The sequence below is a fragment of the Pseudophryne corroboree genome, chromosome 9 (genome assembly GCF_028390025.1).
Source record: "Pseudophryne corroboree isolate aPseCor3 chromosome 9, aPseCor3.hap2, whole genome shotgun sequence".
Taxonomy (NCBI): Eukaryota; Metazoa; Chordata; class Amphibia; order Anura; family Myobatrachidae; genus Pseudophryne; species Pseudophryne corroboree.
In genome coordinates, this window is record NC_086452.1 from 128,724,712 (window position 1) to 128,868,890 (window position 144,179).

At 42.4% G+C, this 144,179-nt stretch overlaps 1 protein-coding gene and 1 long non-coding RNA gene across 2 annotated transcripts; both read left to right on the forward strand.

Annotated features, from left to right (window-relative positions):
- Window positions 1–54,749: 54,749 nt before the first annotated feature.
- On the forward strand, window positions 54,750–121,450 carry LOC134957715 (uncharacterized). The gene is made up of 15 exons (XM_063939817.1): window positions 54,750–54,832; window positions 54,959–55,035; window positions 55,299–55,358; window positions 56,249–56,308; window positions 66,335–66,385; window positions 74,639–74,704; window positions 78,107–78,151; window positions 80,616–80,657; window positions 82,761–82,808; window positions 88,548–88,592; window positions 104,443–104,478; window positions 110,523–110,591; window positions 113,973–114,038; window positions 114,916–114,968; window positions 121,258–121,450. The coding sequence occupies exons 1-14, from the start codon at window positions 54,778–54,780 to the stop codon at window positions 114,949–114,951; spliced, it is 756 nt and encodes a 251-aa protein (XP_063795887.1). The 5' UTR covers window positions 54,750–54,777; the 3' UTR covers window positions 114,952–114,968; window positions 121,258–121,450.
- On the forward strand, window positions 107,548–109,081 carry LOC134956788 (uncharacterized). The gene is made up of 2 exons (XR_010186174.1): window positions 107,548–108,307; window positions 108,397–109,081. It is a non-coding gene; the product is annotated as an uncharacterized LOC134956788 (long non-coding RNA).
- Window positions 121,451–144,179: the final 22,729 nt, after the last annotated feature.

Below are 144,179 nucleotides of genomic sequence, written 5' to 3' on the forward strand. Positions count from 1 at the left end.
AAAAAAAGACACCACAGGTATACAATGTAGATGGATGGATAGTATACTTTATGTATGACGACGAGTGACTAAAGACACAGAGGTAGGTACAGCAGTGGCCTACCGTACTGCTATATACAGTATAATGAACCTGGTGGACACTGTCAGCAGACTGCGTTTATAGTATAAAGAAAAAAAGACACCACAGGTATACAATGTAGATGGATGGATAGTATACCTATTATTATTAATGGATGACGAGTGACTGATGACACAGAGGTAGGTACAGCAGTGGCCTACCGTTCTGTGCTATATACAGTATAATGGACCTGGTGGACACTGTCAGCAGACTGCGTTTATAGTATAAAGAAAAAAAGACACCACAGGTATACAATGTAGATGGATGGATAGTATACTTATGGACGAGTGACTGAAGAGACAGAGGTAGGTACAGCAGTGGCCTACCGTACTGCTATATACAGTATAATGGACCTGGTGGACACTGTCAGCAGACTGCGTTTATAGTATAAAGAAAAAAAGACACCACAGGTATACAATGTAGATGGATGGATAGTATACTTATTATTATTAATGGATGACGAGTGACTGATGACACAGAGGTAGGTACAGCAGTGGCCTACCGTACTGTGCTATATACAGTATAATGGACCTGGTGGACACTGTCAGCAGATTGCTAAACTAGTACTACTCTTATAAAGAAAAAAAGCCACCACAGGTATACAATGTGGATGGATGGATAGTATACTTATGGACGAGTGACTGACTACACAGAGGTAGGTACAGCAGTGGCCTACCGTAATGCTATATACAGTATAATGGACCTGGTGGACACTGTCAGCAGACTGCGTTTATAGTATAAAGAAAAAAAGACACCACAGGTATACAATGTAGATGGATGGATAGTATACTTATGGACGAGTGACTGACGACACAGAGGTAGGTACAGCAGTGGCCTACCGTAATGCTATATACAGTATAATGGACCTGGTGGACACTGTCAGCAGACTGCGTTTATAGTATAAAGAAAAAAAGACACCACAGGTATACAATGTAGATGGATGGATAGTATACTTATTATTATTAATGGATGACGAGTGACTGATGACACAGAGGTAGGTACAGCAGTGGCCTACCGTTCTGTGCTATATACAGTATAATGGACCTGGTGGACACTGTCAGCAGACTGTGTTTATAGTATAAAGAAAAAAAGACACCACAGGTATACAATGTAGATGGATGGATAGTATACTTTATGTATGACGACGAGAGACTGATGACACAGAGGTAGGTACAGCAGTGGCCTACCGTAATGCTATATACAGTATATTGGACCTGGTGGACACTGTCAGCAGACTGCGTTTATAGTATAAAGAAAAAAAGACACCACAGGTATACAATGTAGATGGATGGATAGTATACTTATTATTATTAATGGATGACGAGTGACCGATGACACAGAGGTAGGTACAGCAGTGGCCTACCGTACTGTGCTATATACAGTATAATGGACCTGGTGGACACTGTCAGCAGACTGCTAAATTAGTACTACTCTTATAAAGAAAAAAAGCCACCACAGGTATACAATGTGGCTGGATGGATAGTATACTTATGGACGAGTGACTGACAACACAGAGGTAGGTACAGCAGTGGCCTACCGTACTGCTACATACAGTATAATGGACCTGGTGGATACTGTCAGCAGACTGCGTTTATAGTATAAAGAAAAAAAGACACCACAGGTATACAATGTAGATGGATGGATAGTATACTTTATGTATGATGACGAGTGACTGAAGACACAGAGCTAGGTACAGCAGTGGCCTACCGTACTGCTATATACAGTATAATGGACCTGGTGGACATTGTCAGCAGACTGCGTTTATAGTATAAAGAAAAAAAGACACCACAGGTATACAATGTAGATGGATGGATAGTATACTTATGGACGAGTGACTGACGACACAGAGGTAGGTACAGCAGTGGCCTACCGTACTGCTATATACAGTATAATGAACCTGGTGGACACTGTCAGCAGACTGCGTTTATAGTATAAAGAAAAAAAGACACCACAGGTATACAATGTAGACGGATGGATAGTATACTTATGGACGAGTGACTGAAGAGACAGAGGTAGGTACAGCAGTGGCCTACCGTACTGCTATATACAGTATAATGGACCTGGTGGACACTGTCAGCAGACTGCGTTTATAGTATAAAGAAAAAAAGACACCACAGGTATACAATGTAGATGGAAGGATAGTATACTTATTATTATTAATGGATGACGAGTGACCGATGACACAGAGGTAGGTACAGCAGTGGCCTACCGTACTGTGCTATATACAGTATAATGGACCTGGTGGACACTGTCAGCAGACTGCTAAATTAGTACTACTCTTATAAAGAAAAAAAGCCACCACAGGTATACAATGTGGCTGGATGGATAGTATACTTATGGACGAGTGACTGACTACACAGAGGTAGGTACAGCAGTGGCCTACCGTACTGCTACATACAGTATAATGGACCTGGTGGATACTGTCAGCAGACTGCGTTTATAGTATAAAGAAAAAAAGACACCACAGGTATACAATGTAGATGGATGGATAGTATACTTTATGTATGACGACGAGTGACTGATGACACAGAGGTAGGTACAGCAGTAGCCTACCGTAATGCTATATACAGTATATTGGACCTGGTGGACACTGTCAGCAGACTGCGTTTATAGTATAAAGAAAAAAAGACACCACAGGTATACAATGTAGATGGATGGATAGTATACTTATTATTATTAATGGATGACGAGTGACTGATGACACAGAGGTAGGTACAGCAGTGGCCTACCGTTCTGTGCTATATACAGTATAATGGACCTGGTGGACACTGTCAGCAGACTGTGTTTATAGTATAAAGAAAAAAAGACACCACAGGTATACAATGTAGATGGATGGATAGTATACTTTATGTATGTCGACGAGTGACTAAAGACACAGAGGTAGGTACAGCAGTGGCCTACCGTACTGCTATATACAGTATAATGAACCTGGTGGACACTGTCAGCAGACTGCGTTTATAGTATAAAGAAAAAAAGACACCACAGGTATACAATGTAGATGGATGGATAGTATACTTATTATTATTAATGGATGACGAGTGACCGATGACACAGAGGTAGGTACAGCAGTGGCCTACCGTACTGTGCTATATACAGTATAATGGACCTGGTGGACACTGTCAGCAGACTGCTAAATTAGTACTACTCTTATAAAGAAAAAAAGACACCACAGGTATACAAAGTGGCTGGATGGATAGTATACATATGGACGAGTGACTGACTACACAGAGGTAGGTACAGCAGTGGCCTACCGTACTGCTACATACAGTATAATGGACCTGGTGGATACTGTCAGCAGACTGCGTTTATAGTATAAAGAAAAAAAGACACCACAGGTATACAATGTAGATGGATGGATAGTATACTTTATGTATGACGACGAGTGACTGAAGACACAGAGGTAGGTACAGCAGTGGCCTACCGTACTGCTATATACAGTATAATGGACCTGGTGGACATTGTCAGCAGACTGCGTTTATAGTATAAAGAAAAAAAGACACCACAGGTATACAATGTAGATGGATGGATAGTATACTTATGGACGAGTGACTGACGACACAGAGGTAGGTACAGCAGTGGCCTACCGTACTGCTATATACAGTATAATGAACCTGGTGGACACTGTCAGCAGACTGCGTTTATAGTATAAAGAAAAAAAGACACCACAGGTATACAATGTAGACGGATGGATAGTATACTTATGGACGAGTGACTGAAGAGACAGAGGTAGGTACAGCAGTGGCCTACCGTACTGCTATATACAGTATAATGGACCTGGTGGACACTGTCAGCAGACTGCGTTTATAGTATAAAGAAAAAAAGACACCACAGGTATACAATGTAGATGGATGGATAGTATACTTATTATTATTAATGGATGACGAGTGACCGATGACACAGAGGTAGGTACAGCAGTGGCCTACCGTACTGTGCTATATACAGTATAATGGACCTGGTGGACACTGTCAGCAGACTGCTAAATTAGTACTACTCTTATAAAGAAAAAAAGCCACCACAGGTATACAATGTGGCTGGATGGATAGTATACTTATGGACGAGTGACTGACTACACAGAGGTAGGTACAGCAGTGGCCTACCGTACTGCTACATACAGTATAATGGACCTGGTGGATACTGTCAGCAGACTGCGTTTATAGTATAAAGAAAAAAAGACACCACAGGTATACAATGTAGATGGATGGATAGTATACTTTATGTATGACGACGAGTGACTGATGACACAGAGGTAGGTACAGCAGTAGCCTACCGTAATGCTATATACAGTATATTGGACCTGGTGGACACTGTCAGCAGACTGCGTTTATAGTATAAAGAAAAAAAGACACCACAGGTATACAATGTAGATGGATGGATAGTATACTTATTATTATTAATGGATGACGAGTGACTGATGACACAGAGGTAGGTACAGCAGTGGCCTACCGTTCTGTGCTATATACAGTATAATGGACCTGGTGGACACTGTCAGCAGACTGTGTTTATAGTATAAAGAAAAAAAGACACCACAGGTATACAATGTAGATGGATGGATAGTATACTTTATGTATGTCGACGAGTGACTAAAGACACAGAGGTAGGTACAGCAGTGGCCTACCGTACTGCTATATACAGTATAATGAACCTGGTGGACACTGTCAGCAGACTGCGTTTATAGTATAAAGAAAAAAAGACACCACAGGTATACAATGTAGATGGATGGATAGTATACTTATGGACGAGTGACTGAAGAGACAGAGGTAGGTACAGCAGTGGCCTACCGTACTGCTATATACAGTATAATGGACCTGGTGGACACTGTCAGCAGACTGCGTTTATAGTATAAAGAAAAAAAGACACCACAGGTATACAATGTAGATGGATGGATAGTATACTTATTATTATTAATGGATGACGAGTGACCGATGACACAGAGGTAGGTACAGCAGTGGCCTACCGTACTGTGCTATATACAGTATAATGGACCTGGTGGACACTGTCAGCAGACTGCTAAATTAGTACTACTCTTATAAAGAAAAAAAGCCACCACAGGTATACAATGTGGCTGGATGGATAGTATACTTATGGACGAGTGACTGACTACACAGAGGTAGGTACAGCAGTGGCCTACCGTACTGCTACATACAGTATAATGGACCTGGTGGACACTGTCAGCAGACTGCGTTTATAGTATAAAGAAAAAAAGACACCACAGGTATACAATGTAGAAGGATGGATAGTATACTTTATTTATGACGACGAGTGACTGAAGACACAGAGGTAGGTACAGCAGTGGCCTACCGTACTGCTATATACAGTATAATGGACCTGGTGGACATTGTCAGCAGACTGCGTTTATAGTATAAAGAAAAAAAGACACCACAGGTATACAATGTAGATGGATGGATAGTATACTTATGGACGAGTGACTGACGACACAGAGGTAGGTACAGCAGTGGCCTACCGTAATGCTATATACAGTATATTGGACCTGGTGGACACTGTCAGCAGACTGCGTTTATAGTATAAAGAAAAAAAGACACCACAGGTATACAATGTAGATGGATGGATAGTATACTTATTATTATTAATGGATGACGAGTGACTGATGACACAGAGGTAGGTACAGCAGTGGCCTACCGTTCTGTGCTATATACAGTATAATGGACCTGGTGGACACTGTCAGCAGACTGTGTTTATAGTATAAAGAAAAAAAGACACCACAGGTATACAATGTAGATGGATGGATAGTATACTTTATGTATGACGACGAGTGACTGATGACACAGAGGTAGGTACAGCAGTGGCCTACCGTAATGCTATATACAGTATATTGGACCTGGTGGACACTGTCAGCAGACTGCGTTTATAGTATAAAGAAAAAAAGACACCACAGGTATACAATGTAGATGGATGGATAGTATACTTATTATTATTATTGGATGACGAGTGACTGATGACACAGAGGTAGGTACAGCAGTGGCCTACCGTACTGTGCTATATACAGTATAATAAACCTGGTGGACACTGTCAGCAGACTGCTAAATTAGTACTACTCTTATAAAGAAAAAAAGCCACCACAGGTATACAATGTGGCTGGATGGATAGTATACTTATGGACGAGTGACTGACTACACAGAAGTAGGTACAGCAGTGGCCTACCGTACTGCTACATACAGTATAATGGACCTGGTGGATACTGTCAGCAGACTGCGTTTATGGTATAAAGAAAAAAAGACACCACAGGTATACAATGTAGATGGATGGATAGTATACTTTATGTATGACAACGAGTGACTGATGACACAGAGGTAGGTACAGCAGTAGCCTACCGTAATGCTATATACAGTATATTGGACCTGGTGGACACTGTCAGCAGACTGCGTTTATAGTATAAAGAAAAAAAGACACCACAGGTATACAATGTAGATGGATGGATAGTATACTTATTATTATTAATGGATGACGAGTGACTGATGACACAGAGGTAGGTACAGCAGTGGCCTACCGTTCTGTGCTATATACAGTATAATGGACCTGGTGGACACTGTCTGCAGATTGCTAAACTAGTACTACTCTTATAAAGAAAAAAAGCCACCACAGGTATACAATGTGGATGGATGGATAGTATACTTATGGACGAGTGACTGACTACACAGAGGTAGGTACAGCAGTGGCCTACCGTAATGCTATATACAGTATAATGGACCTGGTGGACACTGTCAGCAGACTGCGTTTATAGTATAAAGAAAAAAAGACACCACAGGTATACAATGTAGATGGATGGATAGTATACTTATGGACGAGTGACTGACGACACAGAGGTAGGTACAGCAGTGGCCTACCGTAATGCTATATACAGTATATTGGACCTGGTGGACACTGTCAGCAGACTGCGTTTATAGTATAAAGAAAAAAAGACACCACAGGTATACAATGTAGATGGATGGATAGTATACTTATTATTATTATTGGATGACGAGTGACTGATGACACAGAGGTAGGTACAGCAGTGGCCTACCGTTCTGTGCTATATACAGTATAATGGACCTGGTGGACACTGTCAGCAGACTGTGTTTATAGTATAAAGAAAAAAAGACACCACAGGTATACAATGTAGATGGATGGATAGTATACTTTATGTATGACGACGAGTGACTAAAGACACAGAGGTAGGTACAGCAGTGGCCTACCGTACTGCTATATACAGTATAATGAACCTGGTGGACACTGTCAGCAGACTGCGTTTATAGTATAAAGAAAAAAAGACACCACAGGTATACAATGTAGATGGATGGATAGTATACCTATTATTATTAATGGATGACGAGTGACTGATGACACAGAGGTAGGTACAGCAGTGGCCTACCGTTCTGTGCTATATACAGTATAATGGACCTGGTGGACACTGTCAGCAGACTGCGTTTATAGTATAAAGAAAAAAAGACACCACAGGTATACAATGTAGATGGATGGATAGTATACTTATGGACGAGTGACTGAAGAGACAGAGGTAGGTACAGCAGTGGCCTACCGTACTGCTATATACAGTATAATGGACCTGGTGGACACTGTCAGCAGACTGCGTTTATAGTATAAAGAAAAAAAGACACCACAGGTATACAATGTAGATGGATGGATAGTATACTTATTATTATTAATGGATGACGAGTGACTGATGACACAGAGGTAGGTACAGCAGTGGCCTACCGTACTGTGCTATATACAGTATAATGGACCTGGTGGACACTGTCAGCAGATTGCTAAACTAGTACTACTCTTATAAAGAAAAAAAGCCACCACAGGTATACAATGTGGATGGATGGATAGTATACTTATGGACGAGTGACTGACTACACAGAGGTAGGTACAGCAGTGGCCTACCGTAATGCTATATACAGTATAATGGACCTGGTGGACACTGTCAGCAGACTGCGTTTATAGTATAAAGAAAAAAAGACACCACAGGTATACAATGTAGATGGATGGATAGTATACTTATGGACGAGTGACTGACGACACAGAGGTAGGTACAGCAGTGGCCTACCGTAATGCTATATACAGTATATTGGACCTGGTGGACACTGTCAGCAGACTGCGTTTATAGTATAAAGAAAAAAAGACACCACAGGTATACAATGTAGATGGATGGATAGTATACTTATTATTATTAATGGATGACGAGTGACTGATGACACAGAGGTAGGTACAGCAGTGGCCTACCGTTCTGTGCTATATACAGTATAATGGACCTGGTGGACACTGTCAGCAGACTGTGTTTATAGTATAAAGAAAAAAAGACACCACAGGTATACAATGTAGATGGATGGATAGTATACTTTATGTATGACGACGAGAGACTGATGACACAGAGGTAGGTACAGCAGTGGCCTACCGTAATGCTATATACAGTATATTGGACCTGGTGGACACTGTCAGCAGACTGCGTTTTTAGTATAAAGAAAAAAAGACACCACAGGTATACAATGTAGATGGATGGATAGTATACTTATTATTATTAATGGATGACGAGTGACCGATGACACAGAGGTAGGTACAGCAGTGGCCTACCGTACTGTGCTATATACAGTATAATGGACCTGGTGGACACTGTCAGCAGACTGCTAAATTAGTACTACTCTTATAAAGAAAAAAAGCCACCACAGGTATACAATGTGGCTGGATGGATAGTATACTTATGGACGAGTGACTGACTACACAGAGGTAGGTACAGCAGTGGCCTACCGTACTGCTACATACAGTATAATGGACCTGGTGGATACTGTCAGCAGACTGCGTTTATAGTATAAAGAAAAAAAGACACCACAGGTATACAATGTAGATGGATGGATAGTATACTTATGGACGAGTGACTGACGACACAGAGGTAGGTACAGCAGTGGCCTACCGTAATGCTATATACAGTATATTGGACCTGGTGGACACTGTCAGCAGACTGCGTTTATAGTATAAAGAAAAAAAGACACCACAGGTATACAATGTAGATGGATGGATAGTATACTTATTATTATTAATGGATGACGAGTGACTGATGACACAGAGGTAGGTACAGCAGTGGCCTACCGTTCTGTGCTATATACAGTATAATGGACCTGGTGGACACTGTCAGCAGACTGTGTTTATAGTATAAAGAAAAAAAGACACCACAGGTATACAATGTAGATGGATGGATAGTATACTTTATGTATGACGACGAGAGACTGATGACACAGAGGTAGGTACAGCAGTGGCCTACCGTAATGCTATATACAGTATATTGGACCTGGTGGACACTGTCAGCAGACTGCGTTTATAGTATAAAGAAAAAAAGACACCACAGGTATACAATGTAGATGGATGGATAGTATACTTATTATTATTAATGGATGACGAGTGACCGATGACACAGAGGTAGGTACAGCAGTGGCCTACCGTACTGTGCTATATACAGTATAATGGACCTGGTGGACACTGTCAGCAGACTGCTAAATTAGTACTACTCTTATAAAGAAAAAAAGCCACCACAGGTATACAATGTGGCTGGATGGATAGTATACTTATGGACGAGTGACTGACAACACAGAGGTAGGTACAGCAGTGGCCTACCGTACTGCTACATACAGTATAATGGACCTGGTGGATACTGTCAGCAGACTGAGTTTATAGTATAAAGAAAAAAAGACACCACAGGTATACAATGTAGATGGATGGATAGTATACTTTATGTATGATGACGAGTGACTGAAGACACAGAGCTAGGTACAGCAGTGGCCTACCGTACTGCTATATACAGTATAATGGACCTGGTGGACATTGTCAGCAGACTGCGTTTATAGTATAAAGAAAAAAAGACACCACAGGTATACAATGTAGATGGATGGATAGTATACTTATGGACGAGTGACTGACGACACAGAGGTAGGTACAGCAGTGGCCTACCGTACTGCTATATACAGTATAATGAACCTGGTGGACACTGTCAGCAGACTGCGTTTATAGTATAAAGAAAAAAAGACACCACAGGTATACAATGTAGACGGATGGATAGTATACTTATGGACGAGTGACTGAAGAGACAGAGGTAGGTACAGCAGTGGCCTACCGTACTGCTATATACAGTATAATGGACCTGGTGGACACTGTCAGCAGACTGCGTTTATAGTATAAAGAAAAAAAGACACCACAGGTATACAATGTAGATGGATGGATAGTATACTTATTATTATTAATGGATGACGAGTGACCGATGACACAGAGGTAGGTACAGCAGTGGCCTACCGTACTGTGCTATATACAGTATAATGGACCTGGTGGACACTGTCAGCAGACTGCTAAATTAGTACTACTCTTATAAAGAAAAAAAGCCACCACAGGTATACAATGTGGCTGGATGGATAGTATACTTATGGACGAGTGACTGACTACACAGAGGTAGGTACAGCAGTGGCCTACCGTACTGCTACATACAGTATAATGGACCTGGTGGATACTGTCAGCAGACTGCGTTTATAGTATAAAGAAAAAAAGACACCACAGGTATACAATGTAGATGGATGGATAGTATACTTTATGTATGACGACGAGTGACTGATGACACAGAGGTAGGTACAGCAGTAGCCTACCGTAATGCTATATACAGTATATTGGACCTGGTGGACACTGTCAGCAGACTGCGTTTATAGTATAAAGAAAAAAAGACACCACAGGTATACAATGTAGATGGATGGATAGTATACTTATTATTATTAATGGATGACGAGTGACTGATGACACAGAGGTAGGTACAGCAGTGGCCTACCGTTCTGTGCTATATACAGTATAATGGACCTGGTGGACACTGTCAGCAGACTGTGTTTATAGTATAAAGAAAAAAAGACACCACAGGTATACAATGTAGATGGATGGATAGTATACTTTATGTATGTCGACGAGTGACTAAAGACACAGAGGTAGGTACAGCAGTGGCCTACCGTACTGCTATATACAGTATAATGAACCTGGTGGACACTGTCAGCAGACTGCGTTTATAGTATAAAGAAAAAAAGACACCACAGGTATACAATGTAGATGGATGGATAGTATACTTATTATTATTAATGGATGACGAGTGACCGATGACACAGAGGTAGGTACAGCAGTGGCCTACCGTACTGTGCTATATACAGTATAATGGACCTGGTGGACACTGTCAGCAGACTGCTAAATTAGTACTACTCTTATAAAGAAAAAAAGACACCACAGGTATACAAAGTGGCTGGATGGATAGTATACTTATGGACGAGTGACTGACTACACAGAGGTAGGTACAGCAGTGGCCTACCGTACTGCTACATACAGTATAATGGACCTGGTGGATACTGTCAGCAGACTGCGTTTATAGTATAAAGAAAAAAAGACACCACAGGTATACAATGTAGATGGATGGATAGTATACTTTATGTATGACGACGAGTGACTGAAGACACAGAGGTAGGTACAGCAGTGGCCTACCGTACTGCTATATACAGTATAATGGACCTGGTGGACATTGTCAGCAGACTGCGTTTATAGTATAAAGAAAAAAAGACACCACAGGTATACAATGTAGATGGATGGATAGTATACTTATGGACGAGTGACTGACGACACAGAGGTAGGTACAGCAGTGGCCTACCGTACTGCTATATACAGTATAATGAACCTGGTGGACACTGTCAGCAGACTGCGTTTATAGTATAAAGAAAAAAAGACACCACAGGTATACAATGTAGACGGATGGATAGTATACTTATGGACGAGTGACTGAAGAGACAGAGGTAGGTACAGCAGTAGCCTACCGTACTGCTATATACAGTATAATGGACCTGGTGGACACTGTCAGCAGACTGCGTTTATAGTATAAAGAAAAAAAGACACCACAGGTATACAATGTAGATGGATGGATAGTATACTTATTATTATTAATGGATGACGAGTGACCGATGACACAGAGGTAGGTACAGCAGTGGCCTACCGTACTGTGCTATATACAGTATAATGGACCTGGTGGACACTGTCAGCAGACTGCTAAATTAGTACTACTCTTATAAAGAAAAAAAGCCACCACAGGTATACAATGTGGCTGGATGGATAGTATACTTATGGACGAGTGACTGACTACACAGAGGTAGGTACAGCAGTGGCCTACCGTACTGCTACATACAGTATAATGGACCTGGTGGATACTGTCAGCAGACTGCGTTTATAGTATAAAGAAAAAAAGACACCACAGGTATACAATGTAGATGGATGGATAGTATACTTTATGTATGACGATGAGTGACTGATGACACAGAGGTAGGTACAGCAGTAGCCTACCGTAATGCTATATACAGTATATTGGACCTGGTGGACACTGTCAGCAGACTGCGTTTATAGTATAAAGAAAAAAAGACACCACAGGTATACAATGTAGATGGATGGATAGTATACTTATTATTATTAATGGATGACGAGTGACTGATGACACAGAGGTAGGTACAGCAGTGGCCTACCGTTCTGTGCTATATACAGTATAATGGACCTGGTGGACACTGTCAGCAGACTGTGTTTATAGTATAAAGAAAAAAAGACACCACAGGTATACAATGTAGATGGATGGATAGTATACTTTATGTATGTCGACGAGTGACTAAAGACACAGAGGTAGGTACAGCAGTGGCCTACCGTACTGCTATATACAGTATAATGAACCTGGTGGACACTGTCAGCAGACTGCGTTTATAGTATAAAGAAAAAAAGACACCACAGGTATACAATGTAGATGGATGGATAGTATACTTATGGACGAGTGACTGAAGAGACAGAGGTAGGTACAGCAGTGGCCTACCGTACTGCTATATACAGTATAATGGACCTGGTGGACACTGTCAGCAGACTGCGTTTATAGTATAAAGAAAAAAAGACACCACAGGTATACAATGTAGATGGATGGATAGTATACTTATTATTATTAATGGATGACGAGTGACTGATGACACAGAGGTAGGTACAGCAGTGGCCTACCGTACTGTGCTATATACAGTATAATGGACCTGGTGGACACTGTCAGCAGATTGCTAAACTAGTACTACTCTTATAAAGAAAAAAAGCCACCACAGGTATACAATGTGGATGGATGGATAGTATACTTATGGACGAGTGACTGACTACACAGAGGTAGGTACAGCAGTGGCCTATCGTAATGCTATATACAGTATAATGGACCTGGTGGACACTGTCAGCAGACTGCGTTTATAGTATAAAGAAAAAAAGACACCACAGGTATACAATGTCTATGGATGGATAGTATACTTTATGTATGACGACGAGTGACTGAAGACACAGAGGTAGGTACAGCAGTGGCCTACCGTACTGCTATATACAGTATAATGGACCTGGTGGACATTGTCAGCAGACTGCGTTTATAGTATAAAGAAAAAAAGACACCACAGGTATACAATGTAGATGGATGGATAGTATACTTATGGACGAGTGACTGACGACACAGAGGTAGGTACAGCAGTGGCCTACCGTAATGCTATATACAGTATAATGGACCTGGTGGACACTGTCAGCAGACTGCGTTTATAGTATAAAGAAAAAAAGACACCACAGGTATACAATGTAGATGGATGGATAGTATACTTATTATTATTAATGGATGACGAGTGACTGATGACACAGAGGTAGGTACAGCAGTGGCCTACCGTTCTGTGCTATATACAGTATAATGGACCTGGTGGACACTGTCAGCAGACTGTGTTTATAGTATAAAGAAAAAAAGACACCACAGGTATACAATGTAGATGGATGGATAGTATACTTTATGTATGACGACGAGTGACTGATGACACAGAGGTAGGTACAGCAGTGGCCTACCGTAATGCTATATACAGTATATTGGACCTGGTGGACACTGTCAGCAGACTGCGTTTATAGTATAAAGAAAAAAAGACACCACAGGTATACAATGTAGATGGATGGATAGTATACTTATTATTATTAATGGATGACGAGTGACCGATGACACAGAGGTAGGTACAGCAGTGGCCTACCGTACTGTGCTATATACAGTATAATGGACCTGGTGGACACTGTCAGCAGACTGCTAAATTAGTACTACTCTTATAAAGAAAAAAAGCCACCACAGGTATACAATGTGGCTGGATGGATAGTATACTTATGGACGAGTGACTGACTACACAGAGGTAGGTACAGCAGTGGCCTACCGTACTGCTACATACAGTATAATGGACCTGGTGGACACTGTCAGCAGACTGCGTTTATAGTATAAAGAAAAAAAGACACCACAGGTATACAATGTAGAAGGATGGATAGTATACTTTATTTATGACGACGAGTGACTGAAGACACAGAGGTAGGTACAGCAGTGGCCTACCGTACTGCTATATACAGTATAATGGACCTGGTGGACATTGTCAGCAGACTGCGTTTATAGTATAAAGAAAAAAAGACACCACAGGTATACAATGTAGATGGATGGATAGTATACTTATGGACGAGTGACTGACGACACAGAGGTAGGTACAGCAGTGGCCTACCGTAATGCTATATACAGTATATTGGACCTGGTGGACACTGTCAGCAGACTGCGTTTATAGTATAAAGAAAAAAAGACACCACAGGTATACAATGTAGATGGATGGATAGTATACTTATTATTATTAATGGATGACGAGTGACTGATGACACAGAGGTAGGTACAGCAGTGGCCTACCGTTCTGTGCTATATACAGTATAATGGACCTGGTGGACACTGTCAGCAGACTGTGTTTATAGTATAAAGAAAAAAAGACACCACAGGTATACAATGTAGATGGATGGATAGTATACTTTATGTATGACGACGAGTGACTGATGACACAGAGGTAGGTACAGCAGTGGCCTACCGTAATGCTATATACAGTATATTGGACCTGGTGGACACTGTCAGCAGACTGCGTTTATAGTATAAAGAAAAAAAGACACCACAGGTATACAATGTAGATGGATGGATAGTATACTTATTATTATTATTGGATGACGAGTGACTGATGACACAGAGGTAGGTACAGCAGTGGCCTACCGTACTGTGCTATATACAGTATAATAAACCTGGTGGACACTGTCAGCAGACTGCTAAATTAGTACTACTCTTATAAAGAAAAAAAGCCACCACAGGTATACAATGTGGCTGGATGGATAGTATACTTATGGACGAGTGACTGACTACACAGAAGTAGGTACAGCAGTGGCCTACCGTACTGCTACATACAGTATAATGGACCTGGTGGATACTGTCAGCAGACTGCGTTTATAGTATAAAGAAAAAAAGACACCACAGGTATACAATGTAGATGGATGGATAGTATACTTTATGTATGACAACGAGTGACTGATGACACAGAGGTAGGTACAGCAGTAGCCTACCGTAATGCTATATACAGTATATTGGACCTGGTGGACACTGTCAGCAGACTGCGTTTATAGTATAAAGAAAAAAAGACACCACAGGTATACAATGTAGATGGATGGATAGTATACTTATTATTATTAATGGATGACGAGTGACTGATGACACAGAGGTAGGTACAGCAGTGGCCTACCGTTCTGTGCTATATACAGTATAATGGACCTGGTGGACACTGTCTGCAGATTGCTAAACTAGTACTACTCTTATAAAGAAAAAAAGCCACCACAGGTATACAATGTGGATGGATGGATAGTATACTTATGGACGAGTGACTGACTACACAGAGGTAGGTACAGCAGTGGCCTACCGTAATGCTATATACAGTATAATGGACCTGGTGGACACTGTCAGCAGACTGCGTTTATAGTATAAAGAAAAAAAGACACCACAGGTATACAATGTAGATGGATGGATAGTATACTTATGGACGAGTGACTGACGACACAGAGGTAGGTACAGCAGTGGCCTACCGTAATGCTATATACAGTATATTGGACCTGGTGGACACTGTCAGCAGACTGCGTTTATAGTATAAAGAAAAAAAGACACCACAGGTATACAATGTAGATGGATGGATAGTATACTTATTATTATTATTGGATGACGAGTGACTGATGACACAGAGGTAGGTACAGCAGTGGCCTACCGTTCTGTGCTATATACAGTATAATGGACCTGGTGGACACTGTCAGCAGACTGTGTTTATAGTATAAAGAAAAAAAGACACCACAGGTATACAATGTAGATGGATGGATAGTATACTTTATGTATGACGACGAGTGACTAAAGACACAGAGGTAGGTACAGCAGTGGCCTACCGTACTGCTATATACAGTATAATGAACCTGGTGGACACTGTCAGCAGACTGCGTTTATAGTATAAAGAAAAAAAGACACCACAGGTATACAATGTAGATGGATGGATAGTATACCTATTATTATTAATGGATGACGAGTGACTGATGACACAGAGGTAGGTACAGCAGTGGCCTACCGTTCTGTGCTATATACAGTATAATGGACCTGGTGGACACTGTCAGCAGACTGCGTTTATAGTATAAAGAAAAAAAGACACCACAGGTATACAATGTAGATGGATGGATAGTATACTTATGGACGAGTGACTGAAGAGACAGAGGTAGGTACAGCAGTGGCCTACCGTACTGCTATATACAGTATAATGGACCTGGTGGACACTGTCAGCAGACTGCGTTTATAGTATAAAGAAAAAAAGACACCACAGGTATACAATGTAGATGGATGGATAGTATACTTATTATTATTAATGGATGACGAGTGACTGATGACACAGAGGTAGGTACAGCAGTGGCCTACCGTACTGTGCTATATACAGTATAATGGACCTGGTGGACACTGTCAGCAGATTGCTAAACTAGTACTACTCTTATAAAGAAAAAAAGCCACCACAGGTATACAATGTGGATGGATGGATAGTATACTTATGGACGAGTGACTGACTACACAGAGGTAGGTACAGCAGTGGCCTACCGTAATGCTATATACAGTATAATGGACCTGGTGGACACTGTCAGCAGACTGCGTTTATAGTATAAAGAAAAAAAGACACCACAGGTATACAATGTAGATGGATGGATAGTATACTTATGGACGAGTGACTGACGACACAGAGGTAGGTACAGCAGTGGCCTACCGTAATGCTATATACAGTATATTGGACCTGGTGGACACTGTCAGCAGACTGCGTTTATAGTATAAAGAAAAAAAGACACCACAGGTATACAATGTAGATGGATGGATAGTATACTTATTATTATTAATGGATGACGAGTGACTGATGACACAGAGGTAGGTACAGCAGTGGCCTACCGTTCTGTGCTATATACAGTATAATGGACCTGGTGGACACTGTCAGCAGACTGTGTTTATAGTATAAAGAAAAAAAGACACCACAGGTATACAATGTAGATGGATGGATAGTATACTTTATGTATGACGACGAGAGACTGATGACACAGAGGTAGGTACAGCAGTGGCCTACCGTAATGCTATATACAGTATATTGGACCTGGTGGACACTGTCAGCAGACTGCGTTTTTAGTATAAAGAAAAAAAGACACCACAGGTATACAATGTAGATGGATGGATAGTATACTTATTATTATTAATGGATGACGAGTGACCGATGACACAGAGGTAGGTACAGCAGTGGCCTACCGTACTGTGCTATATACAGTATAATGGACCTGGTGGACACTGTCAGCAGACTGCTAAATTAGTACTACTCTTATAAAGAAAAAAAGCCACCACAGGTATACAATGTGGCTGGATGGATAGTATACTTATGGACGAGTGACTGACTACACAGAGGTAGGTACAGCAGTGGCCTACCGTACTGCTACATACAGTATAATGGACCTGGTGGATACTGTCAGCAGACTGCGTTTATAGTATAAAGAAAAAAAGACACCACAGGTATACAATGTAGATGGATGGATAGTATACTTTATGTATGACGACGAGTGACTGAAGACACAGAGGTAGGTACAGCAGTGGCCTACCGTACTGCTATATACAGTATAATGGACCTGGTGGACATTGTCAGCAGACTGCGTTTATAGTATAAAGAAAAAAAGACACCACAGGTATACAATGTAGATGGATGGATAGTATACTTATGGACGAGTGACTGACGACACAGAGGTAGGTACAGCAGTGGCCTACCGTAATGCTATATACAGTATATTGGACCTGGTGGACACTGTCAGCAGACTGCGTTTATAGTATAAAGAAAAAAAGACACCACAGGTATACAATGTAGATGGATGGATAGTATACTTATTATTATTAATGGATGACGAGTGACTGATGACACAGAGGTAGGTACAGCAGTGGCCTACCGTTCTGTGCTATATACAGTATAATGGACCTGGTGGACACTGTCAGCAGACTGTGTTTATAGTATAAAGAAAAAAAGACACCACAGGTATACAATGTAGATGGATGGATAGTATACTTTATGTATGACGACGAGTGACTAAAGACACAGAGGTAGGTACAGCAGTGGCCTACCGTACTGCTATATACAGTATAATGAACCTGGTGGACACTGTCAGCAGACTGCGTTTATAGTATAAAGAAAAAAAGACACCACAGGTATACAATGTAGATGGATGGATAGTATACTTATGGACGAGTGACTGAAGAGACAGAGGTAGGTACAGCAGTGGCCTACCGTACTGCTACATACAGTATAATGGACCTGGTGGACACTGTCAGCAGACTGCGTTTATAGTATAAAGAAAAAAAGACACCACAGGTATACAATGTAGATGGATGGATAGTATACTTATTATTATTAATGGATGACGAGTGACTGATGACACAGAGGTAGGTACAGCAGTGGCCTACCGTACTGTGCTATATACAGTATAATGGACCTGGTGGACACTGTCAGCAGATTGCTAAACTAGTACTACTCTTATAAAGAAAAAAAGCCACCACAGGTATACAATGTGGCTAGATGGATAGTATACTTATGGACGAGTGACTGACTACACAGAGGTAGGTACAGCAGTGGCCTACCGTAATGCTATATACAGTATAATGGACCTGGTGGACACTGTCAGCAGACTGTGTTTATAGTATAAAGAAAAAAAGACACCACAGGTATACAATGTCTATGGATGGATAGTATACTTTATGTATGACGACGAGTGACTGAAGACACAGAGGTAGGTACAGCAGTGGCCTACCGTACTGCTATATACAGTATAATGAACCTGGTGGACACTGTCAGCAGACTGCGTTTATAGTATAAAGAAAAAAAGACACCACAGGTATACAATGTAGATGGATGGATAGTATACTTATGGATGAGTGACTGACGACACAGAGGTAGGTACAGCAGTGGCCTACCGTAATGCTATATACAGTATAATGGACCTGGTGGACACTGTCAGCAGACTGCGTTTATAGTGTAAAGAAAAAAAGACACCACAGGTATACAATGTAGATGGATGGATAGTATACTTATTATTATTAATGGATGACGAGTGACTGATGACACAGAGGTAGGTACAGCAGTGGCCTACCGTTCTGTGCTATATACAGTTTAATGGACCTGGTGGACACTGTCAGCAGACTGCGTTTATAGTATAAAGAAAAAAAGACACCACAGGTATACAATGTAGATGGATGGATAGTATACTTATGGATGAGGGACTGACGACACAGAGGTAGGTACAGCAGTGGCCTACCGTACTGCTATATACAGTATAATGGACCTGGTGGACACTGTCAGCAGACTGCGTTTATAGTATAAAGAAAAAAAGACACCACAGGTATACAATGTAGATGGATGGATAGTATACTTATGGATGAGTGACTGACGATACAGAGGTAGGTACAGCAGTGGCCTACCGTAATGCTATATACAGTATAATGGACCTGGTGGACACTGTCAGCAGACTGCGTTTATAGTATAAAGAAAAAAAGACACCACAGGTATACAATGTCTATGGATGGATAGTATACTTTATGTATGACGACGAGTGACTGAAGACACAGAGGTAGGTACAGCAGTGGCCTACCGTACTGCTATATACAGTATAATGAACCTGGTGGACACTGTCAGCAGACTGCGTTTATAGTATAAAGAAAAAAAGACACCACAGGTATACAATGTAGATGGATGGATAGTATACTTATGGATGAGTGACTGACGACACAGAGGTAGGTACAGCAGTGGCCTACCGTAATGCTATATACAGTATAATGGACCTGGTGGACACTGTCAGCAGACTGCGTTTATAGTGTAAAGAAAAAAAGACACCACAGGTATACAATGTAGATGGATGGATAGTATACTTATTATTATTAATGGATGACGAGTGACTGATGACACAGAGGTAGGTACAGCAGTGGCCTACCGTTCTGTGCTATATACAGTTTAATGGACCTGGTGGACACTGTCAGCAGACTGCGTTTATAGTATAAAGAAAAAAAGACACCACAGGTATACAATGTAGATGGATGGATAGTATACTTATGGATGAGGGACTGACGACACAGAGGTAGGTACAGCAGTGGCCTACCGTACTGCTATATACAGTATAATGGACCTGGTGGACACTGTCAGCAGACTGCGTTTATAGTATAAAGAAAAAAAGACACCACAGGTATACAATGTAGATGGATGGATAGTATACTTATGGATGAGTGACTGACGATACAGAGGTAGGTACAGCAGTGGCCTACCGTAATGCTATATACAGTATAATGGACCTGGTGGACACTGTCAGCAGACTGCGTTTATAGTATAAAGAAAAAAAGACACCACAGGTATACAATGTAGATGGATGGATAGTATACTTTATGTATGAGGACGAGTGACTGAAGACACAGAGGTAGGTACAGCAGTGGCCTACCGTACTGCTATATACAGTATAATGAACCTGGTGGATACTGTCAGCAGACTGCGTTTATAGTATAAAGAAAAAAAGACACCACAGGTATACAATGTAGATGGATGGATAGTATACTTATGGGTGAGTGACTGACGACACAGAGGTAGGTACAGCAGTGGCCTACCGTAATGCTATATACAGTATAATGGACCTGGTGGACACTGTCAGCAGACTGCGTTTATAGTATAAAGAAAAAAAGACACCACAGGTATACAATGTAGATGGATGGATAGTATACTTATTATTATTATTAATGGATGAAGAGTGACTGATGACACAGAGGTAGGTACAGCAGTGGCCTACCGTTCTGTGCTATATACAGTATAATGGTCCTGGTGGACACTGTCAGCAGACTGCGTTTATAGTATAAAGAAAAAAAGACACCACAGGTATACAATGTAGATGGATGGATAGTATACTTTATGTATGACGACGAGTGACTGAAGACACATAGGTAGGTACAGCAGTGGCCTACCGTACTGCTATATACAGTATAATGAACCTGGTGGACACTGTCAGCAGACTGCGTTTATAGTATAAAAGAAAAAAAGACACCACAGGTATACAATGTAGATGGATGGATAGTATACTTATGGATGAGGGACTGACGACACAGAGGTAGGTACAGCAGTGGCCTACCGTAATGCTATATACAGTATAATGGACCTGGTGGACACTGTCAGCAGACTGCGTTTATAGTATAAAGAAAAAAAGACACCACAGGTATACAATGTAGATGGATGGATAGTATACCTATTATTATTAATGGATGACGAGTGACTGATGACACAGAGGTAGGTACAGCAGTGGCCTACCGTTCTGTGCTATATACAGTATAATGGACCTGGTGGACACTGTGAGCAGACTGCGTTTATAGTATAAAGAAAAAAAGACACCACAGGTATACAATGTAGATGGATGGATAGTATACTTTATGTATGACGACGAGTGAATGAAGACACAGAGGTAGGTACAGCAGTGGCCTACCGTACTGCTATATACAGTATAATGAACCTGGTGGACACTGTCAGCAGACTGCGTTTATAGTATAAAGAAAAAAAGACACCACAGGTATACAATGTAGATGGATGGATAGTATACTTATGGATGAGTGACTGACGACACAGAGGTAGGTACAGCAGTGTCCTACCGTAATGCTATATACAGTATAATGGACCTGGTGGACACTGTCAGCAGACTGCGTTTATAGTATAAAGAAAAAAAGACACCACAGGTATACAATGTAGATGGATGGATAGTATACTTATTATTATTAATGGATGATGAGTGACTGATGACACAGAGGTAGGTACAGCAGTGGCCTACCGTTCTGTGCTATATACAGTTTAATGGACCTGGTGGACACTGTCAGCAGACTGCGCTTATAGTATAAAGAAAAAAAGACACCACAGGTATACAATGTAGATGGATGGATAGTATACTTTATGTATGACGATGAGTGACTGAAGACACAGAGGTAGGTACAGCAGTGGCCTACCGTACTGCTATATACAGTATAATGAACCTTGTGGACACTGTCAGCAGACTGCGTTTATAGTATAAAGAAAAAAAGACACCACAGGTATACAATGTAGATGGATGGATAGTATACTTATGGATGAGTGACTGACGACACAGAGGTAGGTACAGCAGTGGCCTACCGTAATGCTATATACAGTATAATGGACCTGGTGGACACTGTCAGCAGACTGCGTTTATAGTATTAAGAGTAAAAGACACCACAGGTATACAATGTAGATGGATGGATAGTATACTTTATGTATGACGACGAGTGACTGAAGACACAGAGGTAGGTACAGCAGTGGCCTACCGTACTGCTATATACAGTATAATGGACCTGGTGGACACTGTCAGCAGACTGCGTTTATAGTATAAAGAAAAAAAGACACCACAGGTATACAATGTAGATGGATGGATAGTATACCTATTATTATTAATGGATGACGAGTGACTGATGACACAGAGGTAGGTACAGCAGTGGCCTACCGTTCTGTGCTATATACAGTATAATGGACCTGGTGGACAGTGTCAGCAGACTGCGTTTATAGTATAAAGAAAAAAAGACACCACAGGTATACAATGTAGATGGATGGATAGTATACTTTATGTATGACGACGGGTGACTGAAGACACAGAGGTAGGTACAGCAGTGGCCTACCGTACTGCTATATACAGTATAATGAACCTGGTGGACACTGTCAACAGACTGCGTTTATAGTATAAAGAAAAAAAGACACCACAGGTATACAATGTAGATGGATGGATAGTATACTTATGGATGAGTGACTGATGACACAGAGGTAGGTACAGCAGTGGCCTACCGTAATGCTATATACAGTATAATGGACCTGGTGGACACTGTCAGCAGACTGCGTTTATAGTATAAAGAAAAAAAGACACCACAGGTAACAATGTAGATGAATGGATAGTATTCTTATTATTATTAATGGATGACGAGTGACTGATGACACAGAGGTAGGTACAGCAGTGGCCTACCATTCTGTGCTATATACAGTATAATGGTCCTGGTGGACACTGTCAGCAGACTGCGTTTATAGTATAAAGAAAAAAAGACACCACAGGTATACAATGTAGATGGATGGATAGTATACTTTATGTATGACGACGAGTGACTGAAGACACAGAGGTAGGTACAGCATTGGCATACCGTACTGCTATATACAGTATAATGAACCTGGTGGACACTGTCAGCAGACTGCGTTTATAGTATAAAGAAAAAAAGACACCACAGGTATACAATGTAGATGGATGGATAGTATACTTATGGATGAGTGACTGATGACACAGAGGTAGGTACAGCAGTGGCCTACCGTAATGCTATAAACAGTATAATGGACCTGGTGGACACTGTCAGCAGACTGCGTTTATAGTATAAAGAAAAAAAGACACCACAGGTATACAATGTAGATGAATGGATAGTATACTTATTATTATTAATGGATGACGAGTGACTGATGACACAGAGGTAGGTACAGCAGTGGCCTACCGTTCTGTGCTATATACAGTATAATGGTCCTGGTGGACACTGTCAGCAGACTGCGTTTATAGTATAAAGAAAAAAAGACACCACAGGTATACAATGTAGATGGATGGATAGTATACTTATGGATGAGTGACTGACGACACAGAGGTAGGTACAGCAGTGGCCTACCGTACTGCTATATACAGTATAATGGACCTGGTGGACACTGTCAGCAGACTGCGTTTATAGTATAAAGAAAAAAAGACACCACAGGTATACAATGTAGATGGATGGATAGTATACTTATGGATGAGTGACTGATGACACAGAGGTAGGTACAGCAGTGGCCTACCGTAATGCTATATACAGTATAATGGACCTGGTGGACACTGTCAGCAGACTGCGTTTATGGTATAAAGAAAAAAAGACACCACAGGTATACAATGTAGATGGATGGATAGTATACTTATGGATGAGTGACTGACGACACAGAGGTAGGTACAGCAGTGGCCTACCGTAATGCTATATACAGTATAATGGACCTGGTGGACACTGTCAGCAGACTGCGTTTATGGTATAAAGAAAAAAAGACACCACAGGTATACAATGTAGATGGATGGATAGTATACTTTATGTATGTCGACGAGTGACTGAAGACACAGAGGTAGGTACAGCAGTGGCCTACCGTAATGCTATATACAGTATAATGGACCTGGTGGACACTGTCAGCAGACTGCGTTTATAGTATAAAGAAAAAAAGACACCACAGGTATACAATGTAGATGGATGGATAGTATACTTATGGAAGAGTGACTGACGACACAGAGGTAGGTACAGCAGTGGCCTACCGTAATGCTATATACAGTATAATGGACCTGGTGGACACTGTCAGCAGACTGCGTTTATATTATAAAGAAAAAAAGACACCACAGGTATACAATGTAGATGGATGGATAGTATACTTATTATTATTAATGGATGACGAGTGACTGATGACACAGAGGTAGGTACAGCAGTGGCCTACCGTACTGTGCTATATACAGTATAATGGACCTGGTGCACACTGTCAGCAGACTGCATTTATAGTATAAAGAAAAAAAGACACCACAGGTATACAATGTAGATGGATGGATAGTATCCTTTATGTATGACGACGAGTGACTGAAGACACAGAGGTAGGTACCGCAGTGGCCTACCGTTCTGTGCTATATACAGTATAATGGTCCTGGTGGACACTGTCAGCAGACTGCATTTATAGTATAAAGAAAAAAAGACACCACAGGTATACAATGTAGATGGATGGATAGTATACTTTATGTATGACGACGAGTGACTGAAGACACAGAGGTAGGTACAGCAGTGGCCTACCGTACTGCTACATACAGTATAATGGACCTGGTGGACACTGTCAGCAGACTGCGTTTATAGTATAAAGAAAAAAAGACACCACAGGTATACAATGTAGATGGATGGATAGTATACTTATTATTATTAATGGATGACGAGTGACCGATGACACAGAGGTAGGTACAGCAGTGGCCTACCGTACTGTGCTATATACAGTATAATGGACCAGGTGGACACTGTCAGCAGACTGCTAAATTAGTACTACTCTTATAAAGAAAAAAAGCCACCACAGGTATACAATGTGGCTGGATGGATAGTATACTTATGGACGAGTGACTGACTACACAGAGGTAGGTACAGCAGTGGCCTACCGTACTGCTACATACAGTATAATGGACCTGGTGGATACTGTCAGCAGACTGTGTTTATAGTATAAAGAAAAAAAGACACCACAGGTATACAATGTAGATGGATGGATAGTATACTTTATGTATGACGACGAGTGACTGAAGACACAGAGGTAGGTACAGCAGTGGCCTACCGTACTGCTATATACAGTATAATGGACCTGGTGGACATTGTCAGCAGACTGCGTTTATAGTATAAAGAAAAAAAGACACCACAGGTAAGCAATGTAGATGGATGGATAGTATACTTATGGACGAGTGACTGACGACACAGAGGTAGGTACAGCAGTGGCCTACCGTAATGCTATATACAGTATATTGGACCTGGTGGACACTGTCAGCAGACTGCGTTTATAGTATAAAGAAAAAAAGACACCACAGGTATACAATGTAGATGGATGGATAGTATACTTATTATTATTAATGGATGACGAGTGACTGATGACACAGAGGTAGGTACAGCAGTGGCCTACCGTTCTGTGCTATATACAGTATAATGGACCTGGTGGACACTGTCAGCAGACTGTGTTTATAGTATAAAGAAAAAAAGACACCACAGGTATACAATGTAGATGGATGGATAGTATACTTTATGTATGACGACGAGTGACTGAAGACACAGAGGTAGGTACAGCAGTGGCCTACCGTACTGCTACATACAGTATAATGAACCTGGTGGACACTGTCAGCAGACTGCGTTTATAGTATAAAGAAAAAAAGACACCACAGGTATACAATGTAGATGGATGGATAGTATACTTATTATTATTAATGGATGACGAGTGACCGATGACACAGAGGTAGGTACAGCAGTGGCCTACCGTACTGTGCTATATACAGTATAATGGACCTGGTGGACACTGTCAGCAGACTGCTAAATTAGTACTACTCTTATAAAGAAAAAAAGCCACCACAGGTATACAATGTGGCTGGATGGATAGTATACTTATGGACGAGTGACTGACTACACAGAGGTAGGTACAGCAGTGGCCTACCGTACTGCTACATACAGTATAATGGACCTGGTGGATACTGTCAGCAGACTGTGTTTATAGTATAAAGAAAAAAAGACACCACAGGTATACAATGTAGATGGATGGATAGTATACTTTATGTATGACGACGAGTGACTGAAGACACAGAGGTAGGTACAGCAGTGGCCTACCGTACTGCTATATACAGTATAATGGACCTGGTGGACATTGTCAGCAGACTGCGTTTATAGTATAAAGAAAAAAAGACACCACAGGTATGCAATGTAGATGGATGGATAGTATACTTATGGATGAGTGACTGACGACACAGAGGTAGGTACAGCAGTGGCCTACCGTAATGCTATATACAGTATAATGGACCTGGTGGACACTGTCAGCAGACTGCATTTATAGTATAAAGAAAAAAAGACACCACAGGTATACAATGTAGATGGATGGATAGTATACTTATGGATGAGTGACTGACGACACAGAGGTAGGTACAGCAGTGGCCTACCGTAATGCTATATACAGTATAATGGACCTGGTGGACACTGTCAGCAGACTGCGTTTATAGTATAAAGAAAAAAAGACACCACAGGTATACAATGTAGATGGATGGATAGTATACTTTATGTATGACGACGAGTGACTGAAGACACAGAGGTAGGTACAGCAGTGGCCTACCGTACTGCTATATACAGTATAATGAACCTGGTGGACACTGTCAGCAGACTGCGTTTATAGTATAAAGAAAAAAAGACACCACAGGTATACAATGTAGATGGATGGATAGTGTACTTATGGATGAGTGACTGACGACACAGAGGTAGGTACAGCAGTGGCCTACCGTAATGCTATATACAGTATATTGGACCTGGTGGACACTGTCAGCAGACTGCGTTTATAGTATAAAGAAAAAAAGACACCACAGGTATACAATGTAGATGGATGGATAGTATACTTATTATTATTAATGGATGACGAGTGACTGATGACACAGAGGTAGGTACAGCAGTGGCCTACCGTTCTGTGCTATATACAGTATAATGGACCTGGTGGACACTGTCAGCAGACTGTGTTTATAGTATAAAGAAAAAAAGACACCACAGGTATACAATGTAGATGGATGGATAGTATACTTTATGTATGACGACGAGTGACTGAAGACACAGAGGTAGGTACAGCAGTGGCCTACCGTACTGCTACATACAGTATAATGAACCTGGTGGACACTGTCAGCAGACTGCGTTTATAGTATAAAGAAAAAAAGACACCACAGGTATACAATGTAGATGGATGGATAGTATACTTATTATTATTAATGGATGACGAGTGACCGATGACACAGAGGTAGGTACAGCAGTGGCCTACCGTACTGTGCTATATACAGTATAATGGACCTGGTGGACACTGTCAGCAGACTGCTAAATTAGTACTACTCTTATAAAGAAAAAAAGCCACCACAGGTATACAATGTGGCTGGATGGATAGTATACTTATGGACGAGTGACTGACTACACAGAGGTAGGTACAGCAGTGGCCTACCGTACTGCTACATACAGTATAATGGACCTGGTGGATACTGTCAGCAGACTGTGTTTATAGTATAAAGAAAAAAAGACACCACAGGTATACAATGTAGATGGATGGATAGTATACTTTATGTATGACGACGAGTGACTGAAGACACAGAGGTAGGTACAGCAGTGGCCTACCGTACTGCTATATACAGTATAATGGACCTGGTGGACATTGTCAGCAGACTGCGTTTATAGTATAAAGAAAAAAAGACACCACAGGTATGCAATGTAGATGGATGGATAGTATACTTATGGATGAGTGACTGACGACACAGAGGTAGGTACAGCAGTGGCCTACCGTAATGCTATATACAGTATAATGGACCTGGTGGACACTGTCAGCAGACTGCGTTTATAGTATAAAGAAAAAAAGACACCACAGGTATACAATGTAGATGGATGGATAGTATACTTATGGATGAGTGACTGACGACACAGAGGTAGGTACAGCAGTGGCCTACCGTAATGCTATATACAGTATAATGGACCTGGTGGACACTGTCAGCAGACTGCGTTTATAGTATAAAGAAAAAAAGACACCACAGGTATACAATGTAGATGGATGGATAGTATACTTTATGTATGACGACGAGTGACTGAAGACACAGAGGTAGGTACAGCAGTGGCCTACCGTACTGCTATATACAGTATAATGAACCTGGTGGACACTGTCAGCAGACTGCGTTTATAGTATAAAGAAAAAAAGACACCACAGGTATACAATGTAGATGGATGGATAGTGTACTTATGGATGAGTGACTGACGACACAGAGGTAGGTACAGCAGTGGCCTACCGTAATGCTATATACAGTATAATGGACCTGGTGGACACTGTCAGCAGACTGCGTTTATATTATAAAGAAAAAAAGACACCACAGGTATACAATGTAGATGGATGGATAGTATACTTTATGTATGACGACGAGTGACTGAAGACACAGAGGTAGGTACAGCAGTGGCCTACCGTACTGATATATACAGTATAATGAACCTGGTGGACACTGTCAGCAGACTGCGTTTATAGTATAAAGAAAAAAAGACACCACAGGTATACAATGTAGATGGATGGATAGTATACTTATGGATGAGTGACTGAAGACACAGAGGTAGGTACAGCAGTGGCCTACCGTAATGCTATATACAGTATAATGGACCTGGTGGACACTGTCAGCAGACTGCGTTTATAGTATAAAGAAAAAAAGACACCACAGGTATACAATGTAGATGGATGGATAGTATACTTATTATTATTAATGGATGACGAGTGACTGATGACACAGAGGTAGGTACAGCAGTGGCCTACCGTACTGTGCTATATACAGTATAATGGACCTGGTGGACACTGTCAGCAGACTGCATTTATAGTATAAAGAAAAAAAGACACCACAGGTATACAATGTAGATGGATGGATAGTATACTTTATGTATGACGACGAGTGACTGAAGACACAGAGGTAGGTACCGCAGTGGCCTACCGTTCTGTGCTATATACAGTATAATGGTCCTGGTGGACACTGTCAGCAGACTGCATTTATAGTATAAAGAAAAAAAGACACCACAGGTATACAATGTAGATGGATGGATAGTATACTTTATGTATGACGACGAGTGACTGAAGACACAGAGGTAGGTACAGCAGTGGCCTACCATACTGCTACATACAGTATAATGGACCTGGTGGACACTGTCAGCAGACTGCGTTTATAGTATAAAGAAAAAAAGACACCACAGGTATACAATGTAGATGGATGGATAGTATACTTATTATTATTAATGGATGACGAGTGACCGATGACACAGAGGTAGGTACAGCAGTGGCCTACCGTACTGTGCTATATACAGTATAATGGACCTGGTGGACACTGTCAGCAGACTGCTAAATTAGTACTACTCTTATAAAGAAAAAAAGCCACCACAGGTATACAATGTGGCTGGATGGATAGTATACTTATGGACGAGTGACTGACTACACAGAGGTAGGTACAGCAGTGGCCTACCGTACTGCTACATACAGTATAATGGACCTGGTGGATACTGTCAGCAGACTGTGTTTATAGTATAAAGAAAAAAAGACACCACAGGTATACAATGTAGATGGATGTATAGTATACTTTATGTATGACGACGAGTGACTGAAGACACAGAGGTAGGTACAGTAGTGGCCTACCGTACTGCTATATACAGTATAATGGACCTGGTGGACATTGTCAGCAGACTGCGTTTATAGTATAAAGAAAAAAAGACACCACAGGTATGCAATGTAGATGGATAAATAGTATACTTATGGACGAGTGACTGACGACACAGAGGTAGGTACAGCAGTGGCCTACCGTAATGCTATATACAGTATATTGGACCTGGTGGACACTGTCAGCAGACTGCGTTTATAGTATAAAGAAAAAAAGACACCACAGGTATACAATGTAGATGGATGGATAGTATACTTATTATTATTAATGGATGACGAGTGACTGATGACACAGAGGTAGGTACAGCAGTGGCCTACCGTTCTGTGCTATATACAGTATAATGGACCTGGTGGACACTGTCAGCAGACTGTGTTTATAGTATAAAGAAAAAAAGACACCACAGGTATACAATGTAGATGGATGGATAGTATACTTTATGTATGACGACGAGTGACTGAAGACACAGAGGTAGGTACAGCAGTGGCCTACCGTACTGCTACATACAGTATAATGGACCTGGTGGACACTGTCAGCAGACTGCATTTATAGTATAAAGAAAAAAAGACACCACAGGTATACAATGTAGATGGATGGATAGTATACTTATTATTATTAATGGATGACGAGTGACCGATGACACAGAGGTAGGTACAGCAGTGGCCTACCGTACTGTGCTATATACAGTATAATGGACCTGGTGGACACTGTCAGCAGACTGCTAAATTAGTACTACTCTTATAAAGAAAAAAAGCCACCACAGGTATACAATGTGGCTGGATGGATAGTATACTTATGGACGAGTGACTGACGACACAGAGGTAGGTACAGCAGTGGCCTACCGTAATGCTATATACAGTATATTGGACCTGGTGGACACTGTCAGCAGACTGCGTTTATAGTATAAAGAAAAAAAGACACCACAGGTATACAATGTAGATGGATGGATAGTATACTTATTATTATTAATGGATGACGAGTGACTGATGACACAGAGGTAGGTACAGCAGTGGCCTACCGTTCTGTGCTATATACAGTATAATGGACCTGGTGGACACTGTCAGCAGACTGTGTTTATAGTATAAAGAAAAAAAGACACCACAGGTATACAATGTAGATGGATGGATAGTATACTTTATGTATGACGACGAGTGACTAAAGACACAGAGGTAGGTACAGCAGTGGCCTACCGTACTGCTATATACAGTATAATGAACCTGGTGGACACTGTCAGCAGACTGCGTTTATAGTATAAAGAAAAAAAGACACCACAGGTATACAATGTAGATGGATGGATAGTATACTTATGGACGAGTGACTGAAGAGACAGAGGTAGGTACAGCAGTGGCCTACCGTACTGCTATATACAGTATAATGGACCTGGTGGACACTGTCAGCAGACTGCGTTTATAGTATAAAGAAAAAAAGACACCACAGGTATACAATGTAGATGGATGGATAGTATACTTCTTATTATTAATGGATGACGAGTGACTGATGACACAGAGGTAGGTACAGCAGTGGCCTACCGTACTGTGCTATATACAGTATAATGGACCTGGTGGACACTGTCAGCAGATTGCTAAACTAGTACTACTCTTATAAAGAAAAAAAGCCACCACAGGTATACAATGTGGATGGATGGATAGTATACTTATGGACGAGTGACTGACTACACAGAGGTAGGTACAGCAGTGGCCTACCGTAATGCTATATACAGTATAATGGACCTGGTTGACACTGTCAGCAGACTGCGTTTATAGTATAAAGAAAAAAAGACACCACAGGTATACAATGTCTATGGATGGATAGTATACTTTATGTATGACAACGAGTGACTGAACACACGGAGGTAGGTACAGCAGTGGCCTACCGTACTGCTATATACAGTATAATGGACCTGGTGGACACTGTCAGCAGACTGCGTTTACAGTATAAAGAAAAAGACACCACAGGTATACAATGTAGATGGATGGATAGTATACTTATTATTATTAATGGATGACGAGTGACTGATGACACAGAGGTAGGTACAGCAGAGGCCTACCATAATGCTATATACAGTATAATGGACCTGGTGGACACTGTCAGCAGACTGCTAAACTATTATAAATAAAAGCCACCACAGGAGTGTTTTTCAGGCAGACAAACTTATACTGGTTGTCACTGTCAGCAAAACTGTGCACTGTACTCCTGCTATAGCTGCTCGCCAGTCTCCCCCACAATTAAGCAGTGTGAGCACTCAGCACAGACATATCATGCAGCACACTGAGGCTGAGCACAGATAAGGTATGGAGAGTTTTTTTCAGGCAGAGAACGGTTAAAAAAAAACTAGTAAAACTCTGCACTGTACTCCTCCTAACAGCTGCTCCCCAGTCCTCCCCACAATAAGCTAAGCAGTAGCAATCAGATCAACTAACTATAACTAATTATAAACGAAGAGGACGCCAGCCACGTCCTCTCCCTATCAATCTCAATGCATGTGTGAAAATGGCGGCGACGCGCGGCTACTTATATAGAAGCCGAATCTCGCGAGAATCCGACAGCGGGATGATGACGTTCGGGCGCACTCGGTTTACCCGAGCCACACTGGAGAATCCGAGTACGGCTCGGACCCGTGTAAAAAGTCTGAAGTTCGGGGGGGTTCGGTTTCCTAGAAACCGAACCCGCTCACCACTACAGTTTACTAACCAGCAGGTCTTTGCACCCCTGCACACTTGTGTCTGCTGGAAAGAGAGATACTGTACAACGTAGGCTTTAAACATAGGATTGAGCACCGTGGCCAAAATGTAGTGCTCTGATTTCAACAGATAGACCACCCTTGAATCCTAGCAAAGCGAATGAAGGGCTCCATCCACAAGTTCCACATACTTTGCACAATCGCTCCGTATTAGCTCCTCCTTCAATTTCTTCAGCTGCTTCTGCAAAAGCCTGATGAGGGGAATAACCTGACTTAGGCTGGCAGTGTTTGAACTGTCTTCACATGTGGCAAGTTCAGAGGGTTGGAGAACCTTGCACAAGACGGAAATCATTCTACACTGCGCTTGAGTCAGGTGCATTACCCCTCCTTTGCCTATATCGTAGGTGGATGTATAGGCTTGAATGGCCTTTTGCTACTCCTCCATCCTCTGAAGCATATAGAGTGTTGAATTCCACCTCGTTACCACCTCTTGCTTCAGTTGATGGCAGGGCAGGATCAGGAGTGTTTGCTGGCGCTCCAGTCATCGGCTCGCAGTGGCAGAATGACAAAAGTGGCCCTCAATTTTTCGTCCCAACAACAGCATCACCTGCACATCCCTGTAATTTTTAAAAAAATTCTGCACCACCAAATTAATTTATGTGCAAAACAAGGGACATGCTGTAATTTGCCCATATTTAATGCAAGCACAATATTGGTGGCATTGTCCGATATCACAATTCCCCAGAGGAGTCCAATTGGGGTAAGCCATTCTACAATGATGTTCTTCAGTGTCCGTAAGAGGTTGTCAGTTGTGTGCCTCTTACGGAAAGCGGTGATACATAATGTAGCCTGCCTAGTAACGAGTTTATGTTTGTGAGATGCTGCTACTGGTGCCGCTGCTGTTGTTGCTGCGGAAGGCAATACATCTACCCAGTGGGCTCTCACAGTCATATAGTCCTTAGTCTGCCCTGTTCCATTTGTCCACATGTCCGTGGTTAAGTGGACACTGGACACAACCGCATTTTGTAGGACACTAGTGACTCTTTTTCTGACAACTGTGCACAGTCTCGGTATCGCCTGCCTAGAGAAGTCGAACCTAGATGGGATTTGATACCAGGGACACAGTACCTCAAACAATTCCCACTGAACTAATGGTTGATACCGGATGCATGTCTAACACCAGCATAGCTGTCAAGGCCTCAATGATCAGTTTTGCAAAAGGATGACTGCTGTCATATTTCATCTTCCTCACAAAAGACTGTTGGACAGTCAATTGCTTACTGGAAGTAGTAAAAGTGGTCTTCCCACTTTCCCTCTTGGATGACGATCCACTCCCAGCAGCAACAACAGCAGAGGCGGCAGCAACAGCAACAGGCGTACCACTCAAGGATCTTCCGGAGGAATCACGGTTAGGAGAGGACTCCTCAGTCTTAACAGTGACATGGCCTGCAGAACTACTGACGTTCTTGACTGAGGAGGAAGTTGACATTGAGGAAGTTGGTGGTGTTGCTTTCAGGAGCTTGGGTACAGGAGGAAGAAGGGATTTAGGTGTCAGTGGACTGTTTACACTCTTACCCAAATTTTTACAACTTGACACTGACTTATGATGAATGCACAGCAGGTGACGTATAAGGGAGGATGTTCCTAGGTGGTTGACATCCTTACCCCGACTTTTTACAGATTGACAGAGGCTACACATGGCTTGACACCTGTTTTCGGGATTTGTGGAGAATTAATTCCACACCGAAGAGGTGACTTTTTTGGTAGTTTGCTCAGGCATCACAATGGGCTTCTTCATCCCATGGACAACAGGTGTCTTCCCCGGTGCCTGACTTAAACAAACCACATCACCATAACAATCCTCATCATTAACTTCCTCCTCAGCGCCAGCAGCACCCATATCCTCATCTTGGTGTACTTCAACAGTAACATCTTCAATCTCAATATCAGGAACTGGATTGTGGGTGCTTCTTCCAGCACTTGCAGGGGGCATGCAAATGGTGGAAGGAGCTACATCTTCCCGTCCAGTGTTGGGAAGAGCAGGCATCGCAACCGCCGACACACTTGGACTGTCTTTGGGGATTTGTGATACCATCTCAGAATGCACAGTTCTTTTCTGTGCACTTTTCAGCTTAACTCTTCATTTTTCTAGTGGGAGGATGGGGGCTGCCATCATCATGTAAACCTGAACCACTAGCCATGAACTTAGGTCAGGGCCTCAGCCGTTCCTTGCCACTCCGTGTCGTAAATGGCATATTGGCAAGTTTACGTTTCTTCTCAGACGATTTAAATTTATTTTTTTGGTTCTTTTTACTGAACTTTGGCTTTTTGGATTTTACATGCCCTCTTCTATACACATAGGATTGGAAAGTGATAAGCGCGAAACACCATAGAAAACGTCCTTACATCTGATAAATAAATCAAAACAAAGGAGTCCCCTTGCGATCCTTCACTGGAGTGTTTGTAGGTATCCTCTTATGACGCCCTCGAAAGTGTAGTCTCTTATCTCAAAAAAGAAAACAAATCATAGGGCAGACCAATTTGGAAAAAGGGGACAGCGAATTTATTACACAGAACACTCACAATGTATTAAAAAATATAGGCATATATCCACAACAAAACAGAGTGGGTGTCAAGGGGTGCTGGCCGCTGGAATCGAATTACCCTCCCAAAAGGAACACTGGAGATTCCGGACTTCTGCAGCGTATCGGAAGGAAAAAAGGTCATCCAAAGAAGACAGCTCCACTTCTCCACACCGGGCACCACTAGCTTGACGCGTTTCGGACACTATGGTGTGGATCCACACTTTGAAAACTCTTACCCCAGGAGGACTTAATGGCGATTTTGAAATGAAGTGGATTTTATGATCTTATATATCTGAAAATATTTAGCTTCAGCACTAGGAGGAAGTGGTTCTTGATCTTTCCCTATTTTATCCTCCAAATTTTTGTTCTCCATTATGTTTCTGGAGGGGATCAGGTCTGAAGATCGACAGTGTCTAGGTCGACAATGTTTAGGTCGACCACTATAGGTCGACAGTCATTAGGTCGACATGGATGGAAGGTCGACAGGGTTTCTAGGTCGACAGGTCTAAAGGTCGACATGAGTTTTTTAAAAAAAATTTGGGGGGATTTTTGCATACTTAACGATCCACGTGGACTACAATTGGAACAGTAAAGTGTGCCGAGCAAAGCGGTACCGGAGCGAAGGCACCATGCCCGAAGCATGGCGAGCGAACGCGGTGCACTAATTTGGGATCCCGGTCACTCTACGAAGAAAACGACACAAAAAAAGAAATAAAATCCTCATGTCGACCTTTAGACCTGTCGACCTAGCACATGTCGACCTAGAAACCCTGTCGACCTTCCATCCATGTTGACCTAGTGACTGTCGACCAATAGTGGTCGACCTAAACATTGTCGACCTAGACACTGTCGAGCACAGGTTTGATTGATGGCTAATGGCCAGGACACTACCACTGGTCTGATACAGCACAACACAACAACACTTTAAGAGTCTTGTGGTTGTTGTTATTATTATTATTTATTATTATACTGTAGCAGTGGACGTATAGCAGCAGCGTATACCACTGTGACTGCCTCGTCACTGGAATGACTGATGGACAGGACACTACCACTGGTCTGATGCAGGACAACACAACAACAACACTGTAAGGGACTTATACAGCTACACTGGATATATGGCAGCAGAGGACACCACCACTGTGACTGGTCACTAAACTGATGCACAAGAGACTTCCCATGGTCTAATGCATGACAACACAGCAAAAATACAAGCCAGCAGCACTGGGGACATATAGCAGCAGAGGACACCAACACTGGCTGGACTGATGCAGCACAATACACTGACTACACTGGACTGGACAGCACAACACAGCACAAGACTCACCACCCCACTTTCCCGCCCCCACACAGACACTGAACACTCAGGATACGTCCTCTCAATACACTCTCTAAGACTGGAGTGAAAATGGCTGCAACGTGTGGCTCCTTATATGGAATCCAAATCCCGCGAGAATCCGACAGCGGGATGATGACGTTTTGCCTCGTTCGGGTTTCTGAGTCAGGCGGGGAAACCCGAGCCTGACTCGGATCCGGGCTCGGAAGGCAATGTCTGGTAGGGTTCGGTTCTCTGAGAAACTAACCCGCTCATCTCTACATATTAGCGTAAAACATTGGTGGTCGCTCGGTAAATTTCTTCGCATCGCAGCGATTTTCCGCTTAGTGCGCATGCGCAATGTTCGCACTGTGACTGCGCCAAGTAAATTTGCTATGCAGTTAGGTATTTTACTCACGGCTTTTTCTTCGTTCAGGCGATCGTAGTGTGATTGACAGGAAGTGGGAGTTTCTGGGCGGAAACAGGCCGTTTTATGGGTGTGTGTGAAAAAACGCTACCGTTTCTGGGAAAAACGCGGGAGTGGCTGGAGAAACGGAGGAGTGTCTGGGCGAACGCTGGGTGTGTTTGTGACGTCAAACCAGGAACTACAAGCACTGAACTGATCGCAGATGCCGAGTAAGTCTGGAGCTACTCAGAAACTGCTAAGAGGTGTGTAGTCGCAATATTGCAAATCTTTCGTTCGCAATTTTAAGAAGCTAAGATTCACTCCCAGTAGGCGGCGGCTTAGCGTGTGCAAAGCTGCTAAAAGCAGCTTGCGAGCGAACAACTCGGAATGAGGGCCCTTGACATAATATTAACTGAATGTTATCATATTACCATATTATCACATGTGTCGCTCTTAGAGGGATAAGGATGGTTCTTCATATAAATTACATAAATAGCAATCTTGGAAAAGATGGTTTTGCAAGCTGTAGCATAGTGACCATGCACCTGACCTGCCAGCTAACATCTTTTAAAATGCCTTCATTCTTATTCCAAGATCAATGCACCCAACCTCACCCACTGGAAGCTGTGGACAGTTAATATCATTATGCATCATTTCCTACATAATGATGAAATAACTTTTTATCCCTGGTGCTACTTTACTGAATATGTGTTATCTATATTTTATTAAGGTTATGATCCACAGGTACAGTAATATGTAACTTTGTGCAGTGTGCTATGTGCAGTGGCCATATTGTCTAAAATAGTTAAAAGGCGGGGGCAAATGTATTAAGCCTTGGACAGTGATAAAGTGGAGAGAGTCCTGTTATTTTTCAAGCACAACCTGTAGCATGACAGAGAAGAGCTGGTTGGCTGGTACTTTATCTCTCTCCAGTTTATTAAACACAACAACACATGAACAAGTACCTTGGAGAATTCCTTTTTTAAACAGATATTTTGGATCTAAAACAACATATGGGGCCAGATGTAATGACACATGAGTTCAACGACCATGTGGAATGCTGACCGAACTCAGGTGTTTTTTTAAAGGGGCAATCACTTACAAGGCAAAACCATGAATTGTAAGTGATTGCCCCTTTAAGAAAAAAAACAACCACATCCGAGTTCTGCGGCATCTAGCTTGGCCAGCATCTAGCTCTGGCGTCATTACTAGTGATGTGCACCGGAAATTTTTCGGGTTTTGGTTTTGGGTTCGGTTCCGCGACCGTGTTTTGGATTCGGACGTGTTTTGGCAAAACCTCACCGAAAATTTTTTGTCGGATTCGGGTGTGTTTTGGATTCGGGTGTTTTTTTCAAAAAACCCTCAAAAACAGCTTAAATCATAGAATTTGGGGGTCATTTTGATCCCAAAGTATTATTAACCTCAATAACCATAATTTCCACTCATTTTCAGTCTATTCTGAACACCTCACACCTCACAATATTATTTTTAGTCCTAAAATTTGCACCGAGGACGCTGGATGGCTAAGCTAAGCGACCCAAGTGGCCGACACAAACACCTGGCCCATCTAGGAGTGGCACTGCAGTGTCAGACAGGATGGCACTTCAAAAAAATTGTCCCCAAACAGCACATGATGCAAAGAAAAATGAAAGAAAAAAGAGGTGCAAGATGGAATTGTCCTTGGGCCCTCCCACCCACCCTTATGTTGTATAAACAGGACATGCCCACTTTAACGAACCCATCATTTCAGCGACAGGGTGGCAGTCTTGTGTCCCGCCCCATATTGTTTCATTGACATAGAAGGTTTTTCATATTTTCACTGTGTTATTTGACTCTCGGGGTGGCAATGACAGGTTCCACCCGCCTCGTCTTCTTATCTTATCTCTTAACTGTTTATGTTTATTGGTTTACTGTCAAGTCTGATTGCCTCAACATTATCTGCAGGTCTACTGTTTGTTATGGCTCTTAGACCTCTCATTCGAGTGTCACTTACCTTTTATACCTTTTGTACCTGTTATTCTGTTTATACTGAAATATCTCAATAGAACAGATTTATAAAAAAAAACATTAAGTTGTAAGTATATGGAGCTACACCAGTCAATGCAAGTATTTAGGATTTAGGCCTCCAATAACACTAGAACACAACAAAAGAAACAGATTGCTGTGGGCCCCCATAGATAATTAAGTTGAATCAGCAGTCCTACTATTTTCTTTTTCTGCACAGAGGTAGTACTTTGGCTCGTATTACCACCAACACCCAGTTTAACCGCCAGGCAGCTATTGCACACGTGTATTATTTATTGTTCCACAACTTCTCATTTATGGTGGTATTGTCAAAACCAATCCAGATCCAAAACAAAAATGGAGATCCAGATCCAAAACCAAAACACAAAACCTGAAAAGTGTCCGTCGCACATCCCTACTTTAAACATTTCTCCTTTGGGACCTCACTGAGCTGCTGCACAATTCAATTCCCTGTAAATGATGTTATGTATAAACTATAGGCTACCATGGCCAATGCAAATTGAAGATATTGCTAGCTCCAGGGCCAAGCTCAATAATACAAAGCATTCTGGAGTTTGGTAATTTTGGCATTGAAACTATAGAACACTATGAGGACTTCTTTTCCATCTGAAAATGTAGGACAGCAGCAGCTCCAAAATCTGCAGTGGCCTCTGTAGATACATTCAGGTGGTATTTAATACTTGCAAGTACACCCAGAAAATGTGTGTTATTGGGGTATATGACATATCCATGCAGAAGCAGAATATTAGTGAAGCCACTGGATGATGAGACAAAGAGCCTAATTCAGACCTGATCATTGTTGTGCAAAATTGTACAGTGGCCGATGATCGAATGACTATGCATGCATATGCACCGCAATACACACACGTGAGCCCAACCAGCAACAGAATGGTGCAAAAATTTAGATTGCTAGATGTACGCAAGGTGATTTACAGGAAGCGCACATTTGGGGGTGGTAACTGCCCATTTTCTGGGAGTGTCTAGAAAAATGCAGGCGTTCCCAAGCGTTTTCAGGGAGGGTGTGTGACGTCAGCTCTGTCTCCGATCAGCCTGGATCTAACGCACTGTAGGAGTAAGTCCTGGGCTACACACAGACTGGAAAAAACATTCTATGGTGAGTGAGATGTGAATGGATTTGCAGCTGTCCGCTGACTGGAAAAGTTTTTGCATGGTGTATGCATGCATTCACACACTTGCACGAGCGGGTTTTCACTCTCTGTGGGTGGCAACTAACTGATCGCAGCCCTCGACAAATTTGCAGAGGAGTGTTCAGGTCTGAATTAAGCCCAAAGAAGCAGAAGGAAGTAGAAAACGTATTAATTTACACTGAATGTTTTTATATAGTACCTAATGGCTCAGAATTGGATAACCTGGGTCATTGTGAGTTATGTGGCTCTGATATGAAGATGACACATGCAATTTCCATCTAGAATTACTGTAATGTACATATTTAGTAGAAAAAGGATGACACCACCAGGTTTAAGGTCAATTGAAATCCCTGCGGTGGGTATCAGCAGGTAGTAGGCCTGACAGTAAAGGTAGAGGGTATTAGCAATGCTCCAAGGGGTGGAAATAATCTCTGTGCTCCCTATGCCAAGTAAAAAAGAAAACCATAACTGACCAACAGCCTATGAGGACAAAACAGTTCACCACTTATGGCAAACCATCAATGGTTGGTAACTATTGATGGTTAATGGCCATACCAATAATAGAAAAATAGAAGTACTCAATTTAATGCAGCCTGGTTCTCTGAGGGCTTCAGACTATTTCTGTGCAGAATAAAGTCCACCAATTTACAACTGTTCTTATTTTACCTACAGCTTAAGCAAATGAGATGAGTAAATAACTTACATAAGTTTCTCCACTAACAGGATGAGAAGTTAATAATAAATGTAGCAAAATGACAGCTTAAATAAAAAAAATTACAGTTCATAAGAACAATAAATGACAGTACGTAAACTTCATACAGGTGGATAAAGTACATAAACATTGTATAAATGAGAAGTTGTGGAACAATAAATAAGAAGTGGGTACAATAACTGCCTGAGGCTAAACTCCTACTGCTCAGTGTTGGCAGTAATGTGAGCCAAAGCACTACCTCTGCACAGTCTGACAAATTCCAGCCATTTGTGAGCAGTAGGACATTATAATAAAGGCAGAACAGGCAATCTTTAGGGTCAAAGAATAATAGTGGGAGCTAAGCTACCCTGTCCACTCGAGATTGCATTGCCGGCTGAAAATGCAGAAAGGACCTCTAGACTAAAGTAGCGATGAGCGGGTCTGGTTCTCAGACAACCAGACCCTCCCGAACTTTAGGATTTGACTCCTGATCTGAGTCTGGCTCGGGGTTTCCCACCAGACTCAGATCCCAAAAACGAGGCAAAATGTCATCATCCCATAGTCGGATTCTCACAGGGTTTTTGATTATATAAAGGCCCCCGGTGACCGGTGCCATTTTCACTCCAGCTATGTCGAGTGCACTGAACAGACATGGTCATCTCAGTGCTGAGGCATGTGGTGTGGGCGTGGGGTTGCTGGCTGCATTCAGTAACAACAAGGGGTGATCTTCTATCATTAACAGTCCTGATTAATCTGAGGGGTGATCTTACCTGTGCATACATCCAGGAGCTCTGCCTATCCTAGTGTTAAAAAACCAAGTATACTGTGTGTATATACGAGTGCTGTTGTGTCTCCAGGGCTGTTGTCGTCTGGTGTATCTGACAACAAGGGGTGATCTGTCCATAAATATCCAGAGACTATGCCTGCACCAATATTAAAAAAGCCCAGTATACTGTGTGTGTACACCCGGCGACTGGTGTGTCATATAATCAGTATCAGTCCCGGGGTAATGTCAACTGGTGTATCTGACAACAAGGGATGATCTGTCTATACACATTCTGGGGTGCTGCCTGCCCCAGTGTTAAAAAAATCCAGTATACTGTGTGTGTCCATCCAGGGGCTGGTGTGTCGTATAACTCCAGTATACTGTGTGTGTACATCCAGAGGCTGGTGTGTCATATGTATCACTATCAGTCAAGACAGTGGTGCAGTCGTTTGGTGTATCTGACAACAAGGCATAGTTCGTGCTCACAGTTAAAATATAGATAAATATATTTGTGCATATAATATTACCAATAAATTAGTGTATGTTAGTCAATAATTTTAACTTGCTAATACATACAAATTCATGGGATTCCTGAATGACAATCAATTGAATATTAAACTAACCTCAGAATGGAGTGCGAATTAAAACACTTTCTTGGACCTACATTTTTACAGGCACCTTGATGGAGCACATATGATGGAACTGTACAGGAAACAGACAGCAAGTAATAGTCTCATACACCAGGAAAGTGCCCATCTTCCAGGTACTGTAAGAAATATACTGAAAGGGGAATTCCTTCGAATGCCTAGGAATTGCTCCGATGACCAAGTCTACACAGAGAAATGTGGTGAATTAACCAACAGACTCATCAAGAGAGGATACAGTAAGAAAACTATCAAAACTGCCATACACCAAGTATCAAAACTCAGAAGGGAATCTTTGATCTTCGGAAATAAGAAAGAAAAAAAAAAGCAGAAATAAGATCCGATTCATAGGGAACTTTTGAAAAAATGTAGAATACTGCAAAACATAATACAAAGACACTGGCATATTTTATCAACGGATACAGATCTGTCATCACTTGGGCGGCAGAGCGGCTTTCAGCTGGCAAAGAGCACAAAACATCAGGGACAAACTAGTCCAAAGCCATTTTTCCAGAAAAACCCATAACCAACCAAAATTTAAGGATACATCACCATGGGGCAAATGCAAAGCCTGCACCCATATCCTCATAAAGTATTGTGTCACAGATAGATACAGTATAAGAAAAACATCCACATTAAACAAGTTATCAACTGTGACACCACAGGCATGGTTTACTGCCTTGAGTGCAGTTGTGGTATTAAGTATATGGGAATACCCACACGAACGCGCTTAAACAGAGAATTCTCGAACACAGGGAACATACGCAATGATGCATCAGACACCCTGAAGATGAAAAGTTGACCTCAGTTGCGAGACATTTTCTGAAACAACATGAAGGCAGCACTACAGATCTGAAGGCCTATGGCCTAGAACATTTGAAGTTTGGCATCCGAGGAGGTGATTTCGCCAAAGAGCTATTGCGCATAGAAAGCTAATGGACATTCAAATGAAACACTGTAACACCATACGGTTTGAATGAAATAATCAAATTCAGTGCCTTTTTGTAAATAGTACCATACACTAAAAATCAACTGACTTTTGCTATTTTCCTCCACATACTGTTATTCCCTTTTACCTCCTCCCCTACCTACCGCGCCCCCCTGTTGGACAATTCCATCTTGCACCTATTTTCATTGCATTATGCGCTGTTTGGAGCTTTGCTGTGACAAGAAACATTTGTATAGTTTATGAAACTGCCACCCTGTCTGCCACTGCATTGTACAAGCTTTGGGCCGGCACATATCTCTAGACTAAAGTAGCCCAGTATCAAAGATTGCACATTCATTTCACTGCTTATTGTAATTTTCTTAATGGGGAAAAAGATGCATGTGATCATAACGGACCCAGAACAACACTGCAGAATTTACAGTGCGTTAAAAATGATGTTTCTATTGATGTGTACAATAGTTGTTTAATGCCATTTTCAGTGGGGTAATATTACAAGCAATAAGCTAGATAGTAACATTTCCAGTGTGTAATAAAACAACTGTTATAATGGTAAGGCTTGCAAAACATACATATATTTCATTGATATCCAGAGATGGCTCCAGAGGAGGGGCTGCAGCTCAGTTCAAGATTCAAATAGTGCTGGCACACCAACTGCCCGTGAGTCAGTTTGAAATGGCAGTTAGTGACAGTTGGTGTGGCTCCCTATTTGAAATTTTAACTGACCTGCTGCCTTTGCTCTGGAACCACCACTGGTACTGTCTATCTAACATAATATAAATAAAATGCATCTAAATAATTTTAATTCTTTAACTGAAAGCACCGTTTGACTTTACAATGAAGATGTCACACATGCGCAATGGTGGTTTTCAAAAGCAACGCCTAGTGGACGAACACATTTATTGCACTGACCAGAAAAACAAATCATTACACTGCAGGTGAATATGTCTCCCTGCGACCAGATGCAGGCATGCATAATACAATTAGTCTTTTGCATTACATGCCACACGGAGGATAGATTAGATTGGCTACATCTGTATAATGCCAGAAACTTGGTGATTTTCTGTGCATACATCAATGCATGTTGCTTCAGGAGAGGTGGCCCATGGACATCTGTAGCTGTTACAATAAAATCATCAGTAGAGTAACTCTTATTTTTAAAAGCTGATATGAAATGTTCCATCTGATTTCATCATTCTCAGATGTAGGGATAATTTGTTCTTTTTATTAGACTGCTGCACTTGTAAGAACATTCTGAGTGACAGGACTATGGGGTATATTTATTACCATGCTTTAAACCTGATTATTGCAATTTATTGTCGCTGCTTGTAGCAAACAGAAATTAAGAATGTATTAAAAACACACACGCACAGGAGCCCATTCCTGCGACATGAAGGATTAGTGATCACTTCACTTTTAACATTTCTCCTTTGTGCTTGTGCCTGCGCTTACCCCACTGCGATTGTGCGCAAATCACTTCCCTGCATGATGTTATGTGTAACCTATAAGCTATAATGGCTAATTCCATTTGAAGATTATGTTAGCTCCTGGACCAAGGTCAATAATTGAAACTATGGAAACCTATGAGGGCTGCCTTGGCAGCCGAAAATGGGGGACAGCAGCAGCTCCAAAATCTGCAGTGGTCCCCTGTAGATACATTCAGGTGGTAATTAGTTCTTGTGAGTACACCCAGAATATGTGTGTTATTGGGGGATATGACATATCCATGCAGAAGCAGAATATTGGTGAAACCACTGGAGGATGAGACAAAGAACCAGAAGGAAATAGCAAACATGTTTTAACACCTTCAGTGGCAAATTTTTATTTTAAAAACACACACTGGGGGGGTGTTTTTAAATTACAGTGGGAGAGGGGGGGAAGGTTCAGGGGGCCCATCTGATGGGGCAGGGCGAGTTATGTGGCTCTGATCTGAAGATGACACATGTAATTTCCATCTATAATTATTGTAATGTACATCTTTGGTATATAAAAGATGGCACCAGGTTCAACTTCAATGGACATCCCTCCTGTGTGGAAGGGCAAGCAGCAAGCCAAACAGTAAAAGGAGTGAGGATTAGTAGTGCTCCAAGGGGTGGAAATAATTTCTGCGCTCCCTATACCAAGTAAATAAGTAAACCAACAGCCTACAGGGGTAAAACCATTTAGCATTTGTGGTAAACCATCAATAGTTTTTAATTATAGATGGTCGATGTCTATGCCAATAATAGAGAAGTAGAGGTAAACAAGTCAATGCAGCCTGGTGCTCTGAGGGCCTCTCACTATTTCTGTGCAGAATACATTCCAGCACCTTACAACTGTTCTTATTTTACTTACAGCTAAGACGAGCAATGTAGTGATGAGTAAACAACTAACATAAGTTCTTCCACTTCCAGGATGAGAAGTTAATATTAAATGTGATTTGTCAAAATGACAGCTTGAATTAAAAAACAAACACAGTTCATAAGAACAGTAAACTAAGATGCATCCGGCAGTAACTAAACTTCATACAGGTGGATAAAGTACATAAACGTTGTATAAATGAGAAGTTGTGGAACAATAAATAAGAAGTGTGTACAATAACTGCCTGGGGGTTAAACTGCTACTGCTCAGTGTTGGCAGTAATACGAGCCAAAGTACTACATCTGCGCAGTCTGAGAAGTCCCAGTCACTTATGAGCAGTAGGACATTATAATAGAGGCATACTAGACAATCTATGGGATCAAAAGAAAATAGTAGGACCACTGATTCAACTTAATTATCTATGAGGGCCCACAGCAATCTGTTTCTTTGGTTGTGTACTAGTATTATTGGTGGCCTAAACCCTAAATACTTACATTGACTGGTATAGCTCCATATACTTACAGCTTACTGTAATACTGTATTTCTATCTATCAAAGCATTGATCCACTGTCACTCACCACTCCTAGATCTGTGGTTCATGTAGCATGTAACAACCGTGTTTAAATAAAAAAAATACAGAAGCTCTGCACTCACCATTATAAAGTAACCATTGGGATTTTATTCATGTTTTTATAAAAGCATTTAACCTTGACAATAATTATCACATTAGAATTACACTTAAGAGATGCTCACTGGTTTTGTGATCACATCTTGTCATACACCCCAGTGTTAGCGTAACATCCCCGTGGTTTTCAGGTTATGTCTAAGTGGTTGAGAGAGGTATCACAGGTACTGCATGCCTATTTGAGATGTGCGGCGGACACTTTACGGGTTTGGTGTTTTGGTTTTGGATCTGGATTTCCGTTCGTGTTTTGGATGAGATTGGTTTTGCCAAAACCACTCTTTCGGGTTTTGATTTTCGTTTTGGATCTGGATTTTTTTTGGGGAAAAAAAATAACAGCTAAAATCACAGAATTTGGGGGTAATTTCGATCCTACGGTATTATTAACCTCAATAACATTCATTTCCAGTCTATTCTGAACACCTTACACATCACAATATTGTTTTTAGCCCAAAAGGTTCCACCGAGGTAGCTGGATGACTAAGATAAGCAACTAAAGTGGGCAGCATAAACACCTGGCACATCTAGGAGTGGTACTGCAGTGGCACACAGTATGGCAGTTATAAAAACTAGGGCCCCAAAGTGCACATAATGCAAAGAAAAAAAAGAAGTGTAAGACGGAATTGTCCTTGGACCCTCCCACCCACCCTTATGTTGTTTAACAATGACATGCACAGTATAATTAACTCATAATTTCAGCAACAGGTAGTCCCCCTGGAAAAATCTTGCAAAGTTCTCCATAGTTAGCTACAAACATACCACCTCCTTCTTTGATGACTTTTCACATTATGAGTAGAGGCAAGAGCAAGAGGACAGTGTCAAGGAGGTGATTAAAAATTAGAGAGGCAAACACAATCAAGAACCACACACAGGCTTTCACCTCCACTCCTATCTTGGTGTGGAATGGAAAGATCTTCAACCAAGCAAATATATAATTACCATATTACTGGACAAACTGAAAAACTAGGGGCCAAAGATTGTATCTCCATTTTCAGGGATTACGATAATCTTGCATTTAACACTGGGATGCAAATAAACTGGTGTATACCCCAGGATCAAGATTGGATATTTTCCACTCAACGGAGTCTACAGATTTATTTTGTGAAAATATTGTGGGTTTCTTTTTTTCCATTTTTTTATTGCATTTTTATTTACATATTTTGTGGCAGATGCCTTATTTTCATCTCTCACAACTCCCAGTAACACGCATGTGAGCATACCTGTGTGTCCCAGTTACACGCATTTTATCATACCTGTGAGTCTTGTTTATTTTATTAATATATATATATTTTTTTAAAAGCAGCCCCTTAGATGTTTTAGCAGCCCCGTATGGGGTAAGTTCAGTTCGGATGGGTTCGGTATAGTATTAAGCAGGACTGCGCAGTAATTTTTTTATTATTTAGTCCCTGTCATAGTGGAGCTTACTACTCCAGTCAAAACACATTTCATATTACAAGTAGAACTGTAGGAGAAAGTAATGCTAAACTCTGTGCCAACACCATGCCTCGGCCTGGCAAGCCAGACATCTTCCTGGCTGTAAGACACCATGAGACCCCATATTGGGCCCTTATTCAGTAACTGTTTTTCCTCACAGGAGCTCCTGGCCCATCTAGTGCTGTAGTGTAATGGATAGCTGATGCAATGCAAGATCACTGAAACTCGGTTGTTCTAACACTTACATTGTACAATTATTAATGAGAAAACATTTACAAAATAACGGAAAAGAACCATGTGCAACAAATGTGCACCTTGTCAATAATCCCAAAATGTGGAACATTAATAATAAATCAAAAGTAAGGTTGACTAATTGGAGCCATTCATTTGAGTCCATAACATATAATAATTGAGGAGAACCTCTCTCAAATGTTTGGTACACAGTGCACACTAGAAGATATAGCTACTAGAATTGTGTAAAGTTATAAATACGGAAGGGGATGCTGAGTCTCTTCAGAATGATTTAATTAAACTGGAAGCATGGGCAGCAGACTGGAGAATGAGATTCAACACAGACAAGTGTAAGGTAATGCACTGTGGTGGTAAGACCAAAAATAACGCCTAAATACTAAATGGGGTAATATTAGGGGATTCTGTACTGGAAAAAGACTTAGGGGTTCACATAGATAACAAATTAAGCAGCAGTACTTAAAGTAAGAGTACAGCAAAGAAAGCTAATAAGATATTAGCATGCATAAAATGGGGAATTGATGCAAGGGACGAGAGTATTATACTCCCATTATATAAATCACTAGTGAGGCCGCATCTTGAATACTGTGTGCAATTTTGGGCACCATACTACAAAAAAGATATCCTGGAGCTAGAAAAGGTTCAGAGGCAGGCAACCAAACTAATTAAGGGCATGGAGATGCTGGAATATGAGGAAAGGCTTGCAAGGCTAGGCATGGTTATATTAGAAAAGAGGAGACTAAGAGGGGACATGATCAACATCTACAAATATATAAGGGGTCAATACACAGAGCTTGCGCGGGACCTGTTTCCAATAAGATCAGCACAGAGGACACATGGTCACTCGCTTAGGCTAGAGGAGAGGAGTTTCCGCACATTGAGGTGAAAAGGTTTTTCACAGTAAGGACAATACGTGTTTGGAATTTCCTGCCTGATAGAGTAGTAACGGCAGACTCAGTCAACACCTTTAAGAATGGGTTAGATAAATTCCTACTGGATAAAGATATTCAGGGTTATGGTTCCTAGTCACGCATTAAAGTTAATATAACTAGTCCAACATAAAAATAACTAGTCCTAAAATAAAACTGCATAGGAGACCACAAACAGGTTGAACTCGATGGACAATTGTCTTTTTTCAACCTTAGATACTATGTTACTATGTTAAATGAGCGGGTTCAGACAGAGCATTCCTGGAATTATATGACAGACATATAGACATATGTGTGTTTGGAAAATCTAGTTTTCACCAGCAGTAGTAGGAGTAGGAGATGTTGCCATGTCAAGTTCCCCTGGATTATGATTCTGTCTCTTCTAAATCTGACTGACTGTGGCCACAAATGTGGTCTCTCCCTACTTTATTAAAAAACACTTTGCCGAACTTGCAATTTCCATTTTTACCTTTGCGGCTACTGTATATGTTTTCATAAATCTGGTTGAGATGTTGAAACTTGTTTCATATTCTGCTCTAGGCTTTAATTTAAACCCAGGATAAATTACAGCAGCAACTCTGGAATTATAAGGCAGCATCTCTGGATTTATACAGCATAGGCCGCAACCCTGGAGAATTACACAGCACAGCAGACAGGCAACAGCACCCCTGGACTTAAACTGCAATGGGGCAGCACCCCTGGACTGATAAGTCAGAGGGGCAGCTCCCCATATAGGGCATCACCCTAAAATGATGTGACATTCAAAGAAAAAACGTACAAAATGGAATTGTCCTTTGGCCCTCCTACCCACTCTTATGTTGTATAAACAGGACATGCACACTTTAACAAACCAATCATTTCAGCGACAGGGTCTGCCACACGACTGTGGCTGAAATGACTTGGTTGTTTGGGCCCCCACCACAAAAGAAGCAATCAATGTCTCTTTGCACAAACTGGCTCTACGTTCCCCAACTCTGCTGCCTTGGTATCACTCTTGACTCCTCCCTCTCCTTCACTTCCCACATCCAATCTCTAGTTCTGTATACCCTCTATTGTTCTAAGTGTGTTGTATGTAAAGTGCTGCAAAACATTTGTAAATTGTAAATATAATAATAACCCCAACTCCATCAGAGCACCCATATCCAGCACAGCATCCCACACCCAGTACAGCACCCCTCACCCAGCACCTCTCTACCAGCACAACACTCCTCCCCCATCACTCATATTACTGGCTGACAGTTGACTTACTTAATTCTCTAAAGATTTGAGGTACCAGCAGCCGTTGACATCTCTGTCTTTTCGGTTCCTTTCTGTTCACAGCTGGACTTGATGGCTGCAGTGCAGCCTGCTGGATGCGGACAAGTGAAGTGTGACTCCTGAGCTTTGCAAAGGCCCAGGACTGCCACCAGAAATTGTGTGGCACCGAAATGTCAAAATATGCAGGGACCCCCCTCCTCTCCCACAGGCACATTTTTTTTTTAAATAAATATATTCAGTATTCTTTTTAAAAAATTCTAAATCGACATGAAGCAACACCATTTTATACCCCTTGCACCATATTAAGTCCCCACAGTAAGGCTTCTGACACCAAATTATGGTGAGTTGTGTACCTTGGACCTTCTATAAAGTGAAAGCAATGATTAGAAAATTGTTATCAGACATCAGTGGATGAATTTGATTATAGAGTATGTATGCCAGTGTGTCATAGAGACCCTGTTTGTCCACCTCCAGTCCTTTCCTTTGTAAAAAAAAAAAAGCCCCGGGCCCCCTTCTCAGACTGACAACAATCACACAAAGTCACAAACACATATATTATATACTTACAAATCCGTCCTCCTAAGCGTCCTCTCTCCTACTCTGTCTGTGTCTGCTGCTCCTGTCCTGAGCTATGGCTCCTCTTCTCTTCACTGATTGGCGTGACATCATGCCGTGCCGCTTGGCTCCAACAAACATTATCAAACAGCAAGCTTCAGCTTAAGGAAAAGAAATACCCTGAGGTATTACTACTCCGAGGTAAAAAAACCAAGGGGACTTTTATAGGAACAGGCCCATTTTTGACCAGTTTTTAAAATAGGATGATTCAGCATTGGGAGTTACACTATTAATTTCTTCCTAGTGTTTATATGTGGCATTAACCACTTATGTGTATTGCATTCAACACACCTTTGCATTTGTGACCAGCAAGCTGCAGCTTGCTTATTGTGATAGGTGGCGGGTGGCACGGATCTGCGGTGGGCGGCAGCAGGCGGCGGGACGCAGCCCTCCAATGACAGCTTCAACAGCCGCGGTCAGTCCCACAAGCAGAGATCTGCAGCAGGTGGAGGGGAGTAGCCCAAGGCCCGCCATTGCCAGCTTCAGCAGCCGCGGTCAGTCCCACCGGCAGCATCCACCACTGGGAATAGCGACAGCGGGATGTTTGAACAGCCCAGGCCCTCCACTCTCTGTCAGAGTGGCCGGGCCCGGGACAAGTGTACAAAGGGCATGCCCTTGATGGCGGCCCTGCAAAGGCCCATCGGACAAGCTGCTGTGGCTGGTCATGTGGAGCAGCCCTCTTTTTGGTAACCTTGTTCAAATGTTTATCAACTACAGTGAGCCACATATACAGTAACAACATTGGGACCCTGCTACTGTGATTATATACTGTAGCTGGAGGACACACATTTACTCCTTCATCATGGGCTACACAATATGGATTAAGGTGTCAGAGACTGACTGAACTATCCTGAGAGTCTCCACCTAACACCAGCAATAGTGGTAACTATAATAAATATATGTACTTATTGCTTAGCCCTTTGGGACTTCCAGGGAATCCCTAGTTTTATGCAATCTGTTTATTTATAGAGCTATCATACACTTCTGTCATTTAGCTCATATGAGATTTGTTTTTACCTTTTTTTATTGTTGTACTTTATTATATGATTTTATATGCTATTAAATATCTGTGTTTCTATTAAGGTTGTCTCTGTGATTCTGAGCCCTTACATAGTCTGCCTTGTGTGACACCCACCTAGGCAAGTATCATGAAGTCCTATAAAACTAAGTTCTCACTAGATGTCCCCCCTTCCGGTCAGTGGGCAGCAAGATTGTGTTACCTGTTCATTTGGACAAAATTCCTGTGGACTTTTCATCTGTGTGCAGTCCAAACATTTATGGTTGAACGGACTCTATAAATATTGCACTTAAATCTGCTGATACTCCTTCGGACCAACGCTAATTGGATCTCACCCTGGCAAATAACAATGCCATTGGTCAACTGAGTTCATCCAGGCCTGGTACTTCTACACAGGACATTTATATTTAACCCATAGGAACAGACCATAGAAGGGGGCACAAAAACACAATTTTTGCACCCATTTGTGATTGATATATACCTATACCCACTTGTGACTGTTATCCTGTTGATTATGTGATTTTAATATTTGTGTACTTTTAGTATTAAAAGTGGTAAATGATTGATTAGCACACTGTGTTGCTGACATGTGTACCTAAATGTATATTCATTAGATTTGAGCGCTTTTTCTTTTATATATAAGTTTCCACTACAACCTTGAACACAATACAATTCAGTTCTAATACGCTCAGTCATAAATTATACCATCTTCTGCAAAGGATTTAATTTATATCACTGGGACACTTCAGTGAAGCTTCCTCTGGTGCAAATATGTTTAAATGATTATCACTCTCAACAACAATTTAGATTAGCATCCCAGAATGAATCATTTAGAACAGACAGACATAGATGCTCTTGACAGTCTTATCGCATTAACATTACAATGTACAATAACGATTATATTTAGAATAATCATATACAATTGGGGCCCGTATTACCTCTATAAGTTATAGAAAGAGTTCTGAGTGGACCTATTCCAAATAGTCTATTTCCTAAGAAACAGTGTGAATTCTGATTTGGATAAAGTTAATAAGAGCTTCAAGAATATTGAATACCGCTGACTCTGTCTATCCAGGCAGTTTACTGATTTTCCCCTCTGTAGACATTAAGTTTACATTGTAACAATTCTCTGTCGGTTGGGTAGCAAATATAGCCTTTGATGATTTTAGTATCTTGCTGACTGATTCCTGGAGAGCCTCGAGCTTTATATATCTACAGGCAATAGCCCATTTACAGGTTTACTGGATGGTCTATAACTTTGTTCCTTTACATAACGTGGTCACTGACAGCCATTTGCTTTATTAGGTATAGCTTTTGTAATGGACGCACTTAATCCGGCTGTGCCTATGTCACTAGTCCATGAGTTGCAGCTGTCAATTAATAGTAATAAGCTGTTTTATATGTGCACCATCTATTTATCATGAGCAACAAGCAGCTAATTCACACTGTAATTAACTATTACTCAAGTAGATCAGTGTCTAGGCTGCTTCTGTCTGCAGTATCCAATCTTTTAAACTATGTAGAAGTCTCTCTTTGTGTACATGGCAGCCAGCACCTATTTATTAATTACACGTCTTGCTGCACCCTTGTGACATCTGGAATAATGGATAACTAAAATGCAGGGTCTGTTCAGGGTAATTTTCTACAGGCCTCTCCAGTGATCAAGGGCTGACCATCTGTGCGTCAGTAGCAGCTGTTATCCTTTCTTGTTTCCCTACTATGACTGTTGATGCGGCTATCTTCAGTTACGGAGAACAGCGCTGTCTCTGGTAAAACCACTTCTCCTGCTTACATTCTCCAGCCACCATCTCTCCTCTAAGATGGCTGCTCAATGACCACCAGCTGTCACACCAGCCAGCATGAGCCAGCCTCTCCCTGACGCTGCATGCGATATCTGTGTATCCAGTGCACGGGTGAGAGTTCCCATTCACCATGCGCTAGTTCTGTAGCTCTAATCATACTGTCACCAATGATGCTCTGGCTCCATTAAATTTATATAAAGGCAGTATTTACAAATAAATGAATGGCTCCACTCACCTGGAAGTACATGAATGCTGGAAGTCCAAGCTGGAGATGTTGAAGTCTGAACATGATGCGCTTCCAATACACTGATATTTTGTGAGTAATTTATGGGAAAACAATGGCTGTGTTGGGTGTTTTATTTATTAAATTACTTAAATATTTAGGCAATGTGTACTTGATGTCCAGGCATGCTGGCACTTGTGGTTCAACAAGTGACACATGTATGTATAATGTGTATGTAAGAAATTACCTTTACCTTATTGATGTTTGCATTTATCCCTGAATGGAGAAATGTTGGCACACAAGGAATGTTTAGTTACTGCCAGCAAGATTTAGAACAGTATTTCTGTACATTACGTACACCATTGGTTGGACACATTCCAGCAGATGATGACATGCTCATGCTTTTGATGTCAGCGACTTTTAATAGTATAAAAGCAGAAGCCTTTTACTGGCTGCCACATACACTGTGTGCTGATCTCAGGTGTTCAACATGATGCTCATCACAGTGTTTATGCTGGTTGCTGTAACCCTCTCTCAGGGGACAGGTAAGTATGTAATAGGAATAAAACATCATCTGTAACTGCAAGTTTATTATTGATATATATTTTTAATGTTTGTCTTTTACCCTCTGTAAATGTTATTATCTGTTTAATTACTGTATGACATATTAGGTGCTGATTCCGTTCCTGATCCAAAGTGTGTAGCGCAACCTGGGGATAAATCAGCATGCTTGTCACTTACATTTGTAGTAAGTAGTATTGTATTTACATGAAATATATACATTGCTTCTGTCTTTATTACCTCTTCTCACCCTCCCTCCCTTCTTGCACTTATTATCTGCCCCCATTCATCTCATGCACATTATTTATGTCTTTTCATCCTTTCCAGTAGATCCTCCTTTCCATCTCATTTATTTTCTATCTTTATTTTCCTTTTATTATGTCACATGTGATCTTTTTATAAATATAATATACTAACTTATGTTTTATTTCTTATTGTATTTTTCAATAGAAAACTGGAAAACTGGTTACAGCACTTCAAAACTTCCTCTGTGCATGTCCTGAAAATGCGGTACTGTAAATAAGATGATTTCTATGTTTTACATTATCAGTGATAAATACAGATGAACACAAAAACAAAATTCACAACCATGAAGCACTTACATTCCCGCCAGTATGCCCCATTGGAAAATGAAGATAATGTAGCCAATGCCCATGAGTTCCCAAAACAACACCTGTCTTTGGATGAGACCAAACCTCTTTTTTTACATAGAATAGGAAGAGTGAAAATAATGAATTTCCAAAATGACAATTTTAAACTTGTAATTAACAAGTACTTTGTAGCTTTAGAGCCGTGATTCTCAAAATTAGTCATCAGGGTACCCTGACAGTCCAGATTTTAAAGATGTCCATGCAGTGATGGTTTAATTATTACCTCAGTCAGTCTGATTACACCATGTGAGAACAAGAATGGATTGCTGTATAATCTGCTGTAAAATCTGGACAGTTAGTTACTCTGAGGACCAAGTTAGAGAACCACTGCTCTATAGACATAGTTTACAAATTTGGTGCAACATTGCGCCTGATATACCAATTTGTTTTGACTTTGTCAGTAGTATATATATATATATATATATATATATATATATATATATATATATATATATTTAATCACAAAACACAAAATATTCAATTAGCCAAAATTATAGAATGGAATGAAAGTGAATGAAGCTCTATACTTATCCCTATAACTTGAAATAGATACAAAATTAATCTTTATCAAGGACCATTCACACTGGTACTTTAAAATTTGTACAGTTTCTGTTACAAATAAATGTGTGTACTGCATGTGTGTATACATATACAGTATATGTATATATAGTTATTTACCCCTTTGAATATTAATGCAACAAATATCTAGTCTTTCTTTTTTAGTTAAGTTATTATTTATATTTTTTACAGGGTCAAGCTTTCAATTTCCAAGAATTTAAAAAATTTTATTCTGCGCTGAAAACTGAACTTGTAAGTAAATGATTCTGCATAAATTTATTAACATGAAGAATAATATGATTGGTACATGTGGTAACACAATGGTTTCTTTCATGAAGGAGGGTTACTGTAGTAGCATTTTATCACTTCATCATGCTCTAGATATTCCCCATTGAGAAACAGCAATTTTCAACAAACATACAGTACTGTATTTTCTTAATTTACCCAGTGACAATGTTAGAAGTACGGCTTCAGGGTAATCTAAATCTGACAGCAGCTGACATTATATATATATATATATATATATATATATATATATATACACTGTATGTATGTATGTATGTATGTATATGTGGATAGATATATATAGATATATATATATATATATATTTATATGCACATAAGTAGAGGAGTTCCGTCCAGCATGTAGACATTTTGTATGCATAATATTTTGCATGCAGATAGTTACACTCACAACTATTACACAGAGAATATAGGCATGCTGCATATTATTTTAAATAGCAGGGGCTGCTTGTGCATATTATTTGCATGGTTTCATGTTTGAAGTTAAATGATTGCCATTAACTTGTTTATTGACTAATTAGCTTGTTAGCATATAGTAGTTTAAGTGGGCTCTGGAGGCAGTACCAGTATACTTCCTGTCTTTATGCTGGATGGATCTCATCTACTTTTGTGCATCTTGATAATGACCCTCATGAGTTGAAACATCGACCAGTGATGGTGGCTATGATGGGCTAATAAATCTTTGTGATTATATGGAATTTGTGAGTGTCCTCATCTTGACTTATGAACCAATAATCTGTATATACAGGTTGAGTATCCCATATCCAAATATTCCAAAATACAGATTTTTTTTTAGTGAGACTGAGATAGTGAAATCTTTGTTTTCTGATGGATCAGTGTCCACAAACTTTGTTTAATACTCAAAGTTGTTAAAAATATTGTATTAAATGACTGTGTGTGTAAGGTGTATACAACACAAAAATGAATTGTGTGTAATTGTGTGTATGTACACAAAGTTTGTTTTATGCACAAAGGAATTAAAAATATTGGCTAAAATTACCTTCAGGCTGTGTATATAAAGTGTATATGAAACATACATGCATTCTGTGCTTAGACTTGGGTCCCATCACCATAATATCTCAATATGGTATGCAATTATTCCAAAATACGGAAAAATCCAATATCCAAAATACTTCTGGTCCCACGCATTTTGGATAAAGGATACTCAACCTGTATATATATATGTATATATATATATATATATATATATATATATATATATAATATTGTAATGCCCGGCACTCACAATATAATGTGTTAAATCCGGGTGCCCTCCGCAGCTAATGATCCACAAAAAAAGAAAAGGAATAGCAGCGGCACTCCGTTGAAGTAAATCAGCAAATGTGTATTTCAAGTCAAAAAAACATCACAGTGGTCACATGAAGAACCAACGTTTCGGGATCCTGAGACCCCTTTGTTCACGCCTTGACAAAGGGGTCTCAGGACCCCGAAACGTTGGTTCTTCATGTGACCACTGTGATGTCTTTTTGACTTGAAATACACATCTGCTAATTTACTGCTGCTATTCCTTTTCTTTCTTTTCTTTTTTTGTATATATATATATATATATATTTGCCACTTAAAACATATCTCATATGTCAAATAAATCAGGTTGTAATGACCCATGCTATATAATGGAAGGAGAAAAGTGACTACAAAGTTTCAGGCCATATGGGACAGTAGAACATTGTCAGTGGTGGCATTTCACCACGTACAAACTGCAAATCTCACAACGGATGTGCAGCTGGATAATGACAATACTCGGTGTATGATTACAGTAGGTTCATTCCATATAAATATATCATTAATTACGAATCCCTTTTGGGCCATTTGGCACCACTAACAATCTCCACCATGGGTAGCAATTCCCAGATGTTCACAGTGTCCCTTATATTGTCCCTGGTGCTTAGTGGGTATATATATATATATATATATATATATATATATATATCCTAACAGTGGCGGATCTAGACTTAACTTTTAGGGGGGGTTAATAATTATGACTCCTCCCCCTAATCATAGCCCCTCCCACTTAGTAATGCCCTTCCCGTTGGCTTTTTCCTAATGTTGCCATTACTAATAAAATGTTGCCAGTTAGTGGAGAGAACCCTGCGCACTGGTGATACAGGCTGGCAAATCACCATTCCTTCCATCAGGGGTGGTAGAGGCTAAGACAGTAGGGCAATTTAAACATATATGGGATAGACATAAGGATCTCCTCACAAAGAAATAAGGATCAAATAAGGTTAGAGATAAAAATAATGTAAAAAAAAAAAAGGGGCAGACTAGATGGGCCAAGTGGTTCTTATCTGCCGACAAATTCTTTGTTTCTATAACACACAGAATGAGCCGAAATTCACATTATAGCACACTGAATGAGCCGACATTCCCATTATAGCACACTGTATGAGCTGAAATTCACATTATAGCACATTGAATGAGCCGAAATTCACATTATAGCACACTGAATGAGCCGAAATTCACATTATAGCACACTGTATGAGCTGAAATTCACATTGTAGCACATTGAATGAGCTGAAATTCACATTATAGCACATTGAATGAGCCGAAATTCACATTATAGCACGCAGAATGAGCCAAAATTCACATTATAGCACGCAGAATGAGCCGAAATTTGCATTATAGCTTGCAGAATGAGCCGAAATTCACATTATAGCACACTGAATGAGCCAAAATTTACATTATAGCACACTGTATGAGCTGAAATTCACATTATAGCACACTGAATGAGCTGAAATTCACATTATAGCACACAGAATGAGCCGAAGTTCACATTATACACACAGTATGAGCTAAAATTCCCATTATAGCACGCAGAATGAGGTAAAATTCACATTATACCACACTGAATGAGCCGAAATTCACATTATAGCACACTGTAGGAGCCGAAATTCACATTTCAGCACGCAGAATGAGCCGAAATTCACATTACAGTACACTGAATTAGCCAAAATAATGCAGGCACTGGGGGCAAGGGGAATCCTACCCCCTTATTAACTTACACTGAGGCAGCGAGGAAAAAAACACAGGGGAGCCTGCCCCCTTCTTTACTCCGAGTATTGCAGCGTAAGGGCTTAAACCAGAGGTTCCCAAACTGTGTGCCGTGGCTCCCTGGGGTGCCTCGGGACACTTGCAGGGGTGCCCTGGGTTGGTGGTCCAGGACCAATTAAAATTATTTATGGTCAATATAATAGGCAAAACCAGTGCTGTTGGCTGCCAGTCATAAAAAATGTGGCCAAACAGGAGCAAATCTTGTCCCTCACCACACAACTGACCCTAATGATGACATATGAATGCGATCTTCTTAACGTAATATTTAGTTCTAAATTTCTCAATAAGAAATTTTTGGCCTAGGGGTGCCGTGAAAAAAATTCTGGTATTCTAGGGTGCCGTGTTTCAAAAAAGTTTGGAAACCACTGGCTTAAACAGTGTCTCACCCAATGCTGCGGGCCTGGGTATCTTTGTCCCATGTCTCACTGTCCGAGGTCCGCTTCTGGACTGGAGGTCCTCTGCCAGATCAGTCATGTGTCCCGCCACTCCACTTAAATGGCCGTCGAGCTGTCCCTGTCTTGGAGGGACATGGTGACATACACACTGGGGCTTTGAGGGACATAGTGACAAATATGGGGGCCAGGAGAGGGATTTGGTGACAAACATACTGGGGGAGGAGGGGCATGGTGACATACACACTGGGGCCTGGGACGGTACAAGAGCAGACACACACTTTAGCTAGGAGAAGAGGGGGGAGACATGGCACACAGATATTTTAGCTAGGAGGGAAGGGGGGAGACATGGCACACACACACTTTAGCTAGGAGGAGGGGGGAATGTTGCACAGGCACTTTAGTTAGGAGAAGAGGGGGGGGAGACATGGCACACAGACACTTTAGCTAGGAGGGGAGGTAGGGAGACGTGGCACACACACTTTAGCTAGGAGGAGGGGGAGATGTGGCACACACACTTTAGCTAGGAGGAGGGGGGAGACGTGGCACACACACACTTTAGCTAGGAGAAGGGGGGAGACGTGGCATGCACACACTTTAGCTAGGAGAAGAGGGGGGACATGGCACACAGACATTTTAGCTAGGAGGGGAGGGGGGAGATGTGGCACACACACACTTTAGCTAGGAGGAGGGGGGGAGACGTGGAACACACACACTTTAGCTAGGAGGGGAGACATATCATACACTTTAGTTAGGAGAAGAGGGGGGAGAAATGGCACACAGACACTATAGCTAGGAGGGGAGGGAGGACACATGGAACACAGATGCTTTAGCTAGGAGGGGAGACATGGCACACACACTTTAGCTAGGAGGAGAAGGCAGGGTAGAAGATATGGCACACACACACACACACACACACACACACACTTTAGCTTGGAGGGGAGGAGACATGGCATACATTGACATCTACTCGTATTTTGGAGTCCGACTCCGCAGCAGCATGAGGAGTCGAGATGGAGGCCGGGTCCGACTCCCGCTGTGGTGTTCGGAATGGGGTGGGAAGCAGTACAGCGCAGCGGGGGAAGGGGGGACAGTGTCCTGATGCGCGTACAGGGAGGAGGGGGAGTGGTCAGAACAGAGGCCGGCGGGGACAGGCTACAGTGATTTTGTACACTGCTGCCTCTGTATCCTCAGAGAAGGGACGGCAGAGGCAGCAGTGTACACAATCACTGTAGCCTGTCCCTGCCGGCCTCTGTTCTGACCATGCCCCCTCCTCCCTGTACACGCGTCAGGACGCTCTCTCTCTCTCCCCTTCCTCCGCCGCGCTGCACCGCTCTCTACCCCGTTCCCAACACTGCGGCAGGACCCGGCCTCCATCTCGGTGCCGGTATGTGTAGGGGGGGCGTTCGGCCTGATCGCCCCCTGCTAAATCTGCCACTGTATCCTAATAAAAGGAGGCAAGGCCATGCGCCATTGGAAAAAAATACAGAAAAATTTGTATTTTGACCACCTCCCTGCCCACACTGCAGCATGTGATGGGCTGAGGAGAAGATCTGCAGCTGCTTTTTCCAGGTAAGGGCTGGGGACCTGGGCCCTCAGTGGCCCCTCCTTCAGACCTCAGCCCAGGTAATTAGTACCCACCCCTATCTCTCGTCACCCTTCCTGTGTGTGCATTGTACTTTTATAACATTAGTTATGTGAATAGGATGCATATTATGTGGTAGAGAATGCTATTCTAAAGAAATCTAGTTTCCAAAAAGGCCCCTTAGTTTCTTTAAAGTGGAAAAAAAACTATATGTAACGATTACATTTTGAGCAGAACAACTTATGTGACTTCCTATTTAGTAAATTATTTAGTTAATAATAAGGTTAAAAAAAGTTGACTCTGAATTTGCGATCTATTTGCAACATTGTGATTGTTCTAAATATTATGCAGCCAGAACAATCAGGCATCTAAAACACAGTTTTTTTTGAAAATCATAGAAATATTTTGTGTAAGACTCTAAAGCTGGCCATACACCTAAAGCTTTATTGTGTGATCTGGCTGGTTGTAATTAAAATCTGGTAATGTATAGATGCAAATGACAATTGAAAATTTGCTCCTAAATTATGTAAAACTGACAAAAATGGTCCTTCAGACAAATTGGTTAAATCAAATGGATTTAACCAATTTGTCTGAATTACCATTTTTGTCTGTTTTCCAGTGTTTGGGAACAAATGGTCAATTGTCATTTGCTCTCATCCATTACCAGATTTTCATTCTAACCAGCCAGATTGGACAATAAATATTTAGTCCATCTTAAGGTCCTAATTCAGACCTGATCACTCTTCTGCGGATTTGCAGAGGTTTGCGATAAGACAGTCGCCACCCAGAGTGAAAATCCTCCTCGTGCAAGTCTGCGTATGCCGGGTGAAAAACATTGCGTACGCCGGTCAGCTGCAAATCCGTTTGCAACTCACTCACCATCTAATGTTTTTTCCAGTCTATGCAGTCTATGCAAAGCCCAGGGCCTACTCCTACAGTGCGATAGAAACAGGGGGATCGGGGCAGGAGCTGATGTCACACACCCTCCCTGAAAATGCTTGGGCATGCCCGCGTTCTTCCAGACACTCCCAAAAACGTCCAGTTACTGTCCCCAAACATTCACTTCCTGTCAATCAACCTGCGTACGCCTAGCAATCAAAAAAGACAATGAATTATTTCATTGTTTCCCATGTTTGCATTACAAAGCATACACATGCACAGTCCATCGATAATTGTCCGCCTTGTGAATTTGCACAACAGAGATCCTGTCTGAATTAGGCTCTAAGTTCCAGTGTGCTTTAGCATTTTGTGGACTAGTTTAATGGAGGATACTTATGGCATCTAAGACTGATAGGGACTGATTATTTTCCTGCTACTAGTGGCATATCTATAATGGGTGCAGGGTATAGAGTGTTCATGGGCTCATGTGTCCAAGTGGGGCCCACACTGCACACTTTGCACCCATTTATTTTATACCCAATTTTCTGGAGTCCCACAGTCAGTGGCAGAGCTGCACAAATCATAGGGAAAATGGCACAATGGCCATTTTTGTGTGTTTTGTGCATGCACAATAGGAAGAGTCTACTAGTCCTCACTAGGGTGCTGCTGGTTAGAGAGTAGGGTGTCCAGATGGAGACTGCACACAGGCCCCTTCTCTCTTAATGCGTCCTTACCTGCTACTGTAAAAGTGGATAGAGTCAGTAAGTTGTGTCGGCAGGGCTGTAGACACTGGGCACTAGGGTCACCAGGGGATCCTAGCACTGTCCCAGAGTCTAGTGCGCATGTGCAGATATCCAGGAATATGGTGTGGTGGCCATTTTCCCAGAGATCTCCCTACTGTACATGTGCAAATCTCCAGAACAAATGCTGCCGCACCATTTACCGGAGATTTACTTAAAGATGCTGCAGTCAGCGGGGGACTTCAGAGAGGTATTTAAAAAATTGGTGTGCAGTGTGAGCCCCTCCTGGACCTCAGGGGACTGTGTTCATTGCACACACTGCACCCATTGTAAATATGTCAGTGGTGATGAGAAGATCAATAGAAGAATTAATTTTAAATTTTTAATTGTTATTTGAAATTTTTTTCCCAACAGTTATAAAGTTATAGAATGAGAAACACTTAGGGATCCCCATCTACCATCAATAGTTAGCAACCATTGATGGTTTGAGGTTGATGCTTCTAACATTGGGGCAGATGTATTAACCTGGAGAAGTGATAAACCAGTGATAAGTGCAAGGTGATAACGCACCAGCCAATCATTACAGATTTGAAAAATAACAGTTAGGAACTGATTGGCTGGTGTGTTATCACCTTCCACTTATCACTGCTTTATCACTTTCTTATCCTTTCTCCAGCCTTAATAAATCTGCCCCATAATTAGGAGAGGTACACATATTGTGATGGAAGACTGATGGTGATGTGTGTATGCTGTGGTCTCAACAAGTGTGGTAGCTAAACATTGATGGCTGCTTTGATATAATACAGCAATGGAATAGACATTGATAGACAACCCTAAAACAGCTCCATGTCACATCATCAGAGGATTTACATGTGTCTTCCACTCCAGGGGGTAATAGAGTAAGTTTAATGTATGATAGTTAGATGAGCATAAAAATTCAAGATAAAAAACTAAGATTGCTTGTTTATGTTTTTATCGGAATACATAAATATGAAGATTTAAATGAGAAATGTGGACCTTCTTTTGTTTACACATATATGTCCATAATATTTTATTAAAATGAGTATAAGACAATTTTTATATATAAGGTTTCTGAGGAAGTTATGGGATCCCCATAATGAAACACGCCCGCTGGTTTTGCAGTTGCCTGTAGGTGTGTCATTTTACTGACTGATTGCTTGCCAGTTCATCTACAAATACAGAGGACTCTCAGCTCTACTCAGTTGATAGCAAGAAATACTTTTGTGTTGGATGTTGAATTAAACATCTCAGTTTTTGGGTCTCAGGGCTTTGTAGTAAGTAAAGGAAAATTGGCTATTCCCTCTTATGCAGTCTGGTCCTTACAGTCATTTAAAGATATCTAGTTCTCATCAGTAGCTGATATTACCTATGGGCTGCAGGACTACCTCCCACCCAGTAAAATCTGCCACATCCCGCTCAGTGCCAAAAGAAGAGAGAAAGAAGACTCTTGTTTGGGCGCACTCTTAATAATATCAATCCAAGATGGTAATAAATAATAGATTTAAACTTAACTTTTATTAAATCTTCGCCTAAAAAATAAAATTGGCAACCAAAGTACTGCAAGCTAAAAAACAAAAAATGTTCTGATCCATGAGCACAAGAAGTGATTGCAGATAGGAAAGTAGCTACATATCACGTCCATCTTCCCTGGATCAATACAAAGCAAGTTTGTAGTGATAAGACCTTACTGGGTCAATCAGTGTGAGGCATGACCCACTCACTAGATTCACGCTGCTGATAATACCTGTTATTTCAGAAAAGATTTATCACAAATGTCCCTGTTGTTTACTGTTTGTTGTTCCATATAACATATATGGGGTAAATAGAAAATACCCTAAAGTTCAGAAAAAAAGTAAAAAGTGGTGATCCTGCTGTTAGTGTTAACATCAGAGAATTGAGCCTTCCACCTTCACTGGGTATTCCCTGGGGGTCTCCCGCCAAGAAGCTGACCCAGCCCACCACCGTTTGGCTTCCAAGATCGGACGAGATTGGCATGAACGTTGGGGTTTGGTAGTAGGAAAATGAGGCTGATAATTCTGACACACTAATGAGAGTGCACCAAAATGGGGAGAGGATAATCCCACCTAAAGTTGGGATTCAGGGGAAAAAGAAGAAAAAGCCTGGAAACAGCAGGAAGTGGGGACAAAAATGGTAACAGGGACTGGGGACTAGGAAAGGGAAGGAAGGAGGGAGAGGGGGGGGGACAGAAAAAGGGGGGAAGAGAGAATAGGAGTTGATCTGCTGTCCACGTTAGACAGGGGTGCGTGACCCCAGGTTAGAAGCCAGGGATTCACTTCCCTGAATCGTGGATGAGAGCCCACTGAATTTCAGTGTCAGTGAGACAGATGCATGCTTCATTGTGACTGACAGTGACTTCCCATTGGAAGTTCTACATGTCATTCACAGACATTACAGGCAGCCCCAGGGGGAGGTGTTTTACCCTCTGGAACTGCCAGATCATGCTGCAATAAGCAGGGAGCGAGCTTGCAGTAGGAAGCCACTCCCTGCCTTTTCGTGCAGCCCAATCCAACTTCTATGTGCTGCAGCTGATGCAGTCCCTAGAAACCAGTTATTTAGGGATGTGCAGTAGCACCATGGCCTGTGCGCATACAGACTTACCTGCCAGATCCATTGTGTTGATGCTGGGATCCGGCTGTATCCTTTTTGGGCATGGGGATAGTGGCAGCCCACCTAATAGTAAGTAGGAGCTGCCGCTGGTCCTCATAATTTGTGTCTATTTATTATGTTTGTGTATTTAATATAACAATGAGAATATAATATTGATGAAGTGAAATAAAGTGTGGTTATTTTGTATAATTGGTTCACATATGCCTTAATTTTATTTCGATATTTTAGAAGTGTCTTCTATTTTGTGTATAAACAAAGACCATTATTTTAAAAGAATGCTGCACAGCTACATATTTATACTGACATAATGAGGAAGAATGGTTCTGGGATATATTGCTAATGGGATAAGGTCATTAGAGCGACACCACTTAGGTCGACAGTCATTAGGTTGACCACTATAGGTCGACATGCATTAGGTCCTTTTGACCTGTCGACCTAGCACATGTCGACCTAATGAACATGTTGACCTAGTGTCCCTGTCAACCTAATGTCTGTTGACCTCAGTTGGGTCCACCCAACGACCCATACCCTTGCTAACTGTACTTAATGTTACATTATTGAGCAGAATTTTCAGAAGACAGAGATGTAAAGTAATAAAATATGTAATGATATTTATTGTGAAAGTATATTTTACTTATCATTTCTCATCAATCCACAGGCATGTGTTGGTTGTGATGTTAATCTTCTTTTGGGTACAGAACTGAACTTGGTAAGTTTATTGTACATACAAAAATTATACATCAATAATCATGTAATAATACAAGTATGTAAAGGTCTGTATACAGCTCCCTGGTGTGTTTAGCAGGAGGGGTTGAAATCTTATGGCTGGTCTGGTCACTAAATCTTGTCCAAATATAATTTGTACACTATGCTAATCTCTCTCTCTCTCTCTCTCTCTCTCTCTCTCTTTCTCTCTCTTTCTCTGTCTCCCTCTCTCTTTCTCTGTCTCCCTCTCTCTCTTTCTCTCTCTTTCTCTTTCTCTGTCCCTTTCTTTCTCTGTCTCCCTCTCTCTATCTCTCTCTCTCTCACACACTCTCTCTTTCTCTCTCTCTCTCTCTCTCTGTCTCCCTCTCTCTTTCTCTGTCTCCCTCTCTCTTTCTCTCTCTTTCTCGGTCTCTCTCTTTCTCTGTCTCCCTCTCTCTCTCTCTCTCTCTCTCTCTCTCTCTCTCTCTCACTCTCTGTCTCTCTCTCTCTCTCTCTTGCTCTCTCTCTCTCTCTCTGTCTCTCTCTCTCTCTCTTTCTCTGTCTCCCCCCCTCTCTCTCTGTCTCTCTCTGTGTGTGTATCTCTCTCTCTCTCTCTCTCTCTCTCTCTCACTCTACCACTCTCATACACACAACATATTACATACCTCCCAACTGTCCCGCTATTCGGACCCTGTCCCGCTGTCCCACCTGCGGGCAGTAGTGTCCCGCGGGTGGGGGGGCAGTTGGGGGGAGGCCTTGATCACCCGCTGCTCTGCTCTGCAAAGCAGCCGGTGATCACTGAATACATGCTGTGCGCACACGCACGGCATGTATTCAGAGCTGGGAGGGGAGTGGGGGCTGCCCAGCTGCTCGGGGAGCGCTGGGCTCGCCCCCAAAAGGCACAAAAACGGGACGTTTGGCGAGGTCACGCCCACTTGAGTGAGGCCACGCCGATCACGTGTGAGGCCACGCCCTTTTTCGGGTCGGCGCGCGGCTTCGCCGCGCAAGAGTCCCGCTTCCTTGGAGCCACATGTTGGGAGGTATGATATTATATGTACATTATGGGGGTTATTCAGATTTTGAAGCAAAGCAAAAAAGCTAACTTGACAAAACCATGTTGCGCTGCAGTTGGGGCAGATGTAATATGTTCCAACTCAGAGAGCTTTAGATTTGGGTGGGATATGTCCAAACTAAAGTCTAAATTGCAGTGGAAAAATAAAGCTGTCTAACATTTGTGGGCTACACACAAAAGCAGCCAGTATTTACCCTGCACAGAAAATATATTTAAATGTATTTCTTCCCTTTGCATTGCAAAATGGTTTGTTCCAGATACAAACTTACATGCTTTTTCTGCATTGCTCGGAAATCAGAATGAGACACTATCGCTTGCTAGGTTTTTTTTGCAGTCCTGTGTTCACATAGTCGACGCCAATAGGGGAGTGTATTTTCGCTTTGCAAGTGTGCGAACACATGTGTAGCAGAGCAGTACAAACAGATTTTGTGCAGTCTCTGAGTAGCCAAGGACTTACTCAGCTGCTGCAAGCACTTCAGCCTGTCTGGGACCGGAATTGACGTCAGGAACCCTCCCTGCAAACTCATGGACACGCCTGCGTTTTTCCAACCACTTGCAGAAAATGGTCAGTTGACACCTACAAACGGCTTCTTCATGTCAATCTCCTTGCGATCGCTTGTGCGAATGGATTCTTTGCACAAACTCATCGCTGAGTGCTGATTCACTTTGTACCTGTTCAACGCGCCTGCGCATTGCAGTGCATACACATGTGCAGTTTAGACCCGAACGCATGCTGTACAAAAATGCAGTCTAGCGATCCGGTCTGAATTAGATCCTACATGCACGCTATGAACTATTTAGTCAAATTGGTCACCTGTTCTACTTAACATTTTACACAGGAAATCCCCCCCCTACCTAAGATCCTACACTTGCCCCTGAGATGTATTGCTTATAAATGACAGGTTATGCTGTTATTCATCACCAGCTGCTTCCCATCTCCTATTTAGTCATTTGCAATATGTTACTGTATGTCATTTTAAACTGGAATTTAACTGAATTAAAAAAAAAAGGCGAACTTTCAAAAAATTCAAACAGGTCGCCATCAAAGTCAGGACACAGCAGGCAGTATACAGAGTTTGTGCGAGTATTTAATGACATATAAACAGCAAACAAACTTCACACAAAAGAAATAAATTTTCCAATCCATGGACCGTATGCACGGTGTCTCAGTTCCTCCGGGCACTGAGGGTCCAAGTCCCTAGCACTAGGGGAACTGCACCCTGCTTCCTAGGCCACTTATCAGCACCAATGTCCTGAACAGTAGACCTATCAGGGTTTAAATCCCTGCCAGTACAAATAGACAATTCCCAGCTGTGCCTGGGAAGGTCTAAAAATCTAGACCAAAGCCATGTGTTTGAGAGCCCACCCTTCTTTCCATCAACCACATCTCAGAGCCCCTATCCGTGCTTGGAACTTAACCAGTTTCTTTTACCTGCCTGCAAAGCATTTTCTCTGAGGCTAGATGGCTTTTCTTTAACCCTCTACAGAGAAGTTGTGACCAGGGAAATACTGCATTCCCTGGTGAAACTAACCCTGTCTCACTGTACATACCCCCACTTCACTTCTCCACAAGTGGGGAAGCGCCTTGTTCTAATGTTCAAATACAGAAATTCTAGTTCAATCTAGAAAAGTACTACTATTGGTTAGGACTATTTATGTGAATTATACAGTGCATCCGTAATGTATTCACAGCTAGTGGTGTCAGAAGGTGGGTGCGCAGGGTGTGGCCCGCACCCAGGTGTCACCCTCGGAGGAGGTGACACCAAAATGCCTGATGCGGATCCAGCCGTTTTCCAAAATGGAATAAATTCTAAAAAGACACCCCATAATGACAATGTGAAAAACGTTTTTTGAGATCTTTACAAAGTTATTAAAAATAAAAAACTAAGAAATCACATGTACATAAGTATTCACAGCCTTTGCTCAATACTACTATATGTTGATGCACCTTTGGCAGCAATTACAGCCTAAAGTCTTTTTGAATATGATGCCACAAGCTTGGCACACCTATCTTTGGGCAGTTTTGCCCATTCCTCTTTGCAGCACCTCTCAAGCTCCATCAGGTTGGATGGGAAACGTCGGTGCACAGCCATATTCAGATATTTCCAGAGATGTTCAATTGGATTCAAGTCTGAGCTCTTGCTGGGCCACTCAAGGACATTCACAGAGTTGTCCTGAAGCCACACCTTTGATATCTTGGCTGTGTGCTTAGGGTCGTTGTCTGGCTGAAAGATGAACCATCGCCCAAGTCTGAGGTCACGAGCACTCTGGAGCAGGTTTTCATCCAGGATGTCTCTGTACATTGTTGCATTCAACTTTCCCTCTATCCTGACTAGTCTCCCAGTTCTTGCTGCTGAAAAACATCCCCACAGCATGATGCTGCCACCACCATGTTTCACTGTAACAATTAAGCTGTAGGAACATCTCCAAGGATGATCAGTGGAAACATGATGCTCCTGAGCTCAATTCTGAGCTTCATGGCAAAGGCTGTGAATACTTATGAACATGTGATTTCTTAGTTTTTTATTTTTAAGAAATTTGCAAAAATCTCAAAACTTTTTTCACATTGTCATTATGGGGTATTGTGTGTAGACTTTTGAGGGGAAAAATGCATTTATTCCATTTTGGAAAAAGGATGTAACATAACAAAATGTGGAAAAAGTGAAGCGCTGTGAATACTTTCTGGATGCACTGTATATACAGTAATACATTTTTCATTTTGACTTGGACTAATATTAGAAGAGCAGCAATATACACATAGAAAGTTTTCATATTTACAGATGTAGTAGAATGTGTTGCCCCATGGTACTGAGGGCCTCATGCAGAGTTTAAAACAAATACAGCTGAAGTTTATATGTTTCAACCCTAACAAACACTGGAAGTGGTGTAGAGGGTTTTTCTTGTTTGGTTGCATGCAGGATAAATGCTGCCAGCTTTAACATATAGCACCTATATACTGGACAATTATGTTTGTACACTGCAGTGTTTATTTCTGCACATTTTAAATGCCCCCTCCCTGCAGACTAATATCATACATCCCAACTTCCCTGTCTGATATAGAGGGACTACTGTGTGGCGATGCTGTGCCCGGCGGGAAAAGGGAGCATGGCTTCGAAGAAAGGGCGTGGCTTCAGATAAAGGGAGTGGTGTTGGAGAAAGTGCATGGCTTCACTATAATGCTGCGATTGTGAGTCACAGCTCCCTTTTTCTTGCCACTATGGGGAATGGCCAGCGCTCTGTGAGCTGTTGGCATGCTCCCAGTCCCTGTAACTCCCGTGAATAGATGCTGTGGCCATGCACACATCGTCTATTCACTGCTGAGTGCAGGAGCCTCCCAACTGCCCCCCCACCACAGGACTCTGCTGCCCACAAGTGGGACAGTGGGACAGTCCCCAAAAAAAGGGGCTGCCCCATGACAATCAGGACAGTTGTGAGGTATGCTGTATTGTTTTCCCAAGGTGCAAAATTACACCTTATAATTGGATTTATTGCTATATTTGAGGAGCATCTTTAGGAGCAAAATACATTTTCTGGTGATATATGCAAATTTCTAGCACCCTTTTAATGTATCCTGGGGGTGTGGGACGCAGCAGGTATTGTTCCACTATTTTCACTGGCACAAACTATGGGATCTGATATATTGCAAGAAGCATTACAGTGCTGGATCCCAGTAGGTAACAACATATGCAGGTGGCATTAGCCCATAGTAGCCTGAGCAGTAGTTGCTCTCCCCACTGACACATGAGCAGAATAATGTTAGCATAAGCAATCCCTTTGCTTCCAGCTCTTTGCCTGGAAGGTTCATATCTCTTTTCTTATCTAGAGAATGTTAGTAAATTCCAGTGAAAATATTAATTTATGCTTTGTGAGTGTAGGGGATATTAGCACGTCCATGTCACAATAATAATGCAGGATGTGCTAAATAGGACTGTAATGATCTACTCACAGCTAGAGATACATCAGGCGGAAGCAGTTTCTCACCCTAATTACTATACCTTGGAAGTCATTCCGAGTTGTTCGCTCGCAAGCTGATTTTAGCAGAGTTACACACGCTAAGCCGCCGCCTACTGGGAGTGTATCTTAGCATCTTGCAACGATGTATTCGCAATATTGCGATTACAAACTACTTAGCAGTTTCAGAGTAGCTGCAGACTTACTCGGCATCTGCGATCAGTTCAGTGCTTGTCGTTCCTGGTTTGACGTCACAAACACACCCAGCGTTCGCCCAGACACTCCCCCGTTTCTCCAGCCACTCCTGCGTTTTTTCCGGAAACGGTAGCGTTTTTATCCACACGCCCCTAAAACGCCGTGTTTCCGCCCAGAAACACCCATTTGTTGTCAATCACACTACGATCGCCGGAGCGAAGAAAAAGCCGTGAGTAAAAATCCTATCTTCATAGCAAAATTACTTGGCGCAGTCGCAGTGCAAATATTGCGCATGCGTACTAAGCGAAATTTCACTGCGATTCGATGAAAATTACCGAGCGAACGACTCGGAATGAGGGCCCTTGTACATTGTAGTGATCAGTCACCAGCAAAATAGTTTAAAGTAAATTAAATGAGTGCATTTAGTTTTATGGCACAACTCTGACTGATATACACCCACATTTCATGTAATCTGACAAAACATAATGTACAGGTTTTATTCCAATGCTTTTATTGATAATGTAATAACTATGGGGATTATTCAGGTTTGTCAGCAAACCAAAAAAGCTGGCAAATGAACAGAACCATGCTTCACTGCAGGTGGGGTAGATGTAACATGTGCAGAGAGATTTAGATTTGGGTGGGTTATATTGTTTCTGTGCAGGGTAAATACTGACTGCTTTATTTTACACTGTAATTAAGATTTCATTTCTAATATGCAACTCAAATCTAACTCTCTGTGCACATGTTATATCTGCCCCACCTGCAGTGCAACATGGTTTTGCCCATTAGTGTGCTTTTTTGGTTTACTAACAAACCTGAATAAGACCCAATGTATGAACACATTTACATGCATTATAAAAGCATCCAATACTTCATAAAATTAAAATGATCTTACCACTATGTCAGACTTTATCATGCGAAATATCCTGCTAAGTACATGAGTCTTGAATTGGACATAATTTCAGTAATTTCTGTTAATGTGTTATTTAAGAATACTAAAGAGAAGATGTATATAATACTCAGTATACCCTGACATAGTGAGTGGTATTTATGCAGCTACAAGGATGAGGTAATATAGCGGATAGTGCATTTTGTGCTTCCTAGGGACACATAGGCAAACGCAGGGGGGGTTTCTGGTTGCACGGGGGGTTTCTGGTTGCAGGGGGGGTTTCTGGTTGCCTCTTGGCAAGTTGCTAAAGTGTTGACAATATCAATGGTATATAATACAATTACTAGAATTGCTGTCACATCATGCAGTTTAAGGGACATAGCAGAGCTGCTGCACATGCGTAGTGTGGCAGCTTCTTCTACCACGTTTTCTATGTGTGTGGATCTGATAATCAGTGCTCTGGACCAGATGGGTGTGGTATTGAAAGTCGACAGTAACTAGGTCGACAATGTCTAGGTCGACCACTATTGGTCGACAGTAACTAGGTCGACAGGGTCAAAAGGTCGACAGGGTCAAAAGGTCGACATCTTCTAGGTCGACAGGTCAAAAGGTCGACATGAGTTTTTAATGTTATTTTGGTGTCGTTTTCTTCGTAGAGTGACCGGGAACCCCAATTAGTGCACCGCGTCCCCTCGCATGGTGCCTTCGCTCCGCTACCGCTTCGCTCGGCACAGATTACCGTTCCAATCGTAGTCCACGTGGATCGTTAAGTATGAAAAGGTTCAAAAAAAGAAAAAAATTGTGAAAAACTCATGTCGACCTTTTGACCTGTCGACCTAGAACATGTCGACCTTTTGACCCTGTCGACCTTTTGACCCTGTCGACCTAGTTACTGTCGACCAATAGTGGTCGACCTAGACATTGTCGACCTAGTTACTGTCGACTTTCAGTCCGGATCCCGGACCAGATAGTACCTACCAGGAAGAAGAGACACGAGCCTTACTACGAGGAGGGAGAATGTGTGTTCAGAAAGTGCAGCACTGGTTCTATTATGTTTGTGTACTTATTTCTTATGAAATGCTTAACCTTTTCCTGACCACTTATCTTATTTATATGATTTAAATATGTTCGGTACAGCCTATACTATAGACAATCTATAGTTTTAAATATTAATAAGGCATTTAACACAGTATCCAGTATACTGTATATTGTTTACATTAATGTCCGTAGTCGTTACTGGGTTTTTCTGCCACTCCCCCAGACACCCGCTCTTGCTCCAATGTTCCGCAGAGTGGGAGATTGTGAATTGCATTTGGAAACCCCCCTCTAGAAATCCTGCGTTTGCCACTGGGACCATACACAATGTTATTGCTTTTTACAGGTACACTGAGATATTTCAGTAATATTCAGTGGTTACAGAATGTACCACTTGGAGACGGTGTTCCTACTGATGTTTGCAGTTATCTGAAAAGAATTATCATTTTAAAAAGATATTGGGGGTAATTCAGACCAGATCGCTCGCTAGCATTTTTTTGCAGTGCTGCGATCAGGTCGGAACTGCGCAAGCGTGTGCACCGCAATGCGTAGGCGCGTTGCACAGGTACAAACGGATCGCCACTCAGCGATGGGTTTGTGCGAAGAATCCATTTGCATGGGCAATCGCAAGGTGATCGACAGGAAGAAGCCGCTTGTGGGTGGTAACTGACTGTTTTCTGGGAGTGGTTGGATGCAGGGCGGGTGTGTGACGTCAATTCCGGCCCCGGACAGGCTGAAGTGATCGCAGAGGCTGAACAATCAGGTCTGAATTACCCCCATTATCTTTCCATCTCATGCAGAAGATGAACCATGTTTATTTTACATTAATGGTGTAATCCAATGACTGGTGATAAATGGTGAATGGTGAGGCCGATGTGCTGATTCTGATATTTAAGCTCAAAGAGAATATTTTTACTTTGTTTGCACTGAATAAAACAATCTGAATACACACATTGCTATAATAATTAAGCTATCTATTATTATGATGGCTAAGTAAGCCATGTTCTGTTATTTGGCAAAAGGGTATCAAAAATAAATAGTAAAAAATATATCATTAATGTTATATTCTCAAAAAAAAATAATTTAGGACTTGTTCAGTAATTTAATCTATAGTTTTTTCAATGCCATTCTAGGAAGACCTACTCTCTAATGATGTTGTGGATGTGGACAAACTAACATCTGCAGTAAATAATTTATTGGTAAGTTACAGTATATTTACTGTTGTTTTTATTATTTTTCTCTATCTTGTAAATATAGATATTAATATACTGTACATTGAATTGATTGGCAAACTGTCACAATCATGTCGCTGTCATGTAGTATGTGAATCATGGCATTATTGTGACATACTGTATAATAAATGAATTTAGGATTAGTACACAGGTTTGTTTAAAACACCACTTATTAGTTGTGACAGACAGATCCTCTCACTGTGTATGGAAAGCACTGTCCCATTACTTTTGGAGACATTAGCTCTGCACTAGAAACACACATCAAAGTTTCCTTGTAGCTTCCAGAAAAGCCCAGATGTCTAAAGCCTAAGGTAGCTTTTACTGTCTTGATATGGAACTTTAATCTTCATAGCCAAGTTTTTCTGCAAAAGGCAATTTCCCAGCTCATACCAAGAATTTGTACTTTATATGTGAGGTACAAATAAAAAGTGTTTATTTATGAAGCAGCTTTGTTTCTAGCTCTAACATATAGTCCTGAATAACTGTAATGCCATTGTGTTGCTACTTCATCACTAAACACATTCCATTAACATGGGCTGCCTAGATTGATATGTTGTCTCCCACTATTGTCTGTGATAATGTCTCTGCATGTCTGGCTGCAGGTGAGTACTACTTACATAAAATCTCCAGTCACAACCTGCTCCCAATTCCTTATTTAGGGGGTGGATTTCCTAAAGCTTCTAAACATGAAAGTGGAGGTATTGCCCATAGCAACCAATCAGATTTTAACTATCATATCTCTATTGTGTTAAGATACTGTAAGAACCACTCGGCCATCTAGTCTGTCCCTTTTTCAACCATATTGTTAACTTAAATACTATTTGATACTTATATCTTTGTAAGGATCTCCTTATGACTATCCCATGCATGTTTAAATTGCTCTACTGTATTAGCCTATACCACCTCTGATGGGCGGCTATTCCACTAGTCCACTACTTTTTCTGTGAAGTAAGTTTTCCTTACATTTCCCCTGCATGTCCTCATGTTCTATTACTTCTTTTCCTTTGAAGAATCTCTTCCTCCTGTACCTTGTAAAAACCCTTGATATATTTGAAAGTTTCGATCATGTCCTCTCTTTCTCTTCTCTGCTCCAAACTATACACATTAAGATCTTTTAGTCTTTCCAGGAAAGTTTTGTGATGTAGACCCTGCACCATATTAGTTGCCCTTCTTTGTACTGTATCTAATGTGTTAATATCCTTCTGGAGATATGGCCTCCAGAACTGAACACTGTATTCTAGATGAGGCCGTACTAATCACCTATACAGTGGCATTATTACTTCTTTCTTACTGCTACTGATTCCTCTCCCTCTGCCATACCTCCCAAATTGTCTAAATAGCAAAGAGAGACATCCTTGAGTGCTAAAGGTGCGTGGCTAAAATTAGTAGGTGTGGCCTCATGGGTAGGGGGTGTGGCCTCATGGCAAGAGCCAGGAACACAAGCCACTCCCCTGTTTCCATCAGTATGGGGACATGAAAAGCACTCAGTGAGCTGCTGGCCATGTCACCTGTCTCTCTCTGCTGGGGAATAGACGCTGTGTCCATGCGCACAGCATCTATTAACTGTGCTCTGCTCAGAGCAGTGAGTGACATGTGGGATATCCCACCTGAACCCCCCACTGTGGGACACTGTGACTCGCTGGTGTGACAGCGGGACAGACAGGGAAAAATGGGACTGTCCTACCAAAATCGTGACAGTTGGGAGGTATGATTATGCAACCAAGCATCTGATTTGCCTTCCTCATTGCTTTGTTACATTGCTTACCTGCCTTTAAGTCATGGAGGAGCCGGGTGCTGCATGTAATGTTACAGTGCAGCATCCGGCTCCTGTCACTGAGGGGGAGCCAGCACTTGGTGTCATCCCTTGGCTGGAGATACCTCTGCACCCCCCTAGTAATGCCACTGCTGTCATCATGCTAAAATCATTTCACTGGTTTTAAATTTAATTTACAAAGTATCAGACATATCTGTGTCATTGCATGGAAAAAATAATGTGTGTTTTTTCCATACAGAGCACATACTGCATACACACATATTAGACATAGCTTTGTTATTACACTGTACTTTACTTTAGGATTAGACTGCCCTCCATCCTTCATAACATCCTTCATAATCCTTCATCCTTCTGAATCAGTGCAATTTATATTTTCCCTCCTTCTATTCAAAATGTTTTTGTTCCATTGACACATTTTGCACCCAGTTGCTGGATTTGCCCTTAACTTGAAATTAGCCTAATAAAGTCCAGCTCTATACTCCAAGATGGACTTACAGTCCATGGTACCAGTGTGAGCACTACAGAGCATTCAGTAATCTAGCACCTGACCTAGGCATTCCTAGTAACTATGGATATTAGTCATATTATTGCTCAACCTTCCCCTGATGGTAATAAGTGCACTAGATCTAACAATTCTATACAATCCTCTCCCTAATCAACCTCTCTGCTCTGCACAAGATCTATGTCTCTCATCCACACGCATTACTTGTTCACACTCAAAATTAAAGGACTTTATCCGGGTCTCACTCACTCTATGGTATGCCATCCCACGCACAATAAGACTCGCCTCTAGTCTCCAAACCATTAAACGTTCCCTGAAAACTCACCTCTTCAGACAAGCCTATCAAATTCCAGACCCACCCACATAACCTTCAGTTCTTCCCTATCTAATTACATCCTCTCTGTACAGTATATATAACATCACATATTTTGTCTTTCTTTACTTTCACACCCCCCTGACACTTAGCCAACATTGTGGGGTATCATCATACAACCCATTAAGAACCTAGCAATCTGGTGGATCATTATGCTATAGATAGCATCTATCCTTGTGTAACCCTATAGATTGTAAGCTTGCAATCGGGGCCTTCATACCTCTGTCTGTCTGTTTTTACCCAGTTTTGTTCTATTATTGCTGTTGTAATTGTAAAGCGCAACGGAATATGCTGCACTATATAAGAAACTGTTAATAAATAAATAACACGTAAACTTACCAAGTGATAAAATAACTATAACATTCAGTGCATATATAACCAAAACATAAGACATTCTCCTAAACCACTCATACTATTAAAATAAGAGGCTCTTTTTATTGTAAATGCAAATAGATACATTGGGGAAATGTATTCGATCACTATGGATAGATGTATCTCCAGTTCTAATAATGGTTTACGTAAATCACAATTTACAGAATCATGTCTATGCAGATTTTACTTAACCTGTATTTTGTAGTATAGGAAATATACAACAGTTAATGAAAATAAATGCACAGTAGTTCCTTTATACTGGATGTTTTCTTATTTTTTAAATACCTTTACACTTTGTTTAGAGTTTTTGCTTTATGCTGAATGTTTTGTCTTCTGCATATGTTCTAGGGGGGCCTTAACCTTGGGGGTGTATTGAAACTTCTTTGCAAAGTGGTAAGATAATATTTTCATTGTAACAATGCTACACTATTACAGCCTTTATTTATTGAATTATCTACTTAATTCCCTATATTTTAAGGGTCAATCTTTTTCACACAAGTGATAGAATCAATCAGGGATGGACTGGGGCTCGTTTTCAGTAATGACATTTGTGCACTCTTGCTAAAGGCACATGTGTGCATGACACAGAGGCGTGCACACGTCGCAGGGAGTGTGAGAATGGCTCATGGAGGCATGCTTTGAGTCGGGGGGCATGGACTCATGGCATGCCCCCATATTTAAAAGAGACAAACATTGTGGTCAGTGAGAGGAGACAGTTAGAGAGCTGGAAGCTGTGCAGTGCACGGCCTTCCCGGTTCTCTCTATGAGGGACCAGACCACTGGCCCTCCTGGCATTTGCCAGAAGTAACAGATGGGCCGTTTGGCCCTGGGATCAATAGTGTTCAATATTTGGGACTTTGTTTTCCCTAGTAAATCACCCCTGCTGGTGCAATTCACACTTTCTCCAAGGTATACAGCAATAACTGCAGTGTTGTGATAATGCTGGTGGGTGACTCAGCCATCCAATCAGTACACCAGACAGTGTACTGAATAAAGCTATTTTTTATCACTGCAAGGATGGCTGAGCTACTGAGCTATGCAGGACCTGTTAGTGTATAGAGATTTACTTTATATATTCCCATTTAAAATCTATAAATGCACACAGTGTACAGGATGCACATGTCAGTAAAATGGTATGTTTTAGTTTGGTATACACACAGAATACAAGAGAAATATGTATTTACTTTGAGCATGACTATGTGTGAAACTGTGCAGTCGTCCATACATAAAGGGTATATAGTGTGGGATGTGTGAAGGACACAAGAAATACAGTAGTTACTTGGAAGCACTGCAGAATGTAGCATCTCAGAGGTACTGTGTAAATGTCTGCACAGATTGGATTGGATTTATGGCCATATGGGTCTGGGCCTTGGGAGACAATTATGTTATAGCATAATACAGCTTTGTTTTAATACTTATGAATTGTTAAAGACAGGGGTGTTTCTACAGAGCAGGGAGCCCCTGTGCAGACTCTGGGTGGGCCTCCTCCTCTGCATAGTGCAGTAGTCTCCGGCATTGCGCCAGAGTCTACTGCGCATGCACAGGTCTCCGGAAACATGGTGCCTGCCATGTTACAGAGACCAATTTCACTACTGCACATGTGTGGCGGCCACTTTGGCTGTGATTTTCACCGTGGCTGCAGCGCTTGATACAGAACTCTGGAGATGTAGGTATTAAAATAAGGGAGCAGTGTGTGTGGTGTGTGTGTGGTGTGGGGCCCCTGGACCCAGGGGCCCGTGAGCACCATGCACATTGTACTCATTATAGAAACACTGATTGGTAAAGACCTTCTGTTGCTTTATAATTCAGTTTCATTTCTTCCTTTTCTTATATGATATAACTGTTTTTTACTTGCATTCAGAAAGCAAGAGTAAAATCATTTTCTCATTACTAGTAGAATACATTTAGTAGGTAGGGTGTAATTGTACATTGAGATTTATGGACCAAAACTAAAACATATGTCCTGCAGATTTAGCACAGTTGGAGACTTTGCCATATTAATGTGCCCATACTATTCTTATTGTATTCACTCCTGGTTCTACTGTAGATACATCTTCTCATAGCTGGCTTTCCTCATGTTGGGTTACACATTTACCTGCCTGTAGATTTCTCTCCTGTCTACTAACTGGGCTTCCTATAATATGTCATTTCTGCTAGATTCTACTTCTGGACTTTGTCTCATTTTATCTGCTCTTTCCCCTCTGTACTTATACCTTCCCTCATCTGTCATCACTATGCTTGGGCCTGGCCCCAGAGCTGGATTATGGCTATGTGGGACCTGTACTCATGAAGAATATCCCCCAGATAATGTATGTTTGAGACAACTCTGATGGAGAAAATCTTTGTTATTTCCTGATAAATGGCCTGTAGTCAATTAGTCTTATATATGATGGGGATATCGGTAACAATAACCCAAGTTAGAGAGTGCAGTTACCAAGTAATGTGTCAGTGCATTCTTCTCACCACAGCAGTATTGATCTGATGGGACTCTGCAGCACTGATGGTGGTATAGTGAAATACGTATCATCATAGTCGGCTATTATTATTACCTGGCCAACCACGTGGATGCCAACCACACGGCTTCTAAAGGGGTCTCAGATTACCTGGTATGGGTAAGTCCCCTGTGAAAGAGGGGCCAAGGACATCTGCTTTACTATGTTATATGCAGTATTATCATGACAGTCACACAAGGTGACATGTGTCCCACAAGATCAGCTCATCCTCTGCTGCTGTGACCATTCTCACTGGGGACAATCTGGGCAGGCAGATGATGAAGACTGAGTGTGTGTAAATATTAATTATTTGTATATGCAGTACAGTTTATTTAAACATGTAAATGAATCTATTTCACATACAGGTAACTGCTCTGAACACACCATGTGTGCAAGAACTACTACAGGTATGGATATATTGGGCCGGATGTAATGCCAGCCAAGTTCAATGACCATGCAGGATGCTGGCCAAACTCTGACTTTTTTTAAAAGGGCAATTACTTACAAGGCATGGTTTTGCCTTGTATGTGATTGCCCCTTTAAAAAAAGTCAGATGGGATCCCCAATGGCTGATGAACTCGGGCAGCATAACATCCAGCCTGTTGTATTGTCTGTACTACAGTATTTTAAAGTAAGACATTACATTGTAATGACACAAAATAATGATTTGTAGTATGAACAAATAGGTTACTTACACTGCTGCATAATACTCCGAACTATCAGTACTATTCCCATGTATTTTTTATACCAGGACCAGCTCAGAGAGTCCGGGGCTGGTTATGTTTTGGGGGCACCACACGTCATGTTCTTTTAAACTCTTTATTAACTTTTACAGACAGACACCAGCACAGATGTCACCGGTCTGCGCATGCTTCTGTCAAACTCGCACATTATAATCAGACTCGCATTACAAGGTGCTAGTTACATAGAAAAAAAGCCACATGGACTAACACTTTGCAATAGCCTTGAACGCGCAGATTCCCGGCTATTACATGGGCCAAGTTTTGGGACAAACTTGAACCTTTTAATGTGTGAGAAGGAGCTTGTTTTCCAGCATATAAAACTCGCACCCTATTACATTGGGCCCATATGTAATATTTGTATATAGCATCTGAATAAATAACTGTTACATATTATAGGCCATGCCTAAATTCAAATAAATGTACTAATAAAAGCAGCTGATTATAAGGTATCCTACTACTAAATATCTCATTAAGGTTTGTATTGTGATGTACAAGTAAAGAAATGAAGACTTGTTTGCGTACACAAGTTTTTCAGTAAAATATATCTATTGGGGCATCTAGGAAGAAGTTTCCAGCTTAGTATAACAGCACAAATATCATATTTGTTAATTTACACTATTAAGAGAACATAATTTGGTTTATACAGTATAGACAGTCCCTGAATGTGTCTACTTATACTGTATACCCACATGCAAAATCAAGATTTACATTTAAGGGGTTGGAATTATTTAAAGTATAATTAAGGGGTGGAAAAAGTAGATCCCCTGATTTCTGGGACATGGGGGCATATTCATCATGCTAATTATCAGGCCCCTCTGAAAATTAACATTCTGACTCACAGCGTCAGAGCAATTCATCATTGCTCCGGCACGGAGACAGCTGATGCAAAAATCATCTGTTTCCACAAATTTTTCACTGCTACTTTCATTGCAGTGGAAACATTTGTCAGGACTAGCACTAGTGCGCCTGCATGAGCAAGAGTTCATGCATGCTCACATAGTCCCCGGTGTCCAGTGGAAGAAGCTGGACAAGGGCGGAGGGATCCAGAAAGATCTCCCTTCGCAAGCCAGGACTACTTCCAATAGATAAACAGCAGGGGTGTAGGAGCATTTGCCATCTGTAGATGGCAAATGCTCCCACAGTCAAGCTCTGTAAAAAGTATGGGGATGCCTGGATAGCTCGGTAGGGACAGGTAAGCAGGAGATATCAGTGATATGTCCTGCTTTACCTTCATGATGAATGCTTCTAAAGCTTAATTTTTACAAAAGTAAGTGAAAATGTTCATTTTCACCTACTTTTGTAGAAATTAAGTGATGATGAATATGCCCCAGTGAGCAGTATCTTTCTCCTGCAACACAACTTTATATATCCATGTCATTGCAGGATTACCATATACTTGCAGCTTCCAAGCCCTGTAAATGTAAATTAAAATCTTAGCATATAACTTGTTAGAAAAAACAGCCTGCAGACTATGTATGCAGCCCCTATGGGTGGAGTGCTAATTATAAGTGTTTTTTACTAAGGGGAGACTCACCTTCAGAAGGTTATTGCAGAATGCACAGTAGGTCCGCTTTTATATAAAGGAAATAGCAGCAAGCAAGCAGCCAATTACATATATTAGTTGCTTGTTGTATCATATTCTCTGGCACATGTTAGATATTTGTTTTGTTTATTGATTAATTGAAGTATAATTATAACATCTTTCAATTGTATAATCTACACTTCATAACCAAAGGCCTCAGTTATTTTTCATTTTTAATCTTTTAGAATGGTATTTCAGAAGTTACTGACAATATCAAGAACGCATTATGTGGCGTAAGTAAGACTGTTTCTTTTTATCATAATATTTCACATGATAAATATATTTAAGCAATATTTAACAAGATGACTCCAGTGAAAAGAAAAGTGTCTTCCTTTTTTCTACATACTTAAGAGGAGAAAGCTGCTTTCATTTTTGCTTGGACAATGGTTATGTTACTTAGAGAATATATTGTAAATGTTCCATACTCTACATTTATTATGGCCATTTATGTAGAGCAAGAGTTATGCAGCGCATCTGTGTAGCTGCACTTACACCCATGTTTACAGATCAGTTACAGGTCATACTTTTATTAAACCAGGTATTGTATTTCTGTGCATGATATGTGTTTGCAAAGTTGGACTTCTCAGTATATCACTTGCACAATTAAAATATCACCATAAATCCCTCCCTATTATCACATTTTCTCCCACACCTGTTATTCATTTAAATGTTTAAATGTTTCTACCAGAATCTCCTTTTTCACCCCATGTGTCCAGTGTCATGTGGGTCAGTTGACAATCCAGTCCAATCCTTGGTGGCCTAGTGAGCAATGCAGTGCCCATCCCCTAAGCCTATTGCCTTATAGTTACAGTACTCCATTTCCTCCCTTTGTCTGAGCTCCAACAATCACAATGCTGTGTACAGGATGCTGGATGTATCAACAGAGATTGGAAGCTTTCTGGCTCCTATAGTGTGTTGTACCTGTTACCCATTCATGTAGGAGACAGAGTGGAGCTGCTGTCGGCCAATATTATAGATGCAGGTAGCACTCTGAATAGAAGAAAAAAGGCAAGAGCACCAACATTACTAAATATCAGCCATCATGTCACTCATATAGGGATCATTTTAAGAATGAGTGATAACCCCTTGGCACTTACTAAACGGATTATGACCTCCATGCATATGTGTGCGCAGAACATTTTATTAGGGGGTGCACCGTCAGAGGGGCATGTTTAGTACCATTTGCTGGCCGTGTCTAGCACGGCCTATTGGGCGTGTCTAGCACCGCCTATTGGCACTCAAACCAATATAAATCACATTACACAAGGGGCGTGGCCACTGCAAATGGGGGCGTGTCAATATGACACATTACGTGTTTCTCATCATTCTGGGAATATTCCTTTCCATATGCACCTCACCTAAATGGTCGTTGCTCACAACGGGTAACCTCTGAAAAAATGTCCTCCCTGGGCAGTGATTATGAATAGTGAATAGTGATTAATGAGTAGTATATTCATGAATAGTGATTTAGTTAGTGATTCAGTGATAGTGATTCAGTTGGTAATCACTATTTATGAAGTAAATTACATGGTCTAGAAGATGCCTGTTTGTGTAGGAATATAACCAAGATCATCATCGTGCACCAGAGATTCAACCAGACTTGTGTCACCTCCTGCCCTCTGCATCTCTCAGCCACACCATCATCTCCTCCCTGTGTATCTCAGCCACACCATCATCTCCCTCCTGTTTCTGCCTGCCACACCATCTCCTTCCTTCCCTGCATCATCTCTCAGCCACACCATTATCCCCTCCCTGCATCATCTATCAGCCACACCATTATCCCCTCCCTGTGTCATCTCTCATCCACACCATCATTTTCCACCTGTATCTCCCTGCTATGCATCTCACAATCCACCTCACTTTGTGCCTCTCAACCTCCCATCCAGTGCCGTAACTAAACATTTTAGCGCTGTGTGCAAGAAATGGTATTGGAGCCCCCCCTTCTATGTTAAACAGGGGCAGTGCGCGCCGTAGGCACGCGCAAAAAATATAGGGGCATGGCCACAAAATAATACCAATTCATATAATGGTGCACAGTAGTCTCATTTATTCAAATTACGCCGCAGAGTAGCACCACTACACCAGGTAGAGCCCCTTTTACACATTACAGCGGACAGATTCCCCTTATTACACATTACGGCAGACATCATCCCCTTTTTACACATTATGGCAGACAGCGTCCCCCTTATTTACACATTACGGCAGACAGAGTCTCCTTTTTTACACATAACGGCAGACAGCGTCCCCTTTTTACACTTTACGGCAGACAGCGTCCGCTTTTTACACATTATGGCAGACAGCGCCCCCTTTTTTACACATTACGGAAGACAGCGTCCCCTTTTTCACATTATGGCAGACAGCGCCCCCTTTTTTACACATTACGGAAGACAGCGTCCCCTTTTTCACATTATGGCAGACAGCGTCCCCTTTTTTACACATAACGGCAGACAGCGTCCCCTTTTTACATATTACGGCAGACAGCGTCCCCCTTATTTACACATTACGGCAGACAGCGTCCCCTTTTTACACTTTACCGCAAACAGCGTCCCCTTTTTACACATTATGGCAGACAGTGCCCCCTTTTTCACATAACGACAGACAGCGTCCTCTTTTTTACACATAACGGCAGACAGCGTCCCCTATTTACACATTACGGCAGACAGCATCCCCTTTTTTACACAGTATGGCATACAGCATCCCCTTTTTTACACAATACGGCAGACAGCGTCCCCTTTTTACACATTACGGCAGACAGCGTCCCCTTTTTTACACATAACAGTAGGCTCCCGGATTTTACACATTAGGCAGGCACAATCCCCCATTTTTACACATTACAGCAGCAGTCCCCCCCTTTTCACACATGAGAGAGAGAATTATACTTACCTGTGAGTCTCACATACCTTGGGCGCTGACATGAGGGGGGGAGGGGGGGTCGTCACAGGCTGTGACACTTCCCCCACCCACCTGTCAGCACCTCAGCCATGTGAGAGACACAGAGTTAGTGGAGACAGTTAGTTACTTCTGAGCACTCACCCATCGATGATCTGAGCTGCTCTTCTTTGGAAGTGTGGGTGGCCATGGCAGCGGCAGGGGAAGTCTCCATGCGGGTCACAAACATCCTCCGTGCAGCTCCCCGCCAGAAGAAGCCGGAGGCATGTCCTGGCTGTTTTCAGTGCACCGCTGGAGTCAAGGGGGGGAGCAGGAGAGCGCTGCTGCTGCCGCCTGTAAGTATATCAGCAGCGCTGCGTCCAGCAGAGAAGGAGCTGGGCCTAGCACTGCTTTGATATTAGGTAGTGCTGCTTGGGGTGGCCAAATGGAGTGGATGTTGATGGTGCGCTGTGGGCAACGCACCATCCGCCTACACCTAGTTACGGCACTGCTCCCATCTTTCACTTTCTCAGCCTGCCCCCCTTCAATCTGTGTCTTTCAGCCTCCAAACCTTCACTCTATGTCTCTTAGCCTGTCCACCTTCATTGTCTTTTAGCCTCCACCTCCCTTCATTCTGTGTCCAGTGCCACTTACACACAATGCCCATAGTAGTAGTGCCCGTTACACAATGCCCCCAGCAGTTGTGACCCTTATACAATCAATGCCCACAGTAGTAGTGCCCTTACACAATGCCCACATTAGTAGTGCCCCTTACACAATGCCCACAGTAGTTGTGCCCCCTACACAATGCCCACTGTAGTTTTGACCCTTATATAATGCCCATAGTAGTTATGCCCCTTATATAATTCCCACACAGAAGTTGTGCCTCTTACACAATGCCCACTGTAGTTGTGCCCCTTATACAATGCCCATAGGGATGCCCCTTACATAATGCCCACACAGTAGCCATGCTCCTTACACAATGCCCACACAGTAGATGACCCTTATACAATGCCCACTGTAGTCATGCCCCTTACACAATGCCCAAAGTAGTAGTGCCCCTTACATAATGCCCACAGCAGCTTTACCCCTTACACGATGCCCACACAGTAGTCATTCCCCCTTCACAATGCCCACTATAGTTGTGCCCTTTACATAATGCCCACTGCAGCTGTACCCCTTACACGATGCCCACACAGTAGTCATTCCCCCTTCACAATGCCCACTATAGTTGTGCCCTTTACAATGCCCACAGTTGTGCACCTGGTACATATATATATATATATATATATATATATATACACACACACACTCACTCTGAATCAGGCATAGGCTCCTAACGTGTGTCAGACTGTCGGCAATGGCAGGACAAACACATGTGAATTGAGTGGAGAGAGGAGAGACTGAGCGCGGGTGGTAGTACAGCGCAGTGCGGGCGGGGAGGAAGGCCGCGCGGTGTGATGTCGGCACGTCACACCGCGAGCCGGCCAGACCGTTAAAGCATGACGGTGGGTGGACACTGCAGAACCTCACTGGACAAATAAGTAATCTTTAAGACTTCTAGCTGTTGCCCTTCAGTCTGATATACTGTATCCTGGGGTTGTGATGTCACAGTGCACCCCCACTCTCCCAGGCACCAAGCATCTGGCAGATTCAGCATTGAGGATTACCACCCCAACCCCTGCCTGCCCGTCCATTGCTCCACACATGGTATAGCACTCTGAGGAGTTGCTAATGCCATTATCTTTTTTTATCGTTAAAAAAACACATTTAGGAAAAAAATTTAAAGGTAAAATTAGGTTTCAGACTGCAATAAGATGAGATGTGACACAAGTCTTCAATCTATGGGGGTCATTCCGAGTTGATTGCTAGTTAAAAATGTTCGCAGCGCAGCGATTAAGTGAAAAAGCGGCACTTCTGCACATACAGCGCAGTGCGCATGTGCAACGTACTTTCACAATGGGCAAAATATTTTTACACAAGGTCTAGCGAAGCTTTTCAGTTGCAATGGCAGCTGCAGAGTGATTGACAGGAAAGGGGTGTTTCTGGGTGTCAACTGACCATTTTCAGGGAGTGCTCAAAAAAACACAGGCGTGCAAGGAATAACGCAGGTGTGGCTGGGCAAACGCAGGGCGTGTGTGTAATGTTAAATCCAGAACTGAATGGTCTGAAGTGATCGCAAGTGCTGAGTAGGTCTCTAAAACGGCATCATTTTTTTTTAGTCGCTCTGCGATCCTTTCGTTCGCACTTCTGCTAAGCTAAAATACACTCCCAGAGGGCGGTGGCTTAGCGTTTGCACGACTGCTAAAAACTGCTAGTGAGCGATCAACTCGGAATGACCCCCTATGTGCCAAAATGTATTCGCTGATATAAGAGTTAAAGACATATTTTATTTTACAGTAGTTATATTATTTTAGTAATGCAGCATAAATTCACCTGTAAATAAGTGTTCACTTGTGCAAACATCCCCTCTAGCTCTTTTGTCATCTCACTCTCTTGTAAGTCCTCTATAACTAGCTTTGCCAAATCACAGAATCATATTAAGGGGGAATTCAAAAACCCACTATCATTGATTGTTTTGTTGTGTGCTATCCATTTAGCCCCAATAAGCCTATGCAATCTGCGGCTTATCATGGATTTTGTTTCACCTGCCTCAGGTGTGGCTGTGGCTGGTGAAAACACATAGGTTTAACTGAATCTGTGTGTTTTCATGAGAAAATTTTTTTTTTTTTTTGAGCGACCAAATCGGATTTCCAGGAAAAACATTTTTTTGCCAAAACATTTAGAATTTGCATTTTTTGCCTCCTATTGAATTCAACCCTAAATGTTAACATTAAAAACACTTGCATAGTATTAAAAGCATAAACATGCATATGACAGTAGTCAATCACTTCTCATTGTAACCCTCAACCCAACTAGTTCATCTAAAAAGAATAGCAGCAGCTTATTTCTGTATGATTAGCAGTACTACAGTATGCATTATGCTTTATATTGTTACCTGAGAATAATATCACTTGCATCTCATGAAATTTTGTAACATTGATGTATTAACATCCTTTCTGAGTCTTTAATTTTTATTAAAAAAAAATATTTTGTTGAAACAGTTAAAGAAATCCAGCTCTAAAATTGAAATCCTAGGAACCGTCTTGGTAAGAATTTTATTACATTTATTTATCACAGATTTCTACAGTATTTTCTTTAATTCTCAGACTTTGCAGATTGTATGATTAGCAGCTACTCTATATTATATCTGTAAACACAGTAGGTGCAATAAACATTTTTAAACTACAAAGCTTGATATGGACAAAGGATATGAGGTCAATTCAATAAAGTGCAAGGCTGCAAGTTGCCATTGTAATACTAGCAATGGCATCTTATCATGCCCACCTGACAGATCGATCTCCCCCTGGATTCATGTCTTTTTATGCAGCCTTATGTGGCTGCAGGGACGTAGGGAGGGTGGAGAAAGTGGAGCTCGATCTCCAGGCGCCGCTAGGAACAGAAGGCGCCGGCTCCCTGTAACACAGCTGAGAAGCGGGTTCTCGAGGTAGGAGCAGATGACTAGAAGAGAGGGAAAGGGTGGCCACCACACTGCCTGCATGTTCCATGTCACTGATTGCAGTACAGAGTCCAGTGCAGTGCAGTGTGCCGTTAGGGAAGTGGGGAGGTTTGGAGGTTTGTCAGAAGAAGCTTCCTGGCTATCAGGCACAGTTAGAGCCGGCGCAAGCCGCTCAGCAAAGGGATGCAGTGCATGGAGGCACCAGGAATGGAGAGGCGCTCTCCATGCTCTGCATTCCTGTACTGAGCTGATGTCCCCCTGCTGCTGCTGCTGCTGCTGCTGCACCTGTCACACTCTATGACAGGCAGCAGGGCCAGTGCCAGCAGCATGAAGCCTCCTCTCCCCCTCCCCTGTGTCAGTGCAGTTTGCTGACCTAAAAGGGGGTGGAGCTACATGAACCTGGGGGGGGTGGAGCTACATGGGACCAGGCTGAACAGGAGGATGATCTGCTCCAGCTCCGGCCTGCCAGACTTCCTTAAGTAAGAGGATTGAAAGAGAGTGATTGAGTGAAAGTGTGTGTGTGTGTATGTGTGTGTGTGTCTGTGTATGTATGTATGTGTATGTGTTATATCTGTTTGACTGTGTATGTGTGTAATGTATGTACAGTATGTATGTGTGTGTGTATCTGTGTGTGTGTGACTGTGCGGAATATTGTGTGTAAGCGTCACTTTTAAAGGGGCCGTTGCGTGTTTGTAAGCGTCACTGCTACAGGAGGTGTTGCGTGTGTAAGCGTCACTGGTACAGGGGGCATTACATGTGTAAGCGTCACTGGTACAGGGGGACGTTACATGTGTAAGCGTCACTGGTACAGGTGGCGTTACGTGTGTAGGTGTTACGTCATTGGTAAAGTGGGCGTTACGTGTGTAAGCATCACTGGTACAGGGGGGTGTTATGTGTGTAAGCATCACTGGTATAGGGGCGATACGTGTGTAAGCATCACTGGTACAGGGGGTGCTACATGTGTAAGCATCACTGGTATAGGGGCGATACGTGTGTAAGCGTCACTGGTACAGGGGGCATTACGTGTGTAAGCGGCACTACTGCAAGGAGCATTATGTGTATACGTGTCACTGCTACAGGGGGCGTTATCTGCACTGTCCCTTTGTAAAGTATGGGAGGGCGCAAATTTATAGTTTGCAGGGGGGCACCAAACACCCTAGCACCGGCCCTGGGTACAGTATCTGCATTCAGTGATTTGGAACATGCAGGTAGTGTGGTAGCCACCCCTTCCCTATACTCAGTCCTTTCCTTCTATCCACGGAGGCCCGACCTGTCAATCACACAGAAGATCCACCCCTCCAGGCTAGAACGAAAAGCTGCTCTGCTGCTGCCCACTTGGTGAGAATTAATGTGTGTATACTGTGTGTGTATATGTGTGTATGTGTTTATGTCTGTGTATACTGTGTGTTTATGTGTATTTGTCTATGTGTGTGTAAATGTGTTTGTAAATGTGTGTGTATACAGTATGTCTGTGTGCATAGGTGTGTTTATGTGTATATATCTTAGTATACAGTATATGTGTGTGTATATTTGTGTTTGTGTGTGTATATATCTGTGTATATGTGTGTGTTTATGTATGTCTGTGTATATGTGTGTATATTTTTGTGTTTGTGTGTGTATATGAGTGTGAATGTATCTGTGTATGTGTCTGTTTATGTATGTCTGTGTATATCTATGTATATTTGTGTGTGTATATATGTATGTGTGTTTATGTATATCTGTGTGTATATGTGTGTGTACATATCTGTGTATATGTGTATATATCTGTATATATGTGTGTGTTTATGTATGTCTGTGCCTAAATGTATGTATGTATGTATGTATGTATGTATGTATGTATGTATGTGTGGTGGTGGTTGGGGGCGCCATGACATGGCCCTGCTCTGGGTGTCATGTCTCCACACTACGCCTCTGTATGGCTGTATAGCATATAGCAATTTGACTTCTATGTGTTAACGAAAGTCAATGCAAAAAAAAACCCAGAACCAGTTGCGGAAATTATATATATATATATGTAACAATAGAAGTAATGGTGCCAAGGGATCGTATCAACACCCAATAATAAAACAAACCCTTACAGAGTTTTAAAAATTAATCTAATTTTTAAAACATAATATAACATGTTCCTTCATAAAAATGTTATTATAAAAGCACAAACACAGAATCAATGTCCGTAATTACATAGAAATAGTATGCTGAGTTTATCCAACAAATCGTGCAATACACTTGTATTAATGAGGAAGAATGTAGGTATATCACTACAAACTCCTCCTTGTCCTCATTGAAGATTCGGAGGTAGCATCAGAAAATAGATAACCCAACGCGTTTTTGTCTTGTTCCAAGACTTCATCAGGGGTAAATCTACAATTGTAGAACAATTTATCAAGATGATATACTCATACAATATCTAAATAACTTTAGCTAAAAAAAGGAACATATCACATAGATACATGCAGGACATGACATAACAGAGCAAAGATGAAGAGAAAAATGGAGAAAGGAGAAAAACACGGATATTCAAGAAACACCATGATTATATCATAAAACATACCTCATCTAATTGGTAAGCACTGTCAGTCAGGGCCAGCTTAACAATAGGGCGGATGGAGCTACAGCTCCAGGCCTCCACATAAAGAGGCCCATCATCATGGCAGTATGATCACTAGCCACCAGCTGGCCACATGGTCGGCCATAAATCATAACCATTAACCACTTAACTGACAATTTGCCCCCCGCCCAAAAAAAAAAGATTCAAAATTGTATTATTTTTTTCATTAGTGAATTATGTGAAGAACATGAATTTAACTTTATCCATAATGATTTAGTTACAAAAAAAAGAAAAGAATTACAAATATATTTTGAAAACATTGGAACATCAGTAACATTGTGACCATCGCGACATTACTTTTTACAGCCCAGATAGCTTTTGTCTGCAGCCGCTGGGTGGGGGGTCCAGTCATGCTGACCGATAGCAGTGATCGGCAGATTGCATTGTCAGACTGGGGCATGTAGGGTTCACCGGGGTAATGCAGTGGTAGGGGCCATGTTTAGGGGTGTGGCAAGTCCGCAAAGGGGGTGTGGCCTACCACATCATTGGTTTGACTAACCATTAGAGAGTGTAACGTATGGGCCCTTTCATAAATATATACAGTAAATTCAGCTGCTGCATGCATGATAATAATGTATAAGATTAATAACAGATTAATAACAGCAATGCAATGTAGAAAATATACTATAGTCTAGTACAGTGGTTCTCAAACTCAGTTCTCAGGACCCCACATGGTTCACGTTTTCTATGTCACCCGGCAGCTGCACTGTGCATCACCAACTGTCACATTTTAAAAATCTACAGGTGACCTGCAAAACATGAACTGTGTGGGGTCCTGAGGACTGAGTTTGAGAACCTGTGGTCTAGTATAAGGTAACATTTGTATAATGTATAATTCAAGTGCACAGTCTGGAACCTGATCCTTGGAGCAGGAGGTTGGGCCCCAGGCAGTGGGGCTCACCAGTGGTTTCCCCAGTACCCCTATGGGCCAGTCCAAGCCAGGCAGCACGGTAACACTAAGGGGAGGGTGCAGGGTGGCAGAAGCATCTTACAGCAGCAGCGGAGGTAAGTTTCCCTCCCCTGCAGCTGGTAACACTATCATCTGACTGGTCGCATCCTGTGGAGACAGGTCAGATAAAGCACTCGCAGGCATGGGTGCATCTGATGCCAACAAGCCAGGCAAGTGGTTAAAATTGCATTTCTATTTTTCTTACAAAATTATTAACTTTTTGATATTTCTACATATTTAGGGAGACATTGCAGCTGATAGTGTAGGGGATGTACATACCCACATGGTACTTACCACACCCACACAGCACTTATCAAACCTCTTCTGTTCCTTACAATAGGCCCTTGAATGTTTTTAGCTCCAGGCCCATGTGGCCCTTAATCCGGCCCTGCTGTCAGTGCATGGACAAAACAACCAAACAATCTTTCATGCATGCTTGAAAATAGACACAATGCACCACTGGAACTTTATGATGTGCCGTCAATCAGGCCTAAATAGGAAATATTTAATTTAATTTAATTGTATTATATATAGTATCAGGGTAGTGTTACACTCTTTCTGAAGACCAATTAGAATATCAAAGTAACACAACACATACCTCGTGAAACTACAACTGACATTCAGATACTCAGGTATGGAAGGTTTTGTATAGGTATAGAACCTGACCGATTCATGTACATATGGAACCTGGTAAATTAATTAATTGATACTAATTGAATGGTTCATTAACTAATATTAATTGGTATGAATGTCAGTGGGTGGAAAACTCCCACATTAAATACTGCACCATACTCTGGGTTATGGAGTGATCTAAAGATCCTAATAATCTCCATATTAATCATTTACATTTCCAACATGATTTTGACATATAATCTATTTACCACCAACAAATAATAACAAATAAGTATACAAATATAAATTCATTAATAGATAATATTACAAGTGAGATACCATATTCACTTATAGACAATATGATTTTTGATATGAAAAAAGTGCTAATAAATAATTAATTGATAAATAATGATCATATTCTACAATGCAATACAAGGTGAACTGTTGCCAAGAAAAATACATCAATAAAAAATATAACAAATATGGTAAATATAATAAACGGGGCCTTATTCAAAAATGGCGCTCCAATATACTATTACTATTTATGCAAATTATTACTTGTGCAAAAAAATACTAGTGCAAACATTTTTTTTTCTAGTGCAATATATATATATATATATATATATATATATATATATTAGTGCCTTGTGTAAAGAGGTACGTAGGAGGGGTGTAGTACGGGTGACCTGCGGTCTCCTGACCGCCGGTCACCTTACAGACGCCGGGATCCCGGCAGCATACCGACGCCGGGATCCCGGCGGGGAGGGGCGAGTGCAGCAAGCCCCTTGCGGGCTCGCTACGCTCGCCACGCTGCGGGCTCGGTGGCGACCTGTGGTCGCCACGGGTTCTATTCCCACTCTATGGGTGTCGTGGACACCCACGAGTGGAAATAGTCCCTGTTGGTCGGCATGCCGACCATCGGGATAGTGAGCCGTCGGGCTCACGGAGGAGGTCATGTGACTGTCGGTCAGCCGACCGGCGGTAACATGACTACCACCCCGTAGGAGGGCACCGGGACAGTTATTGTTTGTTTGGGGAGTGCTGCCACAAGCATGTGATTATATAACACAAACAATGCATTTATCTTGCACCAATGACTTCAAGCTGCACCTCCAGTACAGTCCCTTGTTAGCAAGGACCAAAATAGTAGATAAAGAGAGTAGTGACAGCGTCGCTAGTGTAAGATAGGTAACCAAAATCCCATGATAGGATGATCCTATTAGATCACAGGTTCTCAAACTCGGTCCTCAGGACCCCACACAGTGCATATTTTGCAGGTCTCCTCACAGAATCAAAAGGAAGTCATTCGTTCCACCTGTAGACCTTTTAAAATGTGTCAGTGAGTAATTAATACACCTGTGCACTGGCTGGGTTACCTGCAAAACATGCACTGTGTGGGGTCCTGAGGACCAAGTTTGAAAACCACTGCATTAGATCATAAAATAATAATTATAACAATAAGAATGGATATACTCTCTTAACAATATTCTTCACCTAACAGAAATACAATTAGATCTTAAGGAATTATTCATTTATTTCCATAAAAGTGTAAAAGATAAAATATTAAATATCACAATACAAAGGTTGCAAGTATTCCACAATTAACAGATAAGTGGATGTTATAATCACACCTCTTACCCTCAGGGGTGTGAGCTTAATAGGTGGATAACATTCTGCTGTTCAGAAGTTTCAGCCAGATGGAATTCTTCAGGGGTGGATAAAACTGGCGATAATTGGATTATAGATTTGTATCAATACTGAAGATTAAAAGAATACAGCAGGAAAATCTGGCTGCATATATAGATAAAAATATTGTTGTTCATAAAAGAAATGAGTGCTTGGTAAAAGCTAGAGGCATAGGGGGTCATTCAGACCTGATCGCACGCTGCGGAAAAACAAAGAGACGTGCCAGGGAAAACGCAGGCGTGGCTGGCCGAACGCTGGGCGGGTGTGCGATGTCAAATCCGGAACTGAATAGTCTGAAGTGATCGAAAGCACTGAGTAGGTTTTGAGCTACTCTGAAACTACACAAAAAATTTTGGCAGGCGCTCTGTGATACAACTGTTCGCACTTCTGCTAAACTAAAATACACTCCCAGTGGGCGGTGGCATAGCGTTTGCATGGCTGCTAAAAACTACTAGCTAGTGATCAACTCAGAATGACCCCCCATGTTCTAGACCAATAGTGTTACCAAGCATATAAAATAAGAGATGATCATAAAAATGTATCTATAATAAAAATGTAACAAAAGTAAAATCAGCAGCAATCACAATGAGTAATATTGCTATACATAAAATGAATGGCAACATTATGGGACCTTCTCAGTTGTTATTTAGCCATCCATATCTCCACCTTGGAATTCAGTAGTGTTTAAGAGGCCCAAAGACCCCAACAAGATGTAACTCAGCACATCCTTTTATTCCCCTTGTTAGTATACTGTACTTATGGCTACAGACAGCCTTTGCCTACAATAGTCCATGCTAAGATTCAGCTGTTTGGGTGAGAATAAATAACTGCTGAGAAGGACCTGGATGGATGGATGGATGGATGGATGGATGGATGGATGGATGGATGGATGGATGGATGGATGGATGGATTTGTCATTAAAAGTGTATTTTTTGTACTATGTTATTAATTCAGAGTTGTATGCAAATCTGATGGTTTACCATAAACCCAATGTTTAAAGATGTGTGAATGTGTGAATCACTGTCTGTGAGATCTCTCACAATTATCCAAAGCCACAGCATATCAGACATGTTTGGGGGGGGAAGGGGGCGATGTGATGGTAACCATTTTTCAAAATGGAAGCATCTTGCCTCATCGCACATTCTGAGTAAGCTTAAGCTAACTCAGATGGGCCATGACTGTGGGGGTCATTCTGACCCATTCGCACGCAGATTTTTTTTGCTGCTGTGCAAACAGGTTCGGAATGTGCCTGCGCAGCGGGCACAATGCGCAGGTGCGTTGCTGCCCAGCAATGGGGAATGCCAGGCAGTGACAGAAATATAGAAGAAAACGATCGCTGCCGCGATCACATTGAGATTGACAGGAGGAAGGCATTCCAGGGTGGCAACTGACCGTTTTCTGGGAGTGGTGAGGAAAACGCAGGCATGTCCAGGTGTTTGCAGGGTGGGTGTCTGACATCAATTCCGGGACCGTACAGGCTGAAGTCATCACAGTGGGTAAGTAAGTCCAGAGCTACTCAGAAACTGCACAAAATGTTTTTGCATAGCTCGGCTGCACAAGCATTTGCAGCTTTACTATGCAAAAATACACTCCCCCATAGGAGGCGTCCAGTTGATTGCACGGGCTGCAAAAAGTTGCAGCATGCAATTAACTCGGAATGAGCCCCTGTGACCAAAGGTCCTGATGGTGATCCGAAGCTGTAACTTTGGATGCAGCACTCGTATCTCCAATGCCGGCAGAAGATGTCTTTTATTTCAGATGCCTCCTGTGCCTATAGCATATTTTCAAATAGCTGCTGCATCCAAAAACGCTGCAGCAATGCAAATAGTGTCCACCTCTATATCAGGCCTTGTATCCTTAATTGCAAAAGACAATGGTTATTAATCTAAAATCAGATAAATGTAGTGCAGTGGCCACAGCGTGGACACTCTGATGTAGACCAATAATTCTGCACAATGAATTTCATGATAATAATTGACCTTATTGTGAACAGATAAAAATGTATCATAAGTGTATTCTTTTTTTGAAACTTTTCTTTTGCTATTGATGCTAATATATATCATACATTTAAGTTGGATATATTTAATGCTGAATAAATCCAGTAGTCAGTTTAGCTGATATGTAGCAAATGTTTCAAAGTGCAATATATGATGGTGATGTTGTTTTTATTTTCATTTATTGAAGGGACACACAGATTACTTTAAGGTCTGTTAGGGACAAAGGAAGAGGCACTTTTTGAAAAAAATAATGTTTTTAGATGTAAATAACTGAGAAAAAATTGAAAACATGAACTTGTCAATGGGACTGAGAAACCCTGATCTAATGAGTCACTTATTATCTAGATGTAGGACATTCTAGATGGTCTAAGGGGTATATTCAATTAGCAGTGATAACGGACTTTTCACGTGAAAAGTCCGGTTTTCAGGTGAAAAAAAGTAGCAAATTATACTTACCGATAATTTCATTTCTTCAAGATACTCCATGGCAGCCATTACTCTGGGATTTATCCCTACTCCTAGATTTTAGACAGGAAGTTTTTTTCTATTTTAGGCTCCGCCCCCTCAGGGAATATAGGTCCGTCCGCCTCTGGCTTCCCCAGTCTTTGAGTGTCTCCTTGACGGAGCCTGAGAAAAAACAAAGATATATTGAGGTGGGAAAAACTAGGCTGCCATGGAGTATCTTGAAGAAATGAAATTATCGGTAAGTATAATTTGCTACTTTCTTCTACGCTACTCCATGGCAGCCATTACTCTGGGATATACCAAAGCATACTAGTAGGGAGGGAAATAAAACCACACAAAACCCAAATGATGCTTAAAGTAAATTTTTATGCAGTTGCTTCCTTCAGCACTGCTTCTCCAAAGTAACCACCAGAGACATCTAAGCCATAGTGTCTGGTGAATGTATGGATGGACGACCATGTCGCTGCCGCACATATCTCTTTAATCGACACCTGCGCTTTCCTTGCCCAGGATGTAGCCACAGCCCTCGTAGAGTGTGCCTTAATGTGGTCTGGAATTGGTCGGCCATTCTCTTGATAGGTGAATGCAATCAATTCCGTGATCCATCTAGAAATCGTGTTTTTAGAAGGTGATTCACCTTTTTTGACTCCAGAGTGTAGAACAAACAGATTCTTAACTTTCCGGAAGTCTTTCACTCTCTCCAAATATATAGAGACTGCCCGCAGAACATCCAGCATATGCAGTCTTTCTTCATAATCATCCGTTGGGTATGGAAAGAAAGATGGTAGAATGATTTCTTGACTCATATGGAAGTCTGATACTACTTTTGGTAGAAATTCGGGATTATTCCTCAGTATTATTCTGTCTGGAAGAATCTTCAGGTAGGGCTCCTCAGCCCAAAGAGCCTGTAGTTCTCCGACCCTTTTCGCTGAGGTTATTGCCGTGAGGAAAACTACCTTCCAGGTAAGCATCTTTAACGGAATTTCCCGCAGAGGTTCAAAGGGTGAATCCATGAGTGTGTTCAGAACAAGGTTCAGATCCCAGGTTGGCATAACTGGTCTGACTCTGGGACGTTCCCTCTTGATGGCTTGGCAGAACCTCTGTATCAAGTTATCCTCTGACAACTTCCTATCCAGCAGTACACTTAAGGCTGATATTTGTACCTTGATGGTTGATACTGCCAAACCCATCTGGAAACCTTCGCTTAAGAACTGCAGTATCTGAGGAACCTCAACCTTAGAGATTTCGGCATCATCTCCCAGCCATTCTCCAAATTTTCTCCACACTCTGTAATAGGATTTTGAAGAAGTGCTTTTTCTTGCCTTCATAAGTAAGGTGACAACCTGTTCTGAAAGGCCTTTAGTTCTCAAGATTGACCTTTCAACTTCCACGCCTTCAAATGAAGACTCTGTGGGTTTGGGTGAAAGACTGGTCCCTGACGTAGTAGCTCTGGTTCTACTGGTAATACCCATGGACCCTGTACTGCCATCCTGAGTACCGTGGGGAACCACACTCTGTTTGGCCAGTGAGGTAGAATTATTATTACTACCGCTTTCTCCTCTCTGATTTTCCGTAGAACTCGGGGTATCATCGGTAGTGGAGGGAACACATAGCTGAGGCTGAAGTTCCACCTCTGGGAGAGAGCATCTGTCCCGTTGGCATTTGGGGACTGGTACCTTGAAAAGAAATGCTCCACTTTCGTATTCTGGGATGTAGCCATCAGGTCTATCTGAGGGTACCCAAACCTCTGTGTTATCAAGTGGAACACTTGAGGATTTAGCTCCCATTCTCCTGGTAGTACCTCGTGTCTGCTCAGGTAATCCGCCACTAGATTGGATTCTCCTGGAACATGAAGGGCTGTTATGGACTTTAGATTTTGTACTGCCCAATCCAAGATCTTCGCTACTTCCAGCCCTAGATCTCGACTTCTGGTGCCTCCTTGTCGGTTTAAATATGCCACGACTGTCACATTGTCCGAAAACACCCTCAGATGAGACTGTACCAGCAGCATCTGAAAACAACATATTGAATTCCACACTGCTCTCATTTCTCGCTTGTTGGAAGACATGAGTTTTTCTTGGGTGGACCATGACCCCTGGCATGTGTGACTTAACAGATGACCTCCCCAACCTGTGGCACTTGCATCTGTTGTTAAGACAGTGTACTTGGGTTGTGCTAAGGACACCGACCTCTGCCTCAGACTCTGGTCCATCCACCAGTCCAGGGACTTCTTTGCTCCTTGAGTAAGGATAATCTTGTGGTCTAGGTCTCTGCCTATACGGACCGCTCTGATTATGTCCCACTGGAACGTTCTCATCTTCCACCTGGCCCAGGGTACTACATCTATTGTAGAAGATAACATCCCCACAAGACGCAGACCCAGACGGAGTGAAATGCTGTCTTCTACCTGAACTAGAGATGAAAGGTCTTGAATCTTTTTGCATCTGTCTTCTGATAATGCCACCGTGTACTTCTTTGAATCTATCCGAACACCTAGGAACTGCAGCCCTTGTGTTGGATCTAGCTTGCTCTTCTTCCAATTTACTAGCCAACCATGAGCTTGAAGAATCTGAAGAGTCTTCTGTACGGCTATTATCAGAGTTGCTTTTGTGTTCGCACAGATCAGCAAGTCGTCCAGGTACGGCCATAATGCTATGCCCATCACTCTCATATGTGCTACTAGAGCTAGAAGCACTTTCGTGAAGACTCTTGGCGAGGAGGACAGGCCGAACGGCAGGCAGGTAAACTGAAGATGTTCTCCAAGGACGTGAAACCTCAGAAACTTCTGGTCGCCCCGGTGAATTGGCACATGGAAGTATGCATCCTTCAGATCTATAGAGGCCATAAAGTCTTCCTGCTTTATCCCTAATAATATGGTCTTCAATGTTTCCATGTGAAACCTTTTCTTTATAAGGAATTTGTTCAAACTTCTTAAATCCAGAATGGCCCTGAATTCGCCTGATGGTTTCTGAATCAGGAACATCCTGGAATAAAAACCTCTTCTCTCTTCTGCCTTCGGCACCTTCACGACTGCCTGTGTTTTGATGAGGTTTTCTATAATACCCTGAAAGGCTATTATTTGTTCTTTTGATGTTAAGCTTTTTGACTTCACAAAATTCTGTCTTATCGGCTTCTTTATGAATTCTATACGGTAACCCTGGGAGATTACCTTTAACACCCAGGCTTCTTGAGTTGATTCCTGCCATTGACCTGCGAATTTCATTAATCTGCCTCCTACTGGTGCAGCATTCTGGGGCACTTTCTTTTCTCTCATATAGTCAGAATTTTCTATTTCCTCTTCTGCCGGACTGACGAAAGGACTGCCTGGTGGTTGTTGAATTGTATCTGCCATACTGCCTACCTGGTTTGTATGACCTGGCCTCCTTAAACTGTTGTTTGGGTGAAGAAGCCCTAAACTTTGTTTTTCTATCAAATGGCAGTTTTGCGGATTTACCGCCTGACATTACACTAATTATGGACTCCAGCTTACTTCCAAAGAGGCGAGATCCTTCATACGGAAGTGCTACCAACCTATTTTTTGAGTGGACATCTGCTGTCCAGGTACGCAGCCACAATGACCTTCTAGCCGCAACACCTGCCACTAATGACTTTGATGCATATTCTACTACCTCAAGAGAGGCCTCACACAGGTACTCCACTGCCTTCATCATCACAGCCAGGTCTTTCTGCAGGTGATGTCTTGATACCTGATCCTCCAAGTCACGGTGCAGATTGTTCCCCCAAAGCCTTAGGGTCCTAGATGTTGACGCCATCGCTACCCCGGCCTTCAGCGTCACTGCTGATGCTTTATGGACCTTTTTCAAGGAACTCTCAACCTTCTTATCCATCGCATCCTTAAGCACCGCACCATCTTCTAACAGGATTGTGGTCTTGGAAACTACTTCTGCCACAGCTGCATCCACTTTAGGTAATTCACACCACTTAGTGAATTCTGCATCTTGTATAGGAAACATACGTTCCAACCTCTTCATATAATTGAGACGCTTGTCAGCAGTCTGCCACTGCACTGACATGATCTCCTTTAACACTTTATGTACTGGAAAACACCGGCTTTTCTTAATTCTGTCTTCAAACAAAGGATCTTGAGCACCATCCTCCTGTGCTTCATCCTTAATATTTAAAGCTCTATACATATGCTTTAATAAGCCATCCACTATATCCAGATTAAATGACCTATCTGGCTCCTGAGCTTCCTCTGACTCTGCCGGCGAGGGACTATCAGCATAATCCAACACCACAAGATCATCTGAATCCTCAGCAACATCTAGGCTGGTCTGTGACCTGGATCTTTTAGCCCCCTGAAACTCCTTTAATTCCTCTTTTGTCACAAATGATTTTTTCATCCACTCCATTAGATCCTGAATCTGTTTGGATTGGCCCTGGGATGCTTCACAATCCTCGCATAACTTGCTATGTTTACTTCCAGATATACTCTTTCTACAGCCAGAACAAGCCACATGATGTTTCTTTTTATGTGTTCTTTTCCTAGGCACATCAGACACACTGCAACCAAAGCAGATAATACACTAAGCACCCTAACTACATAAAGTAATAATAAGTGCCCTAATGAGGCTGCTTACCATTGCTGGGCACATGCAGGCGTGGAGGGGGACATCTCTTTATCCATGTCTGCAGAATCTCCAAAATCCGTTCTCCAAACTTGTTTTATTCTTTCCTTATTAATAGTTTTCCACACTGCTCCTCTTTCACTCTCAGCGGTGGACCGCGCCATTTTTATCCCCCTTGACTCTCAGCCTCCGGGCGGCGCATGCGCAGACCGATACGCGGCACTTCCGGTTTTTCGGCCGCGCACTTCCGCCCGCCGCGTCCAGCGCTGCCATCCAGGCACAGCGCGACTTCCGCCCTCCAGTCTCCGGCGGTCACCAGCGGCAACAGGCGGGGGGAGCTCACACAAAACGGCCAGGTACTTCACACTGCCACCAATGTCATATATTACATGCAGCAGGATATGAACAGTGCCTCTCCATATTTATACTGCCACAGGCAGCAATTATTATGGCTATTCTTCTCCCATATTTGTACTGCCACAGGCAGCAATTATTATGGTTTCTCCTTTCAGCATTGTACTGCCACAGGCAGTCTAAAATGCTCCTCCATGGGTCCTGGGTGCCAAACCCCTTCCAGCCGCGGCTCACAGAGGCGCATTAGGCCGGGAAGAATTCCTGGTAAGCCTCATATTTGAATAAAAATAACAAACGACTACACTGTCACTATCTAAGGAGACAGGAAAAAGACTGGGGAAGCCAGAGGCGGACGGACCTATATTCCCTGAGGGGGCGGAGCCTAAAATAGAAAAAAACTTCCTGTCTAAAATCTAGGAGTAGGGATAAATCCCAGAGTAATGGCTGCCATGGAGTAGCGTAGAAGAAATGACTTTTCACGTGAAACGCAATTACAGCCTATTCAATTATCCTGGAAAATTTATCGGTGATCATTTTTTCACTAATTTCACTTCACCTTCTCTGAAGCAGGTGAAAAGTTGGGAAAAGTCACTATTTTAAGGTAAAAATGTTTGGATATGGGCCCTCATTCCGAGTTGATCGCTCGCAAGGCGATTTTAGCAGAGTTACACACGCTAAGCCGCCGCCTACTGGGAGTGAATCTAAACATCTTAAATGTGCGACCGATGTATGCGCATTATTGCGATCACAAACGAGTTAGCAGTTTCTGAGTAGCTTCAGACTTACTCTGTCTGTGCGATCAGTTCAGTGCTTTTCGGTCCCGGCTGACGTCATAAACACACCCAGCGTTCGCCCAAGCACTCCCACCGTTTCTCCGGACACGCCTGCGTTTTTTCCAGAAACGGTAGCGTTTCCAGCCACACGCCCATAAAACGCCGTACATCCGCCCAGTAACACCCATTTCCTGTCAATCACAATGCGTTCTACGGAGCGACGAAAAAGCCGTGAGTAAAAATACTTTCTTCATAGTAAAGATACTTGCCGCATGCGCAGTGCGAACATTGCGCATGCGCACTAAGAGAATTCTCACTGCGATGCGATGAAAAACACCGAGCGAACAACTCGGAATGAGGGCCATGGTACAGAACTCCCGGGACACCCCCCTTAATGACTACTTAGGCACGTTGAAGTTTTTAATTATTTTTAATTGGCCAATAATGACATGTCATTTTTGGGGTGAAAAAGTAAAAAGTGATGGAAATTGGGGTTCAAGGTATGGGACAGGTATATTGGGGTGCTTTATGAGTGGGACAGGTGTTTTTTAGGCTTGCAGATGGGAGTAATCGGTCTGTTTCCACTTTTTTTTTTAAAGTGCCCTAAAATGACCCAAATATATACTTATACCCATTTTCATGTACCCCAAATTTAATGAGAGCATTTATTTTGCTAAAAAAAAATAGCTTTCTATAATTTTTTTGCATTTTAAAAAAAATGCATATAACAGCCATTTCACACAATTTAAGTCCCCAAAAACTCTCTAATGTGATCTCTAACACACTTCTTCTGTTTTCCTGTTAGTTTAGCATTTTTTGGGGTACAGGCTGATTTCCCCATTTTCACCTGCACTTTTCACTGCAAGAATTTTCACGTGAAACCCGGTCGGAATTGAATAGGTCCAAAAACGGAGCGTTTTCGCGGCAATTGCCGCGAATTTGCGGATAATTGAATATCCCCCTAACACTGATACATGCCTCCTACAACAACTAGAATTTACAAATCAAAATTGATAATTAACATGAATGATTTACCCAATGTCACAAACACTGTGCTATTATTATACAAAAATTGTACACAACAGTGTTACATTTCCTTTTTTGGCAATAAACATCCTGGGAACTGATGATGGATTACAAATGGAATCCATTTCTTTTTAAATTATAACAATAAAGTAACATCTGAAGTTAGTGGGGCAAAGTACTATGATAACAGCACTCTATTGCGCTATTTCTCACCAAGAATTACACTACATCCAATTGTAACCAGTCTGGGTATAATAACATCTTAGTGAATCTGCTGTAACAATGCTTCTGCATAGACCACGTTTAATCTTTGTAATCTGTAGACAACATAAATGCATGCCAACATGTTAAAGACTTACATTAATGTTTTCTATTTTTAAGACCACTGCTGGCTGTGTGACTGAGTCTTTCAACACGGTAAGCTATTCTGATACATCTTAGTTTTGATATGTAAAATTGCTATGCCCCTAGAACATGCTGTCACCAAGTTACACATGCCTTGATCCAACCACATTCCTATATCCAGCCAGAACTGAGACTTCTTGTGTCTGTTGTGCTGTAATACAGACATTGAGCTTCTTTATTTTGTGCACAAACTGTATGAACAATTAATTCCACTAATCTTTCTTATTGAATGAGTTAATTACTGTACATGAGACTCACCTCCATTAAGGATGCCGAAAAAAACAAAAAAAAAAACAAACTTAAATGTATGTTCAACAAACACTTACAAATCAAATCCCTGAAAAACTAGCTGCTCTTCAAGGCATCTCTTGAGAGCGGAGTCTAGGTGAACACATTGCAGTGCACTGGATGGACCATCTACATGCTCCAATGCAGAAACAGGACATTCCATGTTCCATATCAAGTGCTCTTTGGAATTGATTTCCTCCACCTGGATACTACATTTTATGTGGCCTTACAACTACAATTAATAACATGGAGGGAAATATAAGGACAATTTAAAGATAAATAGTTAATTTTGGATAGCATTAAGTGACGTAAGTTAAAATATAAAATTATACTTAACAGAGCTTCTTCAATCCCCTGATTTGGTATATACAAATGCATGTATATAAAGTAGAGATGAGCAGGCTAGATTCTCAGAGATCCGAGACCACCCAAATTTACCCTGTATGAGTGGATCAAGGCCGGAACTCAAAATTCCCTGCCAGACTTGTTCCTGAAAACAATGCAAAATGTCATCCTCTCTGTATCAGATCTCATGGTTTTTGGATTTGGGTGTCAATTTCAAAGGCTGATCAAAATCAATAATCTGATCAATGATTGGCTAATAGGCCCTACACACTGGCCGATAAACTGAAAGATATGAACGATCTCGTTCATAAATGAACGAGAACTCGTTCATATCTTTCAGTGTGGAGACTCCAGCGATGAACGATGCGCGTCCCCGCGCTCGTTCATCGCTGATCTCCCGTCGGCTGTGCATGCAGGCCAATATGGACGATCTCGTCCATATTAGCCTGCACTTCAATGCAGCCGGGTGACGGGGGGAGTGAAGAAACTTCACTCCCCCCGTCACTGCCCCCCCGCCGCCGGGTCGCTCGTCGGCCGTATCCGCCGTCGGGCAGCTCGGCGGCGGGTCGTCCAGTGAGTAGGGCCCTTGAGAGTGCAATTGTCATGGCTCTCAGCCAAGGGATCCCTTCATTCTCGTCTACCCAGAGACGCTGTTGTGCTCCAGCCATACACAAGCAGACAGGCACTGAGAGAGGACAACAAAATATTAAATAGTTAAAAACAATTGCATATTGGGGTAAGGATTGCAAAAATTACAAATTAGCAAAAATTTGGAGCAAAAGCAAAATTGCGAAAGCACGCCCAAATGGATAAACTGCAACACTAATTTAATTTAACACAAAGTAGGTGGTCTTGTGAAATGTGCAAATATTGCAAAAACCATCCTAATAATTGCAATTTTTGCATATATATTACAAATGTACGCAATTTTTGCGTACATGTTTCTGATGTTGCATTTTTTTCTAACAGTATTTTTCCCTTAAATTGCACAACCTACTTTCCTGCACCCAAATTAAAGAAACTACTCAACAATTGTAAATCAATTCATTCATCACTTAATTGGCCAAATGATCTTGTGGTAATTTAGCAATTATAATCTTAAAGACACCATAGTGTTTTTCTTCAAACATTGACTAATGCCCATAACTGTGTTCAAATATATTCAACTATAATAATAATAATAATTATAATAATAATAATTTTAAGTATATAGCACTCTTTCTCCAATAGAACTCAAAGCGCTTTAGAGAGCGTGTGAAATCTAGCCTCTAAACCCTACACAACAGCAATTATTGGTGTATGTTTTAACAAACACGCTTTTTTTGAAGTCATAATATTTTAATTCGGAAACAGTAACATTTTTATTAAAAAAAACACCTTGGGGTATTCAAAATAAATTCTGCAGAACGATCACTTCCTGCAATAACCCCTTCAGATATCCCTTAATATTGTCTAAACAATCCCAAATGAGGGTATCTCTCTGCACAGGAACATCTATAAGACAAAGGTGAGAAAAAAGCATTTTTAGTTTGTAAATAAATGTAAAACACATCACATTCAATATAGTAGTCCCAGACACTTTAGTCATTTTTATTAATTTTTGAACATTAAGACCCATATGCTGGAAATTGCACGATGTCCTTTTGACAGAATCACTTGCTTGGCCATGGTTACATTTACCCTTGCACCCACTATGTTTTTTTGGTTTGTAAATGGGAAGCATGGAAAATTTCTGACTGGCTGCCTTTGTTTGCCACAGATTTTGCTCCTTTTATAGGCTCAAACAAAACACACAAAAACACACACATCACCTACTTTTAAAATTCCAAACCATTTTGAAAAACTTACTTTATTGGCTTTGGGATGTTGGCTCAGCAGCGTCATCTGCCAAAGCTGTGCCCTCACAATTATTAGTGTGGAAGTGTGTTTGATTACGAAAGTGAGAGGGTGTTTCAGAAGGAAAGACAGAGGGGGATTGGAAGTGAGAGGGAGAGGGGGCTTCAGGTGGAGAGACAGAGTGCGTTTGAAAGGGAGAAGGAGAGGGGGGTTCAGAAGGAGAGACATAGGGGGATTGGAAGTGAGAGGGAGCTTTAGGTGGAGAGACAGAGTGGGTTTGAAAGGGAGAGGGAGAGGAGGGTTCAGAAGGAGAGATAGAGGGGGATTGGAAGTAAGAGGGAGAGGGGGGTTCAGATGGAGAGGCAGAGGGGGGTTGTAAGTAAGAGGGAGAGGGGGGTTCAGATGGAGAGACATAGTGAGATTGGAAGTGTGAGGAAGAGGGGGCTTCAGATGGAGAGACAGTGGGTTTGGAAGGGAGAGGGAGAGGGGGGTTTAGGTAGAGAGGCAGAGGGGGATTGTAAGTAAGAGGGAGAGGGGGGTTCAGATGGAGAGACAGAGGAGGATTGTAAGTAAAAGGGAGAGGGGGGTTCAGATGGAGTGGCAGAGGGGGTTTGTAAGTGAGCGGGAGATGTGGTTTCGGAAAGTGAGACAAGCGGGGTTTGTTGCAGGTATTCAGAGGGTGCCTTTGCTTGCCTCCTGATGTTAGCCAGATGGCATCTCTGCCTCCTGCGTTGTTGTTGTGTCTGGCCTAAACAAGGTTGAAGTAAATTATACCAATTTACCTATGAATTTGGGACATTTGCAACAATAAAATCCAAAATCTATAATGTTATGTGTTTTTGGTGTAGACAAATGGAGGCATTCTGTGAAATAGACAGATGGATTTTTTATTAACGATGGGATGTTGGGCAAAGCAACCAATCTGATCGTAGAATTTATATTGTAGAATCTGATAGTGAATTGTGAAGTTGAATCGTATTGGTTTCTATGGGCAACATCCCATCTAAAAGAAAAGTCACAACTTTGTAACAAACATAAGGTCTGCTGACATTTTGCTATACAGAGATCCCACACAAACAAACAAACACATATATACATTAACACACCAGCACAAACTCACTGTCACCCAAATACACACTAGCAAACAAACAAACAAACAAACAAACAAACACACACTCACTGACAAACACACTAACAAACTCAGATGCTAATACGACTCTAACATGCATGTTTACTTATGCATGTGTACGTATGCGTGTCTACTTATGTCTGCGTATGTCCACTCGAATACACCTCAGCAAATCCGGCTGCCGCCTACGGATACAGATCGATACAGTCCTCTCTACCATTGGAACTCCTTATGTAGAACAAGGTAAATCATTTGTAATTTGTATTCAAAATGTATTGGTTTAATTGTTTATAAAAATAAAACTCCATTTTATACCAACCTTGTTTTTGCAGAACTATCTCATGAGGCTGATGCTGGTGAGGCACATCCTGATGCAGAAGAAGATGACGTTGTGGAGGGGGGTTCCTTGGCATTTTTGGATGAGGAAGTGTAATATGTTGAAACACCACACCAACCCCAAAGGCCAACTGCCCATATCCCACTACCTGTAACTCCTCTACTCATTAGTCGACATATCCAGCAGGAAATACTGACAGAAAGTCGACGCAATTCCCAGATTTTCCAGCAGATTTTAGATGAGGTGCATGAAAGAAACATCCTCAGCAGGGCAAGAAATCAGCTCCTGGACCAGCACAACACAATTATGCACAATCTTACCAATGTTGTAGAAGAGAGCATGAGGCAGATTGTAGCAGTTGTGGCTGAAGTACGTCACAACACCATGTTATCTCCATCATCCACACAGAACATTGCAAACAACATGGTTACTGACAGGATGCGACGATCAACCAGACGATCGACTTCCGCTAGTGAACCCCCAAACATAGGGGCAAAAAAAAAAATAGTGTGTTTTTGATTGTGAAGTGGTCAAACATTACATATTATTGTTTCTTTACTTTTATTTACATACCTTACTTTAAGAAATTATGTGTAAATATTTGTTTCAATAAGTATACAAATGGAGCAGAATTTGCAAAACTTGAAAATAAAAAGATGGTGTTGCTGTTCTACAACATATGTTTTGTGTCTAGCGCACAAATAAAATAAAAAAAATAAAAAAATGTATGTGGGTATGTTTTGTTTAACAAAAAATGTTGGCTGTTTAAAAAAAATACAAAAATGTTAGGAAGCTAAATGTCATTCAGCAGATACTACTAAGCAAAATGCTTGTGAAGGTTATTTTACATTTGCTTCTATCAAATAGTGTGTTTGCCAAACCTCGATTGTTAGTAAGTGTAAACACAAATCGGTTAGTAACATATATTTTCACAATCAACATGTATTACAGAGTGAAACAATACCTTACATGTTTCTAAGTTCCAAAACAGCTGAATGAAGTGATTTGTGGTCTGAGGTGTGAGCTTCTTCAGCTGGGTGTAATAAAGCAGTGATTGCAGTATACATACAGTCTACAACTGAGGTCAGCTTGTGCAATTTTTAAGGAAGACCTGTAGTCACTTAGAAACTGCACATCAGAAATGTGCGATCTGTTGTAAAAATTGTGAATGCACCGCCCACCGACCATTAGCATATGCCCACAACACGCCCCTGATCGTAGTTTTTGCGAGTCCAGCTCTTTAGTACACCTACTTTAGCGCACGCCTACTTTTCGTAGTGCATACGCAGAAATTGATTTTTTTTCTCCGTTTTTGTTATTTAAGTTGCAGAATTTGCGTTTTTATGCTTTTTTTTTGCTGATTTGCGATCCTTGCTGAATTAGACCCCTTATTTGGATGAAAATAATATTATGTTTAATATAAAAAAATAAGGATAATATAAACTAAAAAATACAATTACAACAAAATTAAAATATCATTAATATGAGCCGATATCTCACCTATAAGGCTGTCCATATAAAGATATAGCTGAAGCAATTGCTGACTGTGAATAGTTGCAGCCTGGCACACGATGCAGCATGCCACATTGCAGCTAGATGAGCATGGCCACATCTGTATATAGAAAATTAGTTTACAGTCCTGCATGTGCCTGTACCTGTGTCTACTTCCGGGGCCGAATATAGATATAGAATCCTCAGGTGAATGTGATGTCATCTGATGGTGAGATCCAAGCAAGGATGTCCAATTCATATAATCCCCAGCAAGCTGTTACTTCCTCTAACAAATCTGAAAGCTGGTTCAGACTCTTTAGATAAGTTGCACAATCCAGTGGGTGGGTATAGGTAGGTACATCAACGTGTTTCACTACTCAGAACTTGCTGCCAGTTCATGCATTGAATTCTATCACAATAATATGTTTTTTTTGCAAATGACCCTGATGTACAATATATATCTTCTGAGCCTTTTTAAGCAGGAATAAAGTATAGAAATATTAGTTTTTATGCATTAATGAAAAAACCTGACATATGTGGAGCATATTTAACATTTCCAAAATTCTATATGTGCTGTGCCTGCAATATGATTTACTGCACTGTATAACTGAAACAATATAATATTTTCAGGCTGGTCTGTCTGATCAAGCTGTGGGATTACTTAATGGTGTTGTGGAAAACATTTTGGATCCTTTGTTGGTAAGTGCTGCAGAATACTGTATGTGTGCTGTATAAATGTAAGTAAAGTACATAATCTTTTGGTGATACAGTATAACTATAAAGATTTAATTACATAATATTTGAAATGCAAACTGTTGTTATGGTCGTAACACTTAATTTTTGAGGCAATTCTCAGAACTGAACTCAAAATTATAAATTATTTTAATACCACATTTTTAAAATACAAGATTCTCTAATTTTAGAGACTAATGATTCAAAATAAAAAAATAAAAAATCTTAGAAGTGGTCAAATGTATTCCATTTCAACATTTGTGAATATGGTGTCAGTTATTTTTTGTATTATGTCTTGTTAAATTTGGAGTTCATAATGGGCCCTACACACTCGGTGACCCACCGCCAAGCTGCCCGACGGCCGATATGGCCATCGGATGACCCTGCGGTGTTGGGGAGGGGGGGGGGGGGGGCAGGGAGAGTGAAGTTTCTTCACACCCCATCACTCGGCTCCATATGGGCCCTACACACTTAAAGATTATCTGTCCAATCTGGCTGATTGGAAAGAAAATCTGGCAATGGCTGGGAGCAAATAACAATCAACAATTTGCTCCCAAAATCAGGAAAATGGACAAAAACAGTTCAGATAAATTGGTTTAATTAAACAACCTTAACCAATTTGTCTTAAAGTCCATTTTTGTCTGTTTTCCAATGTTTGTGAGCAAATAGTCAATTGCCATTTGCTCCCAGACATTGCCAGATTTTCTTTCCAATCAGCCAGATTGGACAGATAATCTTTTAGTGTGTAGGGCCCTATAGCCCTGCATGCTAATATGGACGAGATTGTCCATATTGGCCTGAATATATGAACAAGCCGGCTCCAAGGATGAACGAGCGCGATTCTGTGCATCGTTCATCGGTGGTGCCTACACACTGAACGATATGAATGTGTTTTCGTTCATTAATGAACGAGACCGTTAATATTGTTCAGTAAAATCTTTAAGTGTGTAGGGCATGCTTGCCTACCTGACCCTCTCCATGAGGGAGAAAATGCTCTGTTCCTGGACTTTCCTGGTCATGTATGATTGCCATCACCTGTGGTGAGCTAGTTAAATGATAAGAAAGGTGTTTCACACAGGTGATAGCAATCATACATGACCAGGAAAGTCCAGCAACAGAGCATTTTCTCCCTCGTGGAGATGGTCAGGCAGGCAAGTATGGTGTAGGCAAGCAGACAAACAATTTGGAAGCTGCTCAATCATACCTGGAGATAATTATATATCAGGTGCTGGAAGGGGGAGGGGTCATAGACAGACAAACAAAGAGGAAGGGGAGTGCAAATCCCCACCCCCAAATTCCCTTCCGCACACTGAAAATTACCTGTAACCATCCCTGAATCTATCTGGTAATAAAATTCAGAGAATTTGTCACAAATGTTTGCAAACACATGTTTAAGCTGCTGGCCACTCCCCCTTCCAGCACCTGATATATAATTATCTCCAGGTATGATTGAGCAGCTTCCAAATTGTTTGTCTGCTTGTGTGCATGAGGCATTGAATGGGAGCAGCATTTGGAAGGCATGCTGTTCCTTGTGGTGCCAATGGGAGATCCTGGGGGTGGCTCCCTGGTAAGTTAGCTCTCTGTCTGGAAATGTTTTAGTATTGACCTTTATCATGAGGCGTACTGTGACAAATTACATGGCCCAATGTGGGCACTGCTATTAAGTAGTTAGGACTGCTGTATCAGAGAAGCCGTGAAGTGGCCAGCAGCTTAAACATGTGTTTGCAAACATTTGTGACAAATTCTCTGAATTTTATTACCAGATAGATTCAGGGATGGTTACAGGTAATTTTCAGTGTGCGGAAGGGAATTTGGGGGTGGGGATTTGCACTCCCCTTCCTCTAAGTATGGTGTAGGGCCTATCAGCCTGCAGCAGTCTAGTGCATTTATTATGGTTATATTTACAAATGTAAAACAATATTTGTAAGTGGGGCCAATTACAGTTACACTTACAAATCAGTTAGTGATGTACACCAGGGATAGGCAACCTGTTGTACTCCAGTTACACATCCCAGCATGCCCTAACATCAACATAGTAACAGGGTATGCTGGGATGTGTAGTTCCACAGCAGCTGGAGTGCACAGGTTGCCTACCCCTGAGTTACACTATCATTGTGAATACCAAATTAACAATGGAAATGTTATCTCTGGATGTTAGTATTTAGTAACAAGGCAATTTAATAAACATATTATTTTATGTACTGTAGGAAGGGTTTTATTTTTTCTATTTGAAGCAATAATCCTCTTTAGTATATATTGTAATATAATTTATGCCATAGCTAATAATATCTCATAATGATTAAAAATTAACATTCATTTACAGATAGATCCACGGTTATCTTGGCCTCTTTGCTCCGCCTAGGCACACCATGGTTTATTTACATAAATCCTCCATCTATTGTTCTCAGCTGCAATACAATATGGAGAACAATACAGCAGGGGTATTAAGTCATTACAGCAGGGGATTAAAGGGCCCTACACACTGGCCGATTTTTGGAAAGATATGAACGATCTCGTTCATAAATGAACGAGAACTCGTTCATATCTTTCAGTATGGAGACTCCAGCGATGAACGATGCGCGGCCCCGCGCTCGTTCATCGCTGGTCTCCCGTCGGCTGTGCATGCAGGCCAATATGGACGATCTCGTCCATATTTGCCTGCACTTCAATGCAGCCGCGTGACGGGGGGAGTGAAGAAACTTCACTCCCCCCGTCACTGCCCCCCCGCCGCCGGGTCGCTCGTCGGCCGTATCCGCCGTCGGGCAGCTCAGCGGCGGGTCGGCCAGTGAGTAGGGCCCTTAAGTCTGACAGCCCTGGCTCAATTAATCCTATTAAAGGCCAAGATAATTGTGGCCCCCTCTGTACATTGGAATTAATATGTGAAATGTAATTGGTACATACAGACAATTGTTACAGATAATTTCAAAACACCTCATGCACAGTATATTATAAAAATACTAAGTTCCAAAACACTAAAATGCAGAAATTAAAAATAGATATCAGATGTGATTAGATATCTGTAACACTTCTGCCCAAATGATTTTACTTTCACACACCCATTACCAGAATATGTATAAACCCATAAACTACATAAAATGTATCTTTCATTAAGTGCTGCTGTAAATAGGTAACCACCACCCCTCCCCCCAACAAAAAGTTACCAAAAATCAAAATACTAAAATTACATTGGATTGTCCAAAATGACAGAGATTTGTTTCCATAACACATATATTGGAGATATGACAGATTACCATTTTGGAAGCATGATGTGGTAAATATAGTTTATACAGAAAATGTATTTTGCACAATGTATTTTTCAGCAAAACTTATAGGATCATTTTATTTCAGAATACTGTGATAACCGCTGTGGGAAGTGTTGTAGGAGGCATTTTAAACCCCATTCTTTGTAACAAGGTAAGAGTGAAATACTATGTAAAATGGAAATGTATTTGTTAGTGATGTTAAACATGTAATGTGAGTAGCAGTGAACAATATACAGACAGAAATACCTGACTTTAGCAAAAAAAAATGTGTTACTAATGTAAAGTGGTTTTGGAAATGTTCCAAAGAGTGGTGGAAATGATAATTATTAAAAACTACAGATGGACTGCACTCATCTAGGCGGCTCCATCGCACATGTGCACTCCCGGCGTGACCAGGTGATCCATCCGCCTAGTCATGCTGGGAGTGCACAGAAACGCTCCCATTCTAGCGAATGGGGTGCCTGTGCGTCACGGATACGTGCACCCCATATGCGGCTATAGGCACGCCAGGGTGGGCGCGGACAGGCACAGATGGAGCCACGATTAGCGCGGCTCAATCTGTATAGCAGGAAAAAGTGTCCTCTGATCCCCATATGTAAGACTAGATCTGTCCTAACACAATGTATTCTTTGTTGCCATCAGAGACCACTATTTCCATATGGTGTTGGCTGCACATGAATCTGATCATATAGGAATAATCTGATAGCTGTAACTCCATAGCTGGCTTCTGGTTATACATGTCTTATCACCTGCATGCATTAGTGCCCAATGGTCGCATACAATATGATTTTAGGGACTATAGCAAATGTTGCCTGCCCCTTAGACTTGGATTTGGTATAGATAGAGGCAATATTATACCCACTTTCTTGAATTTTAGTTAGTTACAGATCAAAAAATAAATAAATCCAAGAAAATATGGTTTAGACTCTCATGGAAGTACACTCTCTATAAAGCCTGATGAAATGGAAAAACACTTTGTATAATTTTTTCAAGTTGCTTAGAATATTTTTCTGTTTATTCCATGTAAGGATGGAGGTCTTCTAGGTCTTGGAACTTTACTTTGAAATCCAGTCGGTAAATGGTAAGTGAGTCACAGATATAATTATAATGGGATGGGTGTATGAACATGTTCCTTTACTGCTGGAGTGCTGAGTTGATCAAGCGTTTGGTCATACCTATATGTCTACTTTATTTATTCCTGCAATTTACCCAAAACATGTCACCAGGTCAACTTTGCATTACATTGTTGTCTTGACATGAAATCATAAAGGTTAGCTTACAGTCAGTGCTGTAATTAGACATTTTAGCGCTGTGTGCAAGAAACAGCATTGGCGCCCCCTTATGGAAAATAGGGGCAGTGCGTGCCGTAGGCGAGCGCAAAAAATATAGGGGCGTGGCTTCATGGGGATGGGGTGTGGCACAAAATAATACCAATTCATATTACGGTGCACAGTAGTCTCCATTATTCAAATTACGCCACACAGTAGCGCCACTACACCAGGTAGAGCCCCTTTAAAACATTGCGGTGGACAGATTCCCCTTTCTACACATTACGGCAGACAGCGTCCCCTTTTTACACATTACGGAAGCCAGTCCCTCTTTTTACACATTACGGCAGCCAGTCCCCCTTTTTACACATTACGGCAGCCAGTCCCCCTTTTTTCACATTATGGCAGACCGCGTCCCCTTTTTACACATTTCGGCAGACAGCATCCGCATTTTACCCATTACTGCAGCCTGTCCCCCTTTTTACACATTATGGCAGACAGCGCCCCCCTTTTTACACATTACGGCAGACAGCGCCCCCTTTTTTACACATTACGGCAGCCAGCATCCCCTATTTACAAATAACGGCAGACATTGTCCCCTTTTTACACATAACGACAGTGTCCCCTTTTTACACATTACTGCAGTCAGTCCCCCATTTTACACATTACGGCAGACAGAGTCCCCTATTTACACATAACGACAGACAGCGTCCCCTTTTTACACAGTACGGAAGCCATTCCCTCTTTTTGCACACTACGGCAGCCAGTCCCCCTTTTTACACATTACAGCAGCCAGTCCCCCTTTGTACACATTACGGCAGACAGCGTACCCCTTTTTACACATTATGGCAGTGTCCCCTTTTTACACATTACGTCAGACAGTGTCCCCTTTTTACACATTACGTCAGACAGCGTCCCCTTTTTACACAGTATGGCAGCCAGTCCCCCTTTTTACACATTACGGCAGACAGCGTCCACTTTTTACACATTATGGCAGACAGCATCCCCCTTTTTACACATTACGGTAGTGTCCACTTTTTAACCAGTACAGCAGACAGCGTCCCCTTTTTACACATTACTTCAGCCAGTCCCCCAATTGACACATTATGGCAGAGTCCCCTTGTTACACATTACGGCCGACAGAGTCCCCCTTTTTACACATTACATCAGTCAGCATACCCTTTTTACACAGTACGGCAGACAGTGTCCCCTTTTTACACATTACGGCAGACAGCACCTTTTTTTTACACATTACGGCAGACAGCGTCCCCCTTTTTACACATTACGGCAGACAGCATCCCCCTTTTTACACAGTACGACAGATAGCGTCCCCCTTTCTACACATTACGGCAGACAGCGTCCCCTTTTTACACATTATGGCAGACAACGTTCCCTTTTTACACATTATGATAAGACAGTATCCCCTTTTTACAAATTACGGCAGAGAGCATCCCCCTGTTTACACATGCTGGCAGACAGTGTCCTCTTTTTACACATTACAGCACACAACGTCCTCCTTTTTACACATTGTGGCAGACAGCCTCCCTCTTTTTACACATTACGGCAGACAGCATCCCCTTTTTACACATTACAGCAGACAGCATCCCAATTTTTACACATTATGACAGACAGCGTCCTCTATTTACACATTACGACAGACAGCGTCCTCTTTTTACACATTACGACAGACAGCATCCCAATTTTTACACATTACGGCAGACAGCGTCCTGCTTTTTACACATTACGGCAGACAGCGTCCTGCTTTTTACACATTACGGCAGACAGCACCTCTCTTTTTACACATTACTGAAGCCAGCATCCCCCTTTTTACACATTATGGCAGGATAGATAGATAGATAGATAGATAGAATAGATGATACTTACCATCTCTCCGCTGGCTCAGGCAGTCAGGATCCTCTGTGCTGGCAGCTCCGGAGGCAAGGGAGAAGGAGGAGGAGGGAGGGAGACTCGGGAGCTGACGCAGCACAGTGTAATTGCTGGCGGCGCTGCATGCAGCTGTCCCTCTCCTTCATTGGCTAGCCACTGCCGCTGTGAATGCTGGGACGAGGGAAGTGCATCCCAGCATTCACAGCAGTGTCGACCAGCCAATACGGAAGGAGAGGTACAGCTGCAGTGGTGCCACTACCAATTACATAGCGCTGCTGCAGCTCCGGAGTCCCCCTCCCTCCTCCTCCTCCTCCTCCCCTGCCCCCGGTGCTGCTCCTCTACTCACCTCCTGTGGCGCACACAGCACAGGCGGCTTGTAATGAGTCAATTTGACTCATTACAAGCCGCTGACATGGAATGCTGGCAGTTGCACCCTCAGGGCGACTGCGCTGTGTGCCAGGCACACATGTAGTTACGGCTCTGCTTATAGTTATGGGGGCCAGTATATGTGCCAATGTATGTGCCAGCTTAGAGACATTTAACAAAATATTGATTGTTATCATCATTCTGATATGGTGAATAGGTATGATTATGTATTACATAGGATTCCCCATGCAAACCAATCATCAGCAAGAACAAAGCTGTCACTGGCAGTAACTCTTTTTGTATTATTGTATAATTGAAGTCATATTGCCAAGTGATTTGCCTTTAATGCACTGAACGGGGCTCAATTTATTACGCTGACAAACCTGCAGTCCTGCACATGCACTTTACAAAAGCAAGTACACCTCTTACTGCATATCTCTTACTATAGGCACCCTTACCCTTGTGTAATATACTTAGGAAGCAAACAAAAGAAATACCCAATATCTTAAAATCAATTCTATAGATTTAATAAAAAAGAACAAACAAATGCCAACAAACAAACATCTACCATTTTAATATGATAATATATTTCTGTTGCAGGTCCACAGTTTGTGCATTTTACATATATTAAGATATTTGTGTTCATCCATATATTGTCAGTATTGTGCGTAGCATCACTGTGATGTTTTCAATACAGTACCTATGCAAAACCAAATCATTAGTCACAGAATAGAAGACAAAGCTACTCTCATCATTGTGGGGACACTCTTTTGGAAAAAAAATAATACTTAGATTTTATTTTAATTATTACAATTACTAAAAATACTGTAGGTTAAATAAAAGGACATAAGTTTACACCAAAATAGGCAAATGTGCTGTATAAAATGAGTCCAATGGTAGTAAGCAAAATATTTATTAATACCAATAGTAACCGGGCCGAAACTATGATTTATGTCACCTGGGGTAAGGCAGTAATTTGCCCCCCATCCTCCGATTCTTAATTGTAGGTGCAATTTTAAAAAGACCTCATAATAATGCATGTATTGGAAAACAGTGTATAAAAATAATCAAAGAAATGTATATTGTATAAATAATGTATAATATAAATCATATTTTTAATTTTTAATGGATAAGATGAAACAAAAAAAAATAATTAATGTATACAATGTGAGTTCATATTTTCACCAATGCAGTTGAGTTAATATATTTTAGCACTTTTATAAGTGGTATTGTTTAAACAAGCATTCATATTATACCCCCATATGCAGTCTCATGTGATATGATTGCTCCAGATAGCTTCCAGTGATTTCAGTAAACACACTTGTGCTCTTTTTTTAATATATGCCTTTTAAACTGACCGGGTATTAGAGCACACACCGCCTACCTGATTGATGAAACTGTTTCCTACAAGAGGCCTCTGATGCTGCTCTCCGGCAAGGTGGACATCTTTGAGGAAATGAGCCTCAATCTATTTCAAGCACTACCCACTAGGGCTCTTTCACTGGCTGCAGAGCTCTTTACAGTGGGGTGGGCTGCGCTGTGTCACGTGCTGCCATGAGAGATGAGATCCTGGCTATTACTGGGGAGCATGTCCCTCATCAAAGTGGGCATTTCCAATGTCTTTTCCTCAGCCAATGGTGCTGTACTTCTTCAGGGAACGGCACTTGATACAGCTGAAGATGGCCTGGTGCAGAGATACTAGGAAATATTAAGTAAAAGCCCCTTGAAGTCAGGGTCTCTGTAGTCTGAGGTGAGCACGTGATGCTAGGGAGACAGGCCTGAGGGCAAAGCTCGGACAACAGGCTTTGTAACAACTGTAGCCCTCAGCACCCCCTTAAATCCTGCGACCAAGCCACATGCCCCTCTAACACTTCCCACCCCCAGGTTCAGCCCAGGTAGTAGATAGGTGATGAGTTTACCTGTAACCTTTTGCAGAAAAATGTGTGATAATCTGCCTAATTTGTTATGGACAGCATTTAGATTTAGTGATCACTAAGAGACTAGGACAGAATTTATGCAGTGTGTGTCATTTATAGACTGTGATGCTGTAGCATACTTGTCTACATTAAAAATCTCATCCCTAGGAGTAGCCCAGAGATGAGACTCAAATAAGCCACTGCAGGGGGCGAAGCCAGACTGCACATCCCAAGGCTGCTCCCACTAAATACTACAGTTTGTGGGTAGGGGGTGGATCTTTTATCCCCGTCCCCTTTATTCAGCTGCAGGATTCTCCGGTCTATCTTCTTATCATGTACACTTTAATAGGAAGCAGGTGGGGAGCTGGAGATGCCGCTACTCCTCTGTAGGTGTGGGGGACTGTACAACATTTTTTTGAGTCTCCTGCAACTTGTGGGAGAGTAGGCTCGTATGTCCTGCAGTATTGTATTTTCAATGCAGGTAATGCATATGGTGCAAAACATATCTACAGTAAGTGACAAAGTCATGCCAAAAATGCAGATATATAAATGGCTTAACAGACATGTAATGACATCGAGGTGTCTGCATTCTCAAGGCTAATCATTCATGTAAGTCATCATGAACTATATATATATATATATATATATGTAATATAATTCTTAAACATTGTATTAAAATTGTCGTAATACATGTTACACATATGGCACAAGCTGGTAATTGCACGGTTGGTTTGTTGTTCACCTGTAGTATAATATCACACAAATGATCCAGACACAAATTGCCCCATAAAGGTCAACTGACAATGAGATATATGTAATCCAAGGATCAATCATACACATGTCATAAAGAAAATGTACATGGATATAGGTAATGCACCATGCATATGTACTTTAAATAGAACTCTATTAGTTATCTATGCAAAGCTGTTTAGCATATGTGGGACTTGAGGTTATATATAACCATACTTACTGACATTTAATTTCTTCTTCCCTGGAGAAGCCTGGAGAGGAGACGGTGCAGGGAACTTCAGGGGTCCTCAATAAAATTCCATGATTCGCAAGTCCATAGGGAGAGGGTGGGGCTAAAATGACACCATTTGCTTCACTTTAGCCATGCCCCCTCCCTGCAGACCTGCAAATGCTGGGGGGTTATCTATCCATCCCGCCCTTCACTAGGATGCGGGCAGGATGAAGGAGACCTGCCTGCTCTACTGGAGGTGCGGGGGGACTACCCCAAAAATTGGAAGCCTCCCACAACTTCCAGGAGTGTAGGCAAGTATGTATATAACATATATACATGTATGTGTGCTCCTCTTGATGAGATGGCACATAACTTGATATGGCAGTCTTGTTTGTTTGTTTGTTTGTTTGTTTGTTAGCAAAATGAAAAAGTTAGCAATTGGGCAAAACCATGTTGCACTATAGGTGGGGCAGTTGAAACATGTGCAGATAGATTTAGATTTGGGTGAGTTGTGTTCAAACTGAAATTTAACTTGGAGTGCAGAAATTAAGCAGCCAGTATTTGCCATGCACAGAAACAATATAACCCATCCAAATTTAAATCTCTGCACATATTTCATCTGCCCTATCTTCAGTGCAACATGGTTTTGCCCAATTGCTAACTTTTTTTGCTTTGCTAACAAACCTAAATAACCCCCTTTATGTGGTAACTTACTGAAGCATTCAAGGTTCTGCAACAGGCATTCCCAACCTAAGTTCTCAAGGCACATTAACAGTCCAGGTTTTAGTGATATAAATGCTTGAGCACAGGTGACTGAAATAGTAACTCAGTTATTTTAATTTAATCATATGTGCTGAAGCCTGGGTATCACTAAAACCTGCACTGTTGATGTCCCTGTAGGACTGAGGTTGGGAATACTTTTTCTACAGTATGTTCTTAAATGTATTTTTATTGTTACGTTTTATTTTGCAGAGTAACAGGATTCCAACTGAAGCAAACTTGCTTCCAAAGGAGAAAGCTGATTCTGAATCTTTGCAAACCAATATTAATGATTTTCTGGCAATGTAATTTTCATTAGATATCCCATGTTTTGGAGAAGTCTTGATTGTTGCTTTATTTCCTGAATGATGTTTTTAATCAATAAAATTTCTGGCAAATTAATAAATGTGTATTGTCATTAGTTAAGTCAAAGATCCAAAGGAATGAGTTAGAAAACCTTACAGTATATTGAGAAAACTCAATTGGGTCTAGTGAGCTGCAGTAAGTAAAGTTAACATAAACATATTTGTCATTGAACATTGATGGCTGTAAAAACCCACTGATGGGTGTAGTTCAGCAACAGACATACATTGTGACAGAAGATAGATTTTCAGAATTTTGAAGCACCCACCCATAGCCATGTTTTAATGAAGTACCCAAGCACATGGGAGGTCATTCCGAGTTGTTCGCTCGGTGAAAATCTTCGCATCGCAGCGATTTTCCGCATAATGCGCATGCGCAATGTCCGCACTGCGACTGCGCCAAGTAAATTGCTATGCAGTTAGGAATTTTACTCACGGCTTTTTCATCGTTCTGGCGATCGTAATGTGATTGACAGGAAATGGGTGTTACTGGGCGGAAACAGTCCGTTTTATGGGCGTGTGGGAAAAAACGCTACCGTTTCCGGAAAAAACGCAGGAGTGGCCGGAGAAACGGAGGAGTGTCTGGGCGAACGCTGGGTGTGTTTGTGACGTCAAACCAGGAACGACAAGCACTGAAATGATCGCAGATGCCGACTCAGAAACTGCTATGAGGTGTGTAATCGCAATATTGCGATTACTTCGTTCGCAATTTTAAGATGCTAAGATTCACTCCCAGTAGGCGGCGGCTTAGCATGAGCAAATCTGCTAAAATCCGCTTGCGAGCGAACAACTCGGAATGACCTCCATGGTTCTGTACAGGGAAGAGGGGGTGAGGGAGAAGCTTGTAACTATTACTGTGGCCTTATTTGCTCAGGTCAAAGGACAGTAATTCTCATGTTTCATGCACCACTTATTCATACAGTGGGGGATTTTCTATTACCGTATAAAGGACAGAGTCATAGGAGAGAGTAGGTCAAAGGGAGAGAGACACTGAGAGACAGAGTCAAGGGAGAGAGATAGAGTAAGGGGGAGAGCGATAGACTTGGGGAGAGGTACAAAATAAGAGACAAGAGACACAGACAGAGTCAGGGGAGAGAGTTACAGAAGAGTCAGAGGTAGAGAGATAGACAGAGGGAAAGGGAGACAAATTCAGAGGGCGAGACACTGAGAGACAGAGTCAGAGGGAGAGAGAAACTGAGACAGAGTGAATGGGAGAGAGATAGAGTCAGAGGAAGAGAGACAAAATCAGAGATAGCGAGTCAGTCAGGGGGGAGATAGTGTCACAGAGCGATAGAGTTGGGGAGAGAGACAAAATCAGGGGAGAGAGACACTGAGAGACAGAGTCAGGGGAGAGAGATAGAGTCAGGAGGTGTGTGATAGAGACGAGAGAGACAAAATCAGAGGGTGAGAGACAGTCAGGGGAGAGAAATAGAGTAAGGAGGAGAGAGATACAGTAGAGTAAAGGGAGAGAGACAAAGTCAGAGGGTGAGAGACACATTGAGACAGTCAGTGGAGAGAGAAAAAGTCAGAGTTGGCTGGTTGGAACAATATAATTCTAATGTGTGGATAGCATTAGCAATTAATTCAAACCAGTTCTCTTCTTCCCCACCACCTCCCTGATCACAGCCAGCAGTGGCTCTCTGTGCCTATCCCCCACCATTAGCAGAGTGAAAGTAATCACAATAACCTGTTTGCCATTCCCGAAAAAAAATTCCTTTGAAAAAAGCAGCTTGTTTAATTATAGAATAACAAAAGGCTCTTGGTGTGCTCTCTGTATCTCCCTGGATCTACAGTATCTATCTGTCTCTGTCTACCATACTCTCTCTCCCCCCACAGAAAAAATGGTTGCTGTCTTGTACAAGACAAGTGTTCTTATAATGTCAGAAAAAAAGCACCAAATGTAACAGGATGTATTATTTTTTAAACGGACCTATGGGAAAGAATTGTAATGTCATATTTATTAAACTGTTGCTATACTTGTGAAACTTTTACCTTTTTTTCAGCAGTGATTCTGTGGCTATCAGAAACTATTTTCTAGACCAATATTCATAGTATATCCATATATGTACAAATTTATATATATATATATATATATATATATACAGTATATATATATATATATATATATATATATATATATATATATATAATATAGATATTTGTACAGATCTGTGAGTCTATGACTCTTTTGCTAATGCTGGGGGTGGTGCTGGCTGTTGCAAGGAGCTCTAACTCATAGAGTCACAGATCTGGATAGGATAGATAAGGCCTGCAAGTGTGGCGGTATGCTCAGGTATGGCGTACTGTTAAAAATCTAGCCGCCCGTACACTATACCTGCGGGCCTCCACTCACACACACCATTGCCGCCGTTACTGGCTATTATGGTAAAAGCCATTGATGTGCTCCTCCTCCCCTTCCCAGCCTGCTGCTGTGTCAGGGAAGGAGAGGAGAGTTCAGTGCGGTCCCTTCCCTCAGTGCTGCTCAGTCAGACTTTGGTCTCTGGCCATGGTGTGTATCTTCTCAACTGAGCACTGGTTTATTAGCCAATCAGTGCTTGCAGCCTGCCAGCCAGTCAGAAGCTGCGGCTGCCTGTCCGTGAGCTCTAATTGCTTAACAAACCGGTGCTCAGTTCAGAAGATACACGCCACAGCCGGAGACCACCAAAGTCTGACTAAGCAGCTCTGAGTGATGGGCCTGCGCTCCACTGTCCTCTCTGTCCCACAACACTGATACAGCATGCAACAAGTGAGCAGCGGGAGGGAGGTGGGAGGTGTGGGGTGGGTGGGGCATATGTATAACTGGCATTGTGGGGCATATCTGGCACTGGGGGTATATCAATATATGGCACTGTGGGGCATATGTATATCTGGCTTTGTGGGGCATATGTATATATGGCATTGTGGGGCATATCTGGCATTGAGGGGCATATGTATAATTGGCACTGTAAAGCATATGTTTATCTGGCATTGTGGCGCATATCAGGCACTGTGAGGCATATGTTTATCTGGCATTGTTGGGCATATGTATATCTGGCATTATGGGGCATATCTGGCACAGTGGGGTATATGTATAACTAGCACTATGGGGCATATGTGTATCTGGCTTGATACACTGAAGAGGGTGCGCATCACCGGGACATCACGGCAGTGCTGTGGGGAGACTACAACTCCTGGCATGCCTTGCACGCCCAGGAAGGAACATGTTGGTTGCTGTTTCTGGGGCTGGTGCAGAGTGAGAGTCTGTAGTGTGCAGTGTGCGGAGACAATGAGGCTGGTGAGAGGCTAATACCATATACTGTTATGAGGGATAAGTCCCCAGCACGCACACTGTGTATGTGATGGTATATTGGGAAAGGGGCTGTATAGTGATATTTAAATGAGAAATAATCTCCGAACACACACTGTGTATGTGGTATTTACCAAACATTGTCTTTCTTCCTACATTATGTACACATAACATATTATTAAAACACTAGTTAATTAATTGTGCCTTTCATCCGCTCTTAATGCCGACACAAGGGCCTACACCCCCTTGACCATCGCACGTCCTTTGGCTGTAAAATATTTAACCACTAACAACATTATGCTTGAAGGTCATACTCCATATAATACAAATATTGGCCGCCCAAAGGACGTGCAGGGGTTAATGGGGCATAGCACAAACCTGTCGTTTTCATCTAAAAAATATTTCCAGGATCAGACCCTTTCTGACCCAGGATGCTACTAAGACTCTTATCCACTCATTGTTCATCTCCTCCTGGCTGGCATTCCTGACAAATACCTCTCTCCACTCCAATCTATCCTCAATGCTGCTGCCCGGCTCATTTTCCTCACCAAATGCACTACGTCCACCTCTCCTCTCTTACTAGACCTTCACTGGCTCCCCTTCCCTTTCAGAATCCATTTCAAGCTTCTCACACTTGCTTACAAAGCCGTCACCCACTTCTCTCCCATCTACATCTCTGAAGTTATCTCCCTTTACACTCCCACACGTCCTCTTCGCTCTGCTAATGCATGCCGACTCTCCTGCCTACGGATTACTTCCTCCCACTCCTAACTCCAAGATTTTTCACGTGCTGCACCACATCTCTGGAATTCCCTACCTCTCCCCCTCAGACTCTCCACCTCTCTACAAAACTTCACACGGGCTCTCAAGACCCACTTCTTTACCAAACCAAGCCAAATCTCATCCTAAACCTCTGTTCCATGCTCTCTATGTACCCCATCTGTCTCACCCCTGTCTGTCTACCCCTCCCCTTTAGAATGTAAGCTCTCACGAGCAGGGCCCTCTTCCCTCATGTGCTTATCCTTTTCTTACTCTAATAATATTCAACTGCACTAAATCCAGCAGTCTTCTGCCACCTGATACTTATTCCAGTGTCATCTGCTGATATAGCTATGTTTATTTACCCTGTACTTGTCCTATATTGTCGTCAACTGTAAGTTGCTGTTTTCCTGCTTGATTATTTGTACTCTGTAATTGGGCGCTGCGGAACCCTTGTGGCGCCATATAAATAAAGGATAATAATAATAATAATAGCACCTTGCGTCAGTGTGAAGAGTGTCCCTAGGGTGCGATGAATCACCTGGTAATATATATATATATATATATATATATATATATATATATATATATATATTAGTGATGTGCACTGGAAAATTTTCGGGTTTTGGATTCGGTTCCACGGACGTGTTTTGGATTCGGACGCGTTTTGGCAAAACCTCCCTGAAAATTTTTTGTCGGATTCGAGTGTGTTTTGGATTCGGGTGTTTTTTTACAAAAAACCCTCAAAATAAGATTTTACTCACCGGTAAATCTATTTCTCGTAGTCCGTAGTGGATGCTGGGAACTCCGTAAGGACCATGGGGAATAGACGGGCTCAGCAGGAGACTGGGCACTCTTAAAGAAAGATTAGGTACTATCTGGTGTGCACTGGCTCCTCCCTCTATGCCCCTCCTCCAGACCTCAGTTAGGATACTGTGCCCGGAAGAGCTGACACAATAAGGAAGGATTTTGAATCCCGGGTAAGACTCATACCAGCCACACCAATCACACCGTATAACTCGTGATACTATACCCAGTTAACAGTATGAAATATAACTGAGCCTCTCAACAGATGGCTCAACAATAACCCTTTAGTTAGGCAATAACTATATACAAGTATTGCAGACAATCCGCACTTGGGATGGGCGCCCAGCATCCACTACGGACTACGAGAAATAGATTTACCGGTGAGTAAAATCTTATTTTCTCTGACGTCCTAGTGGACGCTGGGAACTCCGTAAGGACCATGGGGATTATACCAAAGCTCCCAAACGGGCGGGAGAGTACGGATGACTCTGCAGCACCGAATGAGAGGTCCTCCTCAGCCAGGGTATCAAATTTGTAGAATTTTGCAAACGTGTTTGCCCCTGACCAAGTTGCAGCTCGGCAAAGTTGTAAAGCCGAGACCCCTCGGGCAGCCGCCCAAGATGAGCCCACCTTCCTTGTGGAATGGGCTTTTACTGATTTAGGATGCGGCAATCCAGCCGCAGAATGCGCCAGCTGAATTGTGCTACAAATCCAGCGAGCAATAGTCTGCTTAGAAGCAGGAGCACCTATTTTGATGGGTGCATACAGGATAAAAAGCGAGTCGGTTTTACGGACTCCAGCCGTCCTGGAAACAAACATTTTCAAGGCCCTGACTACGTCCATTAACTTGGAATCTTCCAAGTCCCTAGTAGCCGCAGGCACTACAATAGGTTGGTTCAAGTGAAAAGCTGATACCACCTTAGGGAGAAAGTGGGGACGAGTCCTCAATTCTGCCCTATCCATATGGAAAATCAGATAAGGGCTTTTACATGACAAAGCCACCAATTCTGACACCCGCCTGGCCAAAGCCAAGGCCAATAACATGACCACTTTCCACGTGAGATATTTCAGATCCACAGTTTTAAGTGGCTCAAACCAATGTGATTTCAGGAAACTCAACACCACGTTGAGATCCCACGGTGCCACAGGAGGCACAAAAGGGGGCTGAATATGTAGCACTCCCTTTACAAAAGTCTGAACTTCAGGCAGTGAAGCCAGTTCTTTCTGGAAGAAAATCGACAGAGCCGAAATCTGGACCTTAATGGAACCCAATTTTAGGCCCATAGTCACTCCCGACTGTAGGAAGTGCAGAAAACGACCCAGCAGAAATTCCTCTGTAGGGGCCTTCCTGGCCTCACACCACGCAACATATTTTCGCCAAATACGGTGATAATGGTTTGCGGTTACTTCTTTCCTGGCTTTTATTAGCGTAGGAATGACTTCCTCCGGAATGCCCTTTTCCTTTAGGATCCGGAATTCAACCGCCATGCCGTCAAACGCAGCCGCGGTAAGTCTTGGAACAGACAGGGCCCCTGCTGTAGCAGATCCTCTCTGAGCGGTAGAGGCCATGGGTCCTCTGATATCATTTCTTGAAGTTCTGGGTACCAAGCTCTTCTTGGCCAATCCGGAACCACGAGTATCGTTCTTACTCCTCGCCTTATTATTATTCTCAGTACCTTTGGTATGAGAGGCAGAGGAGGGAACACATAAACCGACTGGTACACCCACGGTGTCACTAGAGCAACCACAGCTATCGCCTGAGGGTCCCTTGACCTGGCGCAATATCTCTTTAGCTTTTTGTTGAGGCGGGACGCCATCATGTCCACCTGTGGCCTTTCCCAACGGTTTACCAACAGTTGGAAGACTTCTGGATGAAGTCCCCACTCTCCCGGGTGTAGGTCGTGTCTGCTGAGGAAGTCTGCTTCCCAGTTGTCCACTCCCAGAATGAACACTGCTGACAGTGCTAAGACGTGATTTTCCGCCCATCGGAGAATCCTTGTGGCTTCTGCCATCGCCATCCTGCTTCTTGTGCCGCCCTGTCGGTTTACATGGGCGACTGCCGTGATGTTGTCTGATTGGATCAGTACCGGCTGGTTTTGAAGCAGGGGTCTTGCCTGACTTAGGGCATTGTAAATGGCCCTCAGTTCCAGAATATTTATGTGTAGGGACGACTCCTGACTTGACCAAAGTCCTTGGAAATTTCTTCCCTGTGTGACTGCCCCCCAGCCCCGAAGGCTGGCATCCGTGGTCACCAGGACCCAGTCCTGTATGCCGAATCTGCGGCCCTCTAGAAGATGAGCACTCTGCAGCCACCACAGTAGAGATACCCTGGTCCTTGGAGACAGGGTTATCAGCCGATGCATCTGAAGATGCGATCCCGACCACTTGTCCAAGAGGTCCCACTGAAAAGTTCTTGCATGGAACCTGCCGAATGGAATTGCTTCGTAAGAAGCTACCATTTTCCCCAGGACTCGTGTGCAGTGATGCACCGATACCTGTTTTGGTTTCAGGAGGTCTCTGACTTGAGATGACAGCTCATTGGCTTTCTCCTGCGGGAGAAAAACTTTTTTCTGTTCTGTGTCCAGAACCATCCCCAGGAACAGTAGGCATGTGGTAGGAACCAGCTGTGACTTTGGAATGTTTAGAATCCATCCGTGCTGTTGTAGCACTTCCCGAGATAGTGCTACTCCGACCAACAACTGTTCCTTGGACCTCACCTTTATAAGGAGATCGTCCAAGTACGGGATAATTAAAACTCCCTTTTTTCGAAGGAGTATCATCATTTCTGCCATTACCTTGGTAAAGACCCTCGGTGCCGTGGACAGTCCAAACGGCAGTGTTTGGAATTGGTAATGGCAATCCTGTACCACAAATCTGAGGTACTCCTGGTGAGGAAGGTAAATGGGGACATGTAGGTAAGCATCCTTGATGTCCAGGGATACCATGTAATCCCCCTCCTCCAGGCTTGCAATAACCGCCCTGAGCGATTCCATCTTGAACTTGAATTTTTTTATGTATGTGTTCAAGGATTTCAAATTTAAAATGGGTCTCACCGAACCGTCCGGTTTCGGTACCACAAACAGAGTGGAATAGTAACCCCGTCCTTGTTGAAGTAGGGGCACCCTGACTATCACCTGCTGGGAATACAGCTTGTGAATTGCCTCTAGCACAGCCTCCCTGCCCGAGGGAGTTGTCGGCAAGGCAGATTTGAGGAAACGGCGGGGGGGGGGGAGACGCCTCGAATTCCAGCTTGTACCCCTGAGATACTACCTGAAGGATCCAGGGATCCACCTGTGAGCGAGGCCACTGATCGCTGAAATTTTTGAGGCGGCCCCCCACCGTACCTGGCTCCGCCTGTGGAGCCCCCGCATCATGCGGTGGACTCAGAGGAAGCGGGGGAAGAATTTTGATTCTGGGAACTGGCTGACTGGTGCAGCTTTTTCCCTCTTCCCTCGTCTCTGTGCAGAAAGGAAGCGCCTTTGACCCGCTTGCTTTACTGAAGCCGAAAGGACTGTACCTGATAATACAGTGCTTTCTTAGGCTGTGAGGAAACCTGAGGTAAAAATTTTTCTTCCCAGCTGTTGCTGTGGATACGAGGTCCTAGAGACCATCCCCAAACAATTCCTCACCCTTATAAGGCTCTATGAGCCTTTTAAAGTCAGCATCACCTGTCCATTGTCGGGTCTCTAATACCCTCCTGACAGAATGGACATTGCATTAATTCTGGATGCCAGCCGGCAAAATATCCCTCTGTGCATCCCTCATATATAAGACGACGTCTTTAATATGCTCTTATGTTCGCAAAATAGTATCCCTGTTTGACAGGGTCACAGACCACGCTGCAGCAGCACTATCTGCAGGTCTCAGTCTAGTACCTGAGTGTGTAAATACAGACTTCAGGATAGCCTCCTTCTTTTTATCAGCAGGTACCTTCAAAGTTGCCGTATCCTAAGACGGCAGTGCCACCTTTTTTGACAAACGTATGAGCGCCTTATCCACCCTAGGGGATATCTCCCAGCGTAACTTATCCTCTGGCGGGAAAGGGTACGCCATCAGTAACTTTTTAGAAATTACCAGTTTCTTATCGGGGGAACCCACGCTTTTTCACACTTCATTCACTCATTTGATGGGGGGAACAAAACACTGCCTGCTTTTTCTCCCCAAACATAAAACCCTTTTTTAGTGGTACTTGGATTAATGTCAGAAATGTGTAACACATTTTTTATTGCCGGGATCATGTAACGGATGTTCCTAGTGGATTGTGTATATGTCTCAACCTCGTCTACACTGGAGTCAGACTCTGTGTCGACATCTGGGTCTGCCATCTGAGGGAGCGGGCGTTTTTGAGTCCCTGATGGCCTTTGAGACGCCTGGGCAGGCGCGGGCTGAGAAGCCGGCTGTCCCACAGCTGTTACGTCATCCAGCCTTTTATGTAAGGAGTTGACACTGTCGGTTTATACCTTCCACCTATCCATCCACTCTGGTGTCGGCCCCACAGGGGGCGACATCACATTTATCGGCATCTGCTCTGCCACCACATAAGCCTCCTCATCAAACGTGTCGACACAGCCGTACCGACACACCGCACACACACAGGGAATGCTCTGACTGAGGACAGGACCCCACACAGCCCTTTGGGGAGACAGAGAGAGAGTATGCCAGCACACACCAGAGCGCTATATAATTTAGGGATTAACACTATATTGAGTAAATTTTTCCCAATAGCTGCTTGTATATACAATATTGCGCCTAAATTTAGTGCCCCCCCTCTCTTTTCAACCCTTTGAGCCTGCAAACTACAGGGGAGAGCCTGGGGAGCTGTCTTCCAGCTGCACTGTGAAGAGAAAATGGCGCCAGTGTGCTGAGGGAGATAGTTCCACCCCTTTTTCGCGGACTTTTCTCCCGCTTTTTAATGGATTCTGGCAGGGGTATTTATCACATATATAGCCTCTGGGGCTATATATTGTGATATATTTGCCAGCCAAGGTGTTTTTATTGCTGCTCAGGGCGCCCCCCCCCCAGCGCCCTGCACCCTCAGTGACCGGAGTGTGAAGTGTGTATAAGGAGCAATGGCGCACAGCTGCAGTGCTGTGCGCTACCTTGGTGAAGACTGATGTCTTCTGCCGCCGATTTTCCGGACCTCTTCTTGCTTCTGGCTCTGTAAGGGGGACGGCGGCGCGGCTCCGGGAACGAACACCAAGGCCAGTTCCATGCGGTTGATCCCTCTGGAGCTAATGGTGTCCAGTAGCTTAAGAAGCCCAAGCTAGCTGCAAGCAGGTAGGTACGCTTCTTCTCCCCTTAGTCCCTCGATGCAGTGAGCCTGTTGCCAGCAGGTCTCACTGTAAAATAAAAAACCTAAAATAAACTTTCTTTCTAGGAGCTCAGGAGAGCCCCTAGTGTGCATCCAGCTTGGCCGGGCACAGAAATCTAACTGAGGTCTGGAGGAGGGGCATAGAGGGAGGAGCCAGTGCACACCAGATAGTACCTAATCTTTCTTTTAGAGTGCCCAGTCTCCTGCGGAGCCCATCTATTCCCCATGGTCCTTACGGAGTTCCCAGCATCCACTAGGATGTCAGAGAAAACAGCTTAAATCATAGAATTTGGGGGTCATTTTGATCCCATAGTATTATTAACCTCAATAACCATAATTTACACTCATTTTCAGTCTATTCTGAACACCTCACACCTCACAATATTATTTTTAGTCCTAAAATTTGGACCGAGGTCGCTGGATGGCTAAGCTAAGCAACACAAGTGGCCGACACAAACACCTGGCCCATCTAGGAGTGGCACTGCAGTGTCAGACAGGATGGCACTTCAAAAAAAATAGTCCCCAAACAGCACATGATGCAAAGAAAAAAAGAGGTGCACCAAGGTCACTGTGTGACTAAGCTAAGCGACACAAGTGGCAGACACAATTGGACTCTCCTTGGGGATTTGTGATTTAGAAGAACGCACAGTTCTTTGCTGTGCTTTTGCCATCTTAACTCTTAAGTTTTCTAGCAGGAGGATGAGTGCTTCCATCCTCATGTGAAGCTGAACCACTAGCCATGAACATAGGCCAGGCCCTCAGCCGTTCCTTGCCGCTCTGTGTCGTAAATGGCACATTTGCAAGTTTACGCTTCTTCTCAGACGATTTAGATTTAGATTTTTGGGTCTTTTTACTGAGCTTTATTTTTTTGGATTTTACATGCTCTCTACTATGACATTGGGCATCGGCCTTGGCAGATGACGTTGATGGCATTTCATCGTCTCGGCTATGACTAGTGGCAGCAGCTTCAGCACGAGGTGGAAGTGGATCTTGATCTTTCCCTATTTTACCCTGCACATTTTTGTTCTCCATTTTTTAATGTTTGGAATTATATGCCAGTATCAATAGCAATGGCCTACTACTATATATACTGCGCACAACTGAAATGCACCACAGGTATGGATGGATAGTATACTTGACGACACAGAGGTAGCTAGAGCAGTGGCCTACTGTACCATACTGCTATATATTATATACTGGTGGTCAGCAAACTGTGCAAAACTGAAATGCACCACAGGTATGGATGGATAGTATACTTGACGACACAGAGGTAGGTAGAGCAGTGGCCTACTGTACCGTACTGCTATATATTATATACTGGTGGTCAGCAAAATTATGCAGTGTACTCCTACTATATATACTACAATGCAGCACAGATATAGAGCGTTTTTCAGGCAGAGAACGTATAATACTGATGGTCACTGGTCAGCAAAACTCTGCACTGTACTCCTATATAATACTGCTGCTCCCCAGTCCCCACAATAAAGCAGTGTGAGCACAGATATACGCAGCACACTGAGCACAGATATGGAGCGTTTTTCAGGCAGAGAACGTATAATACTGGTGGTCACTGATCAGCAAAACTCTGCACTGTACTCCTCCTATACAATACTGCTACTCCCCAGTCCCCACATTAAAGCAGTGTGAGCACAGATATATGCAGTACACTGAGCACAGATATGGAGCGTTTTTTAGGCAGAGAACGTATAATACTGGTGGTCTCTGGTCAGCAAAACTCTGCACTGTACTCCTCCTATATAATACTGCTGGTCCCCAGTCCCCACAATAAAGCAGTGTGAGCACAGATATATACAGCACACTGAGCACAGATATGGAGCGTTTTTCAGGCAGAGAACGTATAATACTGGTGGTTACTGATCAGCAAAACTCTGCACTGTACTCCTTCTATATAATACTGCTGGTCCCCAGTCCCCACAATAAAGCAGTGTGAGCACAGATATATGCAGCACACTGAGCACTGATATGGAGCGTTTTTCAGGCAGAGAACGTAAATACTGGTGGTCACTGATCAGCAAAACTCTGCACTGTACTCCTCCTATATAATACTGCTACTCCCCAGTCCCCACAATAAAGCAGTGTGAGCACAGATATATGCTGCACACTGAGCACAGATATGGAGGGTTTTTCAGGCAGAGAACGTATAATACTGGTGGTCACTGATAAGCAAAACTCAGCACTGTACTCCTCCTATACAATACTGCTACTCCCCAGTCCCCACAATAAAGCAGTGTGAGCACAGATATATGCAGCACACTGAGCACAGATATGGAGCGTTTTTTAGGCAGAGAACGTATAATACTGGTGGTCTCTGGTCAGCAAAACTCTGCACTGTACTCCTCCTATATAATACTGCTGGTCCCCAGTCCCCACAATAAAGCAGTGTGAGCACAGATATATGCAGCACACTGAGCACAGATATGGAGCGTTTTTCAGGCAGAGAACGTATAATACTGGTGGTCACTGATCAGCAAAACTCTGCACTGTACTCCTCCTATATAATACTGCTGGTCCCCAGTCCCCACAATAAAGCAGTGTGAGCACAGATATATACAGCACACTGAGCACAGATATGGAGCGTTTTTCAGGCAGAGAACGTATAATACTGGTGGTTACTGATCAGCAAAACTCTGCACTGTACTCCTTCTATATAATACTGCTGGTCCCCAGTCCCCACAATAAAGCAGTGTGAGCACAGATATATGCAGCACTCTGAGCACTGATATGGAGCGTTTTTCAGGCAGAGAACGTATAATACTGGTGGTCACTGATCAGCAAAACTCTGCACTGTACTCCTCCTATATAATACTGCTACTCCCCAGTCCCCACAATAAAGCAGTGTGAGCACAGATATATGCTGCACACTGAGCACAGATATGGAGGGTTTTTCAGGCAGAGAACGTATAATACTGGTGGTCACTGATAAGCAAAACTCTGCACTGTACTCCTCCTATACAATACTGCTACTCCCCAGTCCCCACAATAAAGCAGTGTGAGCACAGATATATGCAGCACACTGAGCACAGATATGGAGCGTTTTTTAGGCAGAGAACGTATAATACTGGTGGTCTCTGGTCAGCAAAACTCTGCACTGTACTCCTCCTATATAATACTGCTGGTCCCCAGTCCCCACAATAAAGCAGTGTGAGCACAGATATATGCAGCACACTGAGCACAGATATGGAGCGTTTTTCAGGCAGAGAACGTATAATACTGGTGGTCACTGATCAGCAAAACTCTGCACTGTACTCCTCCTATATAATACTGCTGGTCCCCAGTCCCCACAATAAAGCAGTGTGAGCACAGATATATGCAGCACACTGAGCACAGATATGGAGAGTTTTTCAGGCAGAGAACGTATAATACTGGTGGTCACTGATCAGCAAAACTCTGCACTGTACTCCTCCTATATAATACTGCTGGTCCCCAGTTCCCACAATAAAGCAGTGTGAGCACAGATATATGCAGCACACTGAGCACTGATATGGAGCGTTTTTTAGGCAGAAAACGTATAATACTGGTGGTCTCTGGTCAGCAAAACTCTGCACTGTACTCCTCCTATATAATACTGCTGCTCCCCAGTCCCCACAATAAAGCAGTGTGAGCACAGATATATGCAGCACACTGAGCACAGATATGAAGCGTTTTTCAGGCAGAGAACGTATAATACTGGTGGTCACTGATCAGCAAAACTCTGCACTGTACTCCTCCTATATAATACTGCTGGTCCCCAGTCCCCACAATAAAGCAGTGTGAGCACAGATATATGCAGCACACTGAGCACAGATATGGAGCGTTTTTTAGGCAGAGAACGTATAATACTGGTGGTCTCTGGTCAGCAAAACTCTGCACTGTACTCCTCCTATATAATACTGCTGGTCCCCAGTCCCCACAATAAAGCAGTGTGAGCACAGATATATGCAGCACACTGAGCACAGATATGGAGCGTTTTTCAGGCAGAGAACGTATAATACTGGTGGTCACTGATAAGCAAAACTCTGCACTGTACTCCTCCTATATAATACTGCTGCTCCCCAGTCCCCACAATAAAGCAGTGTGAGCACAGATATATGCAGCACACTGAGCACAGATATGGAGAGTTTTTCAGGCAGAGAACGTATAATACTGGTGGTCACTGATCAGCAAAACTCTGCACTGTACTCCTCCTATATAATACTGCTGGTCCCCAGTTCCCACAATAAAGCAGTGTGAGCACAGATATATGCAGCACACTGAGCACAGATATGGAGCGTTTTTTAGGCAGAAAACGTATAATACTGGTGGTCTCTGGTCAGCAAAACTCTGCACTGTACTCCTCCTATATAATACTGCTGGTCCCCAGTCCCCACAATAAAGCAGTGTGAGCACAGATATATGCAGCACACTGAGCACAGATATGGAGCGTTTTTCAGGCAGAGAACGTATAATACTGGTGGTCAATGATCAGCAAAACTCTGCACTGTACTCCTCCTATATAATACTGCTACTCCCCAGTCCCCACAATAAAGCAGTGTGAGCACAGATATATGCTGCACACTGAGCACAGATATGGAGGGTTTTTCAGGCAGAGAACGTATAATACTGGTGGTCACTGATAAGCAAAACTCTGCACTGTACTCCTCCTATACAATACTGCTACTCCCCAGTCCCCACAATAAAGCAGTGTGAGCACAGATATATGCAGCACACTGAGCACAGATATGGAGCGTTTTTTAGGCAGAGAACGTATAATACTGGTGGTCTCTGGTCAGCAAAACTCTGCACTGTACTCCTCCTATATAATACTGCTGGTCCCCAGTCCCCACAATAAAGCAGTGTGAGCACAGATATATGCAGCACACTGAGCACAGATATGGAGCGTTTTTCAGGCAGAGAACGTATAATACTGGTGGTCACTGATCAGCAAAACTCTGCACTGTACTCCTCCTATATAATACTGCTGGTCCCCAGTCCCCACAATAAAGCAGTGTGAGCACAGATATATGCAGCACACTGAGCACAGATATGGAGAGTTTTTCAGGCAGAGAACGTATAATACTGGTGGTCACTGATCAGCAAAACTCTGCACTGTACTCCTCCTATATAATACTGCTGGTCCCCAGTTCCCACAATAAAGCAGTGTGAGCACAGATATATGCAGCACACTGAGCACAGATATGGAGCGTTTTTTAGGCAGAAAACGTATAATACTGGTGGTCTCTGGTCAGCAAAACTCTGCACTGTACTCCTCCTATATAATACTGCTGGTCCCCAGTCCCCACAATAAAGCAGTGTGAGCACAGATATATGCAGCACACTGAGCACAGATATGGAGCGTTTTTCAGGCAGAGAACGTATAATACTGGTGGTCAATGATCAGCAAAACTCTGCACTGTACTCCTCCTAAATAATACTGCTGGTCCCCAGTCCCCACAATAAAGCAGTGTGAGCACAGATATATGCAGCACACTGAGCACAGATATGAAGCGTTTTTCAGGCAGAGAACGTATAATACTGGTGGTCACTGATCAGCAAAACTCTGCACTGTACTCCTCCTATATAATACTGCTGGTCCCCAGTCCCCACAATAAAGCAGTGTGAGCACAGATATATGCAGCACACTGAGCACAGATATGGAGCGTTTTTTAGGCAGAGAACGTATAATACTGGTGGTCTCTGGTCAGCAAAACTCTGCACTGTACTCCTCCTATATAATACTGCTATTCCCCAGTCCCCACAATAAAGCAGTGTGAGCACAGATATATGCAGCACACTGAGCACAGATTTGGAGCGTTTTTCAGGCAGAGAACGTATAATACTGGTGGTCTCTGGTCAGCAAAACTCTGCACTGTACTCCTCCTATATAATACTGCTGGTCCCCAGTCCCCACAATAAAGCAGTGTGAGCACAGATATATGCAGCACACTGAGCACAGATATGGAGCGTTTTTCAGGCAGAGAACGTATAATACTGGTGGTCACTGATCAGCAAAACTCTGCACTGTACTCCTCCTATATAATACTGCTGGTCCCCAGTCCCCACAATAAAGCAGTGTGAGCACAGATATATGCAGCACACTGAGCACAGATATGGAGCGTTTTTTAGGCAGAGAACGTATAATACTGGTGGTCTCTGGTCAGCAAAACTCTGCACTGTACTCCTCCTATATAATACTGCTACTCCCCAGTCCCCACAATAAAGCAGTGTGAGCACAGATATATGCAGCACACTGAGCACAGATTTGGAGCGTTTTTCAGGCAGAGAACGTATAATACTGGTGGTCTCTGGTCAGCAAAACTCTGCACTGTACTCCTCCTATATAATACTGCTGGTCCCCAGTCCCCGCAATAAAGCAGTGTGAGCACAGATATATGCAGCACACTGAGCACAGATATGGAGCGTTTTTCAGGCAGAGAACGTATAATACTGGTGGTCACTGATAAGCAAAACTCTGCACTGTACTCCTCCTATATAATACTGCTGCTCCCCAGTCCCCACAATAAAGCAGTGTGAGCACAGATATATGCAGCACACTGAGCACAGATATGGAGAGTTTTTCAGGCAGAGAACGTATAATACTGGTGGTCACTGATCAGCAAAACTCTGCACTGTACTCCTCCTATATAATACTGCTGGTCCCCAGTTCCCACAATAAAGCAGTGTGAGCACAGATATATGCAGCACACTGAGCACAGATATGGAGCGTTTTTTAGGCAGAAAACGTATAATACTGGTGGTCTCTGGTCAGCAAAACTCTGCACTGTACTCCTCCTATATAATACTGCTGGTCCCCAGTCCCCACAATAAAGCAGTGTGAGCACAGATATATGCAGCACACTGAGCACAGATATGGAGCGTTTTTCAGGCAGAGAACGTATAATACTGGTGGTCAATGATCAGCAAAACTCTGCACTGTACTCCTCCTATATAATACTGCTGGTCCCCAGTCCCCACAATAAAGCAGTGTGAGCACAGATATATGCAGCACACTGAGCACAGATATGAAGCGTTTTTCAGGCAGAGAACGTATAATACTGGTGGTCACTGATCAGCAAAACTCTGCACTGTACTCCTCCTATATAATACTGCTGGTCCCCAGTCCCCACAATAAAGCAGTGTGAGCACAGATATATGCAGCACACTGAGCACAGATATGGAGCGTTTTTTAGGCAGAGAACGTATAATACTGGTGGTCTCTGGTCAGCAAAACTCTGCACTGTACTCCTCCTATATAATACTGCTACTCCCCAGTCCCCACAATAAAGCAGTGTGAGCACAGATATATGCATGAGCACAGATTTGAGCACAGATTTGGAGCGTTTTTCAGGCAGAGAACGTATAATACTGGTGGTCTCTGGTCAGCAAAACTCTGCACTGTACTCCTCCTATATAATACTGCTGGTCCCCAGTCCCCACAATAAAGCAGTGTGAGCACAGATATATGCAGCACACTGAGCACAGATATGGAGCGTTTTTCAGGCAGAGAACGTATAATACTGGTGGTCACTGATAAGCAAAACTCTGCACTGTACTCCTCCTATATAATACTGCTGCTCCCCAGTCCCCACAATAAAGCAGTGTGAGCACAGATATATGCAGCACACTGAGCACAGATATGGAGCGTTTTTCAGGCAGAGAACGTATAATATTGATGGTCTCTGGTCAGCAAAACTCTGCACTGTACTCCACCTATATAATACAGCTGCTCCCCAGTCCCCACAATTAAGCAGTGTGAGCACAGATATATGCAGCACACTGAGCACAGATATGGAGTGTTTTTCAGGCAGACAACGTATAATACTGGTGGTCACTCGTCAGCAAAACTCTGCACTGTACTCCTCCCAGGGCCGGAGCAAGCTTTATCGGCACCCAAGGCAAAACTTCTGCATACTGCCCCTTCCCCCTACCTGCCCTTCAAATTAATGCATACCTCCCAACATCGAAGGCGCGCGCACGATGTTTAGGGGGCGTGGCCTATCAAAAAGGGGGCGTGGCCTTGCGGCAAGTGCCGCGATCGCCAGCCACGTCCCCGTTTTCGTCATTATGGGAGCATGAACAGCAGTGTGAGAGCTGCTGGTCATGCCCCCTGTCCCTCTCTGCCGTGAATAGTCGCTGTGCGCTTGCGCACAGCATCTATTCACCGCTGCTCTCCTCAGAGCAGCGAGTGACAGGGGGGATCTCCCAACTGCCCCCCTACCCGCGGGACACTGCGACCCGCGGGTGGGACAACGGGGCAGACCGTGAAAAACGGGACTGTCCCGCCAAAATCGGGACGGTTGGGAGGAATGTGAATGGCATGCTGGTGGTCTCCCCCACCCCCAGTCTGTTTTCTTGCTTAGAAATACCCCTCCCTTTCGAGCACCTGAATGATATCACTAAGCTAATTGAGCATCTACCAATATATATGTTTGTTGTGAGAGGCAGAGAGGTTCCTGCATTAGGAGGAGGTGCAGGCCCTGACATACCACATGGAGCATTATGGGGTTGCTCCAAGGTAGGTAGCTCTTAGCTTAGACATATTGTAGTAAGGAGCCATTATCATGTGGCTCCTTGCTGGTTAATCTTAGACCCAGATTGGGGTAATGGAGGTGTGAGGTGTGGTGCCTCTGGACTGGCTGAGCTGGATGGCCTTAGTGGGGCATACCCTTACATTCCATTAACACTTTTCACTTATTAATTTTTTAACACTATTTCTCTATTTTAATTGCATTTCATTTTTGTATCACTTTCTCTATAGCTTCGGCTTCCTAAAAACAAATTTATTAACACTATAGTTTTTTCACTGGTATGCTACGCCGGGCTTTCTGGCTTATGCTGGTGTTTTGGGGTGCCACACCCTGCACCTAGATATAGCGCTAGGGACCCCAAATATACAGAGACGCCTTGATGCGGCTTTGGGGCTTATTCACACATTTGCGCAAATATGTGTAACGAAGATCTCTGAATTCTATTATTATGTGGAATTTAAATCTGGTTACGGTTATCATTCAGGGTGCTGGGGGAAACAAATGGCTTTTTTTCTTGCTTAGAAATACCCCTCCCTTTCGAGCACCTGAATGATATCACTAAGCTAATTGAGCATCTACCAATATATATGTTTGTTGAGAGAACGTATAATACTGGTGGTCACTGATCAGCAAAACTCTGCACTGTACTCCTCCTATATAATACTGCTGCTCCCCAGTCCCCACAATAAAGCAGTGTGAGCACAGATATATGCAGCACACTGAGCACAGATATGGAGCGTTTTTCAGGCAGAGAACGTATAATACTGGTTGTCACTGATCAGCAAAACTCTGCACTGTACTCCTCCTGTGTAATACTGCTGCTCCCCAGTCCCCACAATAAAGCAGTAAGCACAGATATTTGCAGCCACATGAATAAAACAGAGAGGACGCCAGCCACGTCCTCTCACTAACATTTTCAATGCATGAGTGAAAATGGCGGCGACGCGCGGCTCCTTATATAGAATACGAATCTCGCGAGAATCCTACCACGGAATGATGACGATCAGGCACGCTCGGGTTAACCGAGCAAGGTGGGAAGGTTCGAACCTGCCTCGGACCCGTGTAAAAAAGCTGAAGTTCGGGGGGGGGGGGGGGGGGGGGGGTCGGATCCCGAGGATCCGAACCCGCTCATCACTAATATATATATATATATTATAATATGTCTTAGTCTATTTTAGTTTATGAATGCCTCTATACAGCTGAATATTAGTATCAGGTTACTGTTAATTATATATTGTTTTACTGTGATTAAGGTTATGTAATTTTTTTTATATTGTTTGGCTTGACTAATGTAAAATTAGGATATGCTATAAATATTAGTCTAGAAAATAGTTTCTGATATACCATAATTGTTGATTACTTTAAAATATTGTCTGCTTATAATTAAACTTTTTTTAAAAATAATTAAAATATATACAAAAAGAATGTTGCTTTATTGGGGATCAAACCTGGGTACCTTGGTTTACTATATCAATCTTTAATCCACTAGACTACTAAGATGTCTAGTAAAGATAAGGTTCTACACTAATCTTTATTTTGTGCAGCCACTAGTAGTTTAGCTACAGATGCTGGGAAAAAACAAATATAAAATTAATATTTAAATACATATCTTTAATAAAATAAACACACCTACAACATCCTTCATTTGTCCTCTTTAATAAAATCCAAAGCAGACTACTACTGTACTTTACTTGAAAACAAATTGAAAGTTCTTTGCTACATACTTTAGGTGGAATGCTACATTATGTGATGCAATGGCCACCCAGTGGTGAAACTATGAATTGCAACCTTGCTTCACAGCACAAAATTGCTTGCATGGCACAACATCATGACACACAACATAATAGAATTGATGTCATGCCAAATTAATTGCCATGGCACCATTTTCAGAAAAGTAAATGTGGACACATCTGTAAATATATTTGTTATTGACCAGTTGTGATATAAAGGTGGGCTAATGTAAATGGTGCAAACAACATTTCTGCTGCGGGGTACACTGGGCTCCACAAGTCTGGACAATGGGGTGTAGAGTAGGATCTTGATCCGAGGCACCAACAGGCTCAAAGCTTTGACTGTTCCCAGAATGCACAGCGCCGCCTCCTATATCACCCTGCCTCCCAGCACAGGAGCTCAGTTTGTCAGTTGGTGCTGCAGTAAGCAGGCACTTAACAGAGGGGCTGCTCCAAGCAGCCCTGAGAAAAGCTTTTTATGAGGTAAAAAGTGAAGACTTCAAGGGCAGCAGCGGTGGTAAATGTCTTGTGACATTCGCTGCTGCAGCTCCAGCTCTCCCCAGCGGCGCTGTACACTCCCGAGCCCTGGTTGCCGGGTACCTACCTCAGAAGCTCCGGTTTTCTTCATGTTAGACACACACGGCTGGGGTTCTCCAGGATCGCGTGGCCGCGCTTCGGGAGGTGGTAAGTGGGTCCCGCTCGTGGGACCCGGTCTTTATCGTGATCTGGCGTGGTCAGTGGGAGGCGGGCCACGTGCACTGGCGGTGGACACTGTGGATACAGGCGATCCCACTAGATCACCAGGGCATGGGCGCAGGTCAGGATTTCTCTTAAAACCGATTTTAATATCGCCCACAGTACCCGGTGGTTTTGCCAGCAAGGGGGATAAGGCTTAGACCTGAAGCCCCTCCCCCAGCCCCAGGGTGCCATTTCCAGCAAGTGTTCCTGCCCTGGAGCTGCATCTCTGTCTTTTCCTCACTCCCTGTCAGTGTCTGCGGCGCCATCACTCCTCAGCTCACTGTTCCTGTGACTGCTTGGGCAAATCCTCCTATGTAAAGCCGCCTGGTTGTCAGCGCTGTGCCTTTACATGACACTTAAGTATTCTACCTGCCTTTTTAGTCAGTGTTAGTAAGAAAGAGTGCATTTAGTCAGGGGTTTATAGTACAATTACCCTGTGATATACATCCAGTTTCTTACTGTTTAGTGTTATATCTATTGACTATACAGGTTGAGTATCCCTTATCCAAAATGCTTGGGACCAGAGGTATTTTGGATATCGGATTTTTCCGTATTTTGGAATAATTGCATACCATAATGAGATATCATGGTGATAGGACCTAAATCTAAGCACAGAATGCATTTATGTTACATATACATCTTATACACACAGCCTGAAGGTTATTTTAGCCAATATTTTTTATAACTTTGTGCTTTAAACAAAGTGTGTCTACATTCACACAATTCATTTATGTTTCATATACACCTTATATACACAGCCTGAAGGTCATTTAATACAATATTATTAATAACGTTGTGTATTAAACAAAGTTTGTGTACATTGAGCCATCAAAAAACAAAGGTTTCACTATTTCACTCTCACTCAAAAAAGTCTGTATTTCGGAATATTCCGTATTTCGGAATATTTGGATAGGGGATACTCAACCTGTATATATAGCTGTGTAAGCTAGGCCAGTGCAGTATTATTGTCTGTAATAACCTCTTCATTGTACAAACTTTGACTATTTGTGTGTGCATTGATAGCTGAGTGGTGTCCATCTCGTGTCTTTTACTCAACTTGCTATCCATATATTCTATAACCTGAGGGGGCTTGGTGTGTCAGGTGTTATTTAATATAGGATTTTCACAAAGATATTATACTGTATTACATATTTTTCTCTGTGATTTAGTCACCATATCTCTCCTTTATCTTTGCTGGTGCTGACTACTCTGCGCAGGGGTTTGGGTTTAGGGATATAGTGCTGCTAATAATTGTACTGTGTTACCTCATACTGCAAGTTATATCATGTCTGCTTCTGAGGGTAACGGTTCTGGGGCGGAACACACTGCTGGTGTTGCTGAAACCACAGGCACATATGGGGAGAATATAGCAGCTGTGGGCTCTTGTTCTAGGGGCTCCTTACCCCCAGTAGGACTGTGGCAACAGAGGCACATAATGACCCTCCGTGGGCCGCTTTTTCCACGCTTCTGAATACGCTAGTTCATAAACTAACACCCCCTATGGGACCCCCAATGCTGGTACAACCGTATGTGGTCCCTGCAGCTAACCCGCCGTGGGCGGACGATTTATCTACTCTATTAAAGAAGTTGAACCAGTCCCTTACTACTAAAAAGTCTGACCATCGCTCGCCTAAGTCC

Coding starts and splice junctions, on each gene's coding strand:
- LOC134957715 (XM_063939817.1), top strand. CDS start 54,778: ATGATGCTCATCACAGTGTTTATGCTGGTTGCTGTAACCCTCTCTCAG. Junction 80,658..82,760: donor GTGTGCAAGAACTACTACAG/GTATGGATATAT, acceptor TTAATCTTTTAG/AATGGTATTTCAGAAGTTAC. Junction 104,479..110,522: donor TGACTGAGTCTTTCAACACG/GTAAGCTATTCT, acceptor TAATATTTTCAG/GCTGGTCTGTCTGATCAAGC.